The sequence below is a fragment of the Capra hircus genome, chromosome 12 (assembly GCF_001704415.2).
Source record: "Capra hircus breed San Clemente chromosome 12, ASM170441v1, whole genome shotgun sequence".
NCBI lineage: Eukaryota > Metazoa > Chordata > Mammalia > Artiodactyla > Bovidae > Capra > Capra hircus.
This window is the reverse complement of record NC_030819.1, coordinates 38382313-38526491: the sequence shown is the minus strand read 5'-3', so window position 1 is coordinate 38526491 and position 144179 is coordinate 38382313. Positions and strand designations below refer to the sequence as shown.

Sequence of the window (144179 nt, the reverse complement as noted above, 5' to 3'; positions counted from 1 at the left end):
AGTCAATGGCTCAGCAACGGGCTTGTGAGCCAGTCAGAGCCAACTACATGCACTGATTCCTTGGCTAAGACTTCTGAGAGGCTCACAGTCTCTCCTCCAGGATTTACAATGAGAGGCCAGGAAAGTGATATCACTGCTACGGCAGGGAGCCTCAAAATGGCTCCAGTGAGGAAAGTAGAGCAGAACCCAAAGACAGAAGCCACAGAAAACAACAAAAACAAACAGAAAAAACCTGCATCTAGACAAGGTTGTCTGACTTCTGGCTTCAGTCCTGTTAGGCACCTTGACTTTTTACTTATTGAGCCACTGAATCCTACACCTAGTCCCCTGTCCCCTAGTACACATCTGTCTGCCTTGAGAGCCCTGTTGTAACCTCTTTGTTCACATATCTTGTTTTGAGTTGTCACTGATTTTTTTCCCCTTTATTTTTTAATTGAAGCATCAAAGTTGTGTTATTTTCAGGTGTACAGCAAAGTGATTCAGTTATAAACACACATATATATGTATATAAATCTATTCTTTTTCAGATTGTTCACGTATCTTTGACCTCATAGCAAATAACAGCTGATACGTGCTGAGTGCTTGCCTTCTGTCCAGCATCATGTGAAAGGCTTTCCATTTGTGATCACATTTAGCCCTTCTAATAATCATCGCAAATGGCTACTATTACCATCTTCACTTTACGCATAAGAAAACTCAGAGAAAAGAGGAGAATAAAACACAAGTGTAAAGTCACAAGCAGAGCCAGGATTCAATCCTCGGTTTGTTCCAGGGCCAGAGCTATATCACATCTACTTTTCTGCTACTCCTAACTTCCTTTATTCATTCCCTATGAACAAAATGAACTTTTATATGGAATCAGAAAGACTCAAGCATGTAAAGCCTCTATGAAGAACAGTGTAAAGAGGTAAAGGTTTTGATCCTGGAGCAGGATACAAGAAAATAAAAGTCTAGGTTTTAGAAAGAGCAAAAGAATAAGGGTCTGAGACAAGTCCAGAAATAAAGTTTAATCTGTCCAGAGCTGAGAGTTCATGTGGAAACATTATAAGATTGAATCAGATTTTGGATCCTACTTTAAAAAGTCTAATCATGGTATTAGTAGCAATGGGGAGCCCTTGATTACTTCAGAAACTGTGAAAGACTCTTGATTTGGTGGCGCTCCATGAACCATGCATGTTCATTTACTTTTGGCTTCCCTCCACACTGGTTTCAGTTGGCTATTTATGTCAGTTATGTCTGACTCTTTGTGATCCCATGGATTGCAGCATGCCAGGCTTCCCTGTCCTTCACCATCTCCCAGAATTTGCTCAGACTCATGTCCATTGAATTGGTGATGCCATCAAACCATCTCATCCTCTATCATCCCCTTCTCTTTCTGCCTTCAGTCTTTCCCAGCATCAGGGTCTTTTCCAGTGAGTTGACTCTTCTCATCAGGTGGCCGAAGTATTGGAGCTTCAGCTTCAGTATCAGTCCTTTCAATGAATATTCAGGGTTAATTTCCCTTAGGATTGACTGGTTGGATCTCCTTGCAGTCCAAGGGACTCTCAAGAGTCTTCTTCAATACGACAGTTTTTTAGCAGACATCATGTAAATGGAAGCTGTTGAGCACATTTTGGTTTATCCTCCTGGAAGGATCTTTCTTAGAACCCAACTGTCAACTGTGAAGAAGCCCAAGCAACTACAGAGAAAGGTCCATGGAGAAGAAGAGGTCACCTGGCTGACAGCCCCAGCTGTGTTCTGCTGGCATCTACCAGCTCTTGACAGCCATGTGAAATGAGGTCATTTTGGATATTTCAGCCATCCTAGTCATTCCAACAGGGAGCCAAAGAATCACCCAGCCAGCCCTTAAAATGGTGAAAAACAATTAATTGCTGTTGCTCTAGACCATAAAGTTTGGGGTGGTTTGTGATATAATAGATCAGTAACACACTTAAAGCTGGTTTTAGAAAAGGCAGAGGAACCAGAGATCAAGTTGCCAACATCTGCTGGGTCATGGATAAAGCAAGAGAGTTCAAGAAAAACATCTATTTCTGCTTTATTGACTATGCCAAAGCCTTTGACTGTGTGGATCACAATAAACTGTGGAAAATTCTGAAAGAGATGGGAATACCAGACCACCTGACCTGCCTCTTGAGAAACCTATATGCAGGTCAGGAAGCAACAGTTTGAACTGGACATGGAACAACAGACTGGTTCCAAATAGGAAAAGGAGTACATCAAGGCTGTATATTGTCACCCTGCTTATTTAACTTATATGCAGAGTACATCATGAGAAATGCTGGGCTGAAAGAAGCACAAGCTAGAATCAAGATTGCTGGGAGAAATATCAATAACCTCAGATATGCAGATGATACCACCCTCATGGAAGAAAGTGAAGAAGAACTAAAGGGCCTCTTGAAAGTGAAAGAGGAGAGTGAAAAAGTTGGCTTGAAGCTCAATTCAGAAAACTAAGATGATGGCATTCAGTCCCATCACTTCAAGGCAAATAGATGGGGAAAGAGTGGAAACAGAGGCTGACTTTATGCTTTTGGGCTCCAAAATTACTGCAAATGGTGATTGCAGCCATGAAATTAAAAGACGCTTACTCCTTGGAGTAGCTCTTCTCTGTAGCTCAGATGGTAAAGAATCTGCTTGTAATGCAGGAGACTTGGGTTTGATCCCTGGGTGGGGAAGATCCCCTGGAGAAGGGAATGGCAATCTACTCCAGTATTCTTGCCTGGAGAATCCCATGGACAGAGGAGCCTGGCGGGCTACAGTCTATGGAGTTGCAAAGAGTTGGACACGACTGAGCGACTACTACTACTACTCCTTGGAAGGAAAGTTATGACCAACCTAGAGAGCATATTAAAAAACAGAGACATTACTTTGCCAAGAAAGGTCCATCTAGTCAAGGCTATGGTTTTCCCAGTAGTTATGTGAGAGTTGGACTATAAAGAACGTTGAGTGCCAAAGAATTGATGCTTCTGAACTATGGTGTTGGAAAGACTCTTGAGAGTCCCCTGGACTGCAAGGAGATCCAACCAGTCCATCCTAAACGACATCAGTCCTGGGTGTTCATTGGAAGGACTGATGTTGAAGCTGAAACTCCAGTACTTTGGCCACCTGATGGGAAGAACTGACTCATTTGAAAAGACCCTGATGCTGGGAAAGATTGGGGGCAGGAGGAGAAGGGGATGACAGAGCATGAAATGTTTGGATGGCATCACCGACTCAATGGACATGGGTCTGTGTAGACTCCGGGATTTGGTGATGGCCAGGGAGGCCTGGCGTGCTGTGGTTAATGGCGTCACAAAGAGTCGGACACAACTGAGCAATTGAACTGAACTGAACAGTTGAAAGCGGTTGAGTTCTTGCTTGCCACCTCCCACCCCTCTTCCTTCCAGCAAACATGAAGGGCTCTGTGGACAATGCAAAGATCAAGAGAAGGAAGCCTCGGGATAGCTGTCCTGAAGGAGCATGGTGATCCTTGCCCCTCTGGCTCTGCATTGCCTCTTTCTGAGCTTCAGACTTTCATTTACAGCAGGTTATCAATATTTCCAAAGCAGAGTTCAGTTTCTTCCATTTGAAACTCCCCTTTCTCTCCTATCTTCATGTTGGTTACTGGTATTGCCAGTTGGCCAAGAAAGGAATTTCAGGCTCCTTTTGGCCCTCCCTTCATGGTTGGTCCCCATGTTCACTTACCAGCCTGTACTGCTGCAGATATTGCACTGAAGAGGGGGGCGCCTGGATACCAATGGATCTCCTGCAGCCACTCTCATAGAGGCCATGGCCACTGGGATCATTGCAGCTGGGGAACTGACATGTTCTCAAAAAGAACGGGTAGCTAGGCCTCTAGCCAATGTGTAGCTTTACCTCCAGAGCCAGCGGTTCGGCCCCTTCTTCCACCTCCAGTCTTGGCAAGATGAAGACTTGGTTGCAGTCACGGCAGTAGGCACAAAGGAGACTGTACTCCTTGTAGATTTAGAAGTTTATCCTCCTTTGTGCAGGACCTAGACCAAGGGCTTCCAAGGTGGTACTAGTGGTAAAGAACCCACCACCCAATGCAGGAGACATGAGACCCAGGTTTGATCTCTGGGTTGGGAAGAACCCTTGGAGGAGTGGATGGCAATCCACTCCAGTACTCTTGCCTGGTGAATCCCATGGACAGAGAAGCTTGGCGGGCTTTGGTCCATAGGATCACAAAGAGTCAGACACAACTGAAGCGACTTGGCACACTGATTAAAGGCACACAGTTTCCAAAGAATGTTTTGAAAAGTCCAAAGCATATGTAATTAATATAAAGTTGAATCAATTGTGCTACATTTAGACTGTGTTAGATTATGAGGAGGATGTAGTATCCTGGCACTTTGTTAGCCAGGCAATCTGATTTCATTGCTTTCTTCTGGACACACAATAATGCCATACGAATGAGAAGCCAGGTATCATTCTTAATGATTTTTTTTTCCTCCATAGTCTAAAGATGACTTATCTTTCCCGTTCATTACTAGAAGAGGGAGTCAAGAGACCCCAGCCGGAGCAGCTGCTTGTCTCTGTGGCATCTCAGTTTGTGATTCCCTAGGGTGGCAACAGCTGACATCCCTTCTTTTGGGTGGATGCTGCTCCCCTCCTAGAGCAGACAACTTGGCCACCTTGCCTCCTCACCTTTTGTACGGAGCAGAAAATGGCCACGTGTTCTTCCATCTCTCCTGGGGTTCTGATGCAGGGCAGCCATCAACAAGTTGTGTGACTTCACGTCTCTGCATCTGGGTTTCTTGTGTCTGGGGTCAGGAGACCTGGGTGCGGGGAGGAGCGGGAGGAAGTCTTACCTCCTCCTCTTGGTCACAGCATGACCTTGAATAAGTTCTTGATTTCAGAAGGCACTCATTTTCTGGTTTGGAAAATGGCGGCAAGTAAATCAGAGAATCTGTAAGAATCTCCTTCCAGATTAAAAAAGCTTGTATGTGCTGTGGAAAACTGGGCACGTATTCAGACACTTCCAGTTTCCTTACAGGACTTGGTTTTAATCGTCTCCTGCCATTTTCCTCCCTTTATTGCGACTCAGTCAATTAGACCGTGTTTTAGTTTTGTTCTGTTCATCAAATGAGGATAATAAGGGATGCCTTTGAGGGAGTCAGGGAGGATAAACTAATTAAGGGTCGGAAAGTCCTAGTGGCCGCGTGCCTGTTAAGTGGTCATGATTCTAAACAGATCCTTCTGGCTCCTCAGCCGCTCACTGCCTGAGTGTCAGATGGTACCACTTATAACATGATGTCCTCTTTTATCAAAACAGACACACGGAGGCACTGAGAGGGTGGATCTCAGAAGCAAAGGCCAGGATGCTGGCTGGGGTGCAGATGGAGGAGGGTAGGAGTCAGAAGCTGAGGCAGGAAGGAATCTGAGTGGAAGCAACTGCTGGTACGATTGAGACTTGGGGACCCCAGTTTGTGGTCTATCACTGGCAGGATTAGGGAGAGGCAGAAAGGATGATGTAGAAATGGGCAGAAGTGAATTCTGACTCTGTGTCTGCTGTTGGCGCTCCTGGCTTGGGGTTTGGATCTCTCCTTACTGACCTTGATTGTGTGGGGACCAGGGTTTGGGGAGAGAAGCCTCGAGAGGGCAGCTGTAAGAAAGGCAGAATCTACTTCCTTGAGAGAATCTTGCCCTGGCACTGTAAAGCCTAGCCAGCTCATTCAACACACCACTAGAGCATATTGCTTGTTGATCTAAGTTATGTTCTTGATGGCTCGACAGTTCAGAAACTAGAAAGCATGTATTTCAGAAAAAAGCATAAACACGATCCATTGTGTATGACAAGTTTTAAATTCTTTTTTGAAGCCTTTTTGATTGAAATTAATTCCTTCTTCTTAACATTTCCCTATTGCTTTTGGGACTGCCATATATTTGAGGTGTTGATGTAACTACCATGGTAAATTGTAAGTGCCTTGAGAGCAGAGAACGTGTTATTCATTTGTGAGCTCCTTACAGTGTCTTAAAACTGTTTTCAACATAAAATGTCTTTGATAACCACTGATTAAGTTGAATTGTGTTATGTTATATGAAGAAAGAACATAGAGAATTGAATAATAAGATTTTAGAAGTTTTGATTTTATTGAATTTATCACTCAGGCAAATGCTATCTTTTTTGAGGGGGCATTGATTTAACTTTCTTAAAAAGAATTATTTATTTATTTGCCTCACAGAGGAGAGAGGGCGACAGAGGATGAGATGGTTGGATGGCATCATTGACTTAATGGACATGAGTTGAAGCAAACTCCTGGAGACAGTGAAAGACAGGTAAGCCTGGCATGCTGCAGTCTATGGGATCACAAAGAGTCGGACATGACTGAATGATGAACAACAACATGGGTCTTAGTTTGGGTATTTGGGATCTTTGATCTTCACTGAGGCATTCAGGATCTTTAGCTGCAGCAACTGGGATCTATTTCCCTGATCAAGGATTGAACCTGAGCCCCCTGCATTGGGAGTTTGGAGTCTTAGCCACCGGACCACCAAGGAAGTCATGATTTAATTTTGTTTGTGAGGCTAGAACTCTCCTTTTGAAGTAATAACACAAAATTAGTTTATTTGTGTAAAAGTGAGATGAAATTAATTTTGTTTGGGGCAAAGAATGAAAGGATGGGAGAGGATGGATAACAGGGCAAAAGTGGCAAAGGAAAAGTTTCACTCACTTTATGAGCTGGCCTTTGGGCAGATTTGATTTTAGTTATGTAACCTCTCACTCAAGTGGCTCACCTCTGCACACACCTTGATATGGAACAACTGAAGTCGTTTGTTGCTCTATGTCACCAAACACATTAAATGAGTACACACTCATTCTGTCTTCTGATTAGGTTGAACTTTGGATAATGATGTATATTGTCAGCAGATCCTTCTGCCACTATTCTTACCACATAATTTGCTAAGGAATATTTACCTTTGTACTCAGTGTATCTAGAAGGTAGAGGTATGAGGTTGTAATTTCGTGCTCTTGATAGTCAGGAGGAAAATTTACTGACCCTTAAGTCATAGGTTTTCATCTTGAGTGGGAAAATATATAGCATCGAAGAAATAAAGTGTTCTAGACTTGCCTTGGCCCCAAGAATTACCTTACTTCTTTTCTTATTTCATAAATGAGACTACTGAGACCCTAAGAGCTTAAATGATATGCCTAAGACTGGAATCAGAATCCAGGCTTAGGGTTCTATGTGCTGGATAGTATTGCTACTTTCCCCTATTGTCTGGCTTGAATTCATAGAAATGATCATTTTCTTCTATTTTGCTTTATTTGGGGTTGCTGTTGTTTTTCAGGCACTGTGTCTGACTCTTTGAGACCCCATGAATGGCAGCATGCCAGGCTTCCTTGTCCTTCATATCTCCTGGAGTTTGTTCAGACTCATGTCCATTGAGTCAGTGATGCTGTCTAACCATCTCATCCTCTGCTGCCCCCTCCTCCTTTTGCCTTCACTCTTTACCAGCATCAGAGTCTTTTCCAGCGGGTCAGTTCTTTGTCTCAGGTGGCCAAATTACTCCAGTAGCTGAAGCTATTGGAGCTTCAGGTTTAGCATCAGTACTTCTGGTGAATATTCAGAGTTGATTTCCTTTAGGATTGACTGGTTTGACCTCCTTACGGTTCAAGGGACTCTCAAGAATCTTCTCCAGCACCACAGATGGAAAGCATCAATTCTTTGGTGCTCAGCATTTCTTTACGGTCCAACTCTCACTTCCGTACATGACTATTGGAAAAACCACAGCTTTGACTATATGGACCTTTGTTGGCAAGTAATGTCTCTGCTTTTGAATATGCTGTCTATGTTTGTCATAGCTTTTGTTCCAAGGAGCAAGTGTCTTTTAGTTTCTTGGCTTCAGTCACTGTCTGCAGTGATTTTGGAGTCCAAGAAAATAAAATCTGTCACTATTTCCACTTTTCCCCCATCTATTCGCCATGTAGTGATGCGGTCAGATGCCATATTCTGGGTATCATATATCATATACAGTTCAGCAGATTGCCTTCTCTGTGGGTTGATTACCAGGATTTGTCTTCTTATGGCTACTGAAATCTTTATGGTAAGAATGTTAGGCTCCTCCTAGCCCATTTTTAGAGGGTTTAGTTTAACTTAGTATGTATATGTGTGAAAGTGAAAGTTGCTCAGTTGTGTCCCACTCTTTGTGACCCCATGGACTATACAGTCCATGGAACTCTCCAGGCCAGAATACTGGAGTGGGTAGCTGTTCACTTCTCCAGGGGATCTTCCCAACCCAGGGATCAAACCCAGGTCTCCTGTGTTGCAGGCGGACTCTTTACCAGTTGAGCCACCAGGGAAGTCCAAGAATACTGGAGTGGGTAGCCTGTTCTCCAGTGGATCTTTCTGACCCAGGAATCAAACCGGTGTCTCCAGCTGAGCTACCAGGGAAGCCCCTGTGTATATATGTGTGTATATACGTATATATATTTTGGTTGTGCTGGGTTTTTTGTTGCTGCACACAGGCTTTTTCTAGGCGCAGTGAGCAGAGGCTCCTCTTTGTTGCCGTGCATGGGCTTCTCATTGTGGTGGCTTCTCTTGTGGAGCACAGGCTAGGTGCACGAGTTTCCAGAGATGCAGCATATGGGCTCTAGAACATGGGCCCAGTAGTTGTGGCACACAGGCTTAGTTGCTCTGCATCATGTGGAATTTTCCTAGACCAGGTATTGAACCAGTGTCCCCTGCATTGGCAGGAGGAGTCTTATGCACTGTACCACCAGGGAAGTCCTAACTTGGTATGTTTAGAAGCTAGCAAAGGATTTATAAGAAATGACTGAATCCATATATGTAATCTATTTATTGTTACTACTGTATCAGTAAGGGATGCTTTATGCTACAAATATGCTATTTTATAGGCTTAAGTAATAAAGATAAGTGGGTGAGCAGAAATTCAACAGTGTCTTCAAAATCCAAGTATTTTGAACCTTCTGCTCTACCATTCCCTGTATTATCCTGCTTAATCATTGTTTCAACATAGCTGCCTTGTTTCTAGGCAGCAAGAGGGGAATGGATCAGTACTGGTGATCTTATTTCCTTCTTTTGAAGAAAATGTTTTTTAGAAGCTTGTTCACCCTCCAACCTGTAAATTTCTTACTTCTCATTAGTCAGAGCTATGTCAAATGTTAACTCTTATTTGAAAAGGGAAAAGGAGTTATATAGCTTTCCCCCCTTTTTTTAACCTATATAGTGGATGTGGGCAAGAAAAATATACTCAACATGTGTTGAGTTGGCCAAGCTTCAATGTAATGTAGCACAGAAGTAAATATATGCATAACCGTAAGTAATATTCCATACCAACTTCTAATTCTGTTTACTTTCTGGTCCATCTTCTCTGATGGAGAAGTCAGAATTCTCACTTCTTTGTTTGGTTAGATCCCAGAGAATTTACTGGATGTGCCAAATGTGCCCAAACTGAGAGATATGCAAAATTAAAGGGTCAGTAGGTATGTTGAGAAGGTTTCCCAGGTGGCTCAATGGTAAAGAATCTGCCCGCCAATGCAGGAGACACCAGAGATGTGGGTTTGATCCCTGAGTCGGGAAGATCTCCTGGAGGAGGAAATGGCAACCCACTCCAGCATTCTTGCCTGGGTAATTCCATGGACAGAGGAGCCTGGTGGGCTACAGTCCATGGGGTCACAACGAGTCAGACATGACTGACCCACTCAGTGTGCGCGTGCGTGCGTGCACACACACACACACACACACACACACACATGCAGACTGGGATCAAGATGTGAGTACAACGGGGTCATTCAAAGGCAAGAGAGTAGATCAAAGTGGTGAAATTTATAGGCTCTGGAGCTAGATTGTTTTAGACTTACGCTCTGGCTCTACCACTTCCTAACTATGTGACTTTACCATGCTACATAACCTCTCTAAAGCCTCAGTTTTTGCATGATATTAATGAACATAATAATATCTTATTCATTGGGTTATTGTGAGGAGGTATATTTATAGCGCCCTGAGCACAGTCTCTGGCTCATAATAAGTATTCAATATCATCACCATCATCATCAAACACAAGAGGTTTGAAGTACAGATCTTAGGAACTGGTGTCTAGACTGAAGAATTATCATAGCTTGAGGTATGAAAGGAGGTTAAGTGGAAAAGCAAGAGAATGAAATCAGATAATACATATTCCCTGCAGTGAGGTGTGTTGCCTGCTTTAAAAGGATTCCCTGTTGCAAGGTGGTATGAGTGACTCATTCATGGGGGTGTATCTCTTGTGGCTTAAACATATCTCCTGACAAGTGGTGTACTGTATAGGATTCCAGAGTGTGGAAAAGGGCTGGCCGAGGGGAGAAAGGCTGGCAACAGAGTTCTCATGAGAGTAGGGTGGGAACCTTCTGGTCATGGGTCTTCAGCCAAGGGTGCCACAGCCTATGAGAACCTTCATGATAAAAGCCATAGAGAATTAGCTTCTCCCTTTGATCTCTCTTGCTCTGTTTTGATTTATTGATTAATTGTGTGTGTATTTTATGAGTCATTGGGAACGCCCATTAGCAGTGCCCACTTATACAGCAGTAGCTCTAGGTAGAGTGGACATTTGGGCTCGTTGGAATATAGCTTGGTTCACAGACCTATGTGATGTGTTTAAGTCCATTACTGTCTAGGATCTAAAATGAGGTGGACCTGCAAACACAGTTCACGTGTTATCCACTCTTTTCTTGGATGGACAACATCTGACTACCAAATAAAAGGCTATTCATCTTTATCACAGAGAAGGCAATGGTGCCCCACTCCAATACTCTTGCCTGGAAAATCCCTTGGATGGAGGAGCCTAGTAGACTGCAGTCCATGGTGTCACTAAGAGTAAGACACAACTGAGCAACTTCACTTTCACTTTTCACTTTCATGTATTGGAGAAGGAAATGGCAACCCACTCCAGTGTTCTTGCCTGGAGAATCCCAGAGACAGGGGAGCCCGGTGGGCTGCTGTCTATGGGGTCGCACAGAATCGGACATGACTGAAGAGACTTAGCAGCAGCAGCCGCAGCCGCAGTGTCTTTATCAGGGCTTCCCTGCTGGCTCAGTGGTGAAAGAATCCACCCGTCAATGCAGGAGATGCAGGTTTGATCCCTGAGTTGAGAAGATCCCCTGGAGGATGAAAGGGCAACCCAATCCAGTATTCTTGCTTGGGAAATCCCATGGATGGAGGAGCCTGATGGGCTAAAGTCCATGAGGTCTCAAAAAGTCAGACACAACTTAGCAACTAAAACAACAAAACAACAAACATCTTTATCAACAGCTATGAGTTGTGAGGTCCTTGGCTCCCTCCCCTTTCAGAAAAGACCTGATATAGACGATAGTGTTAAACACATATGCTAGACGCTATTATCTATGTTAACTAATTTAATCCGTGAAACAACTCTGTAAGATAGGTGTAATGATTACCCAGATTTTTACAGATGAGAAAACTGAGGTCAAGTAACTTACAAAGACCATAAAGATGTCTGTTGTGTTGAAAAAAACAATGTGGGTAGGTCTAAGGCTGTGTCTAAACTTAGGCTAAGACCCATGACTTCAGAAAGGCTAAGAAAATTGGTCTGCGATTATTCCTGTAGATTGTTTTATCCTAACTTTTACATGAAGAGTGAAGTTTCACAAAGCACTGATCTAAACCCTTTGTGTTAAGACAGAGATAGTAAAAGAAGAAAAGCTCATGTCTTGGCTTTTCTTAACATACATTAGCCAATGACGTGTGCAAAGCTCTTCTTTGCCCACATGGTGAATTGATTGACAGATGAGAAGATTTGCCTTGCAGTTTCATGTGGGGCAGTTCTTAGGAATCCAGCCTCGTGGAAAGGTTTGAAGTGAGGAGAGTTTGCCAAGGAAAAAGTAATGAAGATTGAGGTGGATCTTGTAAAGAATAAATAGAAGGAAGTTGGGCAGGAAATTCCCAACATGAAAAATGCAGGATCTACACATGAGCAATTCATTTTCACTGGAATATAGGGGATATGAAAGGGAGTATTTGAAGTAAGAAGAATGGGAGATGGATCATGGAGGACTTGAAATGCCAGACCAAGGAGTAAAAGTTCTATTCAGTAGGTAATGGGAGACCTAATAAATACAGTTCAAGTAAAAAATAGGGACCCTGGGGAATTCCCTGGCAGTCAAGTGGTTAGGACTCTGTGCTTCCTTTACAGGAAGCGTGGGTTCAATCTCTGTTCAGGGAACTAAGATCCTGCAAGCTGTATGATGTGGGGGAAAAAAAATTGGGGTTTTGGGAGGAAGGACAACTATTATTTCATTTATATTTACATATAAGCCCAACGTGGGCTATTATAGTCACTGCCTGACTGTGACTCCAGATTGGAGGCTGTGATCGGGTATTTATTTACTTATTTTTTAAGTGTACACCAAAGTTATTTAGTTTTATACATATAAATGTTATATTCAAACACATGTTCCTTTTCGGATTCTTTTCCATTACAGGTTATAACAAGATATTGAATATAGCTCCCTGTTACACAGTAGGTCCTTGTTGTTCATCTACATTATATATAGTAGCGTGTATCTGTTAATCCCAGACTCCTAATTTATCCCTCTTCTCCATCCCCTTTGGCAACTCTAAGCTTGTTTTCTATGTCTGTGATTCTATCTCTGTTTTGTAAGTTCATTTATATCATTTTTTTGATTCCACATATAAGTGATATCATAGGATATTTGTCTTTCTCCATCTGCCTTATTTCACTTAATGTGGTAATCTCTAGGTCCATCAACGTTGCTGTGAATAGCTTTGTTTCATTCTTCTGTATTGTGGCTCAGATGGTAAAGAATCTGCCTGCAATACAGGAGACAGCGTTCAATCCCTGGGTCAGGAAGATCCCCTGGAGAAGGGAATGACTACTCACTCTGATATTCTTGCCTGGAGAATTCCATGGACAGAGGAGCCTGGCAGGCTACAGTCCATGGAGTTATAAAGAGTTGGACACGACTGTGCAACTAACACTTTCAATATTCCATTGTACATATGTACTACATCTTCTTTATCCATTCATCTGTTGATGGACACTTGGATTGCTTCCTTGCCTTGGTTGTTGTAAACACTTCAGCTTGTGGTATGGTGTGTCAATGTCCATTACTGTCTCTTTGACCACCACAGGTGTCTGAAAGTAAGACTGGGGCAAAGAATGATTACCAAATAAATGGTAAATGAGTGGAACTAGGATTTATGTTTTCTGACTCTTAGATCACTTTATTCATTTGACAGATATTTTTGAGTATCATATTAGGTACAGTAGATACAACCATTACTGAACACGGTTTTAGGGAAAATGATCATCCCCAAACTTAATCCTCTGCCTGTCTTACTGGCTCCATCTTTACATTTTTGGGTTTGGGCCCTTTCTATTGCTCCTGTAAAACATCCAGTTCTGAGCTGCCATTATCTCTTGCCCAATTCCTTTCACAGCCTCTTAATGGGGCTCATGGCTTTTATTCTTGAGTTTCTATACACACACAGAAACTAGAATAATATCATAAAAGCAGAAGTCAGATCTTGCCATTCAGCTTCATAATACACTTCAGTGGCTTCTGTGATTAAAATCGAAACATCTCTCCCCATCGCCCAAGTCCTTGTATGGATACCCTTTCCTGCTCAAGACCTCTGATCTTCCCTTGGTCTCTCTCCATTGTTCACTATGCTCCATTCCCATTTACCTCGCGCTGTTTCTTGAACGGTCTGGTCTTAGTGTACTCCTTTACTCCTGCTGTTTCCTTTGCTTGGAATGTTCTTCTTCTAGATTCCAGCATGGCCACACATCCCCTCCCTTGAATGCCATTCAGATTTCTATTTAAATGTCATCTCCTCAGACAGCCATTCTCTGACTAACTATCTAGCTATCTTCATGCACTTTGCATGACAAGAAATTATGCTTTTAATTCTTTGTCTGTTTATTTGTTATGGGTATTGCTCATCAGGATGTAAACTCTGTGTAGAGAGGACTTTGTTTATTGGCTCATTATGGTGTCCCCAGCTCCTATAGTAGGACCTGGCCTGTGAACACACAAAAGTATCATTCAGTGAATGATTAGTATTGGGATTTCTTTCACAGCTTAGAGGAAAAGTTGTTTCATGCTTCAAAACACTCAGCATATATCTGTATACCTTTTCCTAACTTATCGCAGCTTCAGCTTCAGATTTGCCCTTCTTGACTTTTGCAACTCCTGAATAAGCGACATCCATTTTAGGCATATTACTGGCAGGCTGCAAATAGTAGAGTGTATTTCTGATTTAAATTCTTTTGGCTGCTGTGAATAGTTTTTCTCTGGTTGTTAGTAATTAAAACAAACAAGTCGAAAGACTCATATTATTCTATTTCATTGCCAAATTGGATATTGCTCAACTCAAAATTAAATGTACACACACCCACAAAACTAGCCAAACTGGCTATTACAATTACATAAAGTTCCTTGTGTTCATTAGCAGTGTTACCTTTCATGGTTTATCCTGTTTGGCATATACATCAAAGTAACAGTCATAAGACTTATATAAAATTTAGAGCATGTATATGCGGAAAAAATGTTAAGATTTTTTTTTGTTTGTTTCCAGCTAAATTTCAACAAAAGCATAACCTTGTTGCTGTACTATAAAGCTTAAGGCATGAAATAGGGAAACTCAGTGTTTTGTCAAAACTTGGTACTTTCAGCCCAATTGTCAGAGTCACCTAAAAATGGCAGACATGATTCAGCTTTGTACTCTGCATCTTGGGAATTAGAGTCAGAATACCAGCCCTGATCTCTTTAGTGAATGATTCATTTGCTAACATGATTAACAATTCTGGGAGCCAGCAATGTTGGCCACTAATATCGGATTTTAAGAAGCTGCCTGTTTCAATAGCATTGCAAATGTATTTGTTTGTACCTGGGGAGAGAGAGGTCTTGAATCTGCTCTTGTGTTTTTATTTGAACCAGGAGAATGAACTTAGGATTTCTAAAGCTTTGCATTATTTTATGGGTAGTACCCATCCATGAGAAAAACAAAGCAATTAACCATTTAGGGGAATTAAGACTAAAAGAGTGACAAAGCATCACCAAGAAAACCTTGTAGTTCAAGTCTGTAGAGGTTTGATGAGTATGTTGAGTAAAAACTATTTAACTTCAGTTCATTGTTTGATTCAACCTTTTTGAACACAAAGGATTCAGGAAAACTGGGGCAGATGGTCAGATTGAGATTTGGTTATATGATTATTAGTTCACATGTCTGTCTCTCAGGGTGGTCTATGAGCTCCTTGAAGTTAAAACCTTATTCATCATTATTTCCCATTGTTTGGCATGACAAGTTGTGTAGCTTAATTACAAGGATGATTGTGATGATGCAGTCATGGCTAACATTGCTCAGCTCACCACCAGTCAGGCACTATGCTAACTGCTTGGTATACATTGTCATATTGAATTCTTTTTCTTGAAAATTTTTATTTTTAAAAATTATTTTTAAAATTTTTATTGAAATGTAGTTGATTTACAATGTGTTAGTTTCAGGTGTATAGCAAAGTTATATATATATTTCAGATTATTTCCCATTATAAGTTTTTATAGGATATTGATTATGGTTCCCTGTGCTATATAGTAGCTTACTGTTGGCTAGCTATTTTATATACAATTGTGTGCATATTTTAATCCCAAGCTCTTAACTTATCTCCCCCACCTTTCCCCTTTGGTAAAAATAAATTTGTTTTCTGGGTCTGTGAGTCTATTTCTCTTTTGTGAATAAGTTCATTTGTATCATTTTTTAATATTTTACATATAAGCCATGTTGTATGATATTTGTCTTTCTCTATCTGGCTTGCTTCACTTCGTACGATAATCTTTAGGTTCATATCATCTTTAATTCTTGCAACAATATAATCTATCCATGTTTGAGGAGGAAACTGAAGTTAAGAGATGTTCATTAACTTGTCCACAGTCACACACAACTAATGAAGTGTTGGACCCGGGATTCCAAACCATTTCTCTTCTTTATTCTAAGTCCATATTGTTAACTATGACACTTTATGCTTGTTGCCTGAATGAGTGAGGGTAGGACCCCTCCTCTACCTCAGTGGAGTTAAAATGTGACAAACAGAACTAGACGATAATCGTGTCCTAGAACAAACCTCACCAACCAGAAAGAGATGAGAAACCTTCAGTGTGGGTGGCAAGAGATGAAAGGATTGCCTATGTCACTGATTAGCTTAAAAAAAAAAACCCCAGAAACCTAAACAGAGAAGAAAGTAGGAATTTTTAAAAAGAGAAGGTAAGTTTTCATCCCTGAAAGCTTCTGAAGTGATATGTTTAAACTCTCATCCTGTTCAAATTCCTGTGGGTATGTGTGGAGCAGGAGAGGAGAAAGTCCGTGCAAAGGATTGAGCATGGCTCTGCATGCTGAACTGCCTTCTCTCCTTCCCCGGAGTCGTATGTGCTTCAGAGACACATGGGTGGAAAGTTTTGCCCACTTTGGCTGCCTTCCCTCATGCGCGTGGGTGGAGGTTTGCACGCCTAGCACTTCCATGGGGAGTTCAGGTTGCTTTACCTGCTCTTGGGTCTAACAGGGTGAGACATGTACCTGTGTTGCAGGCCTGTCCCAGGAAAACTTGTCATACTGGATATGGAAATCGTTAAAGCAAAGTGGGAGGCAAGGTTGTCTTCTTTTCATGTCGATACTGGGGTTGCTTTCCTCTTGTCCGGCCAGAGCACAGTCCTGATAAAATGAAGGGGGACCGAAAGGAAACCGTTTGCATGGAGTGCTCACCTCGCAATTCTGGGGACATCAACTAAGTGACATTTTCACAGACAATACGCATCTGAAACGAATGTCCCCTTCAAAAAACAAAAGAAAAGAAATCACGGGTTTCTTTGCCAGTCATTGTCATCTTCCCTTGCTCTGGGTCTTACAAACTTGATGGCTCTCTAGCTTTTCAGATTCTGATTCTTCCCTTCTTTGGTCCTCAAGTCTTGGTCAGGTCTGTCCTCTGGCTTCTATTTGATCAGCAGTTTTCCAAGAACCAATTTAAGTCTCAGAGTACCACAGACCTGCTATAGGAAAAATATTTCACTTTCCTAAAGCCAGCATCATCAGCCATTGATGGAAGGTGTTCTTCCCCCAGTGTGATTACGTGAGAATTAGTGATGGGTAAACATCCATGCGAGGAGATTTAATTTGGATAAATATAAAGCTTGTTTGCTTAATTGGAATTTATCTGATCTTTTCTGTTTTTTCTTTGTTCTACAAATTTTCCAAAACAAGTGCCGATTTGATATTCTTCCTATTTCCTGGTCCGGGGTGGAGAGGAACTTTGCAAGACTCGACATTCTTTTGATATTTTGATAATTTCCACTTCAAGGGAAACAAAGGAGGGTACAGATGCATGCGCATGAAAAACCAAACAAGATAGTGGCAGAACTGACTCAACCATTCCCTTCCTTCACCCTGGAAAGGTTCTAGTGTGAGGAAGCCATGCTTTTGAGAGGTTAAGGTATTTTCTTCATCTTGGTTTACTCTTTCCAAGCAGGTAACAGTGGATCTGGGAGAGCTTTTTGCTTTTGAGGGCTCCTACCCAGAGGGTGGACAGTCTTATCTGCTCACTCCCCAGCCCCTCCTCCCAACTCTCAGGTCTCACTGAATCCATCTTTGATTTCCTGAAATGTACAAGGGCCCCAAATGGTCCCTACCTGATGCAGAGCTAATTTATATGCATCCTTTTCAAAGAGGATGAAATAGTCACTGTTTCTAGTCTCCCAATGTAATTTTTAAAATTTCTTGGCAGAACCTAATTTCTTGAATCTTTTCATGTTTATTGATTTGCAGTTTTCTCCACTCTGTTTGTGTCTTGTATGCTTCTATGAAAAGGCTCATCGAGTCAAACTATAAGCAGACAGAGCAAATGGGACTTTTGGAGAAAAAGACATTTTTGACGGAAGCTCTTATTTTTTGACAACTGGAGAAAATACTTTTTAAGGACTATTTCCCCTGTTGGGACATTTGCAAGAACAGTTACATTTATTTTATAGCATACCACAGACCTGCTATAGAAAAAATATTTCACTTTCCTAAAGCCAGCATCATCAGCCATTGATGGAAGGTGTTCTCCTTATTGGGTATTTATTTTATCCAAAAAAGAAAGAAAATTCCACGCTCCAGGAATCCATCTGTTGCTACATTTCATGAGAACAAAATGCACAGAAAAATATGGCTAAACACACTGCATTCACATTTTCTCTACCTTTGGACTGTTACCAGTCATAAAACTCCATCTTGTATAGACAATCTGTTAAAATAAGTTACTAAGAAACCCAAACAGGTATAAAGGTCATTCTCAGTATGAGTGGGCTTTCTTTTTGCTGTGGTTATAGCCAAACCAAAACTCACTTTGAGAGAGTGTTTTATAGTTGATATTTTAAACTGTAAACCACATTATATGATTGTAGAACCGCACCCAGCAGAGTCAATTTTCCTGTTTCGGAACTCTTGTGCGATTCAGCACATAATTCATGTTCCTTCATCATGTTCTCACTATGTTCAGACCTCAGAGTTTACGAGCAGGTTGCTTCACTGCATTTTAAGCATTGTCTCTCCGAAGGTATATTTTGAGAAAGATATGGGCAATGAAAAGGAAGCCAAATGTATCCTTCATAGGAGAGACAGAGGATGTTTAACAAACTAGGAGGAATTTTATTTCTAGAGATCTTGAGAAAATTTATCAAATTATGGGAAGGGCATATAGATTTGAGGGCAAGTGCATTTAAAGTGAAGAGAGACTCCTCTCTGCCATTTTCTGAGCACCGGTGAGATACCAGGCGTTTTGTTAAGCACTTTATCTACATTATCTCACTAAATCCTTGGTGAGCCTCTGAGAAATATAAAGACCGTAGGTTAAGAAAGATGAATGACTTGCTCAAGCTCAATTAGTTGACGTACAATTAGCTGGAATTGTACACTTAGCTGGATGCCTAGTTCTGGCCTAGTGTGGTTTTGGACCAACTCAGTCTGCATCCCAAAGCTATCTCCTTGATGTAATCAATGGAGGTCTCCGACAACCCTGCTCCCATCAGTTTTAACCTTGTGTGGGCAGAAGAATAGAAGTGTTTTGTGGATTTGGCCTGGCTTTTCAATGATAAGATAGTGAATGGCTGGTCATGCTGAAAATTTAGATATTCTTGGTTGGCTAAGCCAAACTGAAGAGCTTCTCTGTGCATCTGGATAAAAGAAATAATGTGGGGCAAACAGACTTATCTTGCTTTTCTCTAAGCATGAGCAATGGTGAGCCATTATGTTTAATAAAGTCACAGGTGAGTTTTTCCTCCTTTTGTGCAGAAAAATTTATTGTTTTCTACAACCCACACTTACCTTAAATAAATCTTTTAAAATGTACATTTTAAATAAAACTTTTCAAATCTCTTCACCTAGCAGCTTAGAAGCAGGAATGTTTCTTTTCTCCTTTGGTCCAGCCTAAGGGTAAAGGACTCTTTCAGAACTTGATATATGAAGTTTCCTTGACTGACTTTGGTACTGGAGTGGGGTGCCATTGCCTTCTCCTGACTGACTTTGGAGCTTCCTAAATCAGTGTTCTTTATTCTCCAAAGTTAACATATTTATGGCAATTATTATTCTGAAACGTAGTATCACTTTTCTCCATTCATCTGTGCTATAAGATTGTATAACTATCTGTCAAATGAGATTTTAAAAAACCCTCATACTCTTCCTAATTGGAAACTGGATCTCAAGGGACTTATAATTTAGTTGGGCATCCTTAACTGTTCAGTCGTTCCCAACTCTTTGCTACTCCATGGACTGTAGCCCTCCAGGGTCCTCTGTCCATGGGGTTTTTCAGGTGACAATACTGGAGTTAGTTGCCATCTCTTCCTTCAGGAGATCTTCCTGACCCAGGGAACTTCCTGACCCAGGGATCGAACCCACGCACCCTGTGTCTCCAGCACTGCAGGTGGATTCTTTACCCACTGAGTCATTAGTTGGGGAGTTACAAAAAACAGTAACACTTTGGTTACCATGAGATGGATGGAATATGTTTTGGTGGGAGTAGTCTGGTTGATCACTGCTGCCTGGAGCAGTTGGATGCAGAGAATGAATTAGCATTTGAGTTAAGCCTTTAGGGAGCAGTCGAACTTGGTGAGGTGAAGAGCAGGAAGGAGAAATTGCCAAGCAATAGGTGCAACATGAAAGAAAACTCAAAGAAGGGGTGAATACTGAATATAGGTAGGGGGCTGACAGAGAATATTGGGAAAGATAATAGTTGCCATACAATTATTGGACCAGATTCTTTGTTTTCTTTTGAAGGAGTTTTCTATATCTGGTTAGAGAAGAAAGCAAACTTTTGCAAGAACTCCAGCTGGCTGAAGCAAAACATGGGAGAAAAACATATCCTTTCTTTTTTCTAAAAATTAATTTATTTGTTTTAACTGGAGGCTAATTACTTTACAATATTGTAGTGGTTTTTGCCATACATCAACATGAATCAGCCATGGGTATATGTGTGTTCCCTATCCTGAATCCCTCTCCCACCTCTCTCCCCATCCCATTCCTCAAGGTATCCTTTCTTTCACACACATTACACATCTTAATGACAGGCACAAACCTTTCCTAGTGCTTTTGTTGCTAAGACAATAAATGAATCAATAAAGGAGATATATTATAAGACCAAAATGGTCCAAATGAAGACCATCTATAGTAGGTTTATCAATCTGAGAGCTATTGACATTTAGAGCTGGATAATTTTTTCCTTTGGAAAATAGGCACCATCCCATGTAACAAAGACTGTTTAGCAGCATTCCTGACTCAACTTACCAGATGTCAATGGCACCCCACCCCTCCAACTGACTGCCCCATTTAGGAAAACCAGAAGTGTTTCCTAACATTGCCAAATGTTATGGGGGGAGGACAAAATCATCTCTAGTAGAGACTTATGCTTTATGAATAGAATGACCTAGTGGGCTTCCCTGGTGGCTCAGTGGTAAAAAATCCACCTGCCAATGCAGGAGACATGGGTTTGATCCTCGATTTGGGAGGATCCCACATGCCTCAGAGCAACTAAGCCTATGTTCCACAATTACTGAGTCTGTGCTGTAGACCCTGGGAACTGCAACTACTGAGCCCACGAGCTGAAACTACTGAAGCCCATGTGCCCTAAAGTCCATGCTCCACAACAAGAGGAGCCACCACAGTGTGAAGCCCATGCAATGCAACTAGAGAGTATTAAATAAATGGAGTGTTTGCTTAGAGTCTCTGAGAAGAGATCATAGGGGCAAATAGCTGGTTACATGAAGCTGTGCCCACTTTTTGCCTTGTTGTGTTCTATTTGAGAGGTCTTCCCTGGTGGTTCTGTGGTAAAGAATCTGCCTGCGTGCAGGAGACGCAGGAGATGCAGGTGTAGTCCCTTCGTTGTGAAGATCCCCTGAAAGAGGGCAGGCATGGGAACCCACTCCAGTATTCTCGCCTAGAGAATTCTATGGACAGAGGAGCCTGATGTGTTCCAGTCCATAAGATGGCAAAAAGTCAGAGATGACTCAGCACGCATGCATCTTCTGTTTGAGAGTGTCTTGAATATTGTGAAAGTAACCAAAAATGTCAGGATGAACACCTCCAGCAAACATATGGAAAAATGAATAGAGTGACAAATGTGACGAAGCCTGATTGTCAGATCCTTTACCAGAAAGTGTAGGTTTGAGAGAGAATATACAGAAGAAGCGAGGCAGGAGCCTCCCTTATACTGGAGATTATTTACAGGTCTCGCTGGAGCAAATTATTAGTTTGATATCTCTTGTCTTTGGACTCTGCATCTTATCTTAACCAGGGATTTATGTATCTTCCTCCCAAGGGAGCAGGTCAGAGTTCCTGAGTCCTGAATTGTGGAACCTCAGCTTCTTCAGGGAAAGATTTGGCTGGTGAAGAATGAAGAGAGATGTGGGGAGAGTTCAGGGATGGGAGATGAGTTCCATGTGGCAAAGATGTGTATGTCCATCCTCCTTCTGACCAAGTGATGACAAAGTAAAGGGTGAAGTCAGCCAGCTCACTTTCCACCTCTCAGGACTCTTCTTGCCCCCGGTTCACTCACATCTTTCATTTCTGAGTAACACATTATTTTGTATTTGACATATTAACCCATTGCTAATGACTAATCTCAACAATTCCCAGGGTTAGGATTTGAGGGAATACCTCTTTGGAAGTTCAGATTGGCCGGTCTCTATTTGGAAAATCTCTATGTGAAAATTTCAGGTTGAGTGTCCTCTAATGCAGGCAGCTTTTCATCTCTTCCAGATATTCCATCAGTAAGGGCATTTTTTGAATTCCAGACTCATGGACTCAAACATCTAGTTGCTATCTCTACTTGGACAGCTTGTAGATGTCTCCAACATTACACATCTCAAAATGAACAATTTCCCTCCTCCCCACCCAACCTGCTCCTATATCTTTACCCATCTCATTCAAAAATGGCTCCATCCTTCCAGCAGTTTAGGTCAAAATTCTTGAAGTCAGCCTCCACTCCCCACGTTGTCTCACACCAGTCATCACACGCCAACAAATCTTGTTGGCTTTGCTTTCAAAGTGTATCTAAGATCTGAACATTTCTCACCGTCTGCATTGCTGCCATTCAGGTCTGGGCTACCCCAAACTCAAGACAGGGGCCGAGACGATATTTTAAAATTGTAAGTCAGATCTTGTCACTCCTTTGCTCAAAACCTTTCAATGTCTCTGTATCTCAGAGTAAAATCCTAATTTTTTTTTTTTGAGGTTCTACAATTTCTCCCTAACCCTTTATCCCTCATACTTTGTCTCCCGCTACTCTGCTCACTCACTCAATAACTTACCTCCCACTTGCTGTTTCTTAAGCTTAGAAGACACACGAATGTGTTCCTTCAGCCCAGAACTCACTTCTCCCAGGTATCCACGTGGTTACATCTGGCCCTTTCAAATCTTTGAATAAATAAACCTTGCAACAAGACTTACCCTGATTTTGCAACTTAAAACTATGAGCCATTTTGTATTGCCTGCCAACATCTCACCCTCTTATCTTTCAGTCCTTTTTTTCCTTGGTATTTCTTTAAAAAATATTTTTTAATTGAAGTATATGTTGATTCATAATGTTGTTCCTTCCTCCCCCTCCTTTTTTTTTGGTATAAAATAGTGCTTATTGACTTCTAATATAGTCTATAATTTATTCACTATATTTATTTTTTGCCTTCCATTTGAGAATGGAAACCTCTCAAGGGCAAGGATCTTTGTTTAACCCTACAACCTAAAGCATTGTCTTGCACATAGTGGGTGCTAATATGTGCAAGCAGCCACTCTCCTCCCTTACCACTCCTCACTGGTAACCACTAATTTGTCCTCTATATCTGTGAGTGTGTTTCTTTCTTGTTATATTTACTATTATGTTTCATTCTTTAGATTACACACATAAGTGATATCATACAGTATTTATTTTTCAATCTGACTTACTTCACTAAAAGCATAATACCTTCCAAGTCTATCCATGTTGTTGCAAATGGTAATATTTCATTCTTTTTTATGGCCACGTAGTATTCCATCATATTATATTTACCATATCTTCTTACCCATTCATCAGTTGATGGGCACTTAGGTTGCTTCCATTTCTTGGCTATTATAAATAATGCTGCTATGAACATTGGAGCACATGTATCTTTTTGAATTAGTGTTTTCATTTTCTTCTGATATCAGACTTTGAACTCTTATGAGGAAAAGGATCCATTGAACACACTAATAGCAGTGGTTGATTGTATTCTTTTTCTGAAAGTATGTTTCTCAAATTGTGTGAGCTTCAGGGCAATTAAACCTAGCCTGCTCCTGTGCCGACTTCATAGGGTTTGTATGAGAATTGAAGAGCTAATATATGTAGAGAACTTTTAAAAAATGCCTGGCACCTTGAGGTTAAAGACTGTGTTATGCTTTGCACTGTCCCCACCTCCACTGTGATTAGCTCAGTGGATGGAACAGAATAGGGGGTGGAAGAACATCTTTGCTAATAAACAAGTCAGCTGAACAAATGGATACATTTTGATATGACAGTTCAACCATCTTTTTAGGTTTTTACTCCTAAGTGCTACCCTCCTCTTTTTGTTTTTTAAGACTTTTCTTTTGAGCAGTTTTCAGTTCAGTTCAGTTCAGTCGCTCAGTCGAGTCTGACTCTCTGCGACCACATGAATCGCAGCACTCCAGGCCTCCCTGTCCATCACCAACTCCTGGAGTTCAGTCAGACTCACGTCCATCAAGTCAGTGATGTTTAGGTTCATGGTAAAGTTGAGAGAAAGGACAAAGTTTCCCCATAAATCTCTTGCCCTTATAAGTGCACAGCCTCCTCCATTATCAACATCCCCTGCTGGTGTGACATGGACCCACACTGACACATCACAATTACCCAGAACCCATAGTTTTCCTTTGGGTTCCTTCTTGATGTTTTATATTCTGTGTTTGGACAAATGTATAACAGCATGTATCTGCCATCATAGTATCATCCAAAGCACTTTCATTGCCCTACAAAATTCTGTGCTCCACCTCCTCAGCCCTCCCTCCACTAACTCCTGGTGGCCAATGTTTCATTTTCTCCATAACTCTTTTCCCAAGTGTCATACGGTTGGAATCATACAGTACAGAGCCATTTCAGACAGGCTTCTTTGACTTGCTGCTGCTGCTAAGTCGCTTCAGTCGTGTCTGACTCAGTGTGACCCCATAGATGGCAGCCCACCAGGCTCCCCCATCCCTGGGATTCTCCAGGCAAGAACACTGGAGTGGGTTGCCATTTCACTCTCCAATGCATGAAAGTGAAAAGTGAAAGTGAAGTCTCTCAGCGGTGTCCAACTCTTAGCAACCCCATGGATTGCAGCCTACCAGGCTCCTCTGTCTATGGGATTTTCCAGGCAAGAGTACTGGAGTGGGGTGCCATCGCCTTCTCTATTCTTTGACTTAGTAATGTCCATTTAAGATTCCTTGATGACTTCCCAGGCTTTCCTGGTAACTCAGCTGGTAAAGAATCCACCTGCAATGCAGGAGACCTTGGTTTGATTCCTGGGTTGGGAAGATCTGCTGGAAAGGGGATAGGCTACCCACTCCCGTATTCTTGAGCTTCCTTGGTGGCTCAGCTGTCTTCCCATGGCTTTAAAGCTCATCTGTTTTCATCAAGGAATCTTATTCTATTCTCTGCCTGCACCACAGTTTTGTTTTTTTAAAAATTTATTCTTCCCTCCTTCCTTTTAAAAGTTAAGCTTCTGTGCTCAGTAATTTGTCAAAAGACAAATAGGAAAATGTTCATATGTATTGCTAATCGGCTCTATCTCAATACAAAAGAAAAAGTTCAAAAAAACATAAAAAAAAGTTCATGTGTAGATTTGCTTATATCTTATTATGTACCTAACAAGGCAGCATCTGAATGGCATGGTCTTCCATGATAATTCTAATCTTGTGAATAAGACTGAAGGTCAGAATCATTTATTTTTTCAGCAGTCCTAAACATAATGTGGTTCCAAATCATATAGTTGAGTGTAAACCCGTGATAAATGGCAGTAAGGTTAAAATGCCACTTTTTAACAGCCCTTTTCTTATTTATATGCTTATGCTAACATTATTTCAGTTTTCCAAAGGTTCCTACCCTCAGTCTTGTTTTTTCCATCCTATTGATTTCTTGTACCTGCCATATTTTTATTTAACCAATTAGCTAGATAAATGTGTTTTAAATATCAGCCTATAATGACTATTTCTATAGTGTAAGACAAACTTACTGACATAAGTATCATAGAAAAAAAAAAACACAGCTGAGACAAAGGTTTAGACATTACTATAGAATTGTTTTTACTTTCTTCCTCACATTGACCTCTCAATGAGGTATAATCAGGCTTATAATATCATCTACTGAAGCTACTTTATAATCTACTGAACTTGCTTTTTTGGTAGTCAAAAGTGAGCTCTTAACTGCCAAAAAGCCTTCTCGTGAGTGCTGCTTCTCCCTGGTGTTTGCAGCATTCTGTGGGGTTGAATTTCTTCTTGAAACAGCCTCTAAACTTGGATTCTGTGGCAAGTGTTTTTTCTTTCCCTTCTCTGGCTATTCTTAGTATCCTGCCTGGGCTCTTCATTGTTCTCTAAAGAGCTGTCTTTTGACACCTTCTTGCCAAAGGGTAAGTTTGTACTAGGGCTTCCTTAGTCGTAAAGAATCAGCTGCAATGCAGGAGGCCTGAGTTCGATCTTTGGGTTCTGACGATCTACTGAGGAAGGAAATGGCATTTCACTCCAGTATTCTTGCCTGGGAAATCTCATGGACGGAGGAGCCTGGCAGACGACATGGGGTTGCAAGAGTCAGACACGACTTAGTGACTAAAACCATCATCACTACCAAGCTCATACTTAATCTATATTTGGGTGGTTCCAAAACCTGTATGTCCAGATCTATATAATGAATTTTATATTTATTATATAAGTATGTACAATGAATTATATTTAAAAATTTATATAATTTATATAATGAGCTCCAGACCCAAATTTTCATCAGCCTCCTAGAAATGTCTACAAGAATATCCTCTAGGTGTCTTGAACTCAACATATCCCAAAGTATAACATGTGGTTTTCTACCATCAGCACTAATTTCCCTCCTGTGTTTTCTGTCTCACCTCATGACAATACTGTGCTTAAACCAGGTTTGCTAAACTAGAAACATTGGAATCATCTTTAAGTCTCTTTTCTCCCGACTTTTCTTTTTTCCAACACATCCCCTCCACAGTTGCTGTCTATCTTTCTAAAATATTACCTTTAAAACACGAAAATGGTCCTCTGTTAAAACAAACAAACAAACTTCGTTTTCTTTCCATTGAAAAGGACATTTTAAACACTTTGGAAGGGTTTGGTGGTGAAAAAGTTCTGCCAGAAAAATAACTGAAGGGAAGGCACCATGTCACTACAAAACATTTCCAAAGGTAGCAAAATAAGAGCTTCTGAAAGTGAAGCCATGAGAAGAAAAATATCACTAGCATCTTGTATTTATTCTCTGAAAATCAACATAGCTCTCTTTAGATTTTTACCTTAGAGCCTATAGTTTTTTTTTTTTTTTTAAAGCATTCTTCCTCATATTTTCTCAATCATGTACAGGAAGATTTGAAGCAAGGAATGCTTCTTAAAAATGTGGGTTTGTGTGTGTGTTATTCTCTTCTGTCAGCTGTATCTAGCTCAATATTTGCCAAATAAAGTTGTTCCGCAGTTCAGTGAACATTTCAATTCTTCACTTCAGAGCTCAGGAGGGAGGAAGAAGAGAGGGGTGAGAAAGAGAAGATCTGGACAGGCATCACCCCACTGAGGAAGGGGCTGCGGAGAACTAGAAGGGTGGTACAGTGCAGCCTGACTGGTCCACACAGGGTGAACGATGAGAAATCCAGTCAATCACTGGAGTAATAGTGAGGCTCCATTTCTTTGGTAACTTCTGACTCTGTGTGAAGCAAACCTCAGAATTTTCCTGTATTACAGATATTATGTAGAAATGACTTCATTCTTTGTAATATCATTCTAGGTCATTTCACACGGAATGACTTAGTGTAGACAGAATGCAGTCTCTTCCAAAATTCATGCATTTGTGAAGAAAGAATCTTCCATATCAACCAGTTATTCAGTGATCTGTGGGTTTTCTTATTCACATCTTGACAAGTGCAAAACTAAATAAAAGGTTTCTTTTTCTCCATATGGGGTTAGCATCATTCTGTGAAAGGCTGTTCTATCATTCAGAAACTTATGACTTGTTAGTGACGTTCCTGATTTATGCTTTGTTACCAAATGGCAGTAGGTATTCCACTCATCCTGTTCTTAAGTATTAAATATCTCCACTCTATTTTTCACAAATTTTAGGCCTCTAAAAAGGAAAAATACATGCATATTTTTCTAGATTTGCTTAAAGTTTTTATTTTGTATTGGGATATAACTGATTAACAATGTTGTGATTATTTCAAGTGAACAGTGAAGAGACTCAGCCATACATATACATGTATTCATTCTCCTCCAAACTCCCCTTCCATCCAGAGTGCCACACAGCATTGAGCAGAGTTCCATGTGCTATAGAGTAGGTTCTTGTTGGTTATTAATTTTAAATATAATAGTGTTTACATGTCCATCCTAACTGTCCCTTCCCCCAGGCAACTACAAGTTTGTTTTCTAAGTTTGTGAGTCTCTTTCTGTTTTGTAAATTCATTTGTATCATTTCTTTTTAGATTTCACATACAAGGGATGTTGTATGATATTTCTCCTTCTCTGTCTGACTTCACTCAGTATGATGATCTCTAGGTCCATTCATGTTGTTGCAAATGGCATTATTTCATTCTTTTTAATGGTTGAGTAATATCCACTGTATATATGTACTACATCTTCCTTATCCATTCCTCTGTCGATAGAGGTAAGATATGTCCAAGTAATCTCTAGGTAAAGTAAGATATGCACAAGTTTTACATCTCCCTAAGAAGTAGGACTGGAAGAAGCACAAGCTGGAATCAAGATTGCTGGGAGAAATATCAATAACCTCAGATATGCAGATGACACCACCTTTATGGCAGAAAGTGAAGAGGAACTAAAAAGCCTCTTGATGAAAGTGAAAGAGGAAAGTGAAAAAGTTGGCTTAAAGCACAACAGTCAGAAAACGAAGATCATGGCATCTGGTCCCATCACTTCATGGGAAATAGATGGGGAAACAGTGGAAACAGTGTCAGACTATTTTTTTGGGCTCCAAAATCACTGCAGATGGTGACTGCAGCCATGAAATTAAAAGACGCTTACTCCTTGGAAGGAAAGTTATGACCAATCTAGATAGCATATTCAAAAGCAGAGGCATTACTTTGCTGACTAAGGTCCGTCTAGTCAGGGCTATGGATTTTCCAGTGGTCATGTATGGATGTGAGAGTTGGACTGTGAAGAAAGCTGAGCCCCGAAGAATTGATTCTTTTGAACTGTGGTGTTGGAGAAGACTCTTGAGAGTCCCTTGGACTGCAAGGAGATCCAACCAGTCCATTCTGAAGGAGATCAGTCCTGGGTGTTCTTTTGAAGGAATGATGCTAAAGCTGAAACTCCAGTACTTTGGCCACCTCATGTGAAGAGTTGACTCATTGGAAAAGACTCTGATGCTGGAAAGGATAGGGGGCAGGAAGAGAAGGGGACAACTGAGGATGAGATGGCTGGATGGCATCACTGACTTGATGGACGTGAGTCTGAATGAACTCCAGGAGTTGGTGATGAACAGGAAGGCCTGGCATACTGTGACTCATGGGGTTGCAAAGAGTCAGACACAACTGAGTGACTGAACTGAACTGAACTGAACTGAAGAAGTAGGAGAATGTCTCCATATCATTTAAGAGCGTTATTAGAACTGAGAGTCAAAGGCAGGGTGACTGGCATGTGTTTATGAGGTTGTCTGAAATCTTTCCCAAAGAAATGTAGTCATACACCCATAAGTAAACATAAGAGAAGAAAATATGACAATCCCTAGCATACAGTCTTGGTCATACATCTACTGTGATGGATAACAATGTGCTGGGTTATGATCTGGTACCCAAGAGTTAGTGAAAACCAAGTCACTTTTGTGATGTGGAAGGTTGAATATTTTATTTATTTATGCTCTTGGAACATTAGTATCCAGTGTAAAGTCCTAGTAAATTTAATAAATATCAAGTATCCATTAAGTTTCAAAAAACAAATTGAAGCATACTTATTGTGTACAAGACAATATTCTCCACGTTCCCTACAGAGCTGGGAGCAAAACAGAAAAGTTCCGCTTTTACTGGGGATGGCTAATACATAGATTGCTTACTATTTCTCAGGCACTGATTTGAGCTTTTTACATATATGAACTTTAAAAAACATGCTAATTTTTTTTCGCTGCACATGGTCTTAGCTGTGGCCCTCAGGATCTTTGATCTTTGTTGCACCTGCAGGATTGCCAATTGGAACATGTGAATTCTTAGTTGTGGCACGTGGGATCTACTTACCAGACTAGACATTGAACTCTGGGCCCCTGCATTGGGAGCTCCGAGTTTTAGCCATTGGACCACCAGGGAAGTCCCCTCGATGAACTTTTAAAATCTTCAATTAGCCCTCTGAAATACTATTGTTATCTCATTTCATAGATGAGGAAACTGAGACTCAGAGATGTTAAGAACATTACCCAGGGTCCATCTGGGTAGTTAGTGGGAGAGTCAGGTTTCATATACAAGTGGTCTGTTCCAGAGATAAAGTCAAGAAATGAAAATATAGACAATAGGAACAAAATCAATGGTTCACTTAACTAGTGACTTTGAGAAGTATTTTCCCTAGAAGATCACTCATGGGTGGTTTCCAGCTGTAACCTGTATCCCAAGTTGCCATTGATCTTGAAGAAAACTTAAATCCTGGGCATTGCAGTGAGCACTAATATTAGACTATGGCACTTGTTGATCAGCTTTGCTGCAAATATCAAAATAATGAATGGAGTCTTATCAGATACTCTTGATCTTAGAAACACCTCTTACTTTACGTTCAGTTCAGTTCAGTTCATGTCCATCTCTTTGTGACACCATGGACTGCAGCACAACAAATTTCCCTGTCCATCACCAACTCCCAGAGCCTACTCAAACTCAGGAAAATAAAATAAAATCTCTAGAAAACACCAAGTGGAATGATAGTGTTTACATCCAGCCTATAACAAGCATGTTATTTTGTCACTATATCGTGTAGAATGCCCGTGCTCTCTGGATAAGTTTTATCCAAGTAAAGCAAGACATGTCACAGCTTGACTGAACTTGACTGATCAGCACGTAGAAATCTAGCAACCTGACTTATTACTAGAGAATGCTTCAAATGATAACTCTTGATAATAATATTCACACTGATGTTCTTTGAAAGAAATATGTCACCTGTTCTATACACCCAAAGTGCTTTCAACTGAGAATGAGTTTCACATGTTAGCTTAAGAAAACTAAAACTTAATCCAGGCCTGAATAACTTAGGCATTCAAAGCAGGGACTAGCTGAGGTCACCCACAAGACAGTCAGCTCGACCTTAGACTTGAGACCACACCCCTGAGCAGCCGACCAGGACAGAGCTCAGAGGACCTGTGGAAATCCAGCACACTACTAGGAAACAGCTCAAATCCAAGTCGTAGCTATAAGCCAAACTTCATCTTTGTACAGGAAGTCATCTACAGAGAATGGGTTCCGTTCTGAGAGAGCATTCGTAAGTCCAATTTGTTTATAAGTCCAACGAAGTTAACTTAGGTACCCAACTAACACAATCAGCTATAGAGTACTGTACCAAAATAAGTTTATAATATTTTTCACACAAATAATGTATAAAAAACAAACACGAAAAATAAAACATTTTAAATCTTACTGTACAATGCCTTGAAAAGTACAGTACTACAGTACAACAGCTGGCATACAGGGCTGGCACTGAAGGAAAAAGGCAAGAAGAGTCACTGATTAGAGGAAGGAGAGTAGGTGGGAGATGGTAGAGCTGAAGGATCATCAGCAATAGGAGATGGAGGTAGGTTTAGTCACCCAGTTGTGTCTGACTCTGCGACCCCATACACTGTAGCCCCCTAGGCTCCTCTGTTCATGGGATTTTCCAGGCAAGAATCCTGGAGTGGGTTGCTATTTCCTTCTCCAGGGAATCTTCCTGACCCAGGGATCCAACCCAGATCTCCTGCATTGCAGACATACTTTTCACTGACTGAGCTACCAGGAGAAGGAGGGCAAGCTGCAATTTCATTCACACCAGATGCTGATGGCACAGGTTCTGTTTTCTTGCTGGATTCAATTCTATCTACCCTCTTTAAAAAATGATCCAGTGATGTTTAAGTAGTAGCTCTTTTATTTTTCTCATCATGGATAACACTGTAGAGCTGGATTGGATTCTGAATGGCTGCTGCAACCTTTGTGTACCATTTTGTGTTTGGGTCTTGGGCCTCAAAAACTAACAGTGCCTCCCCAGATGGAGAAAATCCCTTTGCCATTTCCTGTGTTGTGAATCTATTCAGCTACATCTTCCTCTTGTCTCTCTCTGTCCTTTCTCTGTGCCTCCAATTCCATCAAGACTTCATTAGTCAGCTTCTCGTGTTGCACAGCAAGGAGTTCAGTGAAGCTGTCCTCTTGCAGATCTATCTCCAATGTCTTGCTGAGGGTCACTACGTTGCTGAAGACCTCTTTAGATTCCTCATCCATCTTCTCAAATCCATGAAAATTGTGAATAAGCTTCAGGCAAAGGTTCTTCCAAACCCCATTCATGGTGATGGCATAACCTCATGTACATTTGTTTTATATCTTTGAATGTTCACAACTTGAAGGTTTGTATGTAGGGGGCTTATTGTACATGGAAGATTGTTCCAGAAAGCTTATAAATTTGTAATGATTATATGGTTTGTAAAAAAATGAAAAAAAAAAAAAAGCCTTTTTAATATATTTCAAGTGGATCCCTTGGCTTAGCTATACAAAGGTCAGGCAGGTAGATTTAATGAATTGTAACTAGAGGCATCAAGAATTTCCATAAAATGTCATGGTGTGATTCTTACTTCAGATTATTATACTAGCTACATGGTTATTAATATTGATGAACTATGGTTAAAATATTTCTAAACTTAGCTCTTCCTTCATTCTAGGCCTAACTGGTCAGTCTTTCAGGTAGAGGCCAAAATGTTTGTGTATGTGTAGTATATGTATATGCATGTACATGCATGCGTATTGTGTGATTATATGTATGTATATGTATGGTGTGTGTGTGTGTGTGTATGTATATATATATACACGTATGCGTGTGTGTGTGTATGAGTGTTTCTTATAGTCTCTCATCAATAGTATTAGCAAACGGAGAATATGTGAATTGTATCCAACAAAGAATGGTAGGTTTTGCTGATATAGTATTCTTATGAGTCGAATTGTGTTTCCCCCAAAGATATGTTCAGGTTCTAACTCCTGGTGTGTGTGAGTGCTCAGTCACTAAGTCATGTCCAATTCTTTGCAGCCCCATGGACTGTAGCCCAGTCTCTTTTGTAAATGGGATTTTCCAGGCAAGAATACCGGAGAGGGTTGCCATTTCCTCCTTCAGGGGATCTTCCTGACCCAGGGAATGAACCTGCGTCTCCTGCATTGCAGGTGGATTCTTTACAGCTGAGCCACCTGGGAAGCCCAACCCCTGGTACCTGTGACTATGGTCTTGTTTGGAGATAAGTTTTTTTGCAGATGTAATCAAGTTGGGATGAGGTCATACTGGACTAAGGTGGGGCTTTGATTCAATGTGACTGGTGTCCTTATAAGAAGAGGGAAAGATACACAGAGAAGAGAATGGCACATAAGAATCACACACACACACACACACACACACACACACACACACACACACACGGACGAAGATCATGTGGCAGTGGAGGCAGAGATGGCAGTGACGCAGCTGTAAGCCCAGAAACACCGAGGACAGCTGGCAGCCACCAAAAGCCAAAAAGATGCAAGTAAGTCATGTCCCCTAAAGCATTCAGGGGAGAACGGCCCTGCTGACACCCTGATTTTGGACCTTCAGCCTGAAGAACTGGGAAAGAATACATGTCTGTTGTTTTTAGCCACCCAGTTCGTGATACTTTGTGAATAGTGGCCTTAAGACACAAATAAAAGTATTATGTTCCAGGTTGGTATTGTGGGTCAAAATAGTAAAATAGGAAAATGAGAAGCTCTCTGAATGAATCCTAAAATATTAATTCATGTTAGTATTTTAAGCACTCTGAGATTGTTGGGATAGGGTGGGTCTGTTCTATGTGACTTTTCCAGCTCATTCCCTATGTGGAACCAGCTTTGAATTCTCTGTGTTTGTATGATGGACATGACTAACACACTCCTACACACCTTCGAAGGGGGAAGTCGATCACTCTGACCACTGTGCTGGCCTGTCACTCTCCCAGTGGACCAACTTTCATTTGATGCTATAAGGTCTGTGGTGGAGGTGAGAGTACTTAGGGATGGGGTGGGGAATTGTTGCAAAGGTCTTGGCTACAAAATGGTGTTGGGAGTGATAAAACTGCATATTATGCTGAGAACTGACTGAAGAGAGAAGATTCACTGGTTGATCATCTCTGTCACCTGAAGAGATCCTTTCACTTTGGGCAGGGATGAATAGTGTGTATATATTAGAAAGAGAGCCAAATGGTCTTTTCCATTTCGACGAATGCTTTTTCTCCCCCTGGGCCCTAGAACCAACTGCCATACTCATCACACATGATGATGTATTTTGATGAGGTGGTGTTGCATATTGGGGTTTCCAGAAACAGACTCTGGCATGAAGGTTAGAGTGTGAGATGTTTATTAGGACTTAATACTTGAGAAAGGGAAGTAGGGAAAAGCAGGAATGGGCAGAGGGAAGATGGGAAGAGATCAAGTTGTAATAGAGACCCAGTTAAGCCTTGGCTAACCCAGCAGGGAGCTCTAGAATAAAACTGAGTTGTTCCATCATGGGCACAAATGACTGCATCCTATAATCCCCACCTTTTTTAGCTTGTGGCAAAGTCCTGACCTCAGCCAAGGGCATTCTCTGCAGGAGAAGTTTATAGCTGTAGTCTATATGCTGGTTAGTCTAGAGCTGGGCAGCAAATCCTTTCTTGAAAGGAGATTGGGTGGTTCAGCTTTGTGTCTATCACAGGTGTTAGGAGACTGACTTCATTGACCTGGATTCCTAAGATCCTGGAAGGATGTTGAGGTGTTGGTGGCACTGGTAACTGGGAAAGTTATAAGGGAGTATTCTGAGTGGGTAATACAGTTGATTGGTAGGTAGACTGGCTAAGCTGTATCTAGAAGATGTGAATACAGAGTTTTTCTTCTAGTTTTTGATGCGCACCATCGATTATCTTGGACTGTAGGTAGTGGACTGATGGAGAAAGCACAGAGCAGCCCCTTCAGCAGTCAGCATATACACTGGGGGATCCGATTAGTAACCAGGTGACTAAATGTGTAGAGACAGAAGATCTCTTTGCAAAACAAGGTAATAGAGAGGTGTGGATGGGTAAAACAATCTAGATGAAGAAATGTCCATTGTAGGGTGGTGTTATGGCCAAAAGAGAAGAGGATGTCCTTCATTCATTTATTCAAAAGGTGAGCCTTGAAGGGTGACTGGTGATTAGGTAGGTAAAGAGGAAAAGAGGAGAATCCTATACAGAGGGCTGGGTGGCACAGGACCCCGGATCTCTGTCATGGCCCTTGATGATCCAGATCTTCCATTTTTGTTCCCTTTGCTGAAGAGAATAATAGAAAACTCCGTAGAGGGTGAGCCAGCAAGGCTGAGTACAGAGACCATGATGGGATGGAAGCACTACAAAAAGTTGGTGCATGGAGCTTGGGGGCACATGTGTGGTGAGGGGAGGCCTAGGGCTCAGACAGGGTCTAGCTGGTGGAGGGTCTTACCCACCATTTCAAGGGGGTGTAGACGCTTCCTAAAGATGAAGGTACATCTTTGAAGGGCTTAGCAGGAGAGTAATATGAGCAAATTCATGCTTTAGAAAGATCTCTGATGGAGGGAAGAATGAATTGGAAGGAGGCCAGCCTTGAGGTGGGGAGACCAGCTAAGAATATTTTAAAGTGGTTTAGCAAAGAAGAGTTATGTGGGCAGGACTAAAAATTGAATAAGCAACAGTGGGTGATAGTTTAAAATTAGAGGGTTAAGAATAGAGAGAGGTCAAGGATGGACATGATGTCTGGTTGGGGAGCTGGGATGAAGCAAGCTCATCGAGCACTTGCAGACTTTACCCTTGGTTCCACTCTCTTCATCCACGGCCGTAGGATTCTAAAAGGGATGATGATTCCCATAATTATAGAAAAGAGACTTACATTATTCCTTCTGAACAGAAACAAATGTAGAAACAGAGATATGAAGTCAGCAGATCTGGATGATCTGGGCAAGTTAATTGCCTTTGAGTCTCAGTTTCCTCTTTGGTAAAATGGGGATAATACTACCTATAACTCTGTGAGCATAAATGGAAAAAAAATTATTAATGTATTAATGTATATGAAAGCTCTCAGCCAGTACCTAATATAGAGCTGACCCTTAGCTCTCCAGTCATTCATTTAAGGACATGGTGTTTTAAAATATGTTGTTAATGTTAACATATCACAAACTGACATTTATTGAAAACCTACAATCTACAAGGCATCAAGGAGGATAAATAAATGTAACACATTGTTTCTGTTCTCAAGATTTTGTAGCTTGTTTAGGAAAACAAAATTTATATATGTGAAAAACATAAAACCAGTAACGTATTTAAATCTTTTTGAAGGTTCAGGCAACAAGAGGGAACATGAGGCAAGATATTGATAATAACAATTGTCAGTTGTTTACTTAGATATACTTAGAGGAAGAAGATGTCCCTTTAATCTGAGGTTCATAAAGAAGCTCTGAGGAAGAAATTGGATCGGAGCTGTGTGTGTTTGTATGTGTGTGTTATATCTGAATCACTTTGCTCTACACCTGAAACTAACACAACATTGTAAATCAACTATGCGTCCATAAAAAACTAAAATCCAATAAAATAGATTGGATTTTGTAGTGTCGCTCAGGGGTTGGTAATTGTCTGCCCTGCCCACTGCCTGTTTTAGCATGGACCTGTGACTAAGAAGGGTGTTTAAATGGCTGAAAAAAATTGAAAAAGAATAGCATGTTGTGACACATTAAATCATATGAAATTTAAATTTAAATATTCATAGATGTTTTATTGGAGCACAGTCACACTTGCTCCTTTGCACCCCGTCTGCACTGCTTTTGAGAAACAATGAAGTTGAATACTGTGTTCGAAACCCTATGGTTCACAAAATCTAGAATATTTACTATCTGGCCCTTTACAGAAAGTTTGCTGAGCTCTGGTGTGGAGGATGGAGGGAGACATTCTGAGTATGTGGGATGCCAAGAGTGCAAATGATTGTGTTGAAAAGAAACAGAAATGAGTCATGAGAGGAGTGGGAATGCACAGGAGCCTCACGGAAGCCAAAGTAGGGCAAGAGGGGCTGTCTTGAGAAGTAGGGAGTGTCAACACTGCCAAGGGGTACCAAGAGCAGACAGAAACGCAACTGAACAGAGGACATGGGCTTTGCAGTTTCACATCACTTGTTAGTTTGAATCCTATGGAAGGCGAGGAGTAGAAAGAGAGCTGGAGGTGAGGGAGCAGAGGCAGAGCGTAAGAAACTGGGTGGATGCAGTAAGATTTAGTAAAGAAATACCTGTGTAGTTTACCACAGAATAGAGATCTTCACATATTTGTGGGTGGGGATGGGAGGTGGGAGGGCTGGGGAAGGCAATTCCAGAAGGACCTTTTGGAGAGGCTCTCTAGAGAAGGACTATTTGAAACACTGAGGTTGGGGAAACATCAAGCCAACATTTTTTTAGGCAGACTTCTTTTTTATGTTCTTAAACTCATTTTATTGACAGTAAAACAAAAACAAAACAATTCACTCATTTCTTCTACCCCTCTAACCCTACTTCTGACAATCTCAAGTCTGTTTGTGTTATCCGTGAGCTAGTTCTTTAAACATTTTTATTAGCATATAGTTGTTTCACAAGGCTGTGTTAGTGTCTACTGTACAGCAAAGTGAATCAGCTATGCATATACATATATCCCCTCATTTTTGGATTTCCTTCCTATTTAGGTCACCATAGATCATTGAGTAGAGTTCTCTGTGCTTTATAGTAGGTTCTCATTAGTTATCTGTTTTATACATAGTATCAATAGTTAGATAAACCTTGAAGCCATCTCATACAGACGAGCACCATTGAATCAGCTCCTTCAGAGTCCTTTCAGCTACATGTTCCTGAACTCCGAGTTAAGAGATGCACGAAGAACTGGGTCAACAGACTGGGGTTTGCATCTGTCCCAACGTATGAGCTGTTGGCCTTGGGAAATTTGCTTAAGCTCTTTGCCCTCTTTGCTTATCTGGGAACAGTGGATGCTAATATATTCATCAGAGGATTATTGTGAAAAACAGTGAGATGATTCTGTTTGGAAAATATCAAAAGCATGGGTTCTGATAATTAGCAAATTCTCAATAGCAAGCCAATATTAATGCCATCTCAGTTAAACAATAATAGCTAATCAGGAAAGTGTCACTTTGTTAGGGGACATTTGCTTTTCTTCCCAGAGATGGAACAAATATTGTGTGGCACCACTCCCCATTCCTATGACTACGGCACTTTGTCAGTTGATCGCAGAACTCTATCACTGAAACCAGATGTAGCCTCAGAATTTTCTCAACCCAGTGTCTAGAAATACTAGCAATTAGAGTTGGCACAGAACTTGAAACATTTTATATTCTGACCTAATGCCTATTTAGCTCTCTATAACATATGCATGGAATTCTTCCTGGAATTTTGCCATTGGGATCAATAGATCTGAACTCATAGTTTGGAAGCAAAAATGTCAATCTTCCATGTACTCTTCTTCTTCTGCTGCTGCTGCTAAGTCGCTTCAGTCGTGTCCAACTCTGTGGGACCCCATAGATGGCAGCCCACCAGGCTCCCCGTCCCTGGGATTCTCCAGACAAGAACACTGGAGTGGGTTGCCATTTCCTTCTCCAATGCGTGAAAGTGAAAAGTGAAAGTGAAGTCGCTCAGTCCAGTAATGTCCTTTATCTTACAAAATAAAGACCACATTGTCATACTTGCCCTTGAGGTACATTTTTACAAAAGTATTGTCTTCTGAAAGTATCAATAACTTTGAAATTTCAGAATGGAATTATAATAAAAGTAGCCTAAAATATTACTTCTTTATTTCCTCCAGATCTCAGGGAACATTTAAACCTCATTGATCAGGACTTAAATCTAAACTCTGGTTAAAGATATTGACCAAGTTTTCCTCTCCGTTGAATATACGTAACATTTATTGAAATCAAATAAATGCTTCTGACAGAGGGGAGACATTTATATTCCCTAGAGCTCTTGATAAAAGATTTACTCACAAAGCAGACTGCAATTCCTGCCTTTTCAAATTTCTGTGTCTGTTATGAAAGAATTTTTCTTGTACTGTGTATGAGGAAAATATATGCTACATTGGAGTGCGCTGATAAGATCATGTTTCTATGGTACCATTTTTTTCTGAGTATTTTGGTATTTTAAGATGTTATCTTTTTCGTTTTCACAGCATGCTAGGAAGAGGGAAGGACATGTTGTTCTCACCTCACAGTGAAATTGAGGTAAGCAGTTACTCACTCTCTTGCATAAGTCACTGATTGAGCTGGGGATGTGATAGCAAACAGCCTTCTTCTATTCACCCATCCACCCTGACCCTGCAGCATTTCTGGTCAATCCATTAATCCTATTTTCTTGTTCTTAGTTAATGACTACAGAGTTGACTCTGCTTATCGGCACTGAGGGACAAGAGAACAGGACATAATCTCAAATGGTAGATGATATAAAAGTAATTTGGATTTGGCGATAAAATATGTTTTTGTACTTGCATTGGAACTCGGGCGTGTCTGGTGTTCTGGAAATTTACAGCATTCCAGTCCAAGTGGAGAAACTATGCAAGGGAGACCCAGGGCACCTCGTTTGTCTCTCTTGATTCTCAGCCCACCTGCTCTACCCACCTTGCCCTGCTGAGAGCAGAGCCTCATCTCCTGACTGATTCACTGAACCAGCCTACGTAAATCTGTCTTGTCTAAGTTCCATTATAGACATTCTTCTCTTCTTTCTCATGGATATGGGAGAAACCAGTATCTTGGATTAGAAATTGTTATTAATTTCTTGAAGATTTATTTTTAATACAAGGCACTAAAATGTACTATGGAAATTTTAAAGTCAGATTTCTTGACTATGTAATTATAAGAAGAAAGAAACGGAAAGCAACATGGGTGCCAGGTAATGACACTGAATGATAGACCTCTATTATAGGAAAGTGAAAGTATCTTCTTACTCGAAGTTTTGTCAGTGATGAGAATAAATTCTTTTATAACATTTACGCATCACATGTTTAATTAAAAAAAAAACCCATAAGCATTGCTTAGTATCTACTCTATGCCAGCAATGATTAGTGACTGAATTGATGATAAGAATTTGCATAGAAGCAAATAAAAGAAGTTGAAAGTTAAAAGAGCTTGGAGGTAACATTTAACATTTTTTTAAGATAATTTTGTCTATTTATCTTTGCCTGTGCTGGATCTCCATTGCTGTATGGCTTTTCTGTAGTGGTGCAGAGCGGAGGCTACTCTGCAGTTGTGGTGTGTGAGCTTCTCATTGTGATGGCTTCTCCTGTTGCAAAGCGTGGGCTCTAGGGCGTGTGGGCTCAGTAGTTGGGGCTCCTGGGCTCTAGAGCACAGACTCAATTGTCGTGGTGCATGGGTTTATTTGTTCTGCAGCATGTGGGATCTTCCTGGACCAGGGTTGAACCCATGTCTCCTGCATTGGCAGGTGGATTATTTACCACTGCACCATCAAGGAAGCCCTTGTAACATTTTGATTTTTGATTCATAATTTATTTATGTGTACATTTAATCAATTCATTTATTGATTAAATTTTAATGCATTCACTTATATTTAATATTAATAATCTTTAATTGATTTATTTATCCATAAAAAAGTCTAAGTACCCACTTAAATATCTACTGGGTGTTAATTTTTCTCTCCATTTATTTGCTCATTAACTAGGAGCAGTTTAAAATAACATTGCTTAGCCATCAAAAAGAATGAAATAATGCCATTTGCAGAAACATGGATGGACTGAAAGATTATCATACTAAGCAAAGTAAGTTAGAGAAAGACAAATATCATATGATGTCACTTATGTGTGGAGCATAAAATAAAATACAAATCAACGTATCTATAAAACAAAAGCAGGCTTACAGATGTAGAGAACAGATTTGTGGTTGGCAAGGTGAAGAGGAGGTAGGGGAAAGAAGGAATGGAAGTTTGGGATTAGCAGAGGCAAACTAGGATGGATAAGCAAGGTCATATGGTAGAGAACAGGGACCTATATTTAATATCCAATGATAAACCATAAAGAAAAATAAAAAGATGATATTGTTCAAAATTATTTTTATTTAGTTTTTACATTTAACATTGCAGATGTATATAACTCAAAAGAGTCAAATTGTGCTACAAGATTTGTTTGAAAATCTTCATTCTTCTGTTTTCATCCCCTCCTTTCCTACCCTTCCACAACCATCCTCCTCCAAACATGTTTCATTTCCCTATCTACAGACAACCATCCTTAATTATACTAAATGATTTGAGGGACATGGTATTTACTTCCTTGTCTCTAAATAACATGCTTATATTCCTCTCTCTCTCTCTTCTTCCTTCTCAGTTTTAGGAATCATGTTTTGATTTTGACTATGGAAAATGAGAACTTAGTTTTTCACACACACTTTCCATCCCCTTCTGTATTCATCCATATTTCCCATCTTTCTCTCTTTACATAAGGTAATTACATAATACATAACATACTGTGCATAATATAATACATTCCATACAAGTATATGAAATAAACCAGATAGTATATTATTAGTACAGTTCCTTTACTATGTAAGTTTTGCTTTCCTTTGTCATCCTTTTGGGATTTTTTTGTTTTTTCTTTTTTTGTAGACACTATTTTTTATTGTAATTTGATGTTTCCTCATTTTGACAAAGCGTTTCTTCTACTTGCTTTCTGTACATTGTCTAACCCTTTGATTCTGTACATAGTCTGACCCTTTGAATGTCTGGATACGCTTTTATCCTAACCCCAACTATGGTTAATGGTTTTCTTATGAATGGAGCTCCACATTGGGAATCATTTTTTCCTTCATAATTTTGAATATACTGCTTTATTACTTTCTCCAATTTTTTACTGCAAAGTCTAGTGTCATTCTCATCTTCGATCCTTGATATGAAACCTGTTTTGTCCTCTCTGGAAAATTGTAGGATAATCTTTTTTTCTGGCCTCAGTTTTCTATAACTTCACCATGATGTATATGATTGTACATCTGTTTTTGCCCACTAGATTGGACAATTAGGAAAACTCATGCCTTTTAGTTCTGGATATTTTTCTGTAATTATTTTATTGATGATTTCATTTCATCCATTTGCTCTGTTCTTTCATTATGAGATTTTATTATTTGGAAAACAAATGTGCTGAATGAATTCTCTAATTTGGACCGAACCTCCCAATTTTCCATTACTGTCTTTTGCTTTTTTTTCAGGGATATTTTCTCAACATGATCTTTCTCAACATGAGTTTTTTTTTCCTCTGATATACAAAAGTGTTGTATATTTTAAAAAATTTCCAAAGCCACTTTGTTATCTGAGTTTATGTTGCTGTTACTTTGCCTCTGAAGATGTGAGAGATACTCTTTGATCAGGTTTCTTCTCATTGCATTGTCTCTGTTTCCTTTGCATTGTTTCTTTCCACACAATGTCTTTTACATTAAATGCCTGTTAATTGTTTGGTGATTCTTGGTTGTCTGTTTGTAGTTAAGAGTGGGCCCTAAAAGCTATTTGGAATCTCTTGGAATGAAGTTTGTGTTGCCAACTGTCTGCTTCATCAGAAGTTTTATTGGTGAATCCATAGTGTTAGCATCTTTAATTCTTTTACCTAAGCCTGACTACGTTCACCCAGAGAAGTCACCGCAAGGCTCTTTTCTGAGAAGTATAATTCTGGCTGTCAGTGCTTTCAGAGCTGGAGAAGGTTCAAGGTCTGAGCATTCCTTTGGTACTTATAATCCTTTTCTCTTCAGAATGGTCCCAATGCCTTTGACTTAGCTTGGTGTCCTCTGATCCATGGTGGGGTGGTTTAGTTGCTCAGTTGTGTTCGACTTTTTGCGATCCCATTGACTGTAGCCCTCCAGGCTCCTCTGTCCATGGGATTTCCCAGGCAAGAATACTGGGATTCCTCCAGGGGATCTTCATGACCCAGGGATCAAATCCAGGTCTCCTGAATTGCAGGCAGATTCCTTACCCACTGAGCTGAACTCTTAGTTGTGGCTTGTGAAATCTACTTTCCTGACCAGGGATTGAACCCAGGACCCCTGTACTGGGAGAACAGAGTCTTATACACTGAGCCACCAGGGAATCCCTGCTTTGATCCACAGACTTTATCTTGTCCAGAGAGGAAGCCTTCAGTTTTCTCCTAGAATAGGCTGGGATATGTAAATTTTAATTGTTTCTTCTTTTTAAAAAATCATTTAAAAATATTTATTTATTTGGCTGTGCTGGGTCTTAGTTGTGGCATGTGGGATCTTTAAGTTGTGGCTTACAAACTCTTAATTGTGGCATTTGGGATCTAGTCTCCTGACCAGGGATCGAACCCAGGCCCCCTAGGCCATCAGGGAAGTCCCTTAATTGCTTCTTAATCACACTTCTAACCAATCCTCTTAGTTTTTAGCTCCAGTTTCATCTCTGGCTTAAGATTACTCAATATTGCCAATTTCCAAGGTTTTGGGAGTTCTGTGGTAGAATCTGATTAATTCTTGGCTTTCCTTACTCTTTGCTTTCTGAAATATACTAAGTCATTAACCACTAATCTTTCTGCTCTTCAGTTTCTAAAATTCAATAGCTCTAGTCATATTTCCTATTTCCTATTTTCTTTGTTTTCTTGGGTTTATGACTTACCAAGTCCCTTTACTGTTATTTTGGTGGACTTTGCAAGGTAATGAAGGCTTATCTCTACCTCTAAATAGATACTTGAAATTATTAACAACTTTTATTAGTTAAATACCGAGTTCTTCTTTAGACATTCTATAAAAAAATTTTTCCATAGAAAATCTCAAAGGAATATACACTGACCCTAACAGTACAAGAAAGAAGTACCCTGACAGTGGAAAGAAGATGTAGCAGTGAAGTTATTAACTGAGGTTATTAATATTTGGGGTATCCTAGTCAAACTGATACCTGTGGGCTAAGCATAGTAGGTATTATCTAGTCAACACAGCACTGAACATTGCTTAAAGAGCTTTATTTTATAAATATTTTTTCATATTTATATATTTAAAAAAATTTATTTAAGTGGAGGCTAATTATTTTACAATATTGTATTGTTTTTGCCATACATTGACATGAATCTGCCATGGGTGTACATTTGTTCCTCATCTTAAACCCCCCTCCCACCTACCCCCCCATATCATCCCTTTGGGTCATCCCAGTGCACCAGCCCTGAGCATCCTGTATCATGCATCGAACGTGGACTGGCGATTAATTTCACATATGATAATACACATGGTTTAATGCCATTCTCCCAAATCATCCCACCCTCACCCTCTCCCACAGAGTCCAAAAGACTTTTATACATCTGTGTCTCTTTCGCTGTCCTGCAAACAGGGCATGGCACCCCACTCCAGTACTCTTGCCTGGAAAATCCCATGGATGGAGAAGCCTGGTGTGCTACAGTCCATGGGGCTGCTAAGAGTCGGACACGACTGAGGGACTTCACTTTCACTTTTCATTTTCATGCATTGGAGAAAGAAATGGCAACCCGCTCCAGTGTTCTTGCCTGGAGAATCCCAGGGATGGGGGAGCCTGGTGGGCTGCCATCTATGGGGTCACACAGAGTTGGACATAACTGAAGCGACTTAGCAGCAGCAGCATACAGGGTTATCCTTATCATCTTTCTAAATTCCATATATATGTGTTAGTATACTGTATTGGTGTTTTTCTTTCTGGCTTACTTCACTCTGTATAATAGGTTCCAGTTTCATCCATCTCATTAGAAGTGGTTCAAATGTATTCTTTTTAATGGCTGAGTAATACTCCATTGTGTATATGTACCACAGCTTTCTTATCCATTCGTCTGCTGATGGACATCTAGGTTGCTTCCATGTCCTGGCTATTATAAACAGTGCTGTGATGAACATTGAGGTACACGTGTCTTTTTCAATTCTGGTTTCCTTGGTGTGTATGCTCAGAAGTGGGATTGCTGGGTCATATGGCAGTTCTATTTCCAGTTTTTAAAGGAATCTCCACACTGTTCTCCATAGTGGCTGTGCTAGTTTGCATTCCCACCAACAGTGTAAGAGGGTTCCCTTTTCTCCACATCCTCTCCAGCATTTATTGCTTACAGAATTTTGGATCGCAGCCATTCTGACTGGCGTGAAATGGTACCTCGTTGTGGTTTTGATTTGTAGTTCTATGATAATGAGTAATGTTGAGCATCTTTTCATGTGTTTGTTAGTCATCTGTATGTCCTCTTTGGAGAAATGTCTATTTAGTTCTTTGGCCCATTTTTTGATTGGGTCACTTATTTTTCTGGAATTGAGCTGCAGGAGTTGCTTGTATATTTTTGAGATTACTTATTTGTCAGTTGCTTCATTTGCTATTATTTTCTCCCATTCTGAAGGTTATCTTTTCACCTTGCTTATAATTTCCTTTGTTGTGCAGAAGCTTTTAATTTTAATTAGGTCTCATTTGTTATTTTTGCTTTTATTTCCAACATTCTTGGATATAGGTCATGGAGGATCCTGCTGTGATTTATGTCAGAGAGTGTTTTGCCTATGTTCTCCTCTAGGAGTTTTATAGTTTCTGGTCTTACATTTAGATCTTTAATCCATTTTGAGTTTATTTTTGTGTATGGTGTTAGAACGTGTTCTAGTTTCATTCTTTTACAAGTGGTTGACCAGTTTTCCCAGCACCACTTATTAAAGAGATTGTCTTTTCTCCATTGTATATTCTTGCCTCCTTTGTCAAAGATAAGGTGTCCATAGGTGCATGGACTTATCTCTGGGCTTTCTATTTTGTTCCATTGATCTATGTTTCTGTCTTTGTGCCAGTACCATACTGTCTTGATGACTGTGGCTTTGTAGTAGAGCCTGAAGTCCGGCAGGGGTGATTCCTCCAGTTCCATTCTTCTTTCTCAAGATTGCTTTGACTATTTGAAGTTTTTTGTATTTCCATACAAACTGAAATTATTTGTTCTAGCTCTGTGAAAAATATCGTTGGTAGCTTGATAGGGATTGCATTGAATCTATAGATTTCCTTGGGTAGTATACTCGTTTTCCTATATTGATTCTTCTGATCCATGAACATGTATATTTTTCCATCTATTAGTGTCCGCTTTGATTTCTTTCACCAGTGTTTTATACTTTTCTATATATAGGTCTTTTGTTTCTTTAGGTAGATATATTCCTAAGTATTTAATTCTTTTCATTGCAATGGTAAATGAAATTGTTTCCTTAATTTCTCTATTTTCTCATTATTAGTGTATAGGAATGCAAGGGATTTCTCTGTGTTGATTTTATATCCTGCAACTTTACTTTATTCATTGATTCCATTCAGTTCAGTTCAGTTGTTCAGTTATGCCCAACTCTTTGCGACCCCATGAATTGCAGCATGCCAAGCCTCCCTGTCCATCACCAACTCATGGAGTCTACTCAAACTCATGTCCATCAAGTTGGTGATGCCATCCAGCCATCTCATCCTCTGTCGTCCCCTTTTCCTCCTGCCCACAATCCCTCCCAGCATCAGGGTCTTTTCCAATGAGTCAACTCCTCACATGAGGTGGCCAATGTACTGGAGTTTCAGCTTTAGCATCATTCCTTCCAATGAACACCCAGGGCTGATCTCCTTCAGAATGGATTGGTTGGATCTCCTTGCAGTCCAAGGGACTCTCAAGAGTCTTCTCCAACATCATAGGTCAAAAGCATCAATTTTTCGGTACTCAGCTTTCTTCACAGTCCAACTCTCACATACATACATGACCACTGGAAAAACCATAGCCTTGACTAGATGGACCTTAGTTGACAAAGTAATGTCCCTGCTTTTGAATATTCTATCTAGGTTGGTCATAACTTTCCTTCCAAGGAGTAAGTGTCCTTCAATTTCATGGCTGCAGTGATTTTGGAGCCCAATAAAATAAAGTCTGACACTGTTTCCACTGATTCCCCATCTATTTCCCATGAAGTGATGGGACCAGATGCCGTGATCTTAGTTTTCTGAATGTTGAGCTTTAAGCCAACTTTTTCACTCTCCTCTTTCACTTTCATCAAGAGGCTTTTTAGTTCCTCTTCACTTTCTGCCATAAGGGTGGTGTCATCTGCATATCTGGGGTTATTGATATTTCTCCTGGCAATCTTGATTCCAGCTTGTGCTTCTTCCAGCCCAGTGTTTCTCATGATGTACTCTGCATGTAAGTTAAATAAGCAGGGTGACAATATACAGCCTTGATGGACTCCTTTTCCTATTTGGAACCAGTCTGTTGTTCCATGTCCAGTTCTACCTGTTGCTTTCTGACCTGCATAACAGGTTTCTCAAGAGGCAGATCAGGTGGACTGGTATTCCCATCCTTTTCAGAGTTTTCCAGTTTATTGTGATCCACACAGTCAAAGGCTTTGGCATAGTCAATAAAGCAGAAATAGATGTTTTTCTGGAACTCTCTTGCTTTTTCAGTGATCCAGCAGATGTTGGCAATTTGATCTCTGGTTCCTCTGTCTTTTCTAAAACCAGCTTGAACATCTGGAATTTCACGATTCACGTGTTGCTGAAGCCTGGGTTGGAGAATTTTGAGCATTACTTTACTAGCATGTGAGATGAGTGCAATTGTGTGGTAGTTTGAGCATTCTTTGGCATTGCCCTTCTTTGGGACTAGAATGAAAACTGACCTTTTCCAGTCCTGCGGCTACTGCTCAGTTTTCCAAATTTGGTGAGGAACTCCCCAGGTCCATAAGTGCCCAATATTCTACTGGGGATCAGTGGAGAAATAACTCCAGAAAGAATGAATGGATGGGACTAAAGCAAAAACAGTACCCAGCTGTGGATGTGACTGGTGATAGAAGCAAGGTCTATTGCTGTAAAGAGCAATATTGCATAGGAAGCTGGAATGTTAGGTCCATGAATCAAGGCAAATTGAAAGTGGTCAAACAGGAGATGGCAAGAGTGAACGTCCACATTCTAGGAATCGGCAAACTAAAGTAACTGGAATGGGTGATTTTAACTCAGATGACCATTGTATCTACTACTGTGGGCAGGAATCCCTTAGAAGAAATGGAGTAGCCATCATGGTCAACAAGAGTCTGAAATGCAGCACTTGGATGCAATCTCAGAAATGACAGAATGATCTCTGTTCGTTTCCAAGGCAAACCGTTTAATATCATGGTAATCCAAGCCTGTGCCCCAACCAGTAACACTGAAGAAGCTGAAGTTGAATGGTTCTATGAAGACCTACAAGACTTTTTAGAACTAACACCCCAAAAAGATGTTTTTTTTCATTATAGGGGCCTGGAATGCAAAAGTAGGAAGTCAAGAAACACCTGGAGTAACAGGCAAATTTGGCCTTGGAGTACGGAATGAAGCAGGGCAAAGGCTAATAGAGTTTTGCCAAGAGAACACACTGGTCATAGCAAACACCCTCTTCCAACAACACAAGAGAAGACTCTACACATGAACATCACCAGATGGTCAACACTGAAATCAGATTGATTATTTTCTTTGCAGCCAAAGATGGAGACGCTCTATACAGTCAGCAAAGGAAGATCAGGAGCTGACTGTGGTTCCGATCATGAGCTCCTTATTGCCAAATTCAGACTGAAATTGAAGAAAGTGGGGAAAACCACTAGACCATTCAGGTATGACCTATGTCAAATCCCTTATGATTATACAGTGGAAGCAATAAATAGATTTAAAGGACTAGATCTGATAGATTGCCTGATGAACTATGGATGGTGGTTCATGAGATTGTACAGGAGACAGGGATCAAGACCATCCCCAAGAAAAAGAAATGCAAAAAAGCAAAATGGCTGGCTGATTAGGCCTTACAAATAGCTGTGAAAAGAAGAAAATCAAAAAGCAAAGGAGAAAAGAAAAGATATGAGCATCTGAATGCAGAGTTCCAAAGAATAACAAGGAGAGTTAAGAAAGGCTTCCTCAGCAATCAATACAAAGAAATAAAGGAAAACAACAGAATGGGACAGACTAGAGATCTCTTCAAGAAAATTGGAGATACAAAGGAACATTTCATGCAAAGATGGGCTTGATAAAGGACAGAAATGGTATAGACCTAACAGAAGCAGTAGATATTAAGAAGAGGTCGCAAGAATACACAGAAGAACTGTACAAAAAAATCTTCACGACCCAGATAATCACGATGGTGTGATCACTCACCTAGAGCCAGACATCCTGCAATGTGAAGTCAAGTGTGCCTTAGAAAGCATCACTGCAAACAAAGCTAGTGGAGGTGATGGCATTCTTGTTGAGCTATTTCAAATCCTGAAAGATGATTCTGTGAAAGTGCTGCACTTGATATTCATTGATTAGCTCTAGTAAATTCCTGGTGCAGTCTTTAGGGTTTTCTATGTAGAGGATCATGTCATCTGCAAACAGTTTTACTTTTTACTTCCTTTCCAAAGAAGAGTTTTACTTCTTCTCTTCCAATCTGGATTCCTTTTATTTCTTTTTCTGCTCTGATTGCTGTGGCCAAAACTTCCAGAGCTATGTTGAATAGTAGTGGTGAGAGTGGGCTCCCTTGTCTTGTTCCTGACTTTAGGGGAAATGCTTTATATTTTTCACCACTGAGGATAATGTTTGCTGTGGGTTTGTCATATATAGCTTTTATTATGTTGAGGTATGTTCCTTCTATTCCTGCTTTATGAAGGGTTTTTTTTTTTAATCATAAATGGATATTGAATTTTTCAAAGGCTTTCTCTGCATCTATTGAGATAATCATATGGCTTTTCTTTTTCAATTTGTTAATGTGGTGTATTACATTGATTGATTTGCAGATATTGAAGAATCCTTGCATCCCTGGGATAAAGCCCACTTGGTCATGGTGTATGATCTTTTCAATGTGTTGTTGGATTCTGATTGCTAGAATTTTGTTAAGGATTTTTGCATCTATGTTCATAAGTGATATTGGCCTGTAGTTTTCTTTTTTTGTGGCATCTTTGTCAGGTTTTGGTATTAAGGTGACGGTAGCCTCATAGAATGAGTTTGCAAGTTTACCTTCCTCCTCAATTTTCTGGAAGAGTTTGAGTAGGATAGGTGTTAACTCTTCTCTAAATTTTTGGTAGAATTCAGCTGTGAAGCCGTCTGGAGCTGTGCTTTTGTTTGCTGGAAGATTTCTGATTACAGTTTCAATTTCCATGCTTGTGATGGGTCTGTTAAGATTTTCTACTTCTTTCTGGTTCAGTTTCAGAAAGGTGTACTTTTCTAAGAATTTGTCCATTTCTTCCAAGCTGTCCATTTTATTGGCATATAATTGCTGATAGTAGTCTCTTATAATCCTTTGTATTTCTGTGGTTGTCTGTTGTGATCTCTCCATTTTCATTTCCAATTTTATTGATTTGATTTTTCTTCCTTTGTTTCTTGATGAGTCTGGCTAGTGGTTTGTCAATTTATTTATCCTCTCAAAGAACCAGCTTTTGGCTTTGTTGATTTTTGCTATGGTCTCTTTTGTTTCTATTGCATTTATTTCTGCCCTAATTTGTAAGATTTCTTTCCTTCTACTAACCCTGGCGTTCTTCATTTCTTCCTTTTCTAGTTGCTTTAGGTATAGAGTTAGGTTACTTATTTGACTTTTTTCTGGTTTCTTGAGGTATGCTTGTATTCCTATGAACCTTCCCCTTAGCACTGCTTTTACAGTGTCCACATTTATGTATTTTGTAAGCCTATACTTTCATCCTATACTTTTCAGAATCAGGTGATCTATCAATATTGGTCTATATTTCCATAAGCAAAAACTGGCTTGCACGGTGAAGATGAGATGTGGCTTTCATATTTCAACAAGTCCCCTCCACTCCTTTTTTCTCCCACACAGCCTGCTTCTTATTTATATTACAGGCCTGGCTCTTGTAGGCAATCCAGCCTTAGAGAATTGGAACATTGGAGTTCATCGTCCTTGAGCAAGCAGTCAGAGGAATAGGGCAACGCTGAAAACCAGCTGCTAAGGCAGCCCCAGAACAGATCCCAGCCTTGTTAGCCTCCACTTAATCTCTTCTAGTGGAGTTGTCCAGGGAACCCTATCAAGAGGCATTTTGGTGAACATGGACTCACAGCAAGGGAGTAGTTAATATAAACCAGAAGAACAAGGCACTCCTTGAAAGCAGTTCAAAAGTGTTTATCTTCCAAGAGGACTCCATATGTATGTTGTCTTGCCAGGGACTGGCCAAAGTATAGCTCTCAGTCTGAACTCCCTGCTGATGAATACAGTATTTTTTTAGTTATATTAATATTTCAGCTCATGTTCAAGTCTTGTTCCCGAGAGTGGTTTTATTCTGGTAGATCATGACACTAATGATTAACAATAATAACAACTGCAACAACAAATCTTTACCGAACATTTATTCATGCCATCACAGGCACATGTACTATATCAAGGAATTCCCACAAAATATGCAAAATAAGTGTTACTTCTAATGTAAAACTTATGGAAAATGAGAGTTAAGTGATTTATTCAAGGTCACATGATAACGAGTGAACTAGTCAGAATGTGAATCCAGTCTGTCTGATTTTAAAGTCCATGATTATTTCTAGGATTCTGAATTGGTATATCCTTGTTTTACTCTTGAGTTGCCAAGACTCTTGGCCACACTGGTAGAAGCACACTTCAGCTTAAACAACAAAAGGAAAAGTACTGAAAAATATAACCAAGTTGAAAGAGCAAGGGTTTTGGTGACCTTAAGCAATGAGTAAGACTGGAGACCTAGATGGCTCACTGTTTATCTGCTTTGTCTCTGCTTCTCTCTGAGTGAGTGAGTGAGTGAGTGAGTGAAAGTTGCTCAGTCGTGTCCAACTCTTTGCAACCCCATGGAATAGTCCATGGAATTCTCCAGGCCAGAATACTGGAGAGGGTAGCTGTTCCCTTTTCCAGGGGATCTTCCCAACCCAGGGATCAAACTCAGGTCTCCGGTATTGCAGGCGTACCTCTGGAGAAAACTCCATTTCCTTGCATGGGAGCCTGGCTTGCTCTATAATGGAGGGGCTTGGGGAGAGATTGACTTGACTGTAGGCAATCTTTGACTCAGTGATTTGAGAAACAAGTGATTCTTCATTTGGCATTCCCAGCAAAGAAATCCTGGGAAGACTCTCAGCAGTTCTGTATGGCTCATGTGTCCATCCCTGGTCCAGTTCTATGTCCAGGAAGACTGTAAACTGAGTTCTGCAAAACCCTTTAGTAAAGTTGATAGAGTCTATTAATGTAAGGAGAAGAAAGAAAGAGAGATGATTAGATAAGAGCTACTGTGCCTCTATTTGTGTTGATTCTTAAATACAGAATTCTGTTTTACAAAAAATTTATTACTTTTATCAGTAAAAAAGTAAAAAAAAATTATAAGACAAAAAAATACCTAGTATTCACAGGATAATCTTAATGTTCTTGTTCAAAATTCTTGGAGAACACTTCACTGCTGCCTTCATTTTAGAGCCTATAAAGAGGCGAGGTCACAAGTTAGCAACATCAGTTACACAACTTGCACCTGAACAAGAAGTAATCTTGATTTAGATATTTCTAAGTAAGTCAAGTCTCACACAAGCTAAAGGATGTGCAGACTTAGTGGATTGATGAATAAAGAGGGAACTATTGTGGAGGAATAATTACCAGGGAAATCCTGTCTTTTTGCTGGCTGTCAGGAAGACTCCCAGAAGTTTTAAGACTGATAGTGTTGTCGAAAATTTGAGACAGAAAGAGTCCGTGAGTTAGAACCAAACTTCACAGAAGTTTGAGCTACTTGAAAGTGACTTTAAAAAAAGAAGAAGTGGATGTGCTCTCAACTGGCAAGTTTAAGTCCTTCTCACTCTGTTCTACTACTCTGAGGACCCATGAAGAAAATGTCAGAAAATAAAGAAGATTTCATGTAAAGATGAGGACAATAAAGGACAAAAATGGCATGGACCTAACAGAAGCAGAAGATATTAAGAAGAGGTGGCAAGAATACAGAAAAGAACTATACAAAATAGGTCTTAATGACTTGAATAACCATGATGGTGTGATCACTCACGTATAGCCAGACATCCTGGAGAGTGAAGTCAAGTGAGCCTTAGGAAGCATTACTACAAACAAAGCTAGTGGAGGTGATGGCATTCTAACTGAGGTTTCAAGTCCTGAAAAATGATGCTGTTAAATTGCAGCACACAATACGCCAGCAAATTTGGAAAACTCAGCAGTGGCCACAGGACTAGAAAAGGTCAGTTTTCATTCCAATCCCAAAGAAAGGCAATGCCAAAGAATGTTCAAACTATAGCACAATTGCACCCATTTCAAATGCTAGCAAGGTTATGCTCAAAACCCTTCAAGCTGGGCTGCATCAGTACATGAACAGAGAACTTTCAGATGTACAAGCTGGATTTAGAAAAGGCTGAGGAATCAGAAATTAAGTTGCCAACATCTATCTGCTGGATCATAGAAAAAGCAGAAGAATTCCAGAAAAATATCTGCTTTTTCTTCGTTGACTACGCTAAAGCCTTTGACTGTGTGGATCACAACAAACTGTGGAAAATTCTGAAAGAGATGGGAAGATCTGACCACCTTATCTGCCTCCTGAGAAACCTGTATGCAGGTCAAGAAGCAACAGTTAGAACCAGACATGGAACAACAGACTGGTTCCAAATTGGGAAAGAAGTACGTGAAGGCCGTATATTGTTACCCTGCTTATTTAACTTATATACAGAGTACATCATGTGAAATGCTTGGCTGGATGAAGCTCAAGCTGGAATCAAGATTGCTGGGAAAAATATAAATGACCTCAGATATGCAGGTGACATCATCCTTATGGCAGAAAGTGAAGAACTAAAAAACCTCTTGATGAAGGTGAAAGAGGAGAGTGAAAAAGCTGGCCTAAAACTCAACCTCCAAAAAATGAAGATCAAGACACCTGGTCCTAATCACATCATGGCAAACAGATAGGGAAAAAATGGAAACAGTGACAGACTTTATTTTCATGGGCTCCAAAATCACTGTAGACAGTGACTACAGTCATGAAATGAAAAGATACTTGTTCCTTGGAAGAAAAGTTATAATAAACCTAAACAGTGTATTAGAAAACAGACATCACTTTACTGGCAAAGGTCTGTCTAATCAAAATTATGGTTTTTCCAGTAGTCATGTATGGATGTGAGAGTTGGGCCATAAAGAAGCCTGAGCATCTAAGAATTGATGCTTTTGAACAGTGGTGCTGGAGAAGACTCTGGGAGAGTGCCTTGGATTGCAAGGAGATCAAATATGTAAATCTCAAAGGAAATCAACCTTGAATATTCATTGGAAGGACTGATGCTGAAGCTGAAGCTCCAATATTTTGGTCCCCTGATGTGAAGAGCCAACTCATTGGAAAATACCCTGATGCTGGGAAAGATTGAGGGCAGGAGGACAAGGGGGTGACAGAGGATGAGAGGGTTGAATGGCATCACCAATTCAATAGACATGAGTTTGAGCAAACTTCAGGAAATTGTGAAGGACAGGGAAGCCTGATGTGCTGCAGTCCATGGGGTCACAAAGTTGGACATGATTGAGTGACTGAACAGCAATATTTTGTTTGCATGTGTGAGTGGGTTAAATTGCAATATTCTACCATCAGATCAGATTTACTTTTAAAAAGATCATTCAGACTTCGGTTTTAAGAATGTATTGGGGAGCAGTAGGATGAATGGCAGGAAGATATGTTAAGAGTCATGTGATGACCCAGATAAGAGCTGATGGCCTGAACCAAGGAAGGAGAGAAATGGGTAGATGTGAGAAATAGTAGAGGAATATTAGGACTTGGTGATTGATTGGAGAGGGGAGTGAGAAAACAGAAAAGTGAAGACCTGGCACAATTTTCCATCTAGCTTTCTGGTTTGGGCATCTGGATGGATGAAGATACCATTTACTGAAGGAATAAAACCAGAAGGAAGATCAGTTTTGGGTGGGCAGAGGTTCTGAGCTTAGTTTTGAACATGTTGAGATTGAAAGTATTTGTATTTATATTCATATACATACTTAAGAAGTGTCTCAAATTAGTCAACAAATCCTGTTTATGCACTTTTTTTTCCATATCTGTTCTTTCTTTTTTGTCTTTTTCTTCTGCCACCATAATTGGAATTACAATCACCTTATATCTAGAAAGTTGAATAGTCTTCTATCTTCTGTTTCTCCTAGTGCTTGTATAGGGCTGCAGTATTAATCTACTCAAAAGCTGGTTTTGGTGTGTCATCCTCTATCTCACAGTATCTCAATGCTTTCCTATTGCCAACAGAATACTTCCAAAAATCCTTACAGTTTGACTCCAAACTACTCCAACCTTATCCTACTCTTCCTTTACTGAGAATTTGCCTCAGTTTGCCAAACTAAAACTTCAAATACAATATATTCCTTTCTCTTTGCAACTATGCTCACATCATAGCCTTTTGCATCGCCTGAGCTTGCTTCTTCCCTCTACCCATCTGACCCTTTAAACTCAGCTCTTTAAGCTCACATCTTCCTTGGAGACCATCAGTTAACTCTATTACAGTTCCATTTGAGTTCCTCATTCTCCAAAACTCTACCAGTTGCTGCCCATGCCCCTTACTCCCATTGGCACTTATTCCCATTTTGCATTGTTTTGCAATTTCATTGTGTTCATTTAATCTCCTGATATAAGATTGAGAACAGAGATCATATTTCATACTACTTTGATATTCTCCAGAGCACCTAGCATACTTCTATGTACAAAATAGGCACTCAGTAAGTGTCTATCAACTTAAAAAACTAAAGTCCATTTTTTTTCCCTTCCTGCTAGTCTTATCTCTGCCTGAGTAAATGAAGTTGATACGTGAAAGCAGTTGAGATTAAGCATGTAAAGTGGAAGAGTAAACAGGAGACAAAGGAGATTTTAATGAAACTTCATGATGTTAAAAAAAATGATTAACTATTAAATGTACTTTTAAAGCTTTAAAAATATTTAGATTTCCTATCTCATCCTCATAGCAATTTGGTGTATATTTTAAGGTGCTAAAAATTAGAACAGTAATTTTTTTTTTTTGACAACAAAAAAAAACTTGTTTTAATCAAAAAGTTTTTTGGTTTTTCATATTATTTCACGGCAAAAGTCAATAAATCTTAGTGTAAATCACTTTTTCTGCCTCTAAATTGGCTTTGAAGAAAATCTCATTTCTTTGAAAAAAAGTCAATGAAAAATAAATAAAATATTTAGAGCAAGTTTGTTGGTATAATGATTGAGTTCTGAATCTAAGTCTTCAATAAATATCTAAGTTTGGATACCAAAGTAAGCACCAATAAAAAATAAAAAAGGGAAAAGCACTCAAACTATGGTTCAGTGCAAACATTTTTCATGAAATGAGCGCTGCTATTCTTATTACAGAATTAGAGAAGTCAACTTAATGCATATTTAAGTCAACAGAAACTGTTCTAGGTAAATGAATTTAATCTTCATGGTCACTGACACACAATATAATCTCGTTTCTCTCAGGATTTTCGTCTTTAAGTAACTAAGTGACTCATAAGCTCAGAAAATATTTTCTGGTACAGGTAAGTCAGAGCTTAGCATGAAATATTCTGAATATTTCTTCTCCTCTTCAGATGAGTATTTCAAAAATAACAGCTCCTTCCTGGAAGGTGTAATTGGCTTTTGGTTAGGAATGTCTAAAAATGATTGTCCTTTTGTGGAATGCATTTTAGGACAAACTAGAATATACTTTTTCCTTTCTCCATCCATCAAAATCCTACCAATACCTTAGGGTGTAGCTCAAATGTTGCCTCTTTTACACAACTTTGCTTTATCTGAAGGCAGAATTAATCATCTTTTGCACCTTTTTTTGTGGAAGGGGGGTAACATTTCTTACAATATTCATTTCAATTTACAAAGAAGTTCCATGATTGGCATGGAAATTATAAATTATTCAGTTTTATATCTCCTTTTATATAACACAGTACTTCACATGTGGTAAGTGATAAGTGAATATATTTTATTTTTAAATATTAAAGCAGTTTAATCAAAACAATACATAATTATGGTTAAAAAATACTATAGAAGGATTTATAAGGAGAAAACAATAGTCCGTTTTCCTCACCTGTCACTACCACAAATCTTGATTATCAGTGTGGTGGTGGTTTAGTCACTAAGTCTGTCTGATTCTTGTGACCCCATGAACTATAACCCTCCAGGCTCCTCTGTCCATGGGATTCTCCAGGCAAGAATACTGGAGTGAGTTGCCATTTCCTTCTCCAGGGGATATTGCTGACCCAGGAATTGAATCCAGGTCTCCTCCATTGCAAGTGTATTCTTTACTGTCTGAGCCACCAGGGAAGCCCTGATTATCAAGGGAACTACATTTAATTTTTAATCTTTTTTTGATTTAAGTTCTTCTCATGGTTACCATCATTTCACTAAATAATATACTTAGTTCTCCATTTTTTTTTTTTTTAGATTTTCTATTGATTTTCTGTTATGGAAACGACTATTATGGGAGATGAGGACTTTTTTAAACTTACATTTTAATCTATCTTTCTCTCATGTTTAAGTTGCTTTTCTTTCTCAAAGATGGTATCCAGTCCCCAAAATAGAGGGAATATTTTTAGATACCTTTTGGGGGCCTCTGTCTTCTCACTGCCACCGGCATGGTTGCTCCTCACAACGCTGGTTCACAACTGCCATTTGGGGACTTCTTTCTTTTTGTTCTATCTTGGTTGGATTTTCTGATTTCCAAATCTCATATTTTCTTTCTTATTGGTTTTCTATCCACATTTTGTGGAATGCATCCTTAGCAAACCTTAATGAGGGATGTTTAGGAGGGAAATTTTTTTAGTTCACCTTGAGTTTTGTTTGATTTAGAGCTTAATTGTATAGAGGATTCTGTATTGAAAATCATTTTCAAGCATTGAAAATACTGTCTTCTGGTGTCCACTACTGCCAATGAGACATTCAATACCAGATGGAGTGTCACTCATTTGTAGACGAGAATCTCTAAGATTTAAGAATCTTCTCTTTATCTTTGGGTTTTGGAAATTTCCCAGTGAAGTGAGGACATGTTTTGACTCTTCAGCTCTGGGATAATCTCGATTATTTGCTTGATGATTTTATATCTGTCTATGTCTTTGCTGCTGCTGCTGCTAAGTCGCTTCAGTCGTGTCCGACTCTGTGCGACCCCATAGACGGCAGCCCACCAGGCTCCCCCGTCCCTGGGATTCTCCAGGCAAGAACACTGGAGTGTGTTGCCATTTCCTTCTCCAATGCATGAAAGTGAAAAGTGAAAGTGAAGTCGCTCAGTCGTGTCCGACTCTACACGACCCCATGGACTGCAGCCCACCAGGCTCCTCCGTCCATGGGATTTTCCAGGCAAGAGTACTGGAGTGGGGTGCCATCGCCTTCTCCGAATTTATGTCTTTACTGAGGTGTAATTCCCATACTCTATTATTCATCCATTAAACTGTAGAATTCAATGGCTTTCACAGGATTGAGCAACTATCATAATTCTGGACTTCGAAAATTTAGAATATTTACATCACCACAAAAAGGAAACTTTATACTCCCTGACAGTCACTCTCCTTTTCCCTGTTCCCTGGCTCCTGGCACACACTTGTTATTCCGTCTCTCAGTCGTGTCTGACTCTTTGTGAGTCCATGAACTGCAGCACACCAGACTTCCTGTCCATTACTATCTCCCTAAGTTTGCTCAGACTCTTGTCCATTGAGTCAGTGATGCCATCCACCCATCTCATCCTCTGTTGCCCCCTTCTCCTCCTGCCCTCAATCTTTTCCAGCATCAGGATCTTTTTTTCAATGAGGTGGCTCTTCACATCAGGTGGCCAATGTATTGGGGAGCTTCAGCTTCAGCATCAGTCATTGGAAGGACTGATGTTGACACACATTAGACTGCTTTTTCTCTATGGATTTGCCTACTCTTGGTATTTCATATAAATGGAGTCATATGATACGAGGCCTTTTATATCTGGCTTCTTTCACCTAGCATAATGTTTTCAAGGCTCAGCTATGTTTTAGCCTGTGTCAGTATTTCATTTCTGTTTATGCTATGTCACTTCAGTCATGTGCGATTCTTTGCGACCCTATGGATTATAACCTGCCAGGCTCCTCTGTCCATGGAATTCTTCAGGTAAGAACTCTGGAGTGAGTTGCCATTTCTTCCTCCAATTTCCATTTATGGTTGCATAATATTCTATTACATGGACATAAAACATTTTGTTTATTTGTTTATCAGATGATGGACATTTGGTCTTTTTCCACTATTTTTTAAATGAAAATAGTAACACTGTGAACTTTCAAGTGCAAATTTTAGTGTGACCCTGCTTTCATTTTTCTTGGATATATATTTATGATTGGGATTACGGGGTCATGTGTTCAATAATTATACTTTAATTGCTTAGATTTTATCGCATTTTCTTAGTTATCATTTTCCATGGTATCCTGCTCTTTATGATTTTAATATATTTTGAACCTCTCTGAGAAAAACTAGTTGGTTTCATTAGTTACCTTTGTGTGCTCCAGAACTTATCGCCTATTCGCTGATATTTTCCCCATTCTTAGCCCTCCCAATCTCTTTGTTATTTTGGGCTAAAATCTGTACTTGTGTTTAGCAACATTTTACTAGAGTGTTATCAATCCAGCAGGTTGAATTCAAATCCAATAAATTATATTTATTGGAATATTAATTTGTTAAATGATTATCCAAATGCCCCACTAAATGCCTATATAGTGGAGGCAAGTAGATTCTTTATATATTGTCTATCTTCTAACCTTCATGTGATAGTCATGCTATACCTTACAAAAATCTGAACTATGGAAAACCGACCTTACAGAGAAAAAACCATTACAGCAATATATTTGATCCTAATGTGCAAGAGATTATGAACATGTTTTGACTTTCTCTTACACTGAAAAGAGAAGAATGAAAACCTTGTTGATATTTTTTAAATTTTCATAGAGTTTGTTTTTGATTCACATTATGGCTGACCAAAGACAAATCAAAAAAATTCCCCACCCCTGATCTGCTAAGTAGAATTTATGATCTCTCCAGAGTTTTATCCCTGGAGAAGGAAATGGCAACCCACTCCAGTATTCTTGCCTAACAAATCCCATGGATAGAGGAGCCTGGTGGGCTACAGTCCATAGGGTCACAAGAGGCAGAAACAACTGAGCAAATGAGCACAGAGTGTTATGGCATGAACTTGCTGACTACTGAGAAGTATTATATAAAACAAATTTCCTATGTTCAAACAAACCTAACATAGTATCAGGTAGGCATCATCTTCATGTAGAGTAGGATGCCAGTCTGCTTCCCTTTCCTTTCCTGGAAGGACATGTAACTCTGGGAAACAATGATCATTGATACTGGTTGCCATGAAGGGAATGAACAGTGTTACTCTCAGATACTCCCATTAATTCTTTTACAACGGGTTTCATGGCTGCCGCCACCAGTCAAGAGCACTGATGTTGTGTGCTCAGTAACTCCCTAACTCTTCAACTCTTCCATTTCTGGAGAGATGTTTCCTTATGAGTAGGTAGAGCCAGGTTACTTAATGACTGTGTGACCAATACTTGTTTGATACTCTATTTGGTGGGATGTGGGTACCATTTTGTAACGAGTGGGTAAATGGATCTGATGAACGCAGGTGACTTCCTTTCCAAAACTGAGCTTGCTTCCTGCAGGGGAACTACACGTTTCTATATATGGTCTTGAGAAAGTTTTCATTATTCATCAAGATTTCTTCATTGGCAAAGAGGGATACCTATAATAGCTTGATCAAATAGCCACTGTGACATGATCAAACAAAGAACCTCAGAAATGAATGCTCCGTATGGCCCCATTTGTCAATACCTTTATATACATGGGTGGGGCAAACACCACACACACACACACACACACACACACACACAGAATTACTAGTGTGAGGCTTTATTCCTTTGCCAGCGTTAGCATCTTTCATTGCATTCCAGAGCCTATATGATTTAAATTGATAATGAGTTATAGGCTTAAAATTATATGCTCTAGGATGACTCATTATGCATAGGCATACTTCTATCCTCCAAATGTGCTTCTTTTAATTAAAGGACTGGGAAGCTTTTAGAGTGTGGATCTGTTAATCTAAATCATGGGGAATAATCCTTTTCTTAGTGAGCCTTGAGCTGCATTAGCCCTTGGTGTCGCTTGTGATTTTCTCCAATAAATCTCATTTCCTTTTTCCTAATTTCTAATTGGTATTGGTTTGATGTTAGTAGTATTTAAAACTTAAACAGTCCTAAATTTTAAGGTACATTGACATTCCAGGAGGACACATTTGAGCCAGGATTTCCACAAGTGCAATTCCATCTAGGATTTTGGAGAGAAATCAAACTTGGGTGTGCTATATCAAGCCTCAGGTGTGTCCTAGAGACGGAATTCCTTGGCATTCCTTCTTTGATTTTTTTCCTTCTATTTCTTCCATGGTCTTCTTTTTTCCCTTTCAAACCACTGCCATGGCGGCTTTTAAATGAATCTAAACCTCAAGAAATAAAGGCACTTTTTAGATCCTAGGGTTAATATCTTGTCAGTGAATTGAGACCAGGTCATCTCTGCTTTTACACCTGTCTGGTTTTCTATGGCAAAGGTATTCTGTGTTGAATAAAGCTCCCACTGCAGGATATCTAAGAACCATTGACTCTTAGGAGTCCTGGGCTTGTGAAAAATGAAGTGATTGATCTTATAAACCGGTTGGGAAAAAAAGACAGCAAGAGTCTTAAATTATGTATTTGTTCATGAAAAGGCTTAAGGGCTCTGAGCCACATACAGCTCTTAATTCCACACAAACGCCTTTCACTGAAGCTAACAGCTACCATGGTATCTTGATTGAAGTCTTTGGCGAACATACAGAATGTGTTGATAATTCATATTATATCACACTGTAACTTAGGTGCTTGCCAGGGAAGCATACTTCTCTCTTCAGAAAAAAAAATTAATATTTGCTTGATTCCCTGATAAAAGGAATACTACAAAAGAATATTGCAAAACCTTGAAGGCTTGGCAGGGTTTCCTATGTGGGTGGAAAAATGTTGTTCTGAAGCCAGAGTGGAATTGCTCATGAAAATATAACATAAAAAATACGTTAAGAAAGAACCTCAATCATGGGAGAAAAATACAGATATAATTGTATAAAACAAGAAAGCTTATGGACTTTACCAGCATGTATGAAATAAACATGATGATATAATGTTATGAAAATGGCAACTCCTTGATATTAGAAATAATTGAAATCTTTTTCTTATGCTGATTTTAACCCTTATCAGATTCCCACTGTGTTTGGATCTATGTGTATTGGGTGTTGATATATTTATATCTTGCTCCTACCCCAAATCTACTTCTGCCTTTGTCATAGAGTGTAGCACTCTTGCTTCTCAGAAAGGAAGCTATTTTTAGTTGAGGTTATAAAAAATTTAAGTGTTGGAATGTCCCAGGTCTAGAGGTAAAATCCTCCCCTTATTCCAGCTTCACTCTCTGAACTCTAACCGATTTCCATACGTTCCCCCTCTTACCCCACCATAACCTCTTATAGAAGCTTTGGCACAGTAATGATTTCCACCTTATACTGCATGATAAATATGTGGGACAAAGGAGGGTGAACAGAGCTGTAAAAGACTGCTGCTGCTGCTGCTAAGTCACTCCAGTCGTGTCTGACTCTGTGTGATCCCATAGACAGCAGCCCACCAGGCTCTGCCGTCCCTGGGATTCTCCAAGCAAGAACACTAGAGTGGGTTGCCATTCTCTTGGGAAAAGATTTAGTATTTTCAATTAATGATTTATTTATTTATTTATTTTTAGTTGAGAGGGATGTATGTTTTGAAGTGTTTTTCCTAAACCTTCTTCTATAGACATGGATCAATCTCCCCCCTTATGAATATCTATTCTTTCCATAGAGGTCAGCGAATGTAAGGGATGTGACTTCAGAAATTCCCTATAAAGGAAAGATGGTTAAAGTAAATTGCCATTTTTATCCTATCTCATAGATCTTGGGCCTGTGTCTTAATTGTGTTTCTTTGTTAGAGACATGTAGTCAATCTTCCCTAAACTGGAGAAGCTGCTGCTGCTGCTAAATTGCTTCAGTCATGTCCGACTCTATGCGACCCCATAGATGGCAGCCCACAGATGGCAGCCCACCAGGCTCCGCTGTCCCTGCGATTCTCCAGGCAAGAACACTGGAGTGGGTTGCCATTTCCTTCTCCAGTGCATGAAAGTGAAAAGTGAAAAGTGAAAATGAAGTCGCTCAGCCATGTCCAACTCTTAGCGATCCCATGGACTGCAGCGCACCAGGCTCCTCCGTCTATGGGGTTATTCCTTGCTAAATAAGGAATGGAAAGAGAAGGCTTCGCAGAGCAGATTGGGGGTGATTTTAAACAAAGGATAAACTATAGCTTAGCAGAAGGAGTGGGAGAAATGGATGATTAACTTTCCCGAGCAGTAGTTAATGAGTAATCAATGAAGCATTTCTTCAGTACTTCCTAGATTCCCAAAAGTGAAGTAGGCAGCATGAGAATCAGTGAAGTCTCGACATGATATTTAGCCTTAAAGGGAACTTAGCCTCTAGTTAGGTAATACATATTTTACATATCAAGTGAAAACACTGCATTCTATAAAACTCTCTGAATGCATAAGGAGTTCAGAGAAGGGAGATGTGAGTGATCCATGGAGAAGCTGGGATAAGATAAAGGAAACTTAAAGATGGTCAGTGGAGAATTTAGGTGGACATTGAGACTGCTGGTCTGAGAAATGAGTGGTTGCACTTGAAACCTGTTGAGGAGACATGCATGTTGTGTAGTGATGTTTATGGAAAATTAGTTTGGGGACCCTGATCTTTGAAAGCAGATGAGTTTATCCTTGATAGAAAAGGAAACCTAATGGGTTCCTAATGAAAGAGCTGTTCCAGGAAGATGAAACAGTCATCAGGGGATCAGAACAGAATGGAATAGTGAGAGATATTGGAGGCTGATGATTTGCTAGAAATCTATTTAAAAAAAAAAAGCTTATCGAGGTGAATATCACATAGCATAACATTAACCATTTTAAAATGAACAATTCAGTGGCATTCAGTGCATTCATAATGTTGTACAACTATCTCCTCTATCTGGCTCCAAAACATTTTCATTTTTCTTTTTTTTCGGCCACTCTGAGTGGCTCAAGGGATACTAGTTCCCAGAACAGAGATCAAATCTGTGCCTTTGGCAGTGAAAACATAGAGTTCTAACCACTGGACAGGCACGGAATTTCCAAAACATTTCCCTTATTTCTAAGTGAAAGTCCTTACCTTTTAGAAGATGTTTTCCCCCACCTTTCAGCCTTTGGCTACCATCAGGCTGTATTTTGTCTCTACAGATTTGTCAGTTCTGAATAGTTCATAAAATAGAATCACGGGATTTGTAACATTTTGTGTCTGACTTGTTTCACTTAGCAAACTGTTTCCAAGGTGCATCTACCTCGTTGCCTGTGTCAGTACTTCATTCCTTTTCATGGCTAAGCTATATTCTAGAAGCGTATTTCTGACTACTGTGGAGGAGAGTGGTGTACAGGGTTAATCTAAAATGCGTTTTGAAGCGAGGAGTGACGGTTAAACTCTATGATTCCACTTTGTTTACATAAGAGAAGAGTCTAAGGTGGTTATTCTGGGTGAATGGAGATAGTATCTCACTGATAGAATAATTGAAGGAAGAATAATTTTAGGAAATAAGACTTGAATTTTAGAGTAAGAGTGAAATTAGTAAGTAGAGATATCTCACAGAGATATGAAAATTCAGGAAAAAATCAAGAGTTGACGTCTAGAGTAAAACATTTGATAATTATTCCTTAAGTTTAAACTGATAGTGGTAAGTTAGAAAATAGTCTGGATTAGGGATGGAACACTCCACAGGATATCAAAGGTAAGTTTTATTCAGCAAAGTGTTTTGCTCTGCCTAGAGTGGGACAAAGTTGAAAACTGAAGACAGAGGACTTATGAAGACCAGGAGACATGCTGAAGAAGTATTGCCTGGGCTGATAGCAGCTGGTGTGGCAGTGGGCATCCAGGATGACAAGTAGCTTCAACAGTGCTGCAATTTTGCTGGATGCTGAATCTACAGAGATCAGAAAGGTGGTGAACATGGTGGCAATTCCACATGATTTTGCATCAGATAGATTAGGGTTCAAACCAGGCTATGAATTACTACTTCAATGTAATTAAGTGATTTATTTAATTTTTCTGAGCAGATTAAATGAGATAACATTTGTGAAGGTGAACAGTATGTAGTACTCAGACAGGGAATTACATATATGTGTAAGTACATATGTGTATGTGCAATGTATATATATATATGTAAGGCTTCCCGAATGGCTCAGTGTTAAATAATTTGCCTGCCAATGCAGGAGATGCAGGATCTGTGGGCTTGATCCTCATGTGGGGAAGATTGCCTGGAGCAGGAAACGGCAACCCACTCTAGTATTTTTGCTTGGGAAATCCCATGGACAGAGGATCCTGGTGGGCCACAGTCCATAGGGTCACAAAAAGTCTAATATGACTTAGTGACTGAGCACACGCACACACACACACGTGTACATATATTAACACACATGTATACATACATATATACATACATTATATACATGTATGTATGTATTTGGTATGTGTATGTATTTGGAGAGGTGGGGCAGGCACAGAAGTATGCTGAAAACTCTATGTAGGGTTCATGCTTTGGAGAGGTGAACTTTTTTTTGGCTGCACCGCTTGTGAGAATCTTAGTTCCTCGACCAAGATTGAACCCAGTAAACTCTGCAGGGAAAGTGCAGAGTCTAACCACTGGACCACCAGGGAATTCTCTGGGAAAGATGAATTTTTAAAAAGAAAAGTGAACATAAAGACAGATTTATTCATTTATTTGGTTTTAATCATTTATTTATTTTATTTTGTCTGTTCTTAAAAGGCTGTATGAAGATAGTTTGCAAAAATGCATATCATAAAAGAGTACTTTCTAAGGATAGTTTGTGAAGGCACATATAGTATAAGACCAAAATAAGTACAAATTAGGTTTAAGAAAAATGAGACAAAGGGAAAAATATGACAAACCGAAGAAGCCTCGGGTTGGTTTAGAATAAAAGTCTATTGCTGTAAATTTCATACCTTTGCTTGAGACGGGTTGTAAGTTCAGCTTGAAATCTTAGATATTGTTCCGTTTGATACAGAGTCATTTAAGAGGAACTATCCTGCTGATCAAAGGCTGAGAGAGGGAAGTGAGTGAGGAGGCTGACGTGGTGGTTAACTGCAGATATTAAATGGTTTTCTTCTGATGATATTCACTTTATTGCTGCAAGCACATTCTGCTGTCCATCTGTTAGAAGCTTATGTAAAACTTGGCTTAATTTGGTTTTCAGGAGCAAGTTTAAACAGGTAAAGATAGTACCTGTGAATTTCCATGTAGTTCCTCTATTATTTTGTACCTCACTGAGTGTTTTATTTATTTATTTTTTGAAACCCATATATTGAAGCCATTAGAGGGAATATGAAAGAAAAGGTAAGTGTCCTTGGTGGCAAAGGACCATGGCAATTGGGTTGCTTGTTCCCAGGATGGACTGGTTTACAAAGAAAAGTGGAGCAGGGGTCAGAAAGAGGAGACTGGCCATCTTAGCACCTCTGGATCTTCAGCTGGGCATCATTATTTTGTTTGAACTAAATTGCCAGAATATCAGACACATCCATATTTTAAATATAAACATGCTTCAATAATACATTTCTAAGCCAAGTATACATAATGTTTTGATTATCTGATCTTGTCAGTCACCCACATATTAGTTCTATTCCTGTTAGCAGTGAATGAGAGCCAGCGTTAACTTGAAAGATCGTATGCCCATGTCTGTGTAGCTTTAAACATTTTAAAGCATTTCAGGTTACCTTCTATGGTCTGAATGTGTCTGCTCCAAATCTATGTGTTGAAATCTAACCCCCTAAGGTGATGGTCCCATAACTTCATGAGAAATAGATGGGGAAACAGTGGAAACTGTCAGATTTTAGTTTTGGGGGATCCAAAATCACTGCAGATGGTGACTGCAGCCATGAAATTAAAAGACACTTACTCCTTGGAAGAAAAGTTATGACCAACCTAGATAGCATATTCAAAAGCAGAGACATTACTTTGCCAACTAAGGTCCGTCTAGTCAAGGCTATGTTTTTTCCTGTGGTCATGTATGGATGTGAGAGTTGGATTGTGAAGAAAGCTGAGAGCTAAAGAATTGATGCTTTTGAACTGTGGTGTTGGAGAAGACTCTTGAGAGTCCCTTGGACTGCAAGGAGATCCAACCAGTCCATTCTGAAGGAGATCAGCCCTGGGATTTCCTTGGAAGGAATGATGCTAAAGCTGAAACTCCAGTACATTGGCCACCTCATGCAAAGAGTTGACTCATTGGAAAAGACTCTGATGCTGGGAGGGATTGGGGGCAGGAGGAGAAGGGGACAACAGAGGATGAGATGGCTGGATGGCATCACTGACTTGATGGATGTGAGTCTGAGTGAACTCTGGGAGTTGGTGACGGACAGGGAGGCCTGGCCTGCTGTGATTCATGGGATCGCAAAGAGTCGGACACGACTGAGTGACTGAACTGAAGGTGATGGTACACAGAGGTGGGGCCTTTGGGAAATTATTAGGTCATAAGGACAGAGCCCTTTTCATGGATCACTGCCTTGTGGCAAAGGGGCTTGCATAACTCAATGAAGCTATGAGCCATGCCTTGCAGGGCCACCCAAGACAAATGGGTCATAGCAAAGGTTTCTGACAAAACATGATCCACTGGAAGAGGGAATGGCAAACCGTCCCAGTATACTTGTTGTGAGATCCTCATGAACTGTATAAAAGGCCAAAAAGATATGACACTGAAAAATGAGTTCCCCAGGTGTAAAGGTGTCCAGTATGCTACTAGGAAAGAGCAGAGGAAAATTACCAATAGCCCCAGAATGAATGAAGTGGCTGGGCCAAAGCAGATATGACACTCTGTTGATGTGTCTGGTGAGGAAAGTAAAATCTGATGCTGCAAAGAACAGTATTATTTAGGAACCTGGGATGTTAAGTCCATGAATAAAGGCAAATTGGACATGGTCAAGCAGGAGATGGTAAGAATGAACATCGACATCCTAGGAAGCAGCTAACTGAATAGATCTAGATAACAGTGTGCCTTAAGAACTATGGCAGAGGCTTGTAACATTGTACAGGAGATGGTGAATAAAACCATCCCAGAGAAAAAGAAAAGCAAGAAGGCAAAGTGGTTATCTGTGGAGGCTTTAAGAATAGTGGAAGAATGAAGACAAGCAAAAAGCAAGGGAGAGAGGCTAAGGTACATCCAATTAAATCCAGAGTTTTAAAGAATGGCTAGAAGAAACAAGAAGGTCTTCTTCAATGAGCAGTGTTTCATACTAGAGGAAAACAACAAAAGGGGAAAGACTGGAAATCTCTTCGGAAAAACTGGAAACCCTAAGGGAGCATTCCACCCAAAATGGGCACAATAAAGGATAAAAATGGTAGAGACCTAGTAGATACTGAAGAGATAAAGAAGAGATGGAGAGATATTACATGGAAGAACTGTATTAAAAAGATCTTAATGAACTGGATTACTAGGATGGTGTGGTTAGTCACCCAGAGCCAGATATTCTGGAGTGTGAAGTCAAGTGGGCCTTAAGAAGCATTGCTGTTAACAAAGCTAGTGGATGAAATGAAATTCCAGAACTATTCAGTCCCTAAAGTAGGATACCATCAAGGTTTTGCATTCAATATGTCAGCAAATCTGAAAGACCTAGCAGTGGCCACAGGACTGGAAAAGGTGAATCCTCATCCCAGTTCCCAAGAAGGGTAGTACTTTGGTAGTACCATGTGCCAGTGATGTCCAATGTGCACCATCGAACAACTGCATTCATTTACTGTGCTAGTAAGGTCATACTTAAAATCTTACATTCCAGGATTCAGCATTATGTGAACCAAGAACTTCCAGGTGTCCGAACTGGGTTTAGATAAGGGAGAGGAACTAGAGATTAAATTGCCAACATTTGCTGGATTATAGAGAAAGCAAGGGAATTTCAGAAAAACATCTATCTCTGTTTCATTGACTATGCTAAAACCTTTTACTGTGTAGATCATGACAAGCTGTGGAAAGCTCTAAGAGTGGTGAGAATACCAGATCATCTTGCCTGTCTCCCGAGAAACCTGTATACAGGTCAAGAAGCAACAGTTAGAATTCTGTATGGAAAACTGATTGGTTCAAGGGCAAGAAAGGAGTACAGCAGGGATGTCTGCTGTCACCCTGTTTGTTTAACCTATACATTGAGCACATCATGAGAAATGCCAGGCTGGATGAATTACAACCTGGAGTCAAGATAGGCTGGAGAAACATCAGCAACCTCAGATATGCAGATGATACCACTCTAATGGCAGAAAGCAAAGGGGAACTAAAGAGCCTCTCAATGAGGGTAAAGGAGGAGAGTGAAAGAGCTGGCTTAAGGCTAAATATTAAAAAAACTAAGATCATGGCATCTAGCTGCATTATTATATGGCAAATAGAAGGGGAATAGGTGGAAGTAGTGACAGATTTCCTCTTCTTGGGCTCCAAAATCACTGCAGACAGTAACTGCAGCCATGAAATCAGAAGGTGACTGCTTCTTGGCAGGAAAGTGTTGACAAACCTAGACAGTGCGTTGAAAGGCAGAAACATTACTCTGCTGGCAAAGGTTTATATAGTCAAGGCTATGGTCTTTCCAGTGGTCATGTACAGTTGTGAGAGCTGGACTATGAAGAAGGCAGAATGCCAAAGAATTGATGCCTTTGAACTGTAGTGCTGGAGAAGACTCCTGAAAGTTCAGGAGATCAAAAAGTCCAGGAGACAGCAAGGAGATCAAACCAGTCAATCTTAAGGGCGATCAACCCTGAATATACACAGGAAGGACTGATGCTGAAACTGAAGCTCCAGTATTTTGGCCATCTGATGTGAACGGATGGCTCATTGGAAAAGTCCTTAATGCTGGGAAGGATTGAAGGCAGGAAGAGAAAGGGATGACAGAGGATGAGATGGTTGGATGACATCACCAATGCAATGAAGATGAACTTGGGCAAACTCCAGGAGATGGTGAGGGACAGGGAGGCCTGGCATGCTGCAGTCCACGGGGTCGCAAAGAGTCAGACATGACTGGGCAAATGAACAACAGCAACAGCAAGGATAGACCCCTTACCAATGGAGTTAGTGCCCTTATAAGGAGTTCCAAGAGAACTCCCTCACCCCTTGCTGCCCTCCTGAGGGATACAGTGAGAAGTCTGACCTGGAAAAGGGCCCTCACCTGACCATGTGGGCACCCAGATCTTGAATTTTCAGTTTCCCAAACTGTGAGAAAGAAATACCTATTATTCATCAGTCACTTAATCTGGTATTTTGTTTTAGTAGCTCAAACAGACTAAGGGTCCATACTCCACATTTGTGATTCTCACAAAAACACTCTGAATAAGGCAGAGCTGGTGTTATCACCATTCTCATTTCATGAAGAAACATCTTCAAAGTGTTTGATTTAGTCCTAAGCTCATATTTCTGAGAAATGGCAAAGAATGAAATCTTTGCATTCTGCTTTTTTCTACGGGAAAAAGAGAAAACTACAGGATCCTGGAATAGAAAAAATATGATGTTCATTTAAAAATTGGAAAAATCTGAATAAAATCTGTAGTTTAGTCAATGGTGATGTACCTCTCTTAGTTCTTAGTTTTAACAATCTAAAATTGTTAAATGAATCTAGGATTAACAGTCATGAATCTGGAAACATAAGGGGTACAATCTGAACAATGACTATTTTAGGAATACCTGGGCTTCCCAGGTGGCGCTAGTGGTGACGACCTGCCTGCTAGTGCAGGAGATGTAAGAGACATGGGTTTGATCCCTGGGTTGGGAAGATCCCCTGGAGGAGGGCATGGCAACACACTTCCAGTATTGCCTGGAGAATCCCATCGACACAGGAGCCTGGCAGACTGTGGTCCATAGGGTCACAAAGAGTTGGACACAACGGAAGCAACTTAGCATGTACGTACAGGTTCTCAAGAGGCATAAATGAGAATTTTAGAAAAAGATACTGAATAAGTATCTGATGGAGGAAAAATGTAAAGAATGTTGTCTAAAAACATAAGTTCAGAAAGACATGAAGAGAAGTCAATAGTGTCAGATGTGACATTCCACTGCCTGCATGTCTAAAATGAAAGTCACTCCTTGCTCACCAATCAGCTATTCCTTTGAAGTTTCCTGGCTCTGTGAATGGCATTACCACCATGAACTGGAAAGCCAGAAACCAGAGATTATTCCCTCTTCCTGAGCACCCTATCCAATCAGTCACCATGCCTCTGGACTCCATTTACTATCTCTTCCATCTTTTTACTATCAAGTTCAGGCTTCCAGCATCTCTCTCACCTGAACTGTTTCTTGCCTTAGTCTCTTATCTGGTCCTCTACTCCCCATCTTCTCCATTTCTTCCTCATTTTCAAGGATCATTTTTTTCTTTCCTTTTTTTTTTGGAAAACTTTTGGCATTTTTAAAGATAGTGAAAAATCCAAGAGATGAGAATAACCGTCATCCATATTCTAATCATTCAGAATTAATCACTGTTGACATGTTATTTATTTGCTGCCAGTTTTTCTCTTGAAAGAAAAATCACTCTTTTGTTTTTCAAAAATAAATGACCTGCATTCCATATAAAGGATTGAAACAAGATGAAAGAATTACAGAGATGAAAGTTCAGAAATCACCTCAAGTCTCATGTTGCAGAAATCATCATCACTGAGTTAGAAACCAACATTCTAGTTCTCTCTCAATATCCAGAGTGAACTTCCTAAACGAAAACAAAATCAGCTGCATTCCCATTCTTAAAATCTTGTAACATCTTAATCTAATCATGAGAAAAATTTCAGGCACACGAAATTGAGATACAGTGTACAAAACATCAGACCAGTCCTCCTCACAACTGTCAATATCATGCAAAACAAGAAAGATGGGAAAAGTGCTTCAGCCAAGAGGTGCCTAAGGAGACTGATGATGAAAATATAATGTGCTATCCTGGAGGAGATTATGGGACAGGAAAAGGACATTAGTGCAGAAAGAGGTGAAATCTGAATAAAATCTGGAGTTTAGTAGATGTTGAGTGTTAGTCGCACAGTTGTGTCCAACTCTCTGTGACCCTATGGACCATATAGCCCACCAGGCACCTCTGTCCATGGAATTTTCCAGGCAAGAATACTGGAGTGGGTAGCATTTCTTTTCTCCAGGGGATCTTCCTGACCCAGGGGTTGAACCTGGGTCTTCTGCATGGCAGGTGATTTCTTTACCATCTGAACTGCTAGGGAAGCCTGAACTTTAGTGGGTAGTCATGTGTAAATGTTGGTTTCTTAGTTTTGACCCAGGTGCCATGATTATGTAAGATGTTACTGTTAGGGGAAACTGGATGAGAGATATGCAATGACTCTGTGTCCTACCTTTGTAACTTTTCTATAGATCTGAAATTATTTCAAAGTTCTAAAATATTACACAAAAATACAAGTTATACAAAGAGAAAACCTTTAGTATCATCTCAGCTTTCAGACCTGCTTCTTGAGAAACCTGTATGAAGGTCAGGAAGCAACAGTTAGAACTGGACATGGAACAACACATTAGTTCCAAATAGGAAAAGGAGTACATCAAGGCTGTATATTGTCACCCTGCTTATTTAACTTATATGCAGAGTACATCATGAGAAACGCTGGACTGGAAGAAACATAAGCTGGAATCAAGATTGCTGGGAGAAATATCAATAACCTCAGATATGCAGATGATACTACCCTTATGGCAGATAGTGAAGAAGAACTAAAGGGCCTCTTGAAAGTGAAAGAGGAGAGTGAAAAAATTGGCTTAAAGCTCAACATTCAGAAAACTAAGATCATGGCATCTGGTCCTATCACTGCATGGCAAATAGATGGGGAAACAGTGGCTAACTTCATTTTTCTGGGCTCCAAAATCACTGCAGATGGTGATTGCAGCCATGAAATTAAAAGATGCTTACTCCTTGGAAGGAAAATTATGACCAACCTAGACAGCATATTTAAAAGCAGAGACATCACTTTGTCAGCAAAGGACCATCTAGTGAAGGCTATGGTTTTTCCAGTGGTCATGTATGTATGTGAGAGTTGGACTGTAAAGGAAGCTGAGCACTGAAGAATGGACGCTTTTGGACTGTGTTGTTAGAGAAGACTCTTGAGAGTCCCTTGGACTGCAAGGAGATCCAACCAGTCCATCCTAAAGGGAGATGAGTCCTGGGTGTTCATTGGAAGGACTGATGTTGAAGCTGAAACTCCAATACTTTGGCCACCTGGTGCGAAGAGCTGACTCATCTGAAAAGACCCTGATACTGGGAAAGATTGAGGGCAGGAGGAGAAGGGGACGACAGAGAATGAGATGGTTGGATGGCATCACTGAGTCAATGGACATGGGTTTGGGTGGACTCTGGGAGTTGGTGATGGACTGGGAGGCCTGGCGTGCTGCAGTTCATGAGGTTGCAAAGAGTCAGACATGACTCAGCGACTGAACTGAACAGATTTCAGAGGGACTTTATACTTTTTATCTTAACAGATAAGTCCTTTCATGTACTGGGACTTGCCTTTTTCTCACTAGTCCCATCCCCCATAAACCTACCTACACATCGCACCCCCTTTACTGTAGCTGAATGGAACCACAGAAAAGACCCTGATGCTGAGAAAGATTGAAGGCAAGAGGAGAAGGGGACAACAGAGGATGAGATGGTTGGATGACATCACCAACTCAATGGACATGAGTTTGAACAAGCTCTGGGAGTTGGTGAAGGACAGGGAGCCTGGCGTCCTGCAGTCCATTAGGTTGAAAAGAGTCTGACATGACTGAGCAACTGAACAACAAAATGGAACCATGTGATCATGACATGCTGTCTTTGAAAATCTGCTTCTGTTCCTTCTTCCTTTATCAGGGTGACCTCCTACGTTTTCTGTTTTGTTGTTGCTGCTGCCGTTCAATCGTTCAACTGTGTCTGACTCTGTGATTCCATGGACTATACAGTCCATGGAATTCTCTGGGCCAGAATACTGGAGTGGGTAGACTTTCCCTTCTTCAGGGGATCTTTCCAACCCAGGGGTCGAACCCAGGTCTCCTGCGTTGCAGGCAGTTTCTTTACAAGCTGAGCAACCAGGGAAGCCCATAGATACAGATACAAAGTAACTGCATCTGTGGAGAGATAAGTGTAAGTTATATAGGAAACTTCTACTGTGCACCCTTAATACCATGTTGTTCAAAAGTCAGCTGTAGTTTGCTTGTACTCACTCTTGTCTCCATCAAGTGAGTCCTCTATTCAACAGCTATAATAATCTCTTTTTTTAGAAAAATTTTTATTTTTACTTTATTTTACTTTACAATACTATATTGGTTTTGCCATACATTGACATGAATCATAATAATCTCTTAAAGGTACAAATTTAATTCTATTTTTCTTAAAACTTTCCTTTGGAGTGTCTTTGTTCTTAGAATGAGAGTTGAAATGTTCTACAGCTTCATTTCTATAAGAGTTCAGGGTTGCACTTTTATATAGACTTGGTGGTGTGTGCAGTGGTCTGAGAAGCTAAGTTACTTTCCTTGGCACACATTTGCCCCCTCTCCTTTTCTGGTTAAATCTTACTAATTATTTAATAAAAATTTCCCCTGATCTATCCACTCCTTCCCTGTCACTGTGAGCACACACTCCTGGTTTCTGTCTGGTTTGAGGGGAGAGGCTACTACTATCTTTTCATGGTTAAGAGTTGGCTTGAATTGGAAGTGGCTCTATTCTTTTTGTTTCCTCCAGAATTTTATTGTTTTAGCTATTACATTTAGGTATGTTCTTGAGTTAATTTTAGTATATGGCATGAGATAGGGGTCAAACTTCATTTTTCTGCATGTTCGTATCCATTTCTCCCAGTGTCGTTTGTTGAAAAGATACCTTATCCCATATTGAATTGTCTTAGCACCCTTGTCAACAAATTAGGTTTTAAATAAACCTATCAAATATGAGAAAAGATAGTACTGAAAAAGTAAACACATATGGGATTTAATGCTCAGGTCACTGGTCAGATAAATTTTTTTTTTCAGTTTTTGTTCTTTAAAAAAATTTTTGAAGTGGTTCTGTTCTTTAACTGGTATGTGGTCACAGCAAGCACCTTGTCCTTTCTGTTTCCTCATCTTTGTTCTGAAAATTAAGTAGTATAATAAGTGCTTAGAACATCACCTGGCACAGAATGGGGTTCAGAAGCAGCTGTTGCTATGCTATGATCTGTTCTTTGCCTTTGTAGTCCTGGACACCAGCATCATTAATGCATTATATTGGCACCACTGGGTTTCTAGTGTCTAACACAAATACTTGTTGAGTAACTGTTGTTTCCTTTGTCTGAACTGCACTTTCACTCTTTCTCCTCCCCCTTCTCCATGGAGTCAATCATCGCATGCTCCTGCTCCCACCTCTGGAGAAGGAAATGGCAACCCACTCCAGTACCTGGGGCCAGTGTCACCCAAAGCCTCCCTGCTCATGACACCTTTCCCTGAAATAGAGATGCCTTCTGTGGTTCTTAAAGCTCCTGTTGTTCCCACTTTGTTAGAACTGCCAGTCTCTCCTTAGACTCTCAGCCCTGTGAGTACTATAAGCTCAGGGAAAAAAAGCTCCTGAAGATGAATAAATAATTAGATTAATGTCCCTAGGCTCACTGTACTACTGTAAGGATCAAATGGTAAGATCTCAATAATTTTCCTATCTAAAAAATCAACCTGGTCTCAAGAATAGTGAAAAAGTTGAGTCTCTGATATAATACTGGCAGTTAATAAGGACTTGGGACTCAGTGATATCAGGGCTTTGGGGCAAAAGAGAAAAGAAAGATGTTTGACAACTTTTAGGTGAAAACTGGACAGCTGATAAGGCTGGGGAAATTTAAGCAGCATGTACTCACACTGTGTGTACATAAAAATTGTCCCCCAAAACAGGTAGAGTAAGTTCCTCAAAGACCTTCTCTTTTTAAATACCTCCGGACATCTTGTATGTTGTTTGTACACAATAAATGCTTAGCAAATGCCTGTTGGGTGACACAAACTCACATCATAGGTGGACAAATAAATGAAGGAAGAATCTTAGAGGCATCTGGTCTACCTTCAAGATGAACAAAACAATTCTAGCTCATGAGAAGGAGACTTCTCTAGCCCATGAGAGAGAGAAGGAAATGTCAACCCACTCCAGTATTCTTGCCTAGAGAATCCTGTGGACAGAGGAGCCTGGTGGGCTGCTGACCATAGAGTCGCATAGAGCCAGACCCGACTGAAGTGACCTAGCATGCATGCATGCATTGGACAAGGAAATGGCAACCCACTCCAGTGTTCTTGCCTGGAGAATTCCAGGGACGGAGGAGCTTGGTGGGCTGCCATCTATGGGGTTGCACAGAGTCGGACATGACTGAAGCGACTTAGCAACAGCAGCAGCAGCAGCTCATGGGAAGGATCATTTTCTCATATCAGTCAGAACTTTAATAACAGAGAAAAATTCAATTTCTGGGCTTTTCTCATAAATGGAGGATGGTATTTTTATATATATTCAAAGGAACTCATTCTTTGATTTTTTTTTGTATTGTTATGGAATAAACAGCTAATCTTAATTACCAAAGGAAATTCAGCTCACATCTTTCCCAGTTGTGGCAAATTCTCAACATCCTACAGGGAAGTCTTTAAACACAAGATAGTTTTGGAATGTTGGGATTTCTCCAGTGTGACTCTTTCTGCCAATGGGGCAGTTTTGGGGTGACTTGTGATTTACTTGTATTTTTGTTTTCACTCAACAGTAGAGAATAAAATTTAAGACATGTGGCCATATAAGGCCCAACCAATTTTGAACTGGTTAATTTGGTGATGACTGCTAGTGCAGAACATACACATTTAGCAAAACAGCAAATAAACAACCAACCACATTTTTGACTCAGGTAGAGCAAAGGAAGATTAAAGAATAATTAGAATATTTATTTATTAAGAATATGAATTTACAACTAAATAACTTGTGAGTAAAACTTCTTTGAGAAATTAAAAAAAATTCAATATTAAAAAATATGTCTCACACAGGAATCAAATATTAAGTACTGAAACCTTTGTCTTTATTTCTATCTTCTTTAGAAAGGAGCAAACAGTTGATTAGAATTTTGGTTAACTTCAAGTTTGTGCTGTGAGCAATAATGTTTATATCACAAATGCCAACTCAGAATAGTGTTGCTCACCCATTGTGTGCCAAACACATGACCACAAGGGGATACATTAAGGCGAAGAAGAGTTAAGGTGTTGTGACTGTTGTTTTGGCTCCAACAGGCAACCTCAGTGAAGTTACAGAGAACTTTCTTCCAAAGTGAAATCAATCTAGTTGCAAAAAGATTCCACTACTCTGAGATTTAAAAACACTTCTCATGAAAAGAGATGGAGAAATTGAAATCTGAACAAGTCAGCTCTCCCAGCAGGACAAGCAGAAGCCATATGGAAGCTTAATTTTCTTTTGACTACTTTAAATGAGAATCTGGATTTACCTGAGAGATTTAAAACTGATTGACAAGGGCCTTGAGGTGATCTCCTCAGCTGCAGAAACAAGAAGAGTTAATTGGGCAAGATAATGGAGTCAATTTTGTTAATTCTTCAAGTAGTTCAGTTTCTTTTCTTCTTCAGTCAGTTTGGGTGGGGGGGATAATTATAAAAGCAAGAAAAATCAGATTTACAACTCTAAGTCTTTCCAAGTGATTTAAATATGTACTGTTAAGTGTTGACTGGGCAGCTTAATGAAGCCCAAGATTTAGAGCCACAGCAGACTTAATAAATGCCTAAATTTTCTTACAGATTTCTCATAAAAAAGTGTTTATAAGTTAAGTTTTGCACAGGATTTAATAAGTATGTGCTACCCTTGAGCATGATATGGAATCATGTTGAAAAATTCTCAATTGTCACTGTGGAATTTTGGACACAAGATGAAATAAAAAGTTGATGTATCTTTCATTTTTATAGAACCCTATTTCATTCATTGTAGGTATTAACAGGAGGTTTTATAAAAAAGATGGTAGTGGGGGAAATGACAAATCTAGAAAAAACAACAACAAAAACCCCCTCCATATGATTGGCCCTAATATACCAAAGAAAAATTAAAAGAATAACTCTATTACTAACTTGGTAGCTATTGAAATTCAAAATCTGCCTCCTTTGTGCATGCTAAGTCACTTCAGTCATGTCCGACTCTTTGTGACGCTATGGGCTGTAGCCTACCAGGCTCCTCTGTCCATGGGATTCTCCAGGCAAGAATACTGGAGTGGGTTGCCATGCCCTCTTTCAGGGAATCTTCCTGACTCAGGGAGGGAACCTCTGTCTCCTGTGACTCCTGCCTTGCAGGTGGATTCTTTACCTCTGAGCCCCTGGGGAAGCCCCACTTGATCTTACAGAAACATTTGCACAAATACACACGGGTATGAGAACAAAGTTGTTTGCTTCTATGTGGTTTATAACAACACAAAATGACACCCTCATTTGTCCATCAATAGGGAGTTAATAAGTTACATTATTTCTATCCATACAATTAACTAGCTAGATCTATAGCATAGATATAAAAAGTACCTATCACGTATTCATTAGTTCAGTCAAAATATTTTCTTGAGAGTTAATTGAATACTAGTCAAGATGTTAGGGATGAAGGATGGGAGGGATGAGGAGAGTCAAGGCCACAGCTCTCCTCAAGCCAGCATGTGGAGAGAGAAAAGAGAGAAGAAAACAGTCAGATGATTTCAAATACTTAAGCTATCAAGAAATAGAGCCAGGAGATACAGTAATAGGGAGTGATTGGAGAGGCTATTTGTTTGTTTGTTTGTTTTTGAGGCAGTTTTGGGTTCACAACTACATAGCTTTTAAAAATTAATTTATTTTTAATTGGAGGATGATTGCTTTACTATGTTGTGTTGGTTTCTGCCATACATCAACATGAATCAGCCATAGGTATACACGTGTTCCCTCCCTCTTGAACCTCCTTCCCACCTTCCACTCCATGCCACCCTTCTAGGTTGTCATAGAGCTCTGGGTTGAGATGCCTACATCATATAGCAAATTCCCATTGGCTCTCTGTTTTGCTTTTGGTAATGTACATGCTTCAGTGCTACCCTCTCAATTCATCCCACCCTCTCCTTCCACTGCTGTGTTCACAAGTCTGTTCTCTATGTCTGCGTCTGGAGAGGCTATTTTCATTAAGGAAAGCCCAGAAAGTGACATGTGACTTGGAGACCAATGGTCTAGGCAAACAGAAGAGCATGTGCAAAGGCTCTCAGGTGGGATGAGCTTGGTGTCTCCTGAATAGAGAGGACCCACACAGCTGGCACCACCTGCCGTTAAAGAGATCTTAGGGAGATGGATCTCAGAGGGCTTTGGCAGCCACAGTGAGGAATTTAGATTAATCCTATGTGCAGTAAGGAGAAGCTAGTGAAAGGTTCCCAGTAAGGAAGTGAAATGATCTGATAAATGATATAAAAAGATCACAGTGGCAGTACCTGCTGAAAGGGAAGAGAGAGGCAGGGAGAAACATCCAGCCAGAATTGCAGAGTCTAAGTAAAAGATGATAATGATTTGGCCATAACTTGGGCCAAAGTGAAGTGTTGGTTGTTCAGTCATGTTCAACTCTTTGTGACCCCATGGACTGTGGCTCCCCCAAGGCGCCTCTGTCCATGGAATTCTCCAGGTAAGAACACTGGAGTTGGTTAGCTATTCTCTTCTTCAGGGGATCTTCCCAACCCAGGGATCAAATCCAAGTCTCCTGCATTGCAGGCGGGTTCTTTACCATCTGAGCCACCAGGGACGCCCAAGGTTATGTCAAACACTGAATGAATTTGAATTCCCTTTTGGAGGGTGGTATTGTTGAGAGTGCCTGCTATAGAAATCCCTGCTTCACGTCTCTCAACTTGAAACTAGATCTGGGTTCTTACAAGGCTTCTCCTTAATGTCTCATTTTCCTCCTCCAAATCTGAGAAGAATGAACAAATGATTAAAAGAATGAATATTGCCAGGTCTGCGGTATCTCTTTCAGAAGACCATTGGTAAGACTAAATAAGATAAAACTCGTGAAAACATTTGGTAAACTGTCCAAGTGTTCTGTTAGTATCAGTTATTAGTAGTGTTGATTCAGAGGGGTTCCAGATGGAGAGCTGCACTGAAACTGGGCTCCTGGCTGTCAGAGGAATTGTTGTTGTTTTAGTCACTGAGTCGTGTCTAACTCGGTGCAACCCCATGAGCTGTAGCCTGCCAGACTCTTCTGTCCATGCAATTCTCCAGGCAAGAATACTGAAATTTGTAGCCATTTCCTTCTCCAGGGGATCTTCCCCACCCAGGGATCGAACCTGCGTCTCCTGAATTAGCAGATGGATTCTTTACCTCTGAGCCACCAGGAAAGCCCCTAAGGTGTTTTAATTTGTAAAAATCAGCCCATTGTCACAGAGATAAGTGAGCACTTCTGCAAAATCTTCTAGAAGGTGGTTTCGCTATGGAAAGTGGATAAAATGCATCTCATCAATCAAGGCAGAGCAGGGAGATGAAGCTGAGGGAGAGCGAACTAATTAGTAATTACAAAATAATTGGCCGCTATGCAAGCAATAAAAATAATAAAATATTTTCCAAAGCATTTCTGCCATGCTGGAGTGATTTCATTAAGTCAAATTTCTCCCAGGGCTTAAACTCTTCCTGCATGTGAATTAGTCCCTTTGGGGGCTATTCTTTCTGTCAGGTATGAGGGGAAAGTTCAGGAAGTTCTCAAAGCCCAGATTTTTAGTAACTTCTAAGTTTTTTACTTGATATATAGAAAATGGGTAGGACTTTCAAGGAATGTAATTCCTTTCCCTTACACTTTAAGAATTACAACTTCAGGGAAGGAAGGAGAGCTTTAGTCTCAGGTGAAATTGCTTGTGATCGTAAACATATAATATGATATATGGGCATAAATGGAGACAATCTGTCAATTCACTTAATATGTTTTTTTGACTGCCTTCAAGCAGTAGATACTGAAGGACATTCAGTTCATGTTTTATAACCAGTGTAGAGAATATTGTATCTGAAAGCCTTTCACTCCCTGCCTGTCATTTTTGGAGAGGAGAGCAACTCCAGGTTACCCATGCATGCTCGATCAGTCACTCAGTCGTGTCCGACTTTCTGCAACCCCATGGACTACAGCCCGCCAGGCTTCTCTGTCCATGGGATTTTTCAGTCAAGAATACTGGAGTGCAGGTTACCCAGGGGAAGTTACTTTTATAGGAAGAGTCAGATAGAGAGAAGAGAAGGAAGACCTGTAGGATCCATAATGATTTATTAATCCTGAAGCCACAAGCAACAGTCATTTCTTCTGTAAAATCTAATTGACGTCACTGACTTTGAACATTCATGCTGATTGCCTTTGAGTTCAATCTTATCTTGATTTCATCATACCACCTACTACCTCCCTCTACCTTCAAACAATGGACCCATCAAGCCAGTTCTGAGCATGCCCCAGGCTCACTTTCCTAGGGGAAAATTGAGCATTACCTCATTTCCTGAAAATGTGTCCAACAGAAACAAAACACTTCTCTCTATGAAAAGCAGACAGCAATATTAACGTTTGCCAATTTGGTTGGTGATTTGCTCACTTTAAGGACCACAGAATGTTTGTAGTAAGGCTAAATGTGTGCCAGTGTAGCCTTTGGGAAGCTTTTCTTTTTTGTTCTTGAATATATATTTTTAGCAAATGAGAAATAATGATCTTCCATTACAAAATAGATATGTGGTTTGCACAAAATTAACATGATTTGATGTTCACCCAGCGAAATGAAAGTTGTGATGCAATATTTCAAGTCAAAAGTATTTTATGGAACATTAACATATCAAGTGAGAAGAATGTTCTTTGTAATCCATAATATTGATTCATTAAAAAAAAAAGACTTCATGGAATAGAATTGTTCATAAGTTATTATTGCTGTTCCCATAAAAATATTTTCTGTTTAAATTCATAACAAATGTTCTGAGGAGGAGAAATGTCTTTTCTATGTTCCATTTAACAACACAATAACTTTGTTTTCAGAATCTCATTTTATTCCAGCTGGAAGATATATGATCTTGTTATACAAAAACAACCACTTCATCTCTACAGAAACTTATTATAAGAATTTATGATTATCATGTTCTATGGAGGGTATAAGGCACAATCTTTATCAAGTTTAAACTACATGCCGTGCAGCTGAAACCTCATCTTTGGGAGGATTAGATCGAAATTATTTCAATAAAGTTCTAAACACAGTTGAATGTTAAGACATTTACAGCTATTTGATAGAAATGTGATTATGTGTATTGCCTTATAATAAGACTATTAAATAATGTTATCAGTAATTATGATCCATCCTCATTGTATCTGTTAAATAAAGAAATGGCAAAAGATAGAATGTAGGATAAAATTGTGAGGGAAGGGGCACTGAAGTGTGAATGCTGAAGCTTGGATGTGTGACCTTGATAAGGTCACGTGACAGGTGATTCCATGAAGACATTTCCAAGACTTCTGATATTATTACAAAAGAACACTTCTGACACAAGATATTCCTGGCTCTAGGTCTTTGAGGTTCATTTCTCTCAAAGATTCCTTTTCTTCTGACATAATCCTAGTCATAGTTTAGGTCAGGCCTTAAACAGCCCTTGCTCTGAGAGTTGCCCTGTGTTCCCCATGTTATTCACCCTTGGTGATCAGGTTGGAGTCCCTGCTTTGAACATGCATTTCACCCTGAGCTTCTCCATTTGTATTACCTCACATAAAATTTATTACTATTTATATTCCCCAAATAAGGACAAGGATCTGGCTGCCATGCCAACATTCTATATTCACCTCCTGGCACAGAACCTGGGGTATAGTGTATGCTCAGTCAATATTTTATGGATTGAATGAACAGATCTTCATTCTCACAGTTCCATTCTGACCAGGCTATTAGATATGAACTCAACACTTGTTCAGCTGGAAGATGGAGGGTTTAAAGAAGAAACAAATTTCCTTCTCAGTTTTCTAATTATACCTCCTAAACTTTTGTCTGATGGATATACTAATATAGACTCCAAGGAAGTTGTTCTTTTGCCCAGTTGTGTCCTACTCTTTGTGACCCCATGGACTGCAGCAACTGCCCTCCACATTCTGCCCTCCACCAACTCCCAGAACTTGCTCAAACTCATGTCCATTGAGTAAGTGATGCCATCCAACCATCTCATCCTCTGTCTTCCCCTTCTCCTCCTGCCTTCGATCTTTCCCAGTGTCAGGGTCTTTTCTAATGAATCAGCTCTTCGCATCAGGTGGCCCAAGTATTGGAGCTTCAGCTTCAGGACGTTGTAGGTAACAACAAAATATCTTAAAATTAAGATTCCTTTTTTGAGGTCCCACTTAACTGAGAGGTTCAAAGAGTATATTTGGCTTTGGGAATGAATGGATCTAGGAGTTCTTATCATGCAATTATAAAGCCACTTTTCTTTCTCCTCTTTTATCACTGCTTTTTCTGTGTAGACTTATTCTTTGGGCTTCTGTGGTGGCTCAGTGGCAAAGAATTCACTGCCAAGGAGGAGACATGGGTTCAGTCCCTGGGTTGGGAAGATCTCCTGAAGAAGAGACTGGCAACCCATTCCAGTATTTTTGCCTGGGAAATCCTATGGACAGAGGAGCCTGGCAAGCTATTTATGGGGTCACAAAAGAGTTGGACATGACTTAGAGACTAAATAATAATAATCCCTGCATAGACTTATTCTTAGGCAGGATCTTACTGCTTGAGGGTAAAGTTGGCCCCATCTTACATTGTTGGTATAGCTCAACAACCCATAACAGCCCGGACTTGATCTTAGGTCAAATCTCCATCCCAGGATCCATTGTGCAGCCACAGAAGGTGTGGAAATTTGTTTCCCCTGGGGAGGTGCTCACAGGGTGTGGGAGAGGAAAGAGTCTCACAAGAAAGAAGAATTTGTTACCAGAAAAATGGAAACAATGGTTAGTGGGCTGACAAAAACCTTAGCCAACACAATTAACTGACAAAGTACTGGACATCCTGGAAACCTGTCACCACTGGCTCTGATCAGCCATCTTGATTTTGCTTGATCGGAATGCAGGTGGATGGGAGGGCACTTTAGACATTTGCTTCCTTTCATGTATTGACTCATTACATAAACTATGTGTACCAGGGTCTAGGGATATAAGAATGAACAGGACAGACAATGGTCTTTGCCCTGATGGGACAAAGCAAGGAAGCAAATATGATAAAAATTGTAATAAAAGCTATAAAGAAAATGAAGACTATAAAGTCTTCATGGGTTAATTCTCATTTTCTTCATCTTTTCTCAGTATCTTCTAAGTAATGAGGTCCCACCTTGACTCTCTTTTAAAAACTTATAACCCACTCCATCCTGCCCTGTTCACTTCTCATTCCTCTTCCTTTTTCTTTATATAGCTTCTTTGATCTAACATAATTGCTGACCTTCTGACATACTCTGTATTCACTTATGACTTACATATTGCATGCATGTTCAGTTGCTAAGTTGTGTCTGACTCTTTGCAACCCTGTAGACTATAGCCTGCCAAGCCCTTCTGTCCATGCAAAAATATTGGAGTGTCTCCTGCATTGGCAGGCAGAGTTTTTAATTTTATTTTTTTAACCACTGAGCCACCTGGGAAGTCCACGATTTACATATTGAATTTGCATATTTTGTTTTCTCCATTCCCCTCCACTGGAATCCCTGCTAAAGGCAGGGATTTTCATTTTCCTGTTTTGTTCACTGATGTATCTTCCAGTACTTCATACATAGAGGATGCTTGAAAAAATATTTTTGAATGAGTGAAGGAAATAGAAAATACTAGAGATGATTTGCTGTTGTTCAATCACTCAGTCGTGTCTGACTTTTTGTGACCCCGTGGACAGCAGCATGTTAGGCTTCCCTGTTCTCACTATCTCCCGGAGTTTGCTCAAACTCATGTCCATTGAGTCAGTGATGCCATCCAACCATCTCATTCTCTGTCGCCCAATTCTCCTGCCCTCAAGAGATGATTAGGATGAATTTTAGACAAGGGACACGATGATAATTTTGTAAACAGAGATGTAAGCTGAGATGTAAATAGTGAGGAACTAGGCTTAAGGCTATATGGGGAGAATGGGAAGCTTTAGTTAAAGAAAGCAGCAGATAAAAATGAAAGAACTTGGAAAGTTTAAGAAAATAAACATACTGGTGGGCTACAGCATGGTGAGCCGAGGGGTGAGTAGCCATGGTAAAGTTAGAGAGATGTAGAGGCCAGATCATTTGAGGTCCTGTAGCCCATGGTAAGGAATTTGGATTTTTATTCTAGTGTGATGGAAAACCACTGAAAGGTTTTAAAGTAAGGGAGCACATGATTGGAATTACACTTTTATCTGCTATTTCTTGAACTGGTTCAGAGTTGTTTTCCTTGTCCAAATAAACTTAACCTCTCCCCTGAATTTCATTTAATGGGTTTTCACCATCTCCCTGTGTCCCTCTCAATCTTATCTTCGTACAGCAGCTCTACCGCTCATATCTGAAGTCATTCTTCCTGCTGAAACCTAGAATGCCTTCCCAAAATCTCCAAGGCAAAACCCCAACTCTCCTTGAATCCTACAGGCCCTGACCATCTGCCTCTCCTGCTTTTCTTGCTCCCAAATGCTTCTCTCTTGCTCACTCCTTTACAGACACGTGGACCTTAATGTAATTTCTAGAACACACCAAGCTGCTCCTTCTTAGAGCCTGTCCGTGGGTCCCTCCCCTGCCCTCTCCATACCCAATTACTGCCTCTTCACGTTTCTGGTTTGTCTAAATGTCACTTCTTCAGGGAGCTCTTCCTTGCTCACTCCCAAGCCATTATTCCACTGTGATCTCTCACTGTATCTTGTACTTTTCTTCAATAACATTAGATGTACACTTGGATGTTTATTTTCTAATGTGCTTTTCTCTCGAAACTATAAGCCCCATGAGGGCCTGGTCTGTGTCTATCTTATGCACCATCTCTCACAGAACCTGATTGTAGTAGCTTAATACATATTTATTAACTGATGTAATGAGTTAAATAAATAGCTTAATCAAAACACAATTAGACTTGCTTTTTTAGTTAACTCATTATTCATTTATAGACCTTATGTAAACACACCCATTCAACCTTATTCTTTCTGCTCTTTTCCTTTAACAGCTTTACTTTTAATTTACTATACTTTTTCTTCCTTGGCCTTGTCCAGAAGTTTTCCTCCATCCATTTTCTTCCCCAATGATAATGTCCTGTGTTGGGGTTGGTTCTCAGGGCCATTTCTGTCCATGAGAGGCAACAGCTCTGTCATTCTGTTTCCTCCCTGCTTTGGGAGCAGGGTCATCCACTGAGTCTGGGCCATTTCTCTATGGACCACCACATAGTGCTCATTTCAGAAGAGACTGATGACTTTTAAATGGTAAGAAATGTGACTCCCTCTGGAAGAAGCACAAGCTGGAATCAAGATTGCCAGGAAAATATCCTCAGATATGCAGATGACACCACCCTTATGGCAGAAACTGAAGAGGAACTAAAAAGCCTCTTGAGGAAAGTGAAAGAGGAGAGTGAAAAAGTTGGCTTAAAGCTCAACGTTCAGAAAACGAAGATCATGGCATCTGGTCCCATCACTTCATGGGAAATAGATGGGGAAACAGTGTCAGACTTTATTTTTTTGGGCTCCAAAATCACTGCAGATGGTGACTGCAGCCATGAAATTAAAAGACGCTTACTCCTTGGAAGAAAAGTTATGACCAACCTAGATAGCATATTCAAAATCAGAGACATTACTTTGCCCACAAAGGTCCATCTAGTCAAGGCTATGGTTTTTCCAGTGATCATGTATGGATGTGAGAGTTGGACTGTGAAGAAGGCTGAGCGCCGAAGTATTGATGCTTTTGAACTGTGGTGTTGGAGAAGACTCTTGAGAGTCCCTTGGACTGCAAGGAGATCCAACCAGTCCATTCTGAAGGAGATCAGCCCTGGGATTTCTTTAGAAGGAATGATGCTGAAGCTGAAACTCCAGTACTTTGGCCACCTCATGCGAAGAGTTGATTCATTGGAAAAGACTCTGATGCTGGGAGGGATTGGGGGCAGGAGGAGAAGGGGACGACAGAGGATGATGTGGCTGGATGGCATCACGGACTCGATGGACGTGAGTCTGAGTGAACTCTGGGAGTTGGTGATGGACAGGAGGCCTGGTGTGCTGCGATTCATGGGGTCACAAAGAGTTGGACAAGACTGAGCAACTGAACTGAACTGGAATTCTTGGGTTTTGTTTTTTTATTTTTATCTTTTATATTCTTTTAGTAAAGTATAGTTGCTGTACAATATTATATAACTTATGGCTGTACAATATAGTGATTCACAATTTTAAAGGTTACATTACATTTGCAGTTATTATAAATTATTGGCTGTGTTCCCTGTGTTGCCTGATATATCCCCATAGCTTATTTAAAAATGTTTAAAAATTATTTTAAATTTTAATTTAATTTTTTATTGAAGTATGGTTAATTAACAGGATTTCAGGTGTGTAGCAAAGTGAGTTGGTGTTTTATAACATACATTATATATATGCTGCTGCTGCTAAGTCGCTCAGTCATGTACGACTCTGTGCGACCCCAGAGACGGCAGCCCATCAGGCTCTCCCGTCCATGGGATTCTCCAGGCAAGAACACTGGAGTGGGTTGCCATTTCTTTCTCCATTGCAAGAAAGTGAAAAGTGAAAGTGAAGTTGCTCAGTCGTGTCCGACCCAGCTACCCCATGGACTGTAGCCCACCAGGCTCCTTCATCCATGGGATTTTCCAGGCAAGAGTACTGGAGCATTATATATATACATACATATATATACATACACATTTGCTGTGTTGCTCAGTGATGTCTGACTCGTTGGGACCCCATGGACTGTAGCCAGCCATACTCTATCCTCTCTTGTAATCATCCTCTATCCTATACTGTAGCCAGCTAGTCTCTTCTATCTATGGGGATTCTCCAGGTAAGTATACTGGAGTGGGTTGCCATGCCTCCTTCCAGGGGATCTTCCCAACCCAGGGATCGAAATGTCTTCCGCATTACAGGAGCAGAGCTATATATGTATATATACACAGTTTCTTTTTTCAGATTCTTTTCCATTGTAGGTTGTTACCAGATATTAATATAGTTCCCTGTGCTATACAGTAGGACATTGTTGTTTATCTATTTTATATATAGTAATGTGTATCTGTTAATCCCAAATTCTTAATTTATCCCTCTAAGTCCCTAATTTATCCCTCTCCTTCTGGAATTCTTGTTTTTTAGCAAGTATCTCCCCAAATCTGCAATTAACAGATTAACAATTAACAGTTAATTAATTAATTAGCTTTCTACTTCACAGTAGAAAGACACTGTGTGACCACTAGGATGGCTCAGGCAGAAGTGCTGTCTTGAGAAGCTGTGAGACCCTCTTTAGTGGAAATCACCAGGCCAGGAAAAAAGTGAGGGCAGTGTAGCATGATAATGCCATGGATACATTTCTCAAGGAGAGAAGTCAAAGCCATTTTTTAGCAGGCAGAATACATGTTCATCAGGGAAACAAGATTGGAAGTGACTTCAGCTTTAGCCATCCCGGTGAACAGGTGTTGAGTTCACCAACCTCCTTCCCCTTTGGTGGGATCTTGACCTACTGTTTCACTCAGAAAAATCAGTTGGAAGTCCACTGGCATCTGGCTGAGCTGAAGGAATTGGCTAAAGGGAAGGGGTCCAGGACTGTGGGGGAGTGACACGCCCTTCAGGAGGGACTAGGAGGGCTGGTAGAGAGGGCTGTAGGGGGCACAGAGGTTGGAGAAGAGTCAGCCTTGTGTGGCTTAGTCCACTTAGTTACATGAGGCTCAGCCATCAGTTGAGAGGCTTGGTTTCACAACCACCTCACCCAGTGTGGGATGGGGCCCCATAATAGAGTTTTATGTGATTCTCGCTTTACCTGCAGAGCATGGTTAAACATGAACTTGTGTGGCAGAAAGGACCAGCCCTGGTTTTCAGCAAAGAGCTTTTTAATAAAGCCATAATAGGATGAATCATAGCCTTCCTCAACCTCTCTTTTCTTCTTCTTATGTAATTTTAATTCTCTTGTTTGTTTCTGAGCTAATGTCATTAGTTTTATCTACTTGTCCAAATACACTCAAACCTCTTAATAACATCAAGTTAGTTTTTGTTACTATGTCATATTTTCTGCCAGGTTTCTGTATTAGATGCATGCATGTCACAAGTAACAGCAACTGTATGGCAGACTGTGTGAGCTGTTGGAAAGCTTGTGGGTAGTGTTTCCTGGAGATCTGTGGCTGATTCTTCTCTCCTAGTGGCTCCATTGTCACATTGGAATTTTTGAATAGAAAAATTGTCTGCAAGAGGGTGGTTATAAAAGGAAACCCTTAAATGATTAAATGCTTCAACTAAAATATTTTTACTCTAAGAGCTGAAAAACTGAAGTAAGGACTGCTAACTGGAGTTCACGGTTTAGGAGAAAAAATAGGATAGAACTATGACCAGTAAAATGTCCTAACCCACTTACTTGTTTTTTAACTTATTTACTTACTTATTGCCATATGGGTCAATTAAACCAGTCAATCCTAAGGGAAATTAACCCTGAATATTCACTGGAAGAACTGATGCTGAGGCTGAAGCGCCAATACTTTGGCCACCTGATGCAAAGAGCCAACTCATTGGAAAAGACCTTGATGTTGGGAAAGACTGAAGGCAAAAGGAGAGGAGGGTGGCAGAAGATGAGATGGTTAGATGGCATCACTGACTCAAGGGACACGAATTTGAGCAGACTGACTCTGAGAGATGGAGGAGGACAAAGAGGCCTGGCATGCTGCAGTCCATGGGGTTGCAGAGTCTGACACAACTTAGTGACTGAACAGCAACAAAAAGCCATGTGGGGAGTAAATGATTATTTTGTTTCTTTAATTTTTGTTAAACAATTATTTTAAAACGTTTTCAATATAAATGACTTTCTTTTACTTAAAAGTATTGCATACCTTACTTATATATTTGAGCACATGTTTAAAACTTAGTTTGTGGTAAAAAGGAGCATTTCTCCTTTGTGTTATCTGACAGGGTGGCAGTTGGACAGAAGAGTGAAATTTTGTGTTTTATTCCATTAGAAGGCTAAGAAACTTGACTAACTCCCCTTATTTGGAGAACAGGAAGTGGCCTAGGATTGAGATCCAAAAACATCAAATTTGTTTGATGTTACCAGTAGAGACCTGCCTTGATGTGGCTTCTTCAGATGTAACTGGAACTGAAAATTGTGACATCCAAAAATGGTGGGAGAGTTTGAGGAACATTAGTCAGAACCTGTTACTTGAAATTGCAGCCGCTGAAGTCACTATTCCTAGGGTAAATGTCTGATCTTACAGAATCTCTGCAATTGTGATTATCTGAGAAAAGGTTTGTTTGAGAAGACCAATAATTAATTAACATTTTGAGGATTTCTTCTAAGCCATTCACATTTCTTTGATCTCTTTAGCCACCTCAACTCATTTCTAGTCTTTCTACTTCTTGACTGAATCAAAGAAACACAATTGGTGGTTTCTTGATGCCTGTATCAAGATTACCTGATGTTCCTTAAGATAAAGTTCCAAATTCCACACTGACTAGACGGATCCAAGTTTTGGAAGCTGTATTTTTGTTAAGCTCCTTGTTTTTTTGGCATCCTAAAATTTGGAAACCACTGGTCTCTAGTATAGAAACCAATAACCACACATACAATGAATACTTAGTTGCTACTGATATTACTAGCTGAATTAGTTTTAATGAAAACTAAGGCTGAGTATTTGACATTGTTGCTACCTGTTTTTGCTTATTTAAATAATTCTTTCTTTTTAAAAACTGAAGTATAGCTGATTTACAATCTTGTAATATTTTCAGGTATATAGCAAAGTGTATATGTGTGTTAGATGCTCAGTCGTGTCCAGTTCTGACTTTGTGTCGTCTTTGTGACCCCATGGACTGTAGTCTGCCAGGCCTCAGGCACCTCTGCCCTTGGAATTCTCCAGGCAAGAATACTGGAGTGGGTTGCCATTCCCTTCTCCGGGGGATCTTCCCATATATATATGTATATATATTATTTTTCAGATAGTGTTCCATTATAGGTTATAATAAGATATTGAATAGAGTTCCCTGTGCTATACAGTTAAGACCATGTTTATCTGTTTTACATATAGTAGAGTGTAACTGTAAATCCCAAGGTCTTAATTTATCTCTCCCCTATTTCCCCCTTTGATAATCCTTGGTTCATTTTCAGTCTGTGAATCTGTTTCTGTTTTGAGGATCAGTTCATTTGTATCATTTTTTTTTTAGATTACATAAATAAGTGATATCATATGATCTTTATCTTTCTGTCTGACTTACTTCCCTTGGTATGATAATCTCTAGTTCCAAATAATTCTTTATAAAGAGTGTGATACCTCAGAATAACAGAGAAAAATATCACTAATTTTAGCCTCCTCTCTTCTTGAGCTTAGAATATTCTAGACCAGTGGTTCTCAAGTTTAGCTGTGCATCAGAATCACCTGGAGATTCTGAATCTGTTAGAACACAGATTGCTGCCCTCATCCCCAGTGTTTCTGGTTCTGCAGGTCTAGGATGGACCTTAAGAGCTTTCTTTTCTTATAAGTTTCCAAATGTATTTGTCTTCTAGGGTAGATGTCACAAAAAAAAAAAAAAAAAAAAAAAACCAGACTGGGTACCCTGAACAAGAGAAACTAATTTCCCCCACCGTCCTGGAAGCTAGAAGTTGAAGACCAAGGGTTGAGTTCTCAGAGGCCTCTTGTTGGCTTGCAGATGGCTGCTCCCTTGCTGCCTCTTCTCACTCTCTTTCCTCTGCATCTCTGCAGCCTTGGTGTCTCCTCGTGTTCAAATTTCCTTTTCTTATAAGGACATGAGTCAGACTGAATTAGGGCCCACCCTAACTGCCTCATTTTAAATTAATCATCTCTCTTTTTTTTAATCTTTCTTTTTCGTTTTTTAAATCATGAAAATATGATAACACAATTACGGGAGACTTGGAAAATACAGAACAAGGATACATACGGTTCCACTATGTATTGCAATTATTTGTTTTAAGTAGATAAATTAAGATTTTTTGTTGGAGCTTTAATATCGGACTCTCAGAAATGAATAGAATGAATGTATAGAGAAGTAGAAGAAGATAGTAGACCTGAAAAGCACTATGAACCAATTCAACATGATGAAGATTTATATAATTTTCACACAACAGAAGGATACAAATTCTATTCAAATGACTTTTGAAAAGCCATTTTCCAATCAAGTAAGACAATTCTTGGTTTCCTATTCTTTCTACCAACTAACTTTCTCCCAGTGATCTTTCCTTCTTCTCTGTTTCATTTATTATCCTTGGCAGAGGATTTTCCAGTTTGTAGTTACCTCTCTCCATCCTCACTGACTTCAAATCTGATGCTTCAAGTGTCAGATACTGTTACCCATTCCACGCAGCCCAGCCCCAGGCACAGAAACTGTCGTTAACCATACAAGCTACAGGATGTATGCCACGAAGCCAAAGCTAGCCTGAACCGGCTAGACTCAAGATGGCCAGCAAGTAGGCTGAAGTGTTAGTCTCTCAGTCCTGTCCGACTGTTTGTGACCCCATGGACTGTGGCCCACCAGGCTCCTCTGTCCGTGGGATTCTCCAAGCATGAATGCTAGAGTGGGTTGCCATTTCCTTCTCCAGGGGATTTTTTGACCCAAGGATCTAAAGGGGGAAAGAACTCCCTGACCAAGCCAGGAGGGTTTGGTTCAGCTAGGACCCTGGGGGAGGGGGCCTCACATCTAATTTGGTAATGATACCAATGTGAGTATCTTCCCAGCAATGCACATTTGTGTATTCAGATCGGAGCTTATCTCGTTTGTTACTGATCTGCTCTTCCTCCTGACTTCTGTGTTTCTGTTCCTGGTATGACCATTTCCTTGACACTAAAATGGGACCATGAAGCCATACCTAACATTTTACCTTGCTCTGCTCCCCATGTCTCATCACCAAGTTGAAACATAACTACCTTTGTATTTCTTTGTCCCCTTCTCTTCTATTTCCCTTGCATCCAGCTTTATGTAGGCTTCATTAATTCTTCTTTGAATATTGCAATAGCCTTCTAGCAAAAATCCATTCTTTCAGTCTTTCTCTCCTTTAATGAATACTATCTCCTGTTGCTAGATAAATCTTCCCAAGTTCAGTTCAGTTCAGTTCATTCACTCAGTCATGTCCAACTCTGCGTCCCCATGAACTGCAGCACGCCAGGCCTCCCTGTCCATCACCAACTCCCAGAGTCCACCCAAACCCATGTCCATTGAGTCGATGATACCATCCAATCATCTCATCCTCTGTTGTCCCCTTCTCCTCCTGCCCTCAATCTTTCCCAGCATCAGGGTCTTTTCCAATGAGTCAGCTCTTTGCATCAGATGGCCAAAGTATTGGAGTTTCAGCCTCAACATCAGTCCTTCCAATGAACACCCAGGACTGATCTCCTTCAGGGTGGACTGGTTGAATTTCCTTGCAGTCCAAGGAACTCTCAAGAGTCTTTTCCAACACCAGAGTTCAAAAGCATCAATTCTTCTGTGTTCAGCTTTCTTTATAGTCCAACTCTCACCCATACATGACCACTGGAAAAACCATAACCTTGACTAGATGGACCTTTGTTGGCAAAGTAATGTCTCTTACTTTTTAATATGCTAAGTTGGTCATAATCTTCCCAAAGCATAATTCTAATAAAAAACTTTGACAGTTTTCCCACAGTCTGTTCAATAGGCAACATGTCTACCTAAATAAAGCCCAGGGTTCTGTTACAAGAAGAAAGGGTGAGTAGGAAACTGTCAGTGTCTGCCCACCTACCCCACTGACTCCTGAAGTATGCATCACTCCTTCCCTTTCTTCCTCAAGGGAGATACTCTGAAATGCAATGCACTTAGAGCCTCCAGTTCAAGGTTAAGGATTTCTGCCTGTGTAGTCAGCTCCCTTAGATATCAAAGGGGATCATCATGGTGTGACAAAAAGTTACTACCCATCTGCCATGCCCAGTATTCAACAGTAGATTAGAAACATAAAGACTGCAGTATAACTTACATGGAGAAAATCAAAGACTCTGGGCTATAGCAATCCCCCCCGCCCCCCCCCCCCGCCTCCCCCCCCCCGCCTCCCCCCCCCCGCCCCCCCCGCCTCCCCCCCCTCCGCCTCCCCCCCCCCCCCGCCTCCCCCCCCCCCCCCCCGCTTTTTTTTGGCCACATGCATGACTTGTGGGATCTTAGTTACCCAGACCAGGATTGAATCTGGGCACTCTGCACTGGACCACCAGGGAATTCCCCAGAGCAATTTCTAAATCACGTTGGCTGAGAATAGTGAAGACCCTAGCCCAGGCAGTTGAGTGATTTCCACGGTTATTGTCCTCAATGCCACGGGCTCTCTCTCTGGGATGCTCTACTGGTCGACTCTTCTATATGGTCTTTCTAAGGTGGGCATTCAAGAGTGGGCTTTTTCTTAGGGGCTGCATTCCTATATCACCTCTTTCTGGGGATAAGCTTAAGGACTCAGGGATTATTTAAGAGATTAATATCATGATACCACCAGCTAGCCTAGGGTTTTATGAGCAATACAAATCCTACAAACCCAAAGGGCTTCCAGTTTACTTGCTGCTCTCTTCTGTTCTGTGTGGGTAACCCAGAATCAGACACCTTGTCTTAATAAGGTTTTTGAGCCTGAAGACTCTCTTTTATTACATACAGCCCTCTGTTCTTTGCCAACTACCCCTTTCCCAAACTGAAACTATTTGGATTAAAAGGCATGAAGGGTCTTGCTAATTAACTGCTTCCACATTTGACAGAAAGCTCCTAAAGGAAGTACACTGTACCTGACAAAAGCAAGAGGCCACGGGTTTATCTCCCGTGAAGGCTGCTTTTGCTTCTGCTTTTGGCCATGGCTTATAAAAGCTTCACTTTGAAGTAAGAAGTACATGGCTTCTTCAGTCTGAAAAGACTCCAAGTAAGACTCAGTCTGCTGGCTATCGGCTCTTAACAAAGTTGTCTTCCTTCCCACCCTGATGGCAGATTGGCTAGCTCTAATCTGGATTCGTCTTTTTTGTAGAATATTACTGGCAGTGTTTAGAATTAGCCAACACACACTAACACTCTAAAAATGTCCTATTATTTTCATGAACGTCACAACCCTTTGTTTGTCCCTTCCTGGGTTCTGCTGGCTACTGTTTTACCAGGATTGCCAACTTTCCAGTCTGCAATACTTTTGTCGTTGCGTGTCATCCAACCATGTCCTTTAAATGAATCCTATAGGTTAGATAAAGCAGCAGTCCACTTTTGGTATAAAAATCTTTATTAGCTAAAATTAAGTTTGGCGCATGTGTCAGTGGCTTAAATGATGTGGAAGTTTATCTCTCTTCCTTGTAAAAAAAGTTTTGAGGGAGGCAATCTAGAGCTGATATACAGACTCCACAGTATACTAGTGTTTTAGGATCTTCTGACTTTCCTCATCAAGTGCCTAGAATGAGACCATTGACCATGTGGTTCAAGTTGGCTGCTGGAATTCCAGATATCATGTTTGTTTTCCATACACAAAGATATAGGAAGAAGGAGAAGAGTGTAGCCATTCTCTTTCCTTGAAATTTTTCTGGGCATTCTATACTACATTATATACTCCATACTACATGATAACTGATGGTTATAATGAGCTTCAGAGAAAGTTCGCAAGCTTCAGGAGAGGCTGGATTGATGTATCCAGCTGTTTATCAAGGTTCTGCTACTAAGTGAAGGGAATGTGGATATAGGGGTTGGACATTAACAGCCTCTGTCACAACTAACTTTAATATTTAAATAATTATAAATCAAGGTAAACAGTTTTATGTGCCTTAAGTGATCTTCAAGTAGATTTTAGTGGGAATTTGGGCCGGCAGGGTGGGGGTGGGGGTAGATTAGAGGTAGTTTCCAACTAGATGGACCAAGGAAGACTTTTTTTTAACTGTAAAAAACTGTATTTATTTTTTAATTGGTAGACAATTGCTTTACAATTTTGTGTTGGCTTCTGCTCTACAATACTGTAAATCAGTCACGCTTAGACATGTGTCCCTTCCCTCCATCCATCCCACCCCTCTAGGATATCACTGAGCACTAGCCTGGGCTACTTGTGTTATCTTAGCAGCTTCCCACTGTTTATTTCACATATGATAGTGTATACCACAGAAGACTTTCAAAAGGAGGTAGCGCATGAATTCATTCTTTGAGTGAGAGGGAAGTAGGACATTCAAGCTAGAGAGCCTGAGTTATGAATGCAGAAATTTTGTGCCCTAGGTGCCTCGCTGCCCTAACCCTAGTCCCAGTTCTGGACTGGAATAAAATGTACATTAAGGAGGCAGGCAGCAAGTAAGGGTGGGATATGGGCTTTACCCAAATCAGGTGAAGAAACAGAACAGTGCTCCTACAGATGTCAAGAAGAAAGCCTAGCATTGCAGGCCAGTTCCGCATTGCAGCCTGGCAATCCTTCAACCAAAGGAAGAATTCTGCTGTTGACCAGCAGTCTAATTTCTTGTAGACCGTATACCAAAGACAAATTACATTCATTTTGCCATGGATATTCTGAGATTCTGAGTAACATTTTACTCTTTTTATGATTAGACCTATTTCAGATATTGAGTAAGGAAATATTCAGGACATCTGCTAGGATGTTAACATAGCTGACAGCTGCTGTAAAGCTACACAAAACCAGGATAGAGTGGGGGAGGGGCAACAGGACAGCATTCTCCCTGTGTGGGCTGCAGGGCGCATGCTCACATGAGTCAGCTGGGGGGAACATGCCCTGGTTTGCAGTGCAACATTGGCGGGATTACAGTGTTACCCTGGGGATGCAGGGGACATGTCCTGTTCTCAGTTACTCTAGTCTGAGAGTAGCTTGGTCACTTGCACTGAGGATGAAGATAAATAGTTACAAAGGCCTTAATAAAAACATTAAACTGGGAAATGTGAGAAGTTGGTTATACTGCCTGGTTGCAATAACATGAAAGCAGAAATGCCACGTCACCGCTTTCCTAACCTCTGCAATTAAGAAACTGGAGTTCTAGGTTTATAATTTCTATAACCACATGTTTTAGATCCTGTCTCTTTCCAGTGATAGTTAAAGATATTGTGCTGGAAACTCCATTCATTAGTTGGTCTGTCTGCTGCTCTCTGATAGATGAGGGTGGGGAGTTGATTGTCCAAAACAAATGAAAAGTAATAGATGCAATTTATTGAGGTACTTTCTAGATGTAAATCTCTTGCCATTCATTATCTCATAAAACTCTTTGTTCTTACCTCTAATTATAGACAGATAATGGAGGTTTATAGAGATACTAAGTATCATGTTCAGTGGTCATCCTGCTTATGTTGGTGAACTTTCTCACGTGGTAACCCACTTCCTCTTGAGAAAACATCTTTGGGCAACCTCAAGCATAGGAAAGTTATTTTTTATATTTGATCCAGAATTTAATTCCTTATAACTTCTGCCTACTGATTCTAATTCTGTCCTTAAATATGCAAAAATAGCTATCATGTTTGCAGGTTTATCTTGTCTCCTGATTAAAAATTCAAATTCCTCACATGGTCTGACTTCATGCTTCTTCCGTACTGGGCTTGCTATTCTTTGAATATGTTCCAGTTTGTCTATAACCTTTAAAAAGGTGAACATAGTAATCCACCTGTGGTTTCTAAATGCATATTCAAAAGGGGACTGTCACCTCCCTCATTCTAGATATTATACTTCTATTAATGGAAACTAGAATTTCATTACATTTTTTTTAGTGTATCAGGAAGGAGGCATTAATATTTTATAGTTGACTTCCATTGAAGACACTGCTAACAAAATCTGTAATCTTTTTTCTTTTTTTACATTTGTTTTGCTACACTTTGTTACCTCCATACCCTATTTCTGCAGTCAGTTTTTTTTTTTTTTTGATGCAAGCATGGATCTTACATTTGGCACAGTTAAATAGCATTTTATGAAATTCAACCCATTGCTTCATGTGCTGAAGATCGTTTTGAAGACTGATCTTGCCATCCACTGTACTGACAATTACTTCTAGGTTCCTTTCATCAGTCAGTTTGAAAGCCTGCCCTCTATATCTTCTAAGCAAGTACAACTAATAAGACAGGGCAGAGATCTAACCAGTGTTTGACACTCCCCTTCCATTTGACATTGATCCAGCAGAAGGAGACCAGTCCCTAGCACCTGTCAGATGGCAGTCTGTCTTTCCTGTGCTCCTTTTGGCATTCAGATACTTGTTTATAGTCTTTTCCCTTCAGCTATGGCCTAAAGTCTTTCATCATTTACTGTTTCAAGGTCTGCACATTTTCAAGTCTAACTCATAGCCTACACTGTGCAGGAAGTTTGTTCTGAACAACTGTGATTTCCCATCTCAGAATTCCCTTTGCATAGACTCTTTTTATTACTATTATTTTATTTGTTGAAGCATAGTTGATTTATAATATCATATTAGTTTGAGGTGTACAGCATAATGGCAACCCACTCCAGTGTTCTTGCCTGGAGAATCCCAGGGACGGGGGAGCCTGGTGGGCTGCCGTCTATGGGGTCGCACAGAGTCAGACACGACTGAAGCGACTTAGCAGCAGCAGCAACAGCATAGTAATTCAGCATTTTTGCAGATTATACTCTATTATAGGTTGTTTTAAGTTAATGGCTATAATTCCTGTGCTATGTAGTATATCTTCATTGCCTATCTATTTCACACATAGTAGTCTGTACCTGTTAATCCCATACCCCTAATTTGTCCCTCCCACCTTCCCTCCTTTGCATAGACTCTCATTCTCAACCTCCAGTATACTGGAGATAAGCTCTGTCTTTACCTCCAGTCTCATGAAAACAAGAACATGTTATTTATTAGCCTCCAGCATCTGGTTACTATAATGTCAGGCTGAGGGTAGTGCTCCATTGTTACTTGCTTTTGGTTGATTAGGGCAGCATTTCTCAATGGCGGATGGTTTTGTCTCCCCTTCTTCCCTCCGGAAGGAACGTTGGGGAATGTCTGTGGATATTTTCAGTTGTCTCAACTGGGGAGGATGCTACTGGCATCTAGTAGGTGGAGCCAGAAGTGCTGCTCAACATCTAAAATGCACTGGACACCCCCCCGCCCCACGTCAAAAGAATATCAAAAGTGTCAGTACTGGGGCTTCCTTGGCAGTCCAGTGGTTCCGTGCATCCAATACAGGGGGCATGGATTCGATCCCTGGTGAGGGAACTAAGATTCCACATGCTAAGAGACCAACAGAATAATACCTGTAGTGCTGTTAATTAACCGTGTATTAGACAATTCAGATGTGTTCTGACTGACTTTTTTAAAGGGGCACACCATCTGCCTATTGATGGGTACTTTTTGGTGGCAGGTAACCATTCTTAGAATGGATGATGTTTCTATTCAGTCACGTCTGTGGCTCAGGCCAGGCCAGTTAGTCTTGGGTAAATGATCCAAAACTTGATGGTGAGGGAGGTAGCAGGTATCACTACAGACATAATGAAGCTGATTTCACAAGCTTCACCTAAAAATTAGTTTGATTACTTTCTGGCCATGCTCTATTCAAATATCTAGGGTTTTGCCTCCTCAGTCAAATAAATTTTGTTAGAATGAGATAATAATAGCTTTCCTCCAATTATTTCATAAAGGTATTTTGAAGAGAAAGGAGATAATGTACTAAAGAATTTTGAATTCTCTGCCGGGGAAATTGCTATTAAAACATTATAATGATAATTAGCAGTGGCATTCTGGGGTATGGAAGAACAGAGTAGCTTACATACAGTGTGTTACATTCCAAAGAAAAGAATTAATTAAGGCAAACGTCGTTCTGGTTCTAACACCTATTTCTGTGGCCAGGGCTGATCCCTTAAATAGAAATATGCCTTCTGCCTATGACCCAAGGAGACCCTACTAGATACTCCCTCCCTGACCCATGGAATGGGGCCAGGGCAGAAATACCGGGTGAGGAACAGTCAAATGTTTGCCAATTTTAGTGTGCAGAATGCTTTGACAATTTCTAAAAATTGAAGACTTACTAGGTGAAGAAAGTCATCTCTTGATGAACTCAGCTTGTTTTCATGTTCTCTTCCAGATCTCAGGGGATTTTTTAAATTGAGGTATAGTTGATTACCACATTGTGTTAATTTCAGGTGTATGGCAACGTAATTCAATTATACATATATATACATATTCTTTTTCAGATTTTTTCCTTTATCTGTTGTTACAAGATATTGCATATAGTTCCCTCTGCTATACAGTAGGTCCTTGTTGGTTATCTCTTTTAAGTGATACATAGTAGTGTGAATCTGTTAATATCAAACCCCTAATTTCTCCCATCTCCATGGTTTCCTTTTGGTAGCTCTGTTTTCTATGTCTGTGAGTCTGTTTCTATTTTGTAAATACGTTTATTTGTATCATTTTTTTGTGGGTCTTCCACAGATTGTTGTTGTTCAGTAGCTCAGTCATGTCCAACTGTTTTGCGACCCAGTGGACTGTAGCCCTGCAGGCTCCTCTGCCCATGGAATTTTCCAAGCAAGCATATTGGAGTGGGTTGCCATTTCCTGCAAGATTCCATATGTAAATGATATTATATGATGCGTGTCTTTCTCTGTATGACTTACTTCACTTAGTATGACAATCTCTAGGTCCATCCATGTTGCTGCATAAGGCCAGGGGGATCTTTCAACAGCCACAAGGAGTTAAAGGACTTCTAAGCGGTGACAGTATGACTGCCCCCAAGCGTGTGTCCCTTTGGCATGCAGTCCCTAGCCTCCATGACGCCTGCCCGCCTCACCTACTGTTTGTCTGTGCCTCTGTGGCTGCTGTGTGGTTGGCATCCACCCCCACGCTGGCGTGCCAAAGGAGTGAATGAACAATGGCATAACCTGGCACTGACGGGTGTTTTAATAACTGTGGAAAATGAGGAATTTACAGATGCATGAGTCAAGCACCCACTTCAAAGGTCCTCACCCGAAATCCTCCTGAAATTAGAAGCAATACTACTGAACACAATGCAACCTTTTGCATGGCTGCCCAATGTTACTATAAATCTGTGTGCGCAGCGTTTGGGAAAGTTACATTACTGGGAAACCGGTGCACGGCTTTCATCTGGGATTTATGTGTAGTGTTCAGTAGGTAGGCCCCACTTGGGAAATAGGAGGTATGTCATGGGAAGCAATTTGCTTTTCACCCTCAGCCAAGACTCAAAACAGGTCCAGGCTATTTGACCAGTTACTTCACCAGTGACCCTACGTAGTTAGATTTTCCTAGGACTAAACTGCCTTTGCTTTGAATAAAGAACATTATCTCTCTGTTAGGCCTAGTCTGAGACTCCACCCAAAAAGGGGAGAAACAAGTCCTCTGTGTCCCACTTCTTTGTCTGTATACCCCACTTCCTCATGACTTCTCAGTAGAGACTTGAATGCTTTCGGTGTTTTTAGTAGACACTGTCTCCCCTGCAACGGCTCCCTGTTCAGGTCTGTCGTCTTCAGCCAGAAAGCTGAGAAAAAAGCCAGACCTACTTTTTCCTCTCATGAATAATTGCTGCCATTCAACCAATGCTCAAGTTCTCGTGAAACCTCATCTTACCCTGTGAGGTAGATATTTTTCACCTCTATTTTGTACACAAGGGAACAGCTTCAAGAAAGCATAAATAACTTGTCTAAGGTCACACAGCTAGAGGTGGAAATTCTAACCCAGGTCTGAAGTCCAAGCTCATACACTGGATGATATTCCTCCTGGTCTCCACATTGGAACTTAATTGTGGAATTCCCATTCTTTTTGATTAGCAGCAACACAGCTATTTACCTCATAGGATTTATATTCTCTTATGATTTCTATCTCAGCAGGGTCTTCTAGGACAAATGGCAAGATTGTTACTGTTAGATTTCCCCAGACTTTGACAAGTGTTGAGGGGTGGGTGGAGACTCTCAACGCTCTATCAAAAATACTGCCCAGATGAAAAGGCCTGTGGTTGGTTGGCCTTGATTGTCCAGTCCATGCTGGACTTTTGTGGCTATTGTTACTGGACAAGACAGATCCTGGATGGGGCTCTTCTGGGCACTGTTGATGTTGGCCTTGGCCTCTCATATCTTCCCTTCAGTTTCAATACTGACCAACATTTTGCCCCATTTTCTCTTCTGACATTCTAAGACCTTCAATTCAGGTGAAGTCAAATGTATTTTAGCTATTTTGTTGATCAGATGTCTTTCTGAGGCAGACAAAAACTATGAAATGTAACTATTGGCATCCATAAGACCCTGTGCTGTATTATTTTTATCATCTTATCCTCACCAGGAATCATCTGAAAAAAGTATCATAGTTTTTCTTTAATAGGCCAATATTTATTATGATTATTAATATTAATATCTTATCAAAACATTAGTCAATTGAATTCACAGTATATAAATAGATAATATATTACAATCAAGTGGGGTATATACCCAGTACACAAGTTTGGCTTAAAACTCTTTTTTTTCAATTATATATGAAAGTGTAAGTCTCTCAGTTGTGGCATACTCTTTTCGACCCCATGGGTATAGTCCATGGAATTCTCTAGGCCAGAATACTGGAGTGGGTAGCTTTTCCCTTCTCCAGGGGATCTTCCCAACCCAGGGATTGAACCCAGGTCTCCCACATTGCAGGCAGATTCTTTACAAGCTGAGCCACAAGGGAAGCCCAAGAATACTGGAGTGGGTAGCCTATCCCTTTTCCAGCAGATCTTCCTGACCCAGGAATCAAACTGGCGTCTCCTGCACTGCAGGTGGATTCTTTACCAACTGAGCTATTAGGAAAGCCCATATATATACATACACACACATACTTTCTGTTTTCACATTCTTTTCTCTTACAGGTTACTACAGGATATTGAGCTTGGTTCCCTGCGTTATATAGTAGGTCCTTGTTGATTATTTATTTTCTATATTACTGCTGCTAAGTCGCTTCAGTCGTGTCCGACTCTGTGCGACCCCATAGATGGCAGCCCATTAGGCTCCCACGTCCCTGGGATTCTCCAGGCAAGAACACTGGAGAGGGTTGCCGTTTCCTTCTCCAATGCATGAAAGTGAAAAGTGAAAGGGAAGTCGCTCAGTCATATCCGACTCTGTGCGACCCCATGGACTGCAGCCTACCAGGGTCCTCTGCCCATGGGATTTTCCAGGCAAGAGTACTGGAGTGGGTTGCCATTGCCTTTTCCATTTTCAATATAGTAGTGTGTATATTTTAAGAGAAACATATCACAGTTTTAATCTTGAGGAAATTAAATGAGGAAAGGGAATAATTTAAGTGATTTTTCCAAAGACACACTTAGCGAATCTAAACTTTAAATCAGTAAAGGTGATGGTAGGAGTTTAGTTGTGGCCAATGTGACATACAATTCATTACATTTTTTTCTACTAGATTCCAAATTATAAACTGGATGGTTATTCATGGTTGACTGTGGTGGAGATTGATGTTACTTTGGTTAGGGATCAAAGAAATATAATTTTCCCAATTCTTGACCTATTCACATTGTTGAAAAAAAAAATCCTTCCAGTTTTCCTTCTTTTTTCTCATTTCCTAGAGTTAAGTGCAGGCCAGGAAAGCTTTGGAGTGTGACTTCAGGAACAGGCTGTGTTTCACTGCCATGTGACTCTGTATATCATCAATCGCTATTGCTGAAACTCCTTGGATGACAGAGCACTCCTCCTAGAAGTCTGGGTCAAGGGAAGGGAGGCGAGGGCATTGATGAAGCTAGTAGTACTCTATAAGGTTGGTGCAAAACTTCTTGTGTTGGTAGCTCAATTGTGTCCAACTCTTTGCAACACCATGGGCTGTAGCCCACTGGCTTCCTCTGTCCATGGGATTTTCCAGGTAAGAATACTGGAGTAGGTTGCCATTCCCTTCTCCAGGGCATATTCCCAACCCAGGGACTGAACCAGGGTCTTTTGCATTGCAGGCAGATTCTTAACCATCTGAGTATTATATCAAGTTGGTGCAAAACTTCTTGAAGTTCACTAATTTTTTTGCCTTTCTTCCTGTATATTGAAAGTATTTTAAGGCTAAGCATTTCTCCTTTAGTTTTTGCTTTGAAAATAGTGTTTTTGTTCTTCATTCTAAGTATTTGAAAAATTTTCAATATGATTTCTTTTGCATCCCATGAATTATTTAGGGGAATGTTTCTGAATTTCTAGTTGCATGGATTTTAAACTTGTTTATTTTTCTTATTTTTAAATTTTATTTTATTAATTAAAATTTTAAAATTAGAGCATAGTTGATTTACAATGTTGTATTAGTTTCTGCTACATAGCTGAGTGAGTCAGTTATACATATATTTATATCTACTCTTTTTAGATTTTTTTCCGCATGTAGGTCATTACAGAGTACTGAATAGAGTTCCCTGTGCTGTTCAGTATGTTCTTATTATTTATTCTATATATATTAATAGCAGTGTGTATATGTCAATCCTAGTCTCTCCATTTATCGCTGCTCTCCTTTCTCCCCTGGTAACCACAGGTTTGGTTTCTATACATGTGAATCAACTTCTATTTTATAAAGAGGTTCACTTTTTGCCACTTATTTCAGTCAATTCAGTCAGTTCAGTCGCTCATTCATGTCTTGACTCTTTGCAACCCCATGGACTACAGCATACCAGGCTTCCCTGTCCATCACCAACTCCCAGAGCTTGCACAAACTCATGTCCACTGAGTTGGTGATGCCATCCAATCATTTCATCTTCGGTCATCCTCTTCTCCTCCTGCCTTCAATCTTTCCCAGCATCAGGATCTTTTCCAAGGAGTCAGTTCTTCTCACCAGGTGGCCAAAGTATTGGAGTTTCAGCTTCAGCATCAGTCCTTCCAATGAATATTCAGGACTGATTTCCTTTAGGATGGACTGGTTGGATCTCCTTGCAGTCCAAGGGACTCTCAAGAGCCTTCTCCAATACCACAGTTCAAAACCATCCATTCTTTGGTGCTCAGCTTTCTTTATAGTCCAGCTCTCACATCCATGCATGATTTCTTTAGCCACTTTTTAAGATTCTGCTTATAAGCAATATCATATAATATTTTTCATTCTCTGTCTTATGTACCTCACTCAGTTTGATGATCTCTAGGTCTATTCATGTCTCTGCAAATGGCATTATTTTGTTCATTTTTATGTCAGAATAATATTCCACTGTATATATGTACCACATCTTCTGTACCCATTCCTCTATTGATGAACATTTAGGTTGTTTCCATGTCTTGATTATTGTAAATAGTGCTGCAATGAACACTGGGGTGCATGTATCCTTTTGAATTACTCTCTTTCCAAATATATGTCCAGGAGTGGAATTCTAGATCATATGGTAGTTCTATTTTTAGTTTTTTGAATGAAACTCCATATTTTGCTCTCCTTAGTGGCTGTACTAATTCATATTCCCACCAACAGTGAAGGAGGGTTCCCTTTTCTTCATACCCTCTCTAGCATTTATTGTTTGTAGATTTTTTGATGATGGCCATTCTAATCATTGTGAGGTGATATTTCATTATAGCTTTGATTTACGTTTTTTTTTAATTGAATGAAAGAGATTGTTTAAATTCTGTAGTGTTTGCAGCTTTCAAAAGTTTCACACACATTATTTTGTATAATTCCATAATAACTCTTTTTTTTTAAAAAATCGCCTACCCCTCTAACGGTCCCTCCCTACTTCCCTCTCCCCACTGATAAACACTAGTTTGTTCTCAATATCTGTGAGTGTGCTTCTTTTTGTTGTATTCACTAGTTTGTTGCATTTTTTAGACTCACATATAAGTAATAGCATACAGTATTTGGCTTTCTTCTTCTGACAGTGTAATATCGTCTAAGTTCATCCATGTTGCTGCAAATGGAAAAGCTGATTTTTGTATGACTGAGCATTATTCTATTACATATTTATATAAATTTACACAGCACATCTTCTTTATCCATTTAGCTTTAATGTGTTTATTTTATGTGAAAGCATGCCCTGTATATATCGATTTCCTGAAATATGCTGAAACTGATTATACGACATAGTTTTGTTCAGTTCTTGTAAATGTCTCATGTATGTTTCAGAAGAATATTTATTTTCTAATGGCTAGATCCAGAGTTCTGTGTTGTTGTTTAGTCATTAAATCATGTCTGACTCTGAGATTCCATGGACTGTAGCAGGCCAGACTCCTCTATCCTCCACTATCTCCCGGAGTTTGCTCAATTTCATGTCCATTGAGTTGGTGATACTATCAAACCATCTCATCCTCTGCCACCCCCTTCTCCTTTGTCCTTCAATCTCTCCCAGCATCAGGGTCTTTTCCAATGAGCTGGCTCTTCACATCAAGTGGCCAGAGTGGAACTTCAGCTTCAGCAGCAGTCCTTGCAATGAATATTCAGGGTTGATTTCCTTTAGGATTGACTGATTTGATCTACTTGCAATCCAAGAGTCTTCTCTAGCACCACAATTCAAAAGCATTAATTCTTTGGTGCTCAGCCTTCTTTGTGGTCCAACTCTCACATACATACATGACTACTGAAAAAACCATGGCTTTGACTATACAGATGTTTGTCAGCAAAGTGATGTCTCTGCTTTTTAATACGTTGTCTAGATCTGTCATAACTTTCCTTCCAAGAAGCAAGTACCTTTTAATTTAGTGGCTGCAGTCACCGTCCGTGGTGAATTTGGAGCCCAAGAAAATAAAATCCGTCACTGCTTCCACCTTTCCCCCTTCTACTTGCCATGAAGTGATGGGACTGGATGCCATTATATTTGCTTTTTAAATGTTGAGCTTCAAGCCAGCTTTTTCCCTCTTCTTTTTCACCCTTATCAAGAGGGTTTTTAGTTTCTCTTAATTTTCTGCCATTACAGTGGGATAATCTGCATATCTGTTGATATTTCTCCCAGCAATCTTGATTCCAGTTTGTGATTCATCCAGCTGGCAGTTTGCATGAGGTACTCTGCATATAAGTTAAATAAGCAGGGTGACAATATATAGGCTTGTTGTAGTCCTTCCCTAATTTGGAACTGGTCAGTTGTTTCAAGTCTGGTTCTAACTGTTGTTTCTTGACCTGCATTTAGGTTTTTCAAGACACAGGTAGGGTAGTCTGCTACTTCCATCTCCATAAGAATTTTCCACAATTTGTTGTGATTCACACAGTCAAAGGATTTAGTGTAGTCAGTGAAGCAGAAGTAGACATTTTTCTGGAATTCTCTTGCTTTCTCCATGTTACAACAAATGTTGGCAATTTGATCTCTGGTTCCTCTGTCTCTTTAAAACCCAGCTTGTACATCTGGAAGTTCTTGGTTCACATAATGCCACAGCCTAGCTTGCAGAATTTTGAGCATAACCTTGCTAGCATGTGAAATGAGCACAATTGTACAGTAGTTTGAGCATTACTTGACACTGCCTTTCTTTGGAATTGGAATGAAATTGACCTTTTCTGGTCCTGTGGCCACTACTGAGTTTTTCTAATTTGCTGATTCATATTGAGAGCAGCACTTTAACAGCATCATCTTTAGGATTTGAAATAGCTCAGACTGAATTCAATTACCTCCACTAGCTTTTTTCATAGTAATGCTTTGTAATGCCCAGTTGACTTCACACTCAAGGATGTCTGGCTTTAGGTGAGAGATCTCACCATCATGGTTATCCAGGTCATTAAGACCTTTTTTATATACCTCCTCTCTGTATTCTTGCCACCTCTTCTTAATCTCTTCTGCTTCTGTTAGGTACTTATCATTTCTGTCCTTTATCTTGCCTATTCTTTCATGAAATATTTCCTTGATTTCTCCAATTTTCTTGAAGTGATCTCTAGTATTTTCCATTCTATTTTTTCCCTCTATTTCTTTGCATTGTTCATTTAAGAAGGCCTTCTTATCTCTCCTTTCTATTCTCTGGAATTCTGCCTATTAATTCAAGCACATCGATTTTGTTGTTGAAATCTATTTCTTTAAAAGTTTTTGTCTGCTTGATCTGTCAATAAACGAGATAGATATGTTGAAAGCTCTTACTATTAACATGATGATGGGTAGATCAATTTTTGCTATTTATTAATTTTACTTTAAAAATTTATAAGCTGTAAAGTATCACAAATATAGACTTATGTGATACTCTATTTTAAAAAATCTTTATGTAGTAAAGACCCTCTTTATCTTTGATAATGCTTTCTAATTTGAAGTCTCTTTTGTCTTATGTTAATTTCATGGCCCTCATTGTTGTTATTATTTTGGTCAGTATTTGTCTATGTAGCTTCTCTTCTTTTTATCTTTTCTCGTGTGTTTATCTTATTGATGTATCTTTTGTGAAGAATATATACTTTTAAAAGAAAGAAGCAAACAGCTTTGCAATTTTTGTGTTTCTATTCGATAGTTCATTTCATTTACAATTATTGTGATTTTGAATATATTCTGACTTGTTTTACTATCTTACTTTAACTTACCTTTTGTCTTGTTTGTCTCATTCTATTTCTGTTCCTTAATGATAAAGCTAACACTTGAAAAATTTCTACCTTTTCAGAAGATATGATCTTCACATTTTAATAAGGTGTAATGTACCATTCTGCTTATGAAGACAAAGCATAGTTGCAATTTAACATTAAAAAAGATATGCAGAAGTTAATGGCCTGATTCTTAGCATTGCCAAAATATGTCAATAATTTGTTGATAAAAGCTGTCTAATAGTTGAAAGAAATCTTGCACTTTAGCTTTTTTTATGGTTTTTGTCTTGCAATATGCCTGTTAAGCTGTGAAAACACCATAACTTTTATTTTTTTTTTATCACAAACTGATTTAATGAGGGTTTCCTTCTCTTCTTATTTTTTTCCTTATGTCTGGATGTGTCTCTGGCTGTCTGGTTTCTAGAGATTCTGGAACCCATGCACAAACCTGCAGCCTTCTCTCTCTTCCTTAACCATTAGCTGGCCTCCACCAGCAGCCACGCAGTTGCCCACAGCCACTCACAACCTGCAGGCTCTAGTGACTAACACAAAGAAGCAATTATACTTTTATGTTAGAGATATTTAATAAACAAAGAAAAGCAAAGCTCAGAGGCTTGGATGGAGGTAAAGTGTAAGAGAGACAGAGATTTTTAAAGTTCATGGAACTTTGCTTAAACAATCAAAGAAACCAACACCACTACTGTTTTGCTTGCTTTGCCAGTCTCTCTGTGCTCTTTTATTTCCTGCTTATTGATCTGGTTTTCACATCCCATCATTTAGTCGTGGTCTAAAGAATTTTATGTTGCAGCTTATTCAAGAGGCTATTCTGTTCAGTGACATTATAAAATAGCTCCAAATTCCATTGCTTAATGAGAAACATTGTTTAAAAAAATCATTGAGAACTAAAAATTGAAGTTGTGGATATGTTGGAGCCATGGGAAAAGAGACTTCTTTTTAAATATTCTTTATAGTGTTCAAGGATTAAAAGAATCAGCAGTTAAAAGTAATGTCAAAAGTCCTTTTATTTTTTATTTTACGTGTTTGACTCGTGACTCATGGCATGTGGAACTTCCCTGACTGAAGATCAAAACTGTGCCCCCTGCATTGCTAGGGCAGAGTCTTGACCACTGGACCACCGGGAAAGTCCCCAAATACCCTTTTAAAATAAATGATCCTATAATATGATGTTGTCTTCAGTCTAATGCCAATACTGCGTGTGATCTGTTCAGACTTTTTAACCTGTCCTTGACTCTTCTCAGATGTCAGCTGGTGTGTGCTTTAGAAATGTAAACCAGCATTTTATATGCATCTAAGCAGATTATCATAAGGCAGGCAAATTTGCTGGGGGAAAACCCAGTGGGGATGAATGCCTATCTTCCTTATGGTGAATAGTACATGGACTTTGGAACTGTCTCCAATTACTCCATCAGTTTTGCTGGTTTTGAAGCTCAGGCCACAGGAGAGCTTTATTTATTTTGTTAAAATAGTTTTAGGAGATAAGGATCAAAATTAAATATTCAGAACAGGTGCTTGTCTGCAAGTGTGTACATGCATTGGCACATAGCTTGTGAATTTGCAGCATGTGCCAGCTTGGTAATTATGGGTGGAATTTGGGCATTAGCTCTAGAAAATGTAAACTTCAGTGGGTTGTTTTTTTTTTTTTCCTCTCATCTGAACAAAACCATTCAGGACTGTGTATTTTCCATGAGAATAGTAATAATCCAGAAATGAGTACTGAGGAATTAATTGTTTCATGAGAGATAAGTGTGTTTATTCCCAAACTACCCCTTTAAAATGCAATCTTTGTAAAATATATCACCCAAATTTTGCAGCCTTCCTTTGTGTAATATACTAGATAAAATTTAAGCTTCCCTAGATGCTTAGGGTAGGGTCATTATTAGAAAACTTTGTTATTTTTCAATGTAAGAACGCAAGGTGCCTATGGGCTTGTTGAGTTCTGTGGAGATATAGGCCCTGAATTAAATGCTTTGCAGCCTGTAGTTACTAACTTTTTCTTATCTCCTCTCCATACTTTTTCTATTTCTGTCTTACGGTAAAACTGATGCTCCTAGTTGTAATTCCTGCCTTATTTACCATCCTTTACATTTACTGTTTGAATTGACAAATTGTTGGTCATTATTGAAGCTGGGCAATGTCTACATACTGCTTACTTTATTCTGTGGACTTGGGATATGGTTGGATATTCCCAAGGTGGATTTGGACAGGACAGAGGAACAATTAACCTTTAGGTGAGGGCTTGTGGCAGATTGCACTTCCCCAAGATGGCTGCCAACTATCTTTCATTCCACATTCCCTTCTGCACTATGACCTCAACCCCCAGTCCCATCCGCTACATATAGTTCCATATATCTGGTGAGGTTTGTGATGAATATGGCAGACACAGCACTATGTGTCTTCTAAGACCAAGTCATGAAAAGCAAGGCACGTTTTGCCTTGTCACTCACTTTTGAAGGCTTGAGTCATTAAGTAAGAGATCTGACTTCCTTGCTAAGAGGAAACCTGAGCTACTTAGAAATACCACATGGAGGGGGCATAGTTGTCTGTCAGCTCCAATGGAGGGCATAGTTGTCAGCTCCAACGGAGGTGCCAGTTGAGAAGCCTTAACTTCCTGGCACATAAGTGAACACACCTATAGAAGATCCTAGCCTTCAGTTGCTGAATACTCCTCCCAAAGCCCACTCTTCCTTCACTCCCCCACCCCCTTCCCACCCTTGCTGTTGAATTTTCCCAACTGAGGCCTCAAACATCAAGCAGCAGAGTCAAACAGTTCCTGCTGTGTTCTCTCCTAATCCCGAATTACAAAAACTGGAGTGATTTGTTACACAGCAGTAGTAATGGACACAAAGCCCTGGGGATTATTCTATAAGTGAAGACCAAGAGTTTTAGTGCTTAGTCTTTGAGAAGCACTGTGTGGGGTTGTGGTTAAGACATTGGGCTCTGGGGTTGGGCAGATCTGGATTCAAATCTTGGCTCCACCCTAACCAAGGTGAAATTGTAATCCTCTTTGCATAAAATGGAGACAATACTAGTATCCCATCATGGGGTTTATAATGATGAACTATTCAATATATACCATATAGCAAAGTGAATAGCACAGTACAAATACTCAGTGACTTCTTCTTTTTTTTTTTTTTTTTACTGTGTGAAATGTATGACTTCTTAAAGACTCCTATTAGTGCTTTCCTGATTCTCAGCTGGATTCCAGATACTTGAACTTTCCCAGATAAATCAGATTCTATTAAATTACTGTTGGGCTTCCCAGGAGACACCCACCTGCCAATGCAGGAGACGTAAGAGCCTCAGGTTTGATCCCTGGGTGGGGAAGATCCCCTGGAAGAGGGCATGGCAACCCACTCCAGTATTTTTGCCTGGAGAATCCCATGGACAGAGGAGCCTGGTGGACTAAGGTCCATAAGGTCCCAAAGAGTCAGACACGACTGAAGTGACTTAGCATGCACACATGCATATTACTAATAGTAATCTATTTTCACAACCCAAAGCTTGGAGAGAAAGTAGCAGTATACATCTCTTAAAGCAGAGATTGCTAGACTATAAATTAGAAGAGGGCAGGGACCACATCTTTTTCATCATTGGCTCTCTAGAGCAAACACTGTTGAACACAGGAAATGATCTCTAAGTGCTATTTGTGTGAAATACCACAAAATCTTATTTGGTAGCCTTTGGATGACACAAAAAGATCACCTTATCATTTGCTTATTTTCAGAGTTATCAAAGATAAGGAATTTTCTGGAAAAAATTAACCCAGAAGTCTAAAATTTTAATATCTAGTACAACTCTTTTCAGATGTCTTAATTTTATTTTGAACCACAGAAGCACACACAATATTAAGATAATCCACTTTTCTATTTGTAGAACATCTTCTCCAGATCTTTGAAATATTATGATAGATCTGAAACAAGTTCTTATACAATTAGCCCAATGCATTTTTGTAGAAATTTTTACAGTTTTGGTTTATATGATTCAGAGGCCAAATTGATTATGTTGAGGAAGCACAGTGACTTAAATTAATTGTAACCTTAACCAATGGCTCAGCAGGTGAAGAATCTGTCTACAATGCAGGAGACACAGGAGACTCAGGTTTGGTCCCTGTGTCAGAAAAATCTCTTGCAGAAGGAAATGGTAATCCACTTCAGCATTCTTGCCTGAAAAGTCCCATGGTCAGAGGAGCCTGGCAGACTACAGTCCAATGGGTCACAAAGAGTCAGACATGGCTTAGCGATGCATGTAGCACGCAACCTTAAACTTACTTCATAATTGCAGTCACACCAGGCAAAGGCTTGATCTTCTTGTCACAACACAGAACACTAATTAGAATGAAAATGATAAACCATGACAAGGGATTTTGCTATATTCTAATGATACAATTAATGGAAACACTAGATTCTGATGTTTATTGAATGAAACATGATATAAGCTCCTCTCCAGGAATTAGATAACCTTGAAAGCTTTGGCATTTTATTGATGACTAATTTGGAGTCTACAAAAGCAAATTCTGCTACCCAAGGTCCAGTTATCCATGTAGGTTAGGTTAACCTATGTTATCTACATAGATTAGGTTATGCTATGGTGACAACAGATACAAACTGTCTCTGTCACACTATTTCCACTTTCAGTTCAGTTCAGTTCAGTCGCTCAGTTGTGTCCGACTCTTTGTGACCCCATGAATCGCAGCACGCCAGGCCTCCTTGTCCATCACCATCTCCTGGAGTTCACTCAGACTCACGTCCATCGAGTCCATGATGCCATCCAGCCATCTCATCCTCGGTCATCCCCTTCTGCCCCCAATCCCTCCCAGCATCAGAGTCTTTTCCACTTTAGGTTCAGATAACTCTACAGGCAGTGGCCCAGCCTTCCTGGCCCTTTGATCTTGGACCATCTGCATCTCAGTATTTGTGTGATAGAGCCTTGTGGTGAGGGAAATAAGCACAGAAAATCTTGTCTTAACTCGATGCTTTACTCAGAAGTGATCCTCCTCACTTTTGCTTCACACTTGCTTGGCCAAAACAAGTCAAGTGGTCATGTTCAATTTCACCAGGTGAGAATGAGTCATTCTCCTATGTGTCCAGGGATGGGAAGAGAATGGGGAACATTGGTGAGCCCTAGTAATGTTCCAGAATTTGCTTCAATATCTTTTTCTTAGGGCAAAACCTGTTTTCTTCCTCTACTTGCTGAAGATTGCATTGAATATAAATGGAATCTTGTGTTTCTACTGTAATCAGTACAGCTACAATAAAGTACATTGTAATTTACTGCAAAATGGGATTTGGTGGGGGGTTGTTCTGGCTTGGATTCTTTCCAAGGGGTGGGGGATACTTAGCACTGAAAATGTCAGAGGGACGGGGTTATAGCACTTCTTTGCTGAGAAAGCATTTCTGAGGCATGAGCCTGGCAAATAGTACCATAGCAAGGTTCTCATTGAATCTTCTTCCTTGGGACCCTGAGAATAAGACATACAGTTTGGAAAATACTCTTAGGAAACAGAATACTATTATATTAACATAATTAATTTGTAGTTGTAAGTATTCACCTTTTTTCTCCTAAGAACCCCAGTGTGCAATCACTGCTGTCCCCTATGAGTCCATGCCCAGTTCTCAATTAAAAGAATATATACACACGGGGAAGGTCTGATAAGACCCAGTTGGCAAGATGTGTTAGTTGTAATCCTTTCCCCCCACTCTAAACCAAACAAGGTATGTTATCCATTCGCCTCTTTTGAAAGGTTGAGTATGATTTCTATTGCTACGTCTGAGGTCTTGACTTGTGCAAGAAGAGTGTCAATAATTTGAATCTCTTGGCACTTTCTCTAATGACTCTTGACCAATAAGTGCCAAGCAAGCCTTTGGTGAAGAGACTATGGTCCAGCATGTTGGTGGTAAACCCTTGGACCAGTCTTTTACCTGAAATGCATCATGGTAAAATCTGGGTAGAAAGGGGTCAAACAGAGAATTCCCTGGAGGGCCAGTGGTTAAGACTCTGCGATTTCACTACCAGGCCAGAGTTCAACCCATGGTTGGGAAACTAAGAATCTTCAAGCTGTGTGGTGCAGCTAAACAAACAAACAAGCAGCAAACTCCCTTCCCCCCAAAAAAGAACCACAAACACACAAATAAGTGAAAATGGTCAAATAATTTTTGCCCTTTGTGTTTCTTCCACACACAGAAGAATCCTTATGTGTAATTAATACATGAACTTCCCTGGTACATTTCCCCAGCCACCCACCCCCCCCCCCATTCATATTAATGTAGGATTTGACTGGTGAACTTATACAGGGGTCATGGTGGGGTTGACCTTTCATTCAAAGTCTGCAAAAGTGTTTTTGCAATGTGCCTTTCACAGTAAGCACCAGTCATTTAGGAAGCCATCTAAATCAGAGCATGCACTTGAAGTTTGGTGTTTGTCCACATTTTCCACTGTTTTACTATTACCACATATGAAGTTTAAAACAAATACTTTATTTTATTTGTGGCTGCACTGGGTCTTCGTTGCTGTGGGTGGGCTTTCTCTAGTTGCAGCAGGTGAGCGGGGACTACCCTTTTATAAATGCACAGGCTTCTCTTTTTTCAGAACACAGGCTCTAGAGCACAGGCTCAGTTGTTGTGGTGGAGGAGCTTAGTTGCTCTGAGGCAGCCAGGATCAGGGATCGAACCTGTGTCCCTTGCATTGGCAGGCAGATTCTTTTTCACTGTGCCACCAGGGAAATCCCACATGTGCAGTTTTATCCCTAATAGCATTTTGATAGTTTGCTGCCTTTTTAATAAAAACAGGGCAGTGCATTAAAGGTTGTTGCCTTGCAGCAGGAATAAGAACCATATCCATTTCTCAGGTGCCCGAACAGAGTACCAGTGTCAATCTTTGAAAAAAGAGCATCAGTATCCTGGCCTGAGAGCTTTAGAACACACGCTGTCTACCAGGGCAATGACCCTTTTTAAGACAGGGAAATAAGAAAAAGGTGTATTTTGGGGGAAAGAGCTGATTTTTGCTGCTAATGAGAAAGATTTCTTTGGATTTATTTCTCTATGTTATTCTCTGTCTTGATTTTTCCCCCAATATGTATTTCTCAACATACTGTCACATATAATGGTAAGCACCTGGTTACATTTATTCTTTCATTCATTCAACAACTATGTATTAATTATCTACTATGTGCCAGGTAAGGTTGTTCAGGATAAAGAAATATAATCTTAAAATATTCACTGTCCACTAGGGGAGATAAGTAGATTAAGCATTAGAGAAATAGAGTAGAAATAGAAAGGTTATAGGAGACCCCACAAAAGGGTATATATAAGTACCTATAGGGCAGGGGCGCTTCCCTGGTGGCTCAAAGGGTAAAGAATCTGCCTGCAATGCCAGAGACCCGGGTTTGATCCCTGGGTTTGGAAGATCCCCTGGAGAAGGGAATGGCTACCCACTTCAGTGCTCTTGCCAGGAGAATTCCATGGACAGAGGACCCTGAGGGGCTACAGTCCATGGGGTTGCAAAGAGTCAGACATGGCTGAGCAACTAACACTCACGTTCACATGAGGAGATGAGAGAAAGATCACCATAGGTCTCCTAGAGTCTCAAGAGTCTTGAAGGATGAGGGTAAGCAGATCAAAGGGGAAAGTCTGTTGCAGGCAGAGGCAAGAACCCAGAGACATTAATCAATGGGAAGTTTGGGGAGTGGCATGTGACCTGTGAAGATGGTAAAAGACGGATTGTGGTAGACCAGGAGACTGATTGAGATCTAGAAGCCAGCCTCAAAACTCAGGAGTTGGAGGGGTTTGGACTTCATCTTGTAGAGGTAGGGAGCCTTTGAAAATCAGAGAGGGCTCTGATCTGATTTCCATGTTAGAAAGATAACTGCAAAGACAAAGCTTAGTTTTGCTTGGAAGCTGCCATGTTGTAGGCCCAAGAAGATGGCATGGCAAGAAGAGGGGAAATGAGGGACTTCCTTGGCGGTCCAGGGTTAAAACTCTGCACTTCTGCTGCAGGGGCACAGGTCCGATTCATGGCATTCCCTGAATGCCGGGAAGTGAGGCAAAAAAAATGAGGGAAGGTGAGGGATATTTACACTAGAAAATTAAGAGAACTTTTAAAGTGATTAGATGCAGAAGGTGAAGGAGAAGAAAAAAATCAGTGATGAGTTACATATTTCTGGCTTGTGTTACTGGCATTAAACAAGATAAGAATATAGGGTAATAAGCCTGATTGAAGGGAACATGAATTTGTGATGCCTAAAATTTGAAAAGGATATATCCAATAATATGATAGCATTGGTTACTGTTATGTGCCAAATACTGTGGTAAACTGTATATTTTAACTGACTGAATTCTCACAACTATCTAACAGGGATAGCTAGTTTCTTCTATTAAATCTATCTTAAGACACATGTTGATATTAAAGATGTTAAAATGTTCTTTCTAGAACTGATAAAATATGATATTACCCGCATTTAATGGATGAAGAAACTGGGGCAGAGAATAAATGATTTATGCAAAGTCACAATGTTATTTAATAGAGGAGCTGGATTCAACATGAAGCAGTCTGGCTCCAGAAATTGTTCATTTGATCACTGAGCTATGTCACTTCTTGGTATAGATCTATCTCAGCAGAATGGAGATTGTGATCTGAGAGTCATCAATACAGATTTTTCTATTACAGGGCAAAAGTGGAAGTGGTGCGTATGGTATCATTAATTTGTGATGAAGCCATTTAAGTTAAAAAGGAAATAGCGTTATAGTTAAAATGGACAACCAACAGGATCTACTGTATAGCATGTGGAACTCTGCTCAATGTTATGTGACAGCCTGGATGGGAGAGGGGTTTGGGAGAGAGGTTTGGGAGAGAATGGATATGTGTATGTATGGCTGAGTCCCTTCATTGTTCACCTGAAATTATTGTACATTGTTTTTAGTTGGCTATTCAGTTCAGTTCAGCTCAGTTCAATTGCTTAATCGTGTCCGACTCTGCGACCCCATGAATCGCAGCATGCCAGGCCTCCCTGTCCATCACCAACTCCTGGAGTTCACTCAAACTCACGTCCATTGAGTCGGTGATGACATCCAGCCATCTCATCCTCTGTAGTCCCCTTCTCCTCCTGCCCCCAATCCTTCCCAGTGTCAGAGTCTTTTCCAATGAGTCAACTCTTTGCATGAGGTGACCAAAGTACTGGAGTTTCAGCTTTAGCATCATTCCTTCCAAAGAACACCCAGGACTTATCTCCTTTAGAATGGACTGGTTGGATCTCCTTGCAGTCCAAGGGACTCTCAAGAGTCTTCTCCAGCACCACAGTTCAAAAGCATCAATTCTTCGGTGCTCAGCTTTCTTCCCAGTCCAACTCTCACATCCATACATGACCACTGGAAAAACCGTAGCCTTGACTAGACGGACCTTTGTTGGCAAAGTAATATCTCTGCTTTTGAATATGCTATCTAGGTTGGTCATAACTTTTCTTCCAAGAAGTAAGCATCTTTTAGTTTCATGGCTGCAATCACCATCTGCAGTGATTTTGGAGCCCCCCAAAATAAAGTCTGACACTGTTTCCACTGTTTCCCCATCTATTTCCCATGAAGCGATGGGGCCAGATGCCATGATCTTCGTTTTCTGAATGATGAGCTTTAAGCCAACTTTTTCACTCTCCTCTTTCACTTTCCTCAAGAGGCTTTTTAGTTCCTCTTCACTTTCTGCCATAAGGGTGGTTAGTTGGCTATACCCCAATACAAAACAAAGAGATTTATAAAAAAGAAATAGCATTGATAATTATAATCCATACTTCTTTTGATGGGCTATGCTGTTGGTTCAGTGGTAAAGAATTCTCCTGCCAATGCAGGAGACACAGGAAATGGGGGTTTGATCCCTCGGTCAGGAAGATTCCCTGGAGAAGGGCACACAACCCACTCCAGTATTCTTGCCTAGAGAATCCCATGGACAGAGGAGCCTGGTGGGGCTACAGTTCATCGGGTCACAAAGAGTCAGACATGATTGAAACGACTAAGCACACACATACTTCTTGTGATACATGAACTGCTACTGCTGCTACTGCTGAGTCACTTCAGTTGTGTCTGACTCTGTGCGACCCCATAGAGGGCAGCCCACCAGGCTCCCCTGTCCCTAGGATTCTCCAGGCAAGAACACTGGAGTGGGTTGCCATTTCCTTCTCCAATGCATGAAAGTGAAAAGTGAAAGTGAAGTCGCTCAGCTGTGTCTGACTCTTCAGCCTACCAGGCTCCTCCACCCATGGGATTTTCCAGGCAAGAGTACTGGAGTGGGGTGCCATTGCCTTCTCTGGATACATGAACACATGTCAAAATATCAGAATACACCTATTTTAGGCAAATGTTCTGTAAGAGATACTAAAGATGCAATACCAACAGATTTGTGCATCAGAGTTGCCCAAAGAAAAACTGAAAGTTTTCAGAGAGGAGACAGTGGTGCAGTTAAGTCTCCTGGCCTTTCAAGCTCTGACTTCTCTGAGCATTCAGAATTTCCTCACATACTTTTTGAAATGATAGTGGAGAGGGAGCAGGAAACCTGCTTGAGATCATTGCCATGCAAGCATAGAAAATAAAGGCTATGGGCTTGCATGTGAAGTTCATGATGTCCATAATCCTGGGAATAATTAAATTTCTTACCTGTGGGCAGGTGTGTGTTTTTGGCTACTTGCCTTTGCTTACTAGGAAGACAGAATCACTTAGCTCAGTGAGATACAACTTTTTGGAGGCAATTCTTCTGATTCAATAGCAACAAATTTGTTTTTCAGGCACAGTTTTTTTTTCCCCTTACTTTCTCCCACTCACCTTCTCTCCTCCATTTCTTCCCTAAATTATCAGTTTCCAATGAGGTAAGCTGAAGGGTCAATACATAGGTTGTTAAAGACAGAAACTCAGTTCACAGAGTTGCAAGGGAAATTAAAAGAAGCATTGGTGCCCAGTCTTCTGGTTGGTTTAAGCTTTAATCTGGCCAAGAGGATAAGAAAAGAAGAGCTTTGTGGAAGAAGATTGATCAGTGTCTGTTTCCTTCTCAACAGGGTCAGGTGCAGAAGAGAGGTATAAATTGTCTTTGAAAAGAAGATGGTGGAAGAGTCCCAGAGAGAGGACTGCTTTGGTATCCAGCAGCCAGCTTTTCAGATGGGGTCAGTATGAACAGCCCTGAGCGGCAGAGGCTTAACCCAAACAATTTCACACGCTTGTAAGTGCCTTTCATCCAAGTCGTTGACAGTATAATAACAATAAACAGGGCAAATGAAGAAGCCACTTCAGCAGGGAATGAGTTTTCCAGAGAAGAAAGCCATGTTTTAGAGAGAAGGGATTCTAAAATTCCTTTACTTGGCTGTGTTTTGGCCCCTGAAGATATCAACAAGTTTTAAATTTTGCTGTGGTTATTTAATCCCACTCTAGTTAAATCATCTTCACCAAATGTTTTTTGAAAACTCTAAAAAATTCCTTATTTGTTTATATAAGGGTACTTAGATAGAAAAGAATTCTATTTATATCCCTTTAGTGATTGTTGGCATAAGACAACAGTCTCGATATTTTTCTTTTGTATTTATTTTCTAGCACAACTTCTTCTTTCTGCCCGACAACCCATATTAAGTAATCAGATTAGCTATGTGATAAATTGATTTGTGTAAATCTTTTGTAAAGGAGGTGGCTTATACATTCCAAGATAAATACAAAATAGTGAAAGCACCAAAGTCATCTTCAAGAGGTTGAGAACAATTTCTTTTTCTTTAACAGAGAAGAGTTTGGTGGAGACAAGATCTGAAACACAAATGGAAAATGTAATAACCTCCTGAAAGGTAGAAGTAAATGATAGACTGTTTGGTGGGTAATGAAGCTGGGTGGAACCCAGGCAGGCCTTAGGGCAAAAACTTCTCTAAGAATATATCAGGAATTACATTCTACAGCTGCTAACAAGAACTGTGATATGGTGTCCTCCACAAACTGAGGGCTTATATTTATCTAATTTAGTGACAAGTCCAGAGGTAGTCAAACTGGTCTGTTACATGGCAGCTCCCTGATGTTGCTAGAGACCAGGCTTCTGCTCTTAGTCTCACAGAATTGTTGTCAGAGCTCCAGCAATCACATTCTTGACTCAGGTAGGAAAAAAGAGGAGAAAGGGACTGAGCAAAGGAGATCTGCTCATTGAGACGGTACCCTTTAAAGAGTTTTCCCCAACAATCTACCTAATAACATGCTTATCTGCTAAAAACCCAAGCAAGGTAGTTTTCTGAACTGGGCACCTCCTGCCTTCCCCAGTAGTTCTGCTAATAAGGAATAGGGGAGGCTGGGTAGAATCTAGTAGGCATTGCTTTTGGAGTGAGAGGGAGCATGACAGGTTAATAACATTGAAGGTAAATCATGTTCATTTTATTATTTTAGCTAGGGTCAAATTTTTCAGAAGCCAAAATGAAAATGCTGTTTTTTTGTTAATACAATCTAGCCCTAGACACTATATGGTCAATACTATAACATTTCATGCATCCAGGTATGGTTGAGTTATTGGGGTCAATAACTACAGAAAATCCAGAAATCACTGAAGAATTAAGTATTGACACTTGACTGATTACAGAATTCTGGAGGAGTGCATGGCAAATTCCTGCCTGGAGAATCCCATGGACAGAGGAGCTTGGTGGACTATAGTCTATGGAGTCACAAAGAGCTGGACTCGACTGAAGTGACTTAGCATGCATACTTCCTGCATGGTAAGAAATTTGTTGTTATTATTATTATAACTATTATTATATTGAATGGTGTTTGAGAATAAGGAGGTGAATTGGGAACTGGCTCATTTTGTTTAAGCTATATTTTGGAAAGCTTGTAAGTAGCTGAATTTACCTTCCTAGATTCCATATGATAGAGACAAAATGGCCCCAGGGTTCTAGAAGAGTGCCCTGTAGACACTAGAAGTTTTCTAATTGATCTCAGTGGTGTAATAAACAACTTTGTGCAATTGGTTGTGGTTTTTATCCTCTGAGGAAATGCAAGTCTCTAATATCTGTCTTGCAACCCTCTGTCCACCAACAACCATCTATTTCTTCTCACAAAACTTCCTGTTGGTCCGCGTGTGTCCCTCACCCCCACCTAGCTTATACTGATGGGACCTAAGGAGCAAGTTCACTCCTTAAAAAAAATGTTAAAACAACAAAAATCTTTTCTTAACTCTAACAACAATTCGGTAATTACATCAAATGAAGGTAAGTAGAAGCTGTTGGTAATATAATTCTACCATGTTTGAAATGTTTATTTTGTCTTCTAACTAGGGTAACCTTAAGGGAACAGAGAGTAGGTTTCACGATGGCAATTACTTTTCATGTCTATAGTCATCCAGAATATATCCCAGAAGATTTGGAGTGTGGAACACCAACTAAATCCAGAGAGCCTCTGTGCTTGGATTAGCTCCACTGGGCATGAAACAAGGTACCAAATTGACGTTATTTTCTTTTTCTAGAGAACTTAATACAACGCTACACTCCCGTGTGAAGAATAGAAATGAATTTTGCTTTTAAATCTGAACCTACTCAAGAAAAATGTGGAAGGAATAAATTCAAGTGTGTGAAAGCATAAGGAGGCAAAAGGAAATAATTCTATTATATTTATTTTTCAACAAGGACTTACATCTGTTTCTAATTTACGCAGATTATTGACACATCTGGATGTTTGGCCTTAAGAATTTTAAGTTGCTGTGGTGGCATTTATTTTCTGAATCAACTCTTCAGACCACCCTGGAACTTGTGCAACTAGTTTGGAGAGAAGTTTGTGATATTTTCAATAAAGTTACCTTTTGGCATTTTAGAAACAGTGTAAATGGGATTCTGTCATCTTGTATTTATAAATTGTGGTTTTGCATTTTTGATACCTGTAGGAAAAATAAGACCAAAGCCAAAGGCCTAATGGCTTGACAATGACAAATTATAATAGCTAGATAAAGCTATCAAGGGGACATTGGAGATGGGTGTAAGGTTAGCCATTCATATTAACCACTGGGGACCCTAGATTTCAGCAGAAACCGAAGAGTACAGAAGTGAGTGACTGATGGAAATCCTGTTTTCACTTGGCCTGATGGGAGTATGCATTTTAACAAGGAAAATGGAATTGTTAAGAAGTATAATAACATTGATTAATACTTTACCTCTTGGACAGATTCCTTTTGTAATCAGGAGCGAACTTTTCTCCCTATGTGGTCTGATTGGAGTAATTTATTCCAAGAGTATGAATAATGGAGATCATGGAGTAAAACTTTTAAAGATTTTAGAAAACAAAAACATGGTGAAACACTTATTTTATGGCAAATATTTTTAAATGGAGTAGCATGATTTTGTTAAAAGAAACAGAGACCATACATCAAAACATGAATGCAAATTGCCAAAAGCAAAGCAAAACCTTCTTATAGTTCTTTAGTTTAAAGGTACAATAGAAATAATTAAGCGCATAGATCACTTTTAGAAGAAGGCTCTTTGGAGGCTTCAGTAGTTCTGGTTTTTTGTTTCATTGTTGCAGCCAACCTTAAAATTCTTGCCTGTTAGACATAAAGTCTTACTAGATGAGGTGATGTTGCACGGCAGATTGACATTGAAAAAAATGATATTCTTTAGAGGCAATTGTTGTGTTTCATTTTGAAAGGAAATGATCATATTTATAGAACATGTAGTATATCTGAGAAACAAACTTATCTGTTGTGCTGACATTCTTGTGTCTTTAGATATTATTTTATTAGATGTTCACAAAATAAAAACTCTAAATATATATTCATGCCTGAGATAAATAATAAAAGGTTCCCAAATATCAGCCCAGGGCTTCCGGTGGCTCAGCCATAAGGAATCCACTTGCAATGCAGGAGACTTCGGTTCTATCCCTGTTTTGGGAAGATCCCCTGGAGAAGGAATGGCAACCCACTCTAGTATTCTTGCCCAGGAAATCCCATGGACAGAGGAGCCTTGTGGGCTACAGTCCATGGAGTTGCAAAGAGTTGGACACTACTTAGCAACTAAGCAACAACAGTGGAGGTCTACTTCTTACAGCTTTTCAGTAGAGATGGCAGAGAAGGAATTAGAATCAGCAGGCCAAATCTGAAGACCTCAACTTGCATAAACAAACTCTGTAATTAACAATGTTCCTGTTTCTGTTTCAGTAGAGTCTTCTTGGAGAAGGAAATGGCAACCCACTCCACTATTCTTGCCTGGAAAATCCCATGGATGGAAGAACTTGGTAGGCTACAGTCCATAGGGTCACAAAGAGTCCGGACACAACTGAGCAATTTCACTTTCTTTCTTTCTGTTTTAAGAAGCTAATAGATGTCCACTGGGATCAACTAATGGGCTCTGGGACTGGTTTCACTGCAATTCGATAGAGTGGCAGCTTAGTAATATATAGTGTTCACTCGAATGATTAAAAAAACGGTATGACTTTTGGTATCACTTACAGTCCTGTCATTTCAAGACTCAGATCTCATGAATGTGTAAGTCACAAAGCTAACTGGGAATTATTTATTTATTTGTTTTGGCTGGACTGCACTGCTTGCGGGATCTTAGTTTCCTGAGCAGGGATCGAACCCCTGTCCCCTGTAATGGAAGTGTGGAGTCCTAACCACTGGACTGCTAAGAAGTTCTGACTTGGAATATTTCTAGTTAATCCTTAGTGCCTAACTATTGATTAAACACCAATAAGCCTGTAGTAGATGCTTTGATGATGGAAATTAAGGTGAAAACGGAGTGTACGGACAATGCAAGCATTTCACCCAAGGGAAGCGTCACCTTTCTTTTAACCCAGAGTTTGAGTCACAGCTGGGTTTCTGGAGATTATGTAGGCTGGCTTGAATTTTAATCCACCCTCTCTATTTCCTCTGTCCACAGACAACCTGCCCAAAGCAGGGGTCGAGGGAAAGATTTGGGGGAAATTTCTAGTCTCTTTAATAACAGACCTTTGGAAACGCTCATGGACACTGACAACTAAATAGGGACTGAATAGGACAGTCTTCTTAAGGAACTCTGTAAAGGGATCTGGTCATATGTAGAGTGTTTCTTTCCCAGGTAGATCCTTTACCTGGCCTGTAGGGCGCAGAAAATAACCTTTTTCTTGAACATCTAAGGGAATCCATTTCTCTCTCAGTAAACCTTTCTGTGGCCTGTTTCAGGCTGCTATTGAAGCTATAAATCAAAGAATATGAAGGAGCAAGACTGGAGTGTGTGTGTGTGTGTGTGTGGGGGGGGGGTGTGTTTTAGTCACTTAGTGTCTGACTCTTGTGACTCCAAGGACTATAGCCCGCCAGGCTCCTCTGCTCATGGAATTTTCCAGGCAAGAATACTGGAGCGAGTAGGCATTTCCTCTAGGGAATCTTCCCAACTCAGGTATACAACCCAGGTCTCCTGCGTTGCAGGTGGATTCTTTACTGTCTGAGCTTTAGGGAAGCTCTAAAACTAGAGATAACCAGATGTAAAAAAAATGCTGTTTCAGGGAGAAGAGGAAGAAAGCAGAAGGAAAGAATTGGGAAGCAAAAGGGCAAAACTGGGTTGGATCCTTGTTCTTTAAGATTCAGTTTCTCTGGTGTATTGCACATCCAGGCCTCCCTCTTCCTTGCTTCTGATGGGAACTAGGGAGCTGAAGAAATATGTCTTGGGGCAAATTCCATTGAAAGATTTGGAGGAGGCAGTCCCAGAATGCTAGGGGTAAAAGGTAAATTTGTTTGTTTGTTTTAAATCAGAATAATCTCCCCCCCTCTTTTTTTTCCAAAAGGGTTGTGTCCAACTCTGTGTGACCCCATAGACGGCAGCCCACCAGGCTGCCCTGTCCCCAGGACTCTCCAGGCAAGAACACTGGAGTGGGTTCCCATTTCCTTCTCCAATGCATGAAAGTGAAAAATGAAAGGGAAGTTGCTCAGTCGTGTCCGACTCTTTGCGACCCCATGGACTGTAGCCTACCAGGCTCCTCTGTCCATGGGATTTTCCAGGCAAGAGTACTGGAGTGGGGTGCCATCGCCTTCTCCTATGCTTCACATCAATTTGATTCAAAAAGAACTCACGTCTTCAAACGAAGGCTACCAATTTGTTTTGCCATATGTAGCAGTTTTACGTTGAAAAAGTTTCAGCACAAAAGATCACCTTTAAAACTCCCTGGGACATTCTCACATAAACCAGAATACTTCATAAATGATAAAAGTTCTTTCTTCAGTTGTTCAGTCTTCTCCATTTCACCTATGTCTTCAGTGTTGAGTTGCTTAATATTGCTGTTAATGTGGTTCTGGATCTTCAAAAACAGAGGCAGATATCCACTTTGATTATGCTGAAGGCAAGGCTTTTTTTCCCAAAGCATCTCTCCACCCGATACAATAAAGATCATATTTCCTTATAATATAGATGAAGAATAGAGGCCCAGAAAGGCAAAGGGGATGAATGGAAGTCTCTGAGTATAACCCAGAGCAAACAAATATTTTTTCATACTTATGTATATTATTTTATTGCTTCCTCCCCTCACTGGAATGTGAGCTACAGGAGGGCAGCTTTTCCTTAATTTATTGAGTTCTGCATCAGGTCTTAGTTGTGGTGTGCAGGCTTCTCTCCAGTTGTGGTGCGAAGGCTCAGTTACTGTGTGAGGGTGTAGTTGCCCCACAGCATGTGGAATCCTAGTTCTCTGACCAGGAATTAAACCCATGTCCCCTGCATTGGAAGGTGGATTTTCAGCTATCAGACCACCAGGGAAGTCCCCGCCCTTTTTTTTTCTATTGAGATATAATTGGCAAACAAGTATCTTTAGTTTTTTTAAGTAGGAGAAAATAATTATTAAAAATATTTTGAAGATTTAAGAAGATGTCTCTTAGTGTTTACTAGGTATGTACAGTATATTACACACTGAACCTAACGCAGCGGTGAAGAGGAAAGGAGGGCACCTTCCATTGAACTGACCATGAGCTGACGTGGAACTGAAAGTTGATCTGAACACCTTCCATGGACAGAAAACATTGACACCTACAAAGCTGGCATTCAGTGATGTTATCAGCAAGGGTGAGCACAAATGGACACAATATGAAGGTGATGGATGGTTGGCCATTCAGAGAAAGGAGAAGAGTTTTTCTGTCCAGTCTTCCAGGGCTAAGAGTTTGGATGGAATGCCTACAGGAATCTTGTCAAGTCTCTGTTCATGATGAGAGCTGAGCTGTCACATACCCAGTGGAAATCCTCTGGATTTGTTGGTTTGTGGATGAAGGAGAATTTCCTCCCTTCAGCCATTCCAGAGGGTTCAGTGGGATTTGGAATCTTGAGGTGTGTGCTAGTCATGACTTGAATCACCAGGAAGAACTCTGCTTATTCTTTCTTCCTTCTTCCTTTTTTGCCTTCTCTTCATCACACTGTGGCTCGAGGCTTTCTCAAAGACCTGCTCTGATGTCAGAATCTATTGTACTTGATCTTTCTCAATGTTTTCTTTTCTGTTTTTACTGGTTGGATCACATTCAGCTCTGATCTCTCACCAACCAGAAATTCCTATTCTTTTGACTCATTCATTTCCTTTACCAGGAAATATCAGGATGAACCATTACATTATCAGGCCTAATCCTTATATGATTTTCTGTTTTCTTTTCATCTGACCTTTAAGGTGCTCTCAGCTATGTTTTAGATTTACAAGGCATGTTTAAAATCTGTTCCCAATGCAAGATGATATTTTATCTATATATTAGTAAAATCTTTTCAGTCATATCATAACAGTATTTTTGAGGGCTCAGCATTTTGTAGTTATCCAGAAATCTGTAATTCTTTTTTTTTCCCTTTTTCACTATTGAAAAATGACTTTATTTTTGGGATTTACTTTAAGCAAGCAGATATTATCAAGACTAGCAAAATGTTGGTAACTAAGTCATGACTATGTGGGGGTTGATATCCTTGACTTTTATGATGTGTTTTAAAATGTCTGTAATAGAAACCTGGGATAATGAAATGGTGGGAAAAAGTAATAAGCCTTAAAAAAAACAGTCTTCAATAAACAGTTGAATGTCCCATACAACTTGACATTAAAAAGATACTTTCCCTCTCCTATGGTATTTTTTTAAATTAATTTATTTTCTATTGAAGGATAATTGTTTTACAGAATTTTACTGCTTTCTGTCAAACCTCAACATGAATCAGCCATAGGTATACATATATCTCCTCCTTTTTGAAACTCCCTCTCATCTCCCTCCCCATTCCACCCCTCTAGGTTGATACAGAGCCCCTGTTTGAGTTTCCTGAGCCATACAGCAAATTTCCATTGGCTATCTAGTTTACATATGTAATGTAAGTTTCCATGTTACTCTTTCCATGCATGTCACCCACTCCTCCCTTCTCCCCATGTCCATAAGTCTATTCTCTATGTGTGTTTCTCCATTGTTGCCCTATAAATAAATTCTTCAGTACCGGTTTTCTGGATTCTGTATATATGTGTTAGAATACAGTATTTATCTTTCTCCTTCTGACTCACTTCACTCTGTGTAATAAGTTCTAGGTTCATTCACCTCATTAGAACTGACTCAAATGCGTTCCTTTTTATTGCTGATTAATATTCCATCGTGTAAATGTACCACAAATTCTTTATTCATTCGTCTGTTGATGGACATCTAAGTTGCTTCCGTATTCTAGCTATTGTAAATAGTGCTGCAATGAACAATGGGATACTTGTGTCTCTTTCAGTTTTGGTTTCCTCAGGGTATATGCCTAGGAGTGGGATTGCTGCGTCATATGGTGGTTTTATTCCTAATTTTTTTTAACAAATTTCAAAACTGTCTTACATAGTGGCTGTATCAATTTACATTCCCACCAACAGTGCAAGAGTGTTCCCTTTTCTCTACACCCTCTCCAGCATTTATTGTTTGTAGACTTTTTGATGAGGGCCATTCTGACCAGTGTGAGGTGATATCTCATTGTAGTTTTGATTTGCATTTCTCTAATAATGAGCAATGTTGAGCATTTTTTCATGTGTTTGTTAGCCATCTGCATATCCTCTTTGGAGAAATGTCTGTTTAGGTCTTTTTCCCCAAGTTTTGGTTGGGTTGTTTGTTTTTCTGGCATTGAGTTGTATGAGCTGTTTGCATATTTTGAAAATTAATCCTTTGTCAGTTGTTTCATTTGCTATTATTTTCTCCCATTCTGAGGGTTGTCTTTTCACCTTACTTATAATTTCTTTTGCTGTGTAAAGCTTTTAAGTTTAATCAGGTCCCACTTGTTTACTTTTGTTTTTATTTCCATTACTCTAGGAGGTGGGTCATAGAGGATCTTGCTTTGATTTATGTCATTGAGTGTTCTGCTTATGTTTTCTTCTAACAGTTTTATAGTTTCTGGTCTTACACCTAGGTCTTTAATCCATTTTGAGTTTATCTTTATGTATGGTGTTAGGAAGTGTTCTAATTTCATTCTTTTACATGTAGCTGTCCAGTTTTTCCAGCACCATTTATTGAAGATGCTCTCTTTGCCCCATGGTATATTTTTGCCTCCTTTATCAAAAATAAGGTACCCTTAGGTGTGTGGATTTATTTATGGGCTTTCTAGCTTGTTCCATTGGTCTATATTTCTGTTTTTGTTCCAGTACCATACTGTCTTGATGACTATAGCTTTGTGGTACAATCTGAAATCAGGAAGGTTGATTCTTCCAGCTCCATTCTTCTTTTTCAAAACTGCTTTGGCATTTGGGGTCTTTTGTGTTTCCATATGAATTGTGAAATTTTTTGTTCTAGTTCTGTGAAAAATGCCATTGGTAATTTGATAGAGATCACATTAAATCTGTAGATTGCATTTGGTAGTATAGTTATTTTCACAATATTGATTCTTCCTATCCAGGAACATGGAATATCTCTCCATCGGTTTATGTCATCTTTGATTTCTTTCATTAGTGTCTTATAATTTTCTGTGTACAGTTCTTTTGTCTCCTTCAGTTCAGTTCAGTTCAGTCACGTCACTCAGTTGTGTCTGACTTAGGTAAGTTTACTTCTAGATATTTAAGTCTTTTTGTTGCAATGGTGAGTGGGATTGATTCCTTAATTTCTCTATCTGATTTTTCATTGTTATTATATAGAAATGCAAGTGATTTCTGTGTATTGATTTTGTATCCTACAACATTGCTAAATTCACTGATATGCTCTAGTAATTTTCTCATGCTATCTTTAGGGTTTTCTATGTACAGTATGGGAGAAGGCAATGGCAACCCACTCCAGTACTCTTGCCTGGAAAATCCCATGGATGGAGGAGCCTGGTAGGCTGCAGTCCATGGGGTTGCTAAGAGTCAGACACGACTGAGTGAGTTCACTATCACTTTTCACTTTCATACGCTGGAGAAGGACATGGCAACCCACTCCAGTGTTCTTGCCTGGAGAATCCCAGGGATGGGGGAGCCTGGTGGGCTGCCATCCATGGGGTCTCACAGAGTCAGACATGACTGAAGCAACTTAGCAGCAGCAGAAGCAGCAGCATGTATAGTGTGATGTCATCTGCAAGCAGTGAGAGCTTTATTTCTTCTTTTCCAATCTGGATTCTTTTTATTTCTTTTTCTTCTCTGATTGCTGTAGCTAGGACTTCCAGAACTATGTTGAATAATAGTGGTGCAAGTGGACACCCTTGTCTTATTTCTGATCTTAGGGGGAATGCTTTTAGTTTTTCACCATGGAAAATAATGTTTGCTGTAGGCTTATCATATATGGCCTTTAGTATGTTGAGGTAGGTTCCTTCTGTGCCCAGTTTTTGAAGACATTTCATCATAAATGGGTGCTGAATTTTGTCAAAAGCTTTTTCTGCATCTATTGAGATTATCATATGGTTTTTATCTTTCAGTTTGGTAATATGGTGTATCACATTGTTTGATTTGCATATATTGAGGAATCCTTGCATCCCTGGAATAAACCCAACTTGATCATGGCGTATGAGCTTTTTGCTGTGTTGCTGAATTCTGATTGCTAAAATTTTGTGGAGGATTTTTGCATCTATGTTCATCAGTGATAGTGGCCTGTAGTCTTCTTTTTTTGTGTTGTCTTTGTCTGGTTTTGGTATCAGGGTGATGGTGGCATCATAGAATGAGTTTGGAAGTGTCTCTTCCTCTGCAATTTTTTGAAAGAGTTTTAAAGGATAGGCATTAGCTCTTCTCTAAATGTTTGATGGAATTTTCCTGTGAAGCCATCTGGTCCTGGGCTTTTGTTTTTGGGAGATTTTTGATCACAGCTTCAATTTCAGGGCTTGTAATTAGGTTGTTCATAATTTCTATTTCTTCCTAGCTCAGTCTTGGGAGACTAAACTTTTCTAAGAATCTGTCCATTTCTTCTAGGTTATCTATTTTATTACCATATAGTTGTTCACAATAGTCTCTTATAATCCTTTGTCTTTCTGCATTGTCTGTGGAAACTTCTCCTTTTTCATTTCTAATTTTGTTGATTTGATTCTTCTCTCTTTTTTTCTTGATGAGTCTGGCTAAAGGTTTGTCAATTTTGATATCTTCTCAAAGAACTGGCTATTAGTTTTATTAATTCTGATTACTGTTTCATTTCTTTTTCATTTATTTCTGCTCAGATCTTTATGATTTCTTTCCTTCTACTAATTTGTTTTTTATTCTTCTTTATCCAGTTGTTTATGTGTAAAGTTAGGTTGTCTACTCAATGTTTTTCTTGTTTCTTGAGGTAGGATTGTATTGCTATAAACTTACCTCTTAGAACTGCTATTGCTGCATTCCATAGATTTTGAGTTGTTGTGTTTTCTTTGTCATTTGTTTCTAAAATTTTTTGATTTCCCCTTTGATTTCTTCAGTAACCTGTTGGTTATTTAGAAATGTGTTGTTTAATCTCCATGTGTTTGTGTTTCTTACACTTTTTTTTCTTGTAATTGATATCTGGTCTCATAGCATTGTTGTCAGAGAAGATGCTTGATACAGTTTCAATTTTCTTAAATTTACTAAGGCTTGGTTTGTGACCCAAGATGTGGTCTATCCTGGAGAATGTTCCATGTGCACTTGAGAGGAAGGTGTATTCTTCTGCATTTGGATGGAATGTCCTGAAGATATCAATGAGATTTATCTCAGGTAATGTATCATTTAAGACTTGTGCTTCCTTATTACTTTTCTGTTTTGATAATCTGTCCATTGCTGTGAGTGGGGTGTTAAAGTCTCCTACTATTATTGTGTTACTGTTAATTTCTCCTTTTATGTCTGTTAGTGTTTGTCTTATGTATTGAGGTGCTCCTATGTTGGGTGCATAGATATTTACAATTGTCATGTCTTCCTCTTGGATTGATCCCTTGATCATTATGTACTGTCCTTCCTTATATCTTGTAATCTTCTTTATTTTAAGGTCTATTTTGTCTGATATGAGGATTGCTACTCCAGCTTTGTATTGCTTCCATTTGCATGGAATATATTTTTCCATCCTCTCACATCCAGTCGATATATGTCTTTACGTCTGAAGGGATTTCTTGTAAAGAGCATATGTATATGGGTCTTGTCTTTGTATCCATTCAGTCCGTCTGTGTCTTTTGGTTTGAGCATTTAATCTATTTACATTTAAAGTAATTATTGAGTTATATGTTCCTATTGCCATTTTCTTAACTGTTTGGGGTTGATTTTGTAGATATTCTTTCTTCTGTTCTATCTCTTGACTATATAAGTCCCTTTAACATTTGTTGTAAAGCTGATTTGGTGGTACTGAATTCTCTTAACTTTTTCTTGTCTTAAAAGCTTTTTATTTCTCCATCAATTTTGAATAAGTTCATTGCTGGGTACAGTAATCTTGGTTGTAGGTTTTTCCATTTGTGTACTTTAAATATATCCTGCCGTTCCCTTCTGGCTTGCAGAGTTTCTGCTGAATGATCAGCTGTATAGGGTGAAATTTGTGTTGAGTTTTTGTTTGTTTGTTTGTTTTTCCTCTGATGGGCAAGACTGTTCAGTTCAGTCACTTAGTCATGTCTGACTCTTTGCGACCCCATGAATCACAGCACGCCAGGCCTCCCTGTCCATCACCAACTCCCAGAGTTCACTCAAACTCACGTCCATCGAGTTGGTGATGCCATTCAGTCATCTCATCCTCTGTGGTCCCCTTCTCCTCCTGTCCCCAATCTCTCCCAGCATCAGAGTCTTTTCCAATGAGTCAGCTCTTCGCATGAGATGGTCAAAGTATTGGAGTTTCAGCTTCAGCATCAGTCCTTCCAATGAACACCCAGGACTGATCTCCTTTAGGATGGACTGGTTGGATTTCCTTACAGTCCAAGGGACTCTCAAGAATCTTCTCCAACACCACAGTTCAAAAGCATCAATTCTTCGGCGGTCAGCCTTCTTCACAGTCCAACTCTCACATCCATACATGACCACTGGAAAAACCATAGCCTTGACTAGATGGACCTTTGCTGGCAAAGTAATGTCTCTGCTTTTTAATATGCTGTCTAGGTTGGTCATAACTTTCTTTCCAAGGAGTAAGCATCTTGTAATTTCATGGCTGCAATCACCATCTGCAGTGATTTTGGAGCCCCAAAAAATAAAGTCTGACACTGTTTCCACTGTTTCCCCATCTATTTCCCATGAAGTGATGGGACCAGATGCCATAATCTTGGTTTTCTGAACGTTGAGCTTTAAGCCAACTTTTTCACTCTCCTCTTTCACTTTCATCAAGAGGCTTTTAGTTCCTCTTCACTTTCTGCCATAAGGGTGGTGTCATCTGCATATCTGAGGTTATTGATATTTCTGCTGGCAATCTTGATTCCAGCTGGTGCTTCCTCCAGCCCAGCATTTCTCATGATGTACTCTGCATGTAAGTTAAATAAGCAGGGTGACAATATACAGCCTTGATGTACTTCTTTTTCTATTTCTAACCAGTCTGTTGTTCCATGTCCAGTTCTAACCATTGCTTCCTGACCTGCATATAGGTTTCTCAAGAGGCAGGTCAGGTGGTCTGGTATTCCCATCTCTTTCATAATTTCCCACAGTTTATTGTGATCCACATAGTCAAAGGCTTTGACATAGTCAATAAAGCAGAAATAGATGTTTTTCTGGAACTCTCTTGCTTTTTCCATGATCCAGCAGATGTTGGCAATTTGATCTCTGGTTCCTCTGCCTTTTCTAAAACCAGCTTGAACATTTGGAAGTTCACAGTTCATGTATTGCTGGAGCCTGGCTTGGAGAATTTTGAGTGTCACTTTACTAGTGTGTGAGATGAGTGCAATTGTGTAGTAGTTTGAGCATTCTTTGGCATTGCCTTTCTTTGGGATTGGAATGAAAACTGCCCTTTTCCAGTCCTGTGGCCACTGCTGAGTTTTCCAAACTGGTGATAGAAACAAGGTCCAATGCTGTAAAGAGCAATATTTCATAGAAACCTGGAATGTTAGGTCCATGAATCAAGGCAGATTGGAAGTGATCAAACAGGAGATGGCAAGAGTGAACATCAACATTCTAGGAATTAACGAACTAAAATGGACTAGAATGGGTGAATTTAACTCAGATGACCATTATATATACTACTGTGGGCAGGAATCCCTTAGAAGAAATGGAGTAGCCATCATGTTCAACAAAAGAGTCCAAAATGCAGTACTTGGATGCAATCTCAAAAATGACAGAATGATCTCTGTTCATTTCCAAGGCAAACCATTCAATAGCACAGTAATCCAACCCTATGCCCCAACCAGTAACGCTGAAGAAGTTGAAGTTGAACGGTTCTATGAAGACCTACAAGACTTTTTAGAACTAACACCCCCAAAAGATGTCTTTTTTATTATAGGGGACTGGAATGCAAAAGTAGGAAGTCAAGAAACACCTGGAGTAACTGGCAAATTTGGCCTTGGAGTACGAAATGAAGCAGGGCAAAGGCTAATAGAGTTTTGCCAAAAGAATGCACTGGTCATAGCAAACACCCTCTTCCAGCAACGCAAGAGAAGACTCTGCACAAGGACATCACCATATGGTCAACACTGAAATCAGATCGATTATATTCTTTGCAACCAAAGATGGAGAAGCTCTATACAGTTGGCAAAAGCAAGACCAGGAGCTGACTGTGGCTCAGATCATGAACTCCTTATTGCCAAATTCAGACTGAAATTGAAGAAAGTGAAGAAAACCACTAGACCATTCAGGTATGACCTAAATCAAGTCCCTTATGACTATACAGTGGAAGTGAGAAATAGATTTAAGGGACTAGATCTGATAGACAGAGTGCCTGATGAACTATGGATGGAGGTTCGTGACATTGTACAGGAGACAGGGATCAAGACCATCCCCATGGAAAAGAAATGCAAAAAAGCAAAATGGCTGGCTGATGAGGCCTTACAAACAGCTGTGAAAAGAAGAAAAGCAAAAAGCAAAGGAGAAAAGGAAAGATATAAGCATCTGAATGCAGAGTTCCAAAGAAGAGCAAGGAGAGATAAGAAAGCCTTCCTCAGTGATCAATGCAAAGAAATAGAGGAAAACAACAGAACGGGAAAGACTAGAGATCTCTTCAAGAAAATTAGAGATACCAAAGGAACATTTCATGCACAGATGGGATCAATAAAGGACAGAAATGGTATGGACCTAACAGAAGCAGAAGATGTTAAGAACAGGTGGCAAAAATACACAGAATTGTACAAAAAAGATCTTCACGACCCAGATAACCACAATTGTGTGATCACTCACCAAGAGCCAGACATCCTGGAATGTGAAGCCAAGTGGGCCTTAGAAAACATCATTATGAACAAAGCTAGTGGAGGTGATGGAATTCCAGTTGAGCTATTTCAAATCCTGAAAGATGATGCTGTGAAATTGCTGCACTCATTATGCTAGCAAATTGGAAAACTCAGCAGCGGCCACAGGACTGGCAAGGCTGAGTGAGGTGGTAATCCTGTCTGCTGGTAATTTGGTTTGTATTTTTGTTTTGTTTGCTGTTTAGATGAGGCATCCTGCACAGGGTGCTACTGGTGGTTGGGTGATGCTGGTTCTTGTATTCAAGTGGTTTCCTTCGTGTGAGTTCTCAGTACTTGATACTCACTTGGGTTACTTCTCTGGTCGTCTAGGGTCTGGAGTCAGTCCTCCCACTCCAAAGGCTCAGGGCTTGATCTCTGGCCAGGAACAAAGATTCCACAAGTGGTTTGTTATGGCATTAAGTGAGATTAAAACAAATATACAAAAATGAAAAACCAAAGATGAACCCCAGAAAAATGGCAGTTACAAAATCAGACAAATAATAATTAAAATAGTGGAATATACACATATACACATACACCCATGAGCAAAGTGAAAACAGTCCAAGAAAAATAAAGGTCTGTAGATTGACCCAGCGAACAAAGAAAGTCAAAAATTATATTTACCAATTAAGAACAAAACTAACTTAAGCACAAACTGGAAAACAAAACTGAAGGGAGGTGCCAAGTGGTGAATTAAGCAATGAAAACAAAACTAACAAATATGTTGAAAGGAAAGGAAAGAAAGAAAAGAAAGAAAGAATAGATATGCAAAGTTAAATAGCGGTAGATGAAGAAGATCTATATACATTAAAGATTATCTGCAAGGGGAAAAAAGAGTAGGAAAGGCAAACAAAGGAATAAATGTAGGAAAAAAAAAGAGGTTTAAAAAATTAAAAAATAAAAAAAGACAAAAAATGGAAGAAGAAAGAAAAAGGAGAAAAAAGGAAAACTCCACAGAACTGCAAAAGCCCAACATAGAAGCAGAGGTATATGACAATAGAAAGTGTGACTGAATATGCACATATACATATATACCCATAAGCAAAATCAAAACAATCCAACAAAAATAAAATACAATAGACTGACCTGGTGAACAAAGGAAACCAAAAATTATATCTACCAGAACAAAACTAATTAAAGCACAAAGTGGAAAACAAGACTAAAGCAAGGTGCCAATTGCAGAATGGCTATGAAAATAAAACTAACAAAAATGTTGAGAGGAAAGGAGAGAAAGAAAAGAAAGAAAGAATATACACATATACAGATATACAAAGTTAAATAGAGGTAAATAAAGAAGATTTATATACATTAAAGATTAACTGCAGGGGAAAAGAACAGTAGGAAAAGCAAACAAAGGAATGAATGTAGAAAAAATAATAATAGGTTTAAAATTAAAAAAGAGGAAAATTCCACAGAACTGCAAAAGCCCAACATAGAGGCAGAGGTTTATGACAACAATATAAAATGTAATGATAACCCTGTATGCAAGACAGCAAAAGAGACACAGATGTTTAGAACAGTCTTTTGGACTCTGTGGGAGAGGGAGAGGGTGGGATGATTTGGGAGAATGGCATTGAAACATGTATAATATCATATATGAAACAAATCGCCAGTCCAGGTTCAATGCATGATACTGGATGCTTGGGGCTGGTGCACAAAGACGACCCAGAGGGATGGTACAGGGAGGGAGGAGGGAGGGGGGGTTCAGGATGGGGAACACGTGTATACCTGTGGCGGATTCATGTTGATGTATGGCAAAACCAATACAATATTGTAAAGCAATTTAACCTCCAATTAAAATAAACAAATTTATATTAAAAATGTGACAGAAAAAGAAAAAAAAAAAAGCTCAAAAACTTAATTGGATTTTTTAGTGCCAATAAAATCAACAACTACAATGGGGGAGAAAAAAGAAGAAAAAATCCAAAAAAATCTACAGAACAAGTCAACAAATAAGAACAATAAATGTTTTCCTTGTGTCACTGCTGTCAGAGCCGTTTCCATCGCTGGGAGTCACAGTCCACCTTACCTCCCTAGGATGCCCTCCAACTCTGTGCTGATCTCTGGACCTGCTGTGGGGGCAGCTCAGATTCTAATCTGATCCTACTCTTGTGTGTTCTTGTCTCTAATGTCTACAGCTATCAGAGCTAGTGAGTTTTCTTTTGTGGGCACTCTCAATGGTCTTTCATATATTCCATAGACACAGGGTCTGCTTAGTTGATAGTGTGGATTTAATCTGCAGCTTGTACAGCTGGTGGGAAGGTTTTGGGTCTTCTTCCTTAGCCACACTGCCCCTGGGTTTCAAGTGTGGTTTTATTTCCACCTCTACATGTGGATGGTCCACTGGGATTTAGCTCCTCAGGTTGCCCTGGAGGGCTTGGGTTTGCCCCTGTGAGGGCCAGGTGCGGAGGTGGTACAGCTGCTTGGGTCACAGGGGTTCTGGCAGCACCAGGTACTCAGAGGGGTGGGCGGCTAGGACAGCAGGAAAAATAGTGCTCTAGAAGGATATGGCAACCAGTATTGGCCAATAGGCTCCAGTATTCTTGTCTGGACAACCCACTCTCTGACAGAGAAGCCTGGCAGGCTACTGTCTACAGGGTCACAAAGAGTTGGACACAACTGAACCGACCCTGCGTGCATACTGGCAAGACTTTTTCTGCTTGTGGCAGCTCTGCCCCAGTGAGAGTTGAGTGTGAAGGTGGTGCAGCTGCTTGGCTTGCGGGGACCCTGGTGGCACCAAGTGTGCAGGAACATGGACTGCCTCTGCCCCAGGAGTTATGGCCCTATCAGAGTCTTTTTTTGAGCCTTTTGTAGCTGACCATCAGAAGGCCTCTTTGGCCAGTCTTCCCCATCACTCTGCTCATTCAGGTACTTAGACGGCTCCCTCACCTGGGGTCCTTCTCTGCTGTTCAGCACATCAGACACAAAGAGGGGCCCCCCTGGCTGGGGTCCTACTCTGTAGATCAGCACGGCAGGCTCTTAAAGGGGCACCCTGGGTAGGGTCCTACTCTGTAATTCATTGCATCAGCCATTTGATGGACTAGCCTCTCTGTTGTTCAGCTGCTGATGCTGACGTGTGGGGAGAGAGAGGCTATGGTGATGGCTCCAACCCCTACGAGTGGCTCAGCAGAATCGCCTTGCTTCCATGGCTGCCTGGCTTTCCTCCACAGGCATTTCCCACCACGATCTCCTTCCTCACATCCCCTCAATCTGTCTCTCTGCAGTCAGCAGTGGCCCTCACCCTGGGATTGCCCCACAATCCCTAAACCCCAGCTCCCAGGTGCTGTGCCTTCCAGGAGGCCAGTGTTCCTATCTGGGGTATGTATGGCTGCGGCAAGGGCTGTCTGATTCTCATCCCATTTAAGCTGCCACAGATCAGCTTTTTCACTCTCAGCCTTAAATGTTTCTCCTCTGACTCAGACAATTGGCCCGCTGTGGGGATCGGACCCCTGCTTCAGTTCTCCCACCAGCTGAGGGCAGGTCCGGTTCTACTAACACTCCTGTTTTTCCCCCTAGTTTCTTCCTCCTACCAAGTTTTGTGTGGTTCTATATATTCTTTTCCACTGGTTAGGTACTCCTGGCCACTCTTAGCTGGCGTTCTGCATGCACTTCTGTGCCTGAAGGTGTATTCCTGATGTATCCGCGGAGGGAGATCTTCTCCATGTCTGCCTATTCCTCCGCCATCTTGTTTTCCTTTTGCTTTTTTTTTAAAAATCAACTTATTATAAAAGGTCATATAAACATTTCTTACACTGTCCTTTTTTATTGGAAAAAGTGTTTTGGACCATTAAGTTTTATTTGGTATCTTTAATTATGCTATTGTTCCAAAAATAAGTCCAAATTTTGAACATCTGAGTTTTAACCTCCTGTTTTCCTGATGAGAGAATACACATTCTGTATCCAAACTGTCACTCTGGATCAACCTGTCCTTGGAGATTTGACTCAAATCTTTTGTGCTGTGTGCTGTGAGAGACTCAGTCCTTCCAAATGTCTTAGGGAGTTGAGGGGACAGGCACCTCCATGTCTCCTGACCCTTCTTGACTTTTCGTGCCTGCTTCAGGTGGTGAGCCCAGCTCCTTGCTTCCCCACCTTTGTGTGCTGTACCCTGCACAGGTCACAGCCCAGGTCCTCCTCCTCCATATTCCAAACCTGTGAATAGCAGGCCTTCCCTCAAGTGCAGGTTGATGGAGTTGCTTCATTAAAAGAAGCTAGAATTATAGCATCCTTAAAATTAAATACATAATATTGCAGTTCTCAAAAAATCTTTGGTTCTTGGGAACTTCATACCCCACCATTTTCAGCAGGCTGACTGATTTGTAGTCTTTCTCTCTTGGCTTTCCATCTTCCCTCTGGTCTTGACTCCATCCTTTCAAGTCATGTTATTTCTTATACTGAAAGTTTAATTATCTTGTTAAGTCCTGCCATTTACTGGGGCATCTCTTCAAGATCTTAACTTACACCTAATGTTTCATCTTGGCATATTCCCAACCAAGACATTTTCCCCCCACCCCGTGAGGAATTTTGACACCTGTTGTCAGTCCCTCCTGGCACACATCCCTCCTCTCTCCTTTTCAATTACATGAATTTAAACCAGAAGAAGCCATACCATCTTTGGACTAAACCTTTTGATATTCTCATTATTTTAAGTGTCTTGTCTTATTTCATTAAAAAATATTTAAGATTATTATTTTTCTTACATCAAAAGAGCTAATGAAAAAAGTATGAAAGCCATATATGTTGTCAAATATAATAGAAGTGAAAATAAGTAAAAGTGAAAATATCAGATTGGCTTTTACAAAAATTATTTAACATGCATTATTTCAAAAAGTTTTCCTCCACTGTTGCATTAAATTTTACTCCTTTTTTCCCTTCTAGTGTTTCAAAGATGGTCATTCTATTTCTATTACTTCTATTTTTATGGTTGTGTGTGTTAGTCACTCAGTTGTATCCAACTCTTTGGGACCCCATGGACTGCAGCCCGTCAGGCTCCTCTGTCCATGGAGCTCCCTAGGCAACAGTACTGGAGTGGGTTGCTATTGGTTAGGATCAACTTAAGGGAATATATATATACACATACGTGTATATAAGTTACGTATATATAAACCTATCTATCAACAGTAGTCTATCAATAAGAATGAAGCCATATAAATTCTTGGCTAAATGAGAAATTTAACACATTTTCCAGTTCTCAGAAATTGCTGAAATAATTGCTGAAGTTTTAGTTCCAGATTGTTAATTTTTTTTATTTTGTACTTTCAATTTCAAGACACCCCCCTGCCCCTCCATGTTTTAGAAAAATTGTGTCAAGTTTCAACAAGAATTCTCCAGTATTCCTGCCTGGAGAATTCCATGGAGAGAGGAGCCTGACAGGCCAGAGTCCATGGGATCGCAGTCAGACACGACTGAATGACTCACAGAAATTCTGTGTCACAGAAATAACATTCACATGTTTAGGACATGACAGTAAGTATTCCCGGATTTATACCTGGAGCAGGTATTTGCACCGGATTCACCTTTCTGTTTTTCTCCCCACCACCTCCAGATCCCCTGTCTGCTTGATTTTGTTCTCCACACAGATTAAAATGCACACATATGCACACATGCGTGTATACCCACGCACTCTCCTGCTCAGCCAGAGGGATGTAGCAGGGTCAATAAAATGACGTAAAGGCTAGCCTCCTGAAATCTACATCAGAGCAGTGCAATCAACCACTTAACAAGAACTAGACTGATTTCCTGAGCTAAATCAGTCATGGTCTCTGCCCTCAGGAGCACACAGTGTTGTGGGGGCGATTAGATGAGCCCAAAGGAAACGTCACCTGGAAGAAAGACAAGGGGATATAGAAACACTGAGTTCAGGTCCCTGTTCCACCACTGGTTGCCACATGAACTGCAATAAGTCAGTTAATTTCTCAGTCTTATTTCTGATTTCTTCTAATAAAAACAGCTTTAAATTAAAAAAAATTTTTGAATTAAGAGCCACATAGTTTGGCAGCAAGAAAGAAAAGGATAAAAAACAATGAAGAGTCTGCTCTCAAGGTCTATAACCCACTAGGGAGGCCAGAAAGCACACCAGATAAAGTGAGAACATCAGTGTGTTGTGTGACAAATAACCCTTCATGGTGCCCCTGTGAGGTCAGAGTTGGTGGAAGAGGAGAGAGATGTTATTTAACGTCAACTGAGCTCAAAAACACTTCATTTAGTACTTGTTTTGAACTCTGGTCTCAGTTTGAATATAGCAGGTGGGACACAAAATTGGCAAGAGAGAGAAGGAAAGTTCTGGAACAGGTGGGGTGGCGGCCTGGGCAGCTGGCCAGTGTCTGGTAGCCACGCTCACCCCCAAACAGAGCATTCCACTATCAGATCGGACCTGTGCCCACCTCACACGGTGTCTCCCATCTGTCTCAAAATATTGACAGCCCGAAGAAATGATGTAAGAGAGCAAATAAGAAGTGAGGAAGAGAGCGATTACCCAGGACAAACAAGAACGAGGGAAGTCAGCTGTTCTCCATTCTTCCTGGGGACAAAGAGTTCTGTTCTCTGATGGGTCTCAGGACATTATCTTACTGCACTTAGCACTTTCTACCTTGGATTGCGGTTGTTTATGTGGGAGGCTTATCTGCCCCGTGCAAACTGCAAGCCCAGAGTTTGCCTCTTTCATCTTTGGAGACCCTCCATGCGGGCCTGGCACTTAATAGGAGCCCAGTGACCATGGGTTAAAAGCACAGAAGGGCTGGAAACCACAGTGGTAGGGATTTAAATCACAGAGTTGAGGACTGTCTTCTTAAGGACACAGTAAATCAGGGAATAATTTACTGAGGAATATTATCTCCTTCTCTAGAGGTTTTTTTTCTGTTTTAAATAACACATTCTCATCAATTTGTAATGATTTAAACGTGGCCTTGCGTGTGGCCAGAGGGAGAGAGCACCCGGCACTCAGGGTTCCTTCCAGAGTTCAGAGCTCTGCCTCCGTGATGGGAAACATTAGCTTCAGCTTCTCTGCCTTTGAGTCCCTCTCTTCTTCCACTTCCTGGTCAGCCAGGTTTGACTCCACCTGAGAGTGATGAATTCAGAGTAAGATGTCTGCATCTTGTTCCTTCATGAAAATATCCTCTTACCTGGAAGAGAGATCTGGGTTTGGGCTTATATGCTGGCACAAGGTCTGGCCCTTATCTGAGGCCCTGGCAGGGCTCTGTTTCTACCTGCTCTGTTGATGGTGCACTTTGGAAGAAATCAGATGACAGGGCTGCTTCCCTTTCTGCTCCTGGAAAAAATTGAGGCTGTTAATGATGTGAGGGCTTCCCTGGTGGCTCACATCTGCTGGCAATTCAGGAGACCTGGGTTCGATCCCCGGGTTGGGAAGATCTTCTGAAGAAGGGAATGGCAACTCACTCCCTTATTCTTGCCTGGAGAATCCCATGGACAGAGGAGCCTGGTGGGCTACAGTCCACGAGGTCATGAATTGTTGGACACGACTGAGTGACTAAGCAATGATGTGAATGTTTTTTGGATATGTGATTTTCTGGAAATCTTTCAAATGGCGACTCTAACCTTGGCCTGAAGATTTTTTTTAAGGTATCTAAAATATCTCTGATTGTCACTGGTTTTGGCTCCCCAATACCAGCCATCTATATAGAGGCCAGGAAAAGTTTCTCCCCCTTTCTTGATTCGAGCCTGTGGCACTAAGTGAAAATGAAGGGATTTATTTAGTTTCAGCTGCATCAGGCACACAGGCTCTTTCTTGCAGTGCAAGGACTTCTCTCTGCTAACTAGCCTGCCATTTCTCCAATTGTGGTATGTGGGCTCAGTTGCCTTGCAGCATGTGGGGTCTTAATTGCCTGACCCAGGATTGAATCCGTCATCTGTATTAGAAGGCAGATTCTTAACCACTGTACCACCAGGGAAGTCCTGAAAATGATGAGATTTCTGACAAGAGAACCAAATTCTTCCATTTGACAGTGACATCATGTTTCTCCACTTAAAATTATGTTGTCTCCTAAGTCTAGCTGGTTTTCAAACAATTTTGTAACAAGACAGTCAAGGACCACTGAAAGTTCATCCTTCTAGGCTTTTTCTGTTTTTTGATGTGTAGTTGATTTACAATGCTGTGTTAGTTTCTGCTGCACAGCAAAGTGATATATACATCTTTGTGTGTGCTGTCCCATCGGTCATGTCCAACTCTTTGCAAACCTATGGACTGTAGCCTGCCAGGCTCCTCTGTTCATGGGGTTCTCTAGGCAAGAATACTGGAATGGGTTGCCAAGCCCTCCACCAGGGGATCTTCCTGAACCAGGGATCGAAACTGTGCCTCTTGTGTCTCCTGCATTGGCAGGTGGGTTCTTTACCACTAGCACTGCCTGGGAAGCCATATATGTATATTCTTTTTTTTTTAATATTTTTTAAATATTCTTTTCCATTATGGCTTATCACAGGATACTGAATATAGTTCCCTGTGCTATACAGTAAAACCTTGTTGCATCTTTCTAGTTTTGATTTCTTGTTTCACTTGGGCTCCAGAAATAGCTCATTTGTTTATATTTCTTAGAGCTTCCTCTTGAGAAATGATAGTGAAGAATGGTGAACTCTTGGTGGTTGGATGAGACCAGATTCTTTGGGAAGGAAAAGGGAATAGTGTTGAAACATTGAGGTGAAATGTCCTGAACCCTCAGTCTGTGCTCCTAGAAGTTGGAACAGTAGCTGTGTCTTGTCACTCACCGTGAAACTCCTTATCTCCACCTGAGAGAACCAGTGAGCATGTTGAAAGTGGGTCTCCAAGATGCCATCAGACACTCAGGTGCAGTCACATTGGGCCATCAAAGGACCGATTACTCCACTACACATATTCTGGGAGTTTTAATCATCCAGATTTGTGCTCTCCAGCCCTAGGTGGCTACTGAACACTTTAAACTAGTCTAACCTGAGATGCTCAGTGATTGTAAAATACACACCATGATTTTGAAGACTTAGTACAAATAAAGAATGTATAGTAACTCAGTGATGTTTTTCATTGTTTACATATTGAAATGGTGGTATCTTAGATATACTGAGTTAAATAAAATACACCATTAAACATAATTTCACCTGTTTTCCTTTTCTCAACATGTCTATCAGAGCATTTAAAAACTCATGGGTGGCTTGAATTATATTTCTGTTGGATGGGG

General features: G+C 40.1%; 2 long non-coding RNA genes across 4 annotated transcripts; both read left to right on the top strand.

The window, feature by feature from the left end:
- LOC102180681 lies at positions 33295-121000 on the top strand. 2 transcript variants are annotated; one of them, XR_310452.3, is made up of 5 exons: positions 33295-33444; positions 39100-39151; positions 119413-119517; positions 120122-120183; positions 120957-121000. It is a non-coding gene; the product is annotated as an uncharacterized LOC102180681 (long non-coding RNA). The 2 variants fall into 2 exon arrangements; XR_001918930.1 differs by having other exon boundaries at positions 120122-120165; positions 120957-120996.
- Positions 121040-127386, top strand: LOC108637295. 2 transcript variants are annotated; one of them, XR_001918928.1, is made up of 3 exons: positions 121040-121089; positions 121648-121804; positions 126198-127386. It is a non-coding gene; the product is annotated as an uncharacterized LOC108637295 (long non-coding RNA). The 2 variants fall into 2 exon arrangements; XR_001918929.1 differs by lacking the exon at positions 126198-127386 and adding an exon at positions 122024-123211.